This window comes from Triturus cristatus, chromosome 4_1 (genome assembly GCF_964204655.1).
Source record: "Triturus cristatus chromosome 4_1, aTriCri1.1, whole genome shotgun sequence".
Classification (NCBI taxonomy): Eukaryota; Metazoa; Chordata; class Amphibia; order Caudata; family Salamandridae; genus Triturus; species Triturus cristatus.
In genome coordinates this window covers 813,495,346-813,639,524 of record NC_140585.1, presented here as the reverse complement: position 1 = coordinate 813,639,524, position 144,179 = coordinate 813,495,346, and the positions used below count along the sequence as shown (strand labels likewise).

General features: G+C 47.0%; 1 protein-coding gene across 1 annotated transcript; it reads right to left on the bottom strand.

Moving 5' to 3' along the window:
- Positions 1-55,158: 55,158 nt before the first annotated feature.
- On the bottom strand, positions 55,159-134,562 carry LOC146855618 (uncharacterized). The gene is made up of 6 exons (XM_085650628.1): positions 134,428-134,562; positions 107,104-107,324; positions 75,565-75,700; positions 72,986-73,185; positions 60,139-60,279; positions 55,159-55,613 (listed from the first exon to the last, which is right to left on the bottom strand). The coding sequence occupies exons 2-6, from the start codon at positions 107,292-107,294 to the stop codon at positions 55,556-55,558; spliced, it is 726 nt and encodes a 241-aa protein (XP_085506754.1). The 5' UTR covers positions 107,295-107,324; positions 134,428-134,562; the 3' UTR covers positions 55,159-55,555.
- Between the last annotated feature and the right edge of the window lie 9,617 nt (positions 134,563-144,179).

Below are 144,179 nucleotides of genomic sequence, written 5' to 3'. Positions count from 1 at the left end.
GCATTTCATACTATTTACTTAATATGGGAACAGTGAGACATGCTTGGAATGTGCAAACAATATTCAAAGCAACAATTTTCCCACACCAGATCTTGCATGATCTCTGTTTCTTTGTATAAAATCTTCAATTGTAATGGATTTTAATATTTGCCATAAGAAAGAAAATGTATGCAATAATAAAAGAGTACCAGCCATGACACTAGCATACTGATTAGGTACTGCAGGGGCGTCCAAGATTGGTTCTGCAGGTCTGGATTCATACCACATTTTCTGAATATCTACATAAGATAAATTTACACTTTTTTTGGTTCTAATCGGAACTAATTTACATAGTGACTGACTATTGGGAAAATGTGACAAAGATCAGTTGATTATGGACCTACACTGGGCAGATCTGAAGAACTGTAATCGTGCTCATAGCCCCCTTCATTAGAATTCAAAATTACGTTTTGCTAATTGGCGCTAAACGGGAAACAGAACTTTTGGGTACATCTCGAATTCAAACACATAGGGGCAGATTTACAAGCCCCTTGCACCTCTTTTACGCCACTGTTGTGTCACTTGGCGCAAAACCAGCACCATGCTGCGGGGTATTTACAACGTGACGCATCTGGGAGATGCATCACGTTGTAAAGCCCTGCGCCAGAAGTAGGCGTTCTGTCACAGGGGGGGCATTCCGGCGCAATGTACAATATTTCACTCAGTCACTTATAAGCCCATGCTGCGTCAAAACCCTGTGCCTGCTTGAAGCAGGCGTAAGGATTGACGCAGCATTTCAAAGATAGGGCACCCCGGAGCCTTGCTGGAGCTGCGTCGCGCTTGCGACGCAACTCCAGCAATGCGCCGCCTTTACGGCACAGATGCGTCACGCATCTGTCTGTTTTGGCCCCATGGTGCGCCTCATTGTGAATGCGGCGCACCCATGGTGGCGGAGCCGTGACGCACAATAACTGGTGCATCCTTGCTGATATGCAGGGATGGGCCAGTTATTGTAAATCTGCCCCTTAGTATTCAGTCAATTGATCTTTATTCAGTTAATAAAAACCATAAAATAATACACAGCATAAAAACATTAATGAAAACATCATCTAATCATTCTTAAGACCATGAAGTGACATGTGCCTAAATCAAACAAGCCCATTAGTACATGTAGTATTCTTAAAAGTATTTATTTGAATCCCAAGAGGGATGATGGTCTTATACAATCATCCATGCTAGGGCCTTCCATGTTCGACATCATTTTCAATTGGGCACCTGAAAGGATGATGGAGCACAAATCTCTGCTCAAAATTGGTCTCACGCTGGCACAGGGCACTGAGCAAAATCTAGGTACAAATGGCAAAATTCAATATCTTTTTCACACATTTATAGAAATTGAGATTACGTTAATGAACAAATGACAACAAAAGGACAAAAATTTAAAAAGGGGACACAGAGGTATGAATTGATAAAATGTTAAATAAGAATAGTGCCAAAAAGGGTTAAATGCCAACCGTGGCCATCGGTTGTGGCTGACTGGCACCTATGCGTGATTTAAGGCTGACCGCAATGGAGGGCAGGTCAGATACAGAGAACAGGTTCATACTGATCAGAAGTTTTAACTTCTGACTTAGTCACTGTAATGGAAGTCAAAAATCCCCCGCTGAGCAAGGGAGCAGGCTGTGACAAAGAAGGGCTCTAACAAGGCCAGATAGCCATTGGACAAGTTTCTGGTGAAATCGTTGACTTTTGTCAGGACAGCTCGTAGTGCAAGACATTCAAATTTTGCTCTCAAGGAAGGTCCTTTGCGGGGCAGATACTTTTGTCAACTTTGCCCAGTGCAGATTTATTTTTTCGGATTTGGAGAACAAATTATTCCAGCGAGCAAGGCAGAAAGCTGTAGCCGAACAGGGCCCCACAAAGCCAAATACCCTCTCTGCAACATCCGCTGAAACAGATTTGCTGCTGTTGAAAAGGTCAGAATGAGAGGAATCTAAATCTTTAGCAAAGCAGCAATGCACCTTCATCTGTATGACTTGGGGCATATTTATCCCGGTCTTCCAGCAGTCTTTGCAGCCAAAACGTTTCTAAGTCACAAGTTTTTAAGGATGCCATGTGTGTTGCATGAGTGAGTCTAAGAACGGTTCTTCTATTTTGGCCAAATACAAGCAAAACATCCTGCTGAAGTTGCCAGAAGGATTGGCCTACAACCCATATAACATAAAGATTTTACTGGCTCACTACTGTCCCAGTAGCTGCAACAACATGTTTCCTCAAATGGTATTATCCATTCCTTGCCCACATTCTCACCATTTGCAAACTTCTTCACACGTACCATACTTATCGCTCAGCTACAGGTGCAGAAACCACATATTCAGAAGAAATAGACATATTTGAATGAATGCGTAATTAGATGGATGGAGCTGGATGAATGTGTGTGTGGGGATGAGTGGATGGATGGTGTATAGCGAGGTAGTTGTTAAACAATGTAGTCCAACTCCCAAAGTTGTCGCTGTCTCATTCCCATAAATGTTATTTATCATGGATCTTCATCAGGACTAGTATTTATCCAGCTGTAATAGCGACCCCACAAAATCAAGTAAAACAGACAAAATAAATAAAGAAAAACAGCAGCAATTTCAGTGGAGGTAAAGAAGAAAATGCCTTGCCTCCTAACAATGGTAGGAAAATCCAGAGCCTAAATAAAAACAAGCATTTCAATGCAATAAGTCTCGAATTTGTGAAAGTTAGAGCTATTTGCATTGTAAATGACAATGTATTTTACTAATGTGTATAGATTGTATGTATGTGTTTTGCATTGGAAATAGGTGGGTTGGAATGAAATTGTTAGGGGCATATGTATCAAATACTGTTATTGCGATTCTCAAATAGCGATTTTTAGGGAATCGCTATTTGAGAATCGCAAAACAGGATGTAATAAAAAATTCGCAAATGTTTTGCGACTCCTTGGCATTCCGTAATTGCGATTAGCAAATTGCTAATCGCAATTAAGAAATACCTTCCCATTCATTCCTATGGGCTAGGAGGCCCATATGAATAAATGGAAGACATTCTCAATTTGCGATTTGCAATTTGAGAATCGCAAAATGAGAATGCAATTTCAAGGGTGTCAAAAGGACACCCTGTTGCACCCCTGAAATATGTATGTGTGCACATGTGGCGCACATGCATCCCCTAAGGACATGTATGTGCGTCACATGGCACTTTGAAAAATGCAAAAAAGTGCATTTTTCAAAGAAATCGCAAATTACCACCAACTTCAAGTTGGTGGTAATTTGCGATTCCTTACGGCCAAATCACACTTTTTCTGTGCTTCATACATTGCAAATTGCAAGTCCTTAAATGCAATCGCAAAATAGAGAATCAAAAATGTTGCAATTCTCTAATTTGCGATGCCCTTTTGGGATGATACATCCCAAAAAGCCTATTCCCGTTCACAAACGGGCCGATTCTGAGAATCGGCCCGTTTGTGAACGAGAAAAGGGCTTGATACATATGCCCCTATGTTCTGTAATTGTGTGGTGTGGATTAGTGTGGCGTGGAGTGGATTTGTGTAGTGGAATTATGTGGCAAAGTGTCTTGTGGAATTATATGGATAATAATTATATGGTATCGATTGTACTGAAATTATGTAAAGTAGGAATGTGTGCCACGGAGTGTAATTATGTGGATTGTTAATTTGTGTTGTGGAGAGGTAGGTAGTGGAGTGGTGTGCTGTTGAATTTTGTGGGACGATGTGGAACTTTGTGTTGTGAATTGGATGCATGTGGTGTGTTGTGTAAAGAAGGAATCAGACTGTACCTAGAGGATACATTTTATTTTATAAATGTTCATTAAAAGCACGCGCTGCAGAACTGAGCTGATAACACCATTACATTACCTCTCAAATATAATAAATCTTCGTCGATGTGAAGGTTCAAGCTATTCCATCAAAGAAAACCAACACTTGCTATTAAGCATTTTTAAAATTTGCAGATTAAACAATTACATTTCTTTGAGGTAACTGTTTCTCCCTTGATCCACAGCACAGGGGAACCCCAAGGGCCTACAAGTTCCAGACTGCTACGTGCCGTTGGCAGTGTAGCCAGACCTGGCTGAAAGGCACTATTATGACACCGGTCATATTAACAGCAGACTCTTTACACCCAGCTATTATTTATGCATAAGTGTAGACTATCCAAGTGCCCTGAAGCAGCCAAAATGCAGAAAAAAGTATAATGCCCCAAGTAAAATGTATGTGCTCCCCCATGAACTTGCATGTGACAAAGAATAAACAAAATAATCTCAATTTAAAGCAGGCTATGCACTTCAATGTAAGTGCACAGAAGCAGCAATACATCAAATTAAAATAAAACAGCAACCTGCAATGTTTTGCCTACCTTGAAGGGGCACTTAGCATCAGCAATAAATAGAACTTTGTGTAATTCCTGCTTCTTTTAGTGGTTCTGCCAAAGAGTCTTTTAGGCATTCAGGGGTTCCAGGTGATCTCCATATAGGTGTGAGTCGACTATAGTATGGAATCTTCCATACTCTTCTTATTTCGTACCATAACTTGTACACTGAACCCAATACCTTTAGTTTATTTTTTTTTAAATATTTTGGATGCCAGAATTTATAGAGACAGTTGTCCTCATCAGTAGCAGCTTCCCAATAGGAAGAATAGTGGTCCTGTGGTCTAAATAGAATCCTTATATTTTTAAATTGGAAAGCTCTGTAGTAATTCAAAAGGTCTGGGCTTGATATACCACCTCGATGTTTCCTCTGGCATAACTTTTCCACGCTATCCTTACTGCTTTGGAGGCCCATATAAAACAATTGATTTCACTTTGTATCTTTTTTATCCATTTAGACTTAAACTCTAATGGAATTGCGTTAAAAAGGCCATTTTAATAACGTTTGATCTCACAGGAAGAAAAGAGACAGGCAACTACAAGATCTTAGCAGCTTCCGCATTTCTTTTACTTTTAGATTCAAGGAATTGCACAATGGGGAGAACTGCTTGATTCTGGTAATTTACAAAGTTGGGACTTACTGCTTGAAAGAACAAAGGGGGAATTATCCAGGTTCAAATATTACTAGCCGTCGAGTTGATCAAAGGATCAAGAGAAAAACTTAGAAACCACCGGAAAATTAGAGAAAGAACTACAAAATGACCCGACAAGAAAGAGGATATCGAAGTGGTATTGGTATTTGACTCAAAAAGATCTTGACGAATTCACAACCCCAGACTATGAATGGAAAATGTCCTTTCCAGCCCAAGATTTGCAACTGCAATGGCTAGTATCCTGCTCTTACCTATGGCACACTATTATTTCTGCACCCTTTAGGAAAAATCATTTGTTTACTTTACACAGGTCATATTGATCACCGGAAAAATTATTCAAAATGAATAACCAGGTGACGAAAAAGTGTCCAAAATGCGGGGAACCAAAAGCGAACGATATTCACATGTTCCACCTGTGTCCTCACCTCGATGTTTTTTGGGAAGAAGTGGGTAAGGTCATTGATAAAGCTTTAGAAACAGAGGTTAAGGTAAGCACTTTTACCGTTATTTTTGGCATTTTGGACAGTAATGTTTCCATTATGATATTAACTAAAAAACAAAGATATTTATTGTTTGTATTCATTTTGTTAGCCAGACGTGAGGTATGTGTAAATTGGATTTCATTACAAGACCGGAGGCTACATTATGCATATTCTTTTAATGCAACTTCAAGTACAGCCACTTAAAAGTTACATCACAAAGCAAAGCTCTAGATCTAGAATAAACAAGTGCAACTAGGCAACAGCAGGACAGAGATCAGCCTCTTTTAAATGCGGCTTCAAGACAGATAAGTTGTTTTCTCCTTATGCTCTTTACCTTGTACTGCTTATTTTTGCTATTTCATCTTCTTTAACTCACTTTATTACTATTTACCAATTATTCCTCTGGAATATTGCCTCTTCACTCTTGCCTGCTCATTTTATCTCGGTATAGTGTCATTACATCGAACCCCCGTGCCCTTAACGGACCTCTCCACGTCCTTCCTCACTTTTACACTGACTTTTCCTTAATCGGAGCACACCTCCGTGCCTACTAATCTTTATTATTCAAGAAACTCTTCTATTCATCTCTGCCCTTAACGGCCTTTCCACCATGATCGCGTAACCAAACATTACCTTCACAGAAGCGTCCCACTTCTGAAACGCTCCGTCTTTTGAAGTGCTCTATCCTTTCCGACCCAACTCGAATCCCGTCCTTTTTCCACATATGGTAACTGCCCGACTCCCTTCCGCTTTCCGCCGATCGTAACGCTAATGCGTACACAGGGCGCGCCGCGACCTCACCTCGCAACTCCAATTTACAATTTAAGTGCTGGTCGCATCGCGCTACCCCCCCTCTCAGTACCATTTTTCACGAGCGTGCTCTCTACGCTCACATACCTGATTGATTTGAAATAAAAAATAAATAAAACAGAGGAAAACAAAAAACAGGAAGTGATCGAAGGGCTCCTATCAGACGAAAGACCCTTGGCCAACACCCAAAGCACGTCTTCATTCAACAGGCTTCCTTGGGTTGCCCAACAACGCTCCTTTTCACATCAGCTGATCGCTATGGCGGTTAACAGCTTTTTCTAACCTTTGCCTACGACTCTCTGCACACTTATTTGATCAAAAAATATATTATTACCCTTGATACCTGGGCTAATCCTTTCTCCCATCAACTAATTATTTTTTACAATTACCACCATGTTTGATTTCGAGTCAGACGACTCTCAGACCCAGGTTCCAGCTCCTAAATCCAATGAGGAGCTCATCAAGAATATAATTCACAAGGGATTACACTCCTGCATGAGGGAAACCATTAGTAAGATTGTTGCCGGGAAAAGAACTCTTCCCGACCCCACTAACCCATCTGCGCCCCTCAGTTGGCATTCTTCTGACATTATCAGAAGTGGAGGTAAAAAAATGAGAAAGAGCAACAATTTACAGAACAAAAGCACTATGGGAGGTCCAAGCACCTCGTTTGTATTGTGAGGTCCACGCGCCTCAACAACTAAAGGAGGACTAAGCTCCTCAATTAATACGGGAGGCTACGCACCCCAACAAGACTGCGTGCCAATAACGGCACATCCCATTTGGATGCCCTAAGCGGCTCACAATACCAGAGTGCTAATACAGGTCCCATCTTATTTAATGATGATTCAAACAAGATGAATACATCTTGGACCTGGACCAAACGGATGATGACATTGACCTCGACCTCTCAGAGAAGGAACTCCCCTCCTCTTCCAAGGAGATTATTTTTGACCCCCTCGGCGAGGAAATGTTCTCCCCTGATAATATACATCATCCTAGAAGCTCACACTGGTGGCCACAACAACACCTAGCAAGGTTTATCAAAAGATGGGTCAAACACCCTCTTGAAAGAGAGGCAAGAAACATCATGAAGGCCAAATGCCCATGCCCTATCATGGAGGATAAATACTGCCTCACACCCAACCTGGACCCCGAACAAATTGGGCAGAGACCCTAGGAAAGGCATGGAACGCTCCCTAAAATGCTGTCAAGACCGCTTACTTGATATGCTCGGCCCGTTGTTCCGCATGATTGACCTCATAGTGGAAAGCTATATTAACGGGCCGCAACCCAACATCGACCTCTTATGAGGTTGGAGCCAAAGAACATTAATCCTCCTCGGCAACACCAACGACTCTCTTAACAATGAGAGAAGGAAAGTTGTGTTGTCCAAAATCGACCCCAAACTCTGCGATATGGCAGAGAAGGAATCTTCTAACAATCCGAATGGCCTCCTTTTTGGCAAGGATATGATTAAAGGACTGGAAAAGTATGTGGCAACTTTTACAGCCCTTGATAAAGAGCAATCCAACATGCGCAGAGTCTTCAATTCAAGTGTTTTTGCCAGGGCCGGCAGAAGGGGTCATTCTGCTGGCCGCTCCTTCCAATGACCCTTCCCAAGACAAAGAGGTTTTGGACGCCCATTCCAGGCTATCACCTCTTTTTTCCCCCAACGAGGTCGATCTTCCCAGTCAAGAGGCTTTAGAAGCAGAGGCTCCAACCCCTCCAACACCTCAAGTAAGTACACTTCCTCCTCCTTCTTCCTTTTTAACTCAGTGTTTGGGGGGTCACCTAAAACATTTTCTACATGTTTGGAAACAAACCGTTCAAGGCTTCAAAATAGATTTCAGCAAAAAACCCATTCAGATTTAAACCCCCAGGGCGTTAAAGCTGACATTAGAACAACAATCTATTGTGGCAGAAGAGGTCAATTCTATATTAATGAAAGGCGCAATCGTAGCAGTTCCCTGGGAACGCAAATGTTTCTTGAGCAATATTTTCCTAGTAGAGAAAAAGGACAAAGGTTGGAGACCTGTAATAAACCTATGAGATTTGAATCCATATCTAACCTACAATCATTTCAAGATGGAAGGTATCCATCTTCTCAGAGACATGCTGTTAGAGAAAGACTGGTTAGTGAAGCTGGACCTAAAAAATGCCTTATTCACGATTCCTATGGCGGAGGACTCGTAGCCCTTTCTTCAATTTACCTGGGACAACCATCTTTACCAGTTTCAAGCTCTCCCCTTTGGTCTTTCCTCGGCCCCTTGGTGCTTTACCAAGGTAATGAAGGCCATTACCTCAGTCCTGAGAGAAAGAGCCATCCGTCTCATAATCTATTTAGACGACATACTTATTATGTCCCAAGACCACTCTCAAATTCTGAAGGATTTGAACACCACCGTGAACCTAATAGAGAGTACAGGTTTTGTCATAAACAGGGAGAAATCTATCATGATTCCCTCGAGATTCTTAGAATTCCTGGGCTTCACGCTAGACACCGTGAAGTCCATGCTTTTGCCTCCCGCGAAAAAGATATCCAAGATTCGCAAAGAAATATACGTCATGTTCTCAAATCAGATCTGTTAACCCTAAGGGAACTAGCCAGACTTTTGGGCCTCCTCTCATCTTCTATTCAAGCGATTTTTCCGGGTCCTCTACATTATCGAGCCCTCCAAAGACTGAAGGGCAGGGCCCTCCGTTCTGGGCTCTGGTACGGAGACCAAATTCACCTAGATTCAGAAGCCAAGACAGAACTAACTTGGTGGTTAGAGAACTTGGATGCATGGAACGGGAAAGCCATTTTTGGTTCTGCCCCGGATTACGTTCTGGAATTGGATGCCAGCCTTAATGGCTTGGGTGCTTGTTTTCAGGATCAGAACATAGGAGGTTTATGGTCCTATTCGGAGAGTTTGCATCACAAACTTTCTGGAATTAACCGCTGGGCTTTATGCCCTAATGAGTTTCAAACAATCTCTTCAGGGGAGGTCAGTCATCCTAAAGATGGACAACATGTCAGCCGTCGCTTATATAAATCGACTAGGGGGGACAAGGTCACCAGACCTCTCCAACCTAGCCAAGAATACCTTCCGGGCCTAAGGAATATCTCTGCAGACTGGAACTCGAGATTCCTCGTAGATCACACCGATTGGAAATTAAACGAAAACGTATTCAAGAGTCTAGACTATTTCTGGGGTCCCCTAGAAGTAGACCTCTTCGCGAGCAGGCTCACGTCCCAACTTCCCAGTTACTTCAGTTGGATGCCAGACCCCGGGGAACGCCTTTCTCCAACATTGGAAAGACATTTGGGGATACGCCTTTCCCCCCTTCGCAATGATCCAACGTGTCCTTCAGAAGTTGAGAACAGAGCATTCTTCAATAGTCCTAGTGACTCCTTTTTGGCCGTCCCAAGCCTGGTTCCCAACGACTTTGGAATTAACTTATGAAATACCCTTTCTACTTCCTGCCTCACCAGGCCTCCTAAGAGACATAGACGGTTTGGATCATCCTCTTCTTCTGAACGGGACTTTGAACCTTCTTGCCTGGAAAGTGTCAGGCGAGCTAACGAAATCTCTGGTCTTTCGGTGCAGGATTCTTCTCTCCTCCAAGAATCTTGGGCCCCAGGAACACACTATAGATATAATGGCATCTGGAAAAGATGGGTTTGTTGGTGCCTGGAAAGGAACTTGAATTCCGTGGTGTCTGTGTTGGCACTAGGCATCTATTTTTAGCGCTAGGGAAAACATAGGGGTGAGCCATATTCTTGTAAACATGGCGCATCCCAGTGTTTTGGAAATGGCACAGCACAGTGCTGCAAAATATGCAGCAGCTCCGCACTGTGCCATTTCTTTCTTCCTTAGTTCTTAGGCTCCCCAGGTCGAACAGCCAAGTACATATTTTACTAGAGTTTAGTTTATTATGACAAAACCTAGCAAATATGGCTTCTCTTCGAAAACCTGTGTTACCAAATAAGGAAAGAATCAGATGGATAAAGAGATACCCTAAAAGGACTTATTTGGAGCTATATTAGCAAAACACTGGTCAAAATACACGATCAAGTTTCAAAGCGCTAATTGCAAACTAGTTAACTGTCTGATTCCAGGTTAACTGATTAGTTCGAATTTTACTACAAAAATAATGCACTGTACACAAACTCATATGAAACTAGGATGAGTCAGGCATATTAAAAAAAAAGAAGTCTGTTGAATCGGTCATGAGATTTGAAATTGTCTGCATTTCTTCCTGTTGCTAATTGGAGAATTAAGAGGCCAGGATCCCCAGACACACGGGGCATATATTCCTGTGTGCACAAGAGCCGGAGACTTTAGCACACATTTTATGTTTTCTGGATCATAAGGGGAGATAATGGCTACGACCTTTTTTATCAAATATGTCACTCATTCTTGCAAGGAGGCAGTTAATCTGTGGCTGATATTCCATGTTTGTTGCGAGAAAAAAAATAATTCTTGATTCTGCAATGAAACCTTTGTATGGTGTCATGTGGTCACATTGGGCCTGAATAGGTACAACACCATTTTACATGCTCACGTTTTAAAGTTGCCATCTTTTCTTAAACGCTGACATTTGACACACATTTGCTTGCGTGCCTGTTCAGGATAATATTCTCTAAACTGGCTTTGCTTACATTACACTTCTTCATAGGCATATTACCTAGTGCCTTGAACATTCTGTACAAGGGCTAAATTCACTACACAAAATGTTGTTTGTTATAGTCCACTCGGCGACAGAGCTATCACAAAATAATCAACAATTATAGCCTGACTGGGGCTTCAGCATGATTACATGGGTGATGTTTATTATATAAACAACATCAATCCTTTGTAAGACAGAGTAGCATTTTGCTGACACTGCTGAGGTCGCTCCATGCCAGAATTCAAGCCCAGCTGATTTCTGTTTACCTCCTGCGAGGGATGATGCTCATTTCTCCACCAAGACTGACTGACTCCCTGATGGCCCTTATACACAGGTAATGGGGGAGTTGGATCACCTTACAGCGAAGCTGGCAGATCCACCCACTCCAGACACAGTACGATATGTATCGCTAGGTAAGAGCACAAAATATAACAGTACTCATATGCAAGAATGTATCCTATGTAACAGCACAATGATTTTATTGTTCATTTTCCTTACCATTCTCGTAATGCTGATTACACTGTTCCGTTTCCTTCTATTATTAAGTGCAGCACACATATTTTACACAAGAATCATATTGCTTCATTAAATAATAAAACAGTATACTGTCTATTCCTTGTGGACCTCTATGGGTATGCATGAGTTGCCAAACAAACGTTTTCTAGATCTGTTTCCACGATTTCCTTGGGGAGTCAGGTTGTCATGTTTTGAGGTTGCAAATTCCACCTGTTACCTTGTCAGATTAGGGGTTCAGATGGTGGGCTGTGAGCTAGCAGGACTCAGGCCAGCATATCCTATGGGTGTGCGTGGACTGAGTCTTGCACAGTTTTGATTTTTATGTTATCTAACAAACCCACAGTCTTACTGTGAAAGTATGAACCATATGGCATGGCACCACCAACGTTCTAGCTTGGGTTGTTATCGAATGGATCCCCCAGTAGTTTTTTTTGCGTATTCAAAGCCCCTAACCACCAACCTACTGGAGATGTCCATGGTCTTACCGAAAATTCCTCCAAGGCTGAGTAGGGAACCCCTATGTATTGTCTGTAGGTTGTTCAAGCTTGAACCTTTAAAAGGATCACCCCACAGAGGTACCCTCTCTGAATTCCACAAATTCTATTGGCTAATGCAGCACCAGTTAACATACCGGTGAACTGCAGACATATAGTCACACAGATGTTACAACATGGGCTCCCCCTGACAGGAGGAGACATGACCTTCGTGGTAGAGGCCCATGAGGCAGGGAAACAGTCTTTACATCGCAGTGCCTTTACCATGCATTTGTTACCCCGCATTTATTTAGGCACGTGTAGGCCGTTACCACGCATACCTTTATCACGCATTTAAGGTAAGTATGGAGGGTTGGGGGAGCCTTCCCCCAAAAAGATATAGATAGATAGATAGATAGATAGATAGATAGATAGATAGATAGATAGATAGATAGATAGATAGATAGATAGATAGATATAGATATATTTTAACTTACCTTAGCAATGCGTGGTAATGGCATGCGTGGTAATGGCCTATACAAGCTAAACAAATGCGAGGCAACAAATGCGTTTCAAAGGCATGCCATGTTTTTACCAGCATTGTACCGTCAAACAACCTATGAAGCATACAGGACAAAGGTATTCTATTCATGGGTCACTTTCCCAGCAGTAAATGCAAAATCAAGACATTAGCATGCTTACACCATAGCTGCAGTTCCTAATAACTATACAGTTTATGAAGCACTATAAATACAACTAGCATTTCAAGAATGCCAAAAATGTATTTGAAGGCAGCCTGCCACATACAAGAAACATTGTTAGAGTAGGTCCCCTCAGCAATGAGAGAGCGACAAAGACAGTTTTACCTGGTTACACACCCTACCCAGATATAGCAAATCTGACAGCAGCAGAGCTATGTATATTGTATTCATTTATGGTCTAAATATACAGATGTTTGACAAAATATATGATGCGAACAATGACAATAAATCCCGCAAGGGCTGTTCAAGCTATACAACCACAATTGGCTCTGCCTGGAATTAGTCCCATGACCATCAATGCAGTCGTGGCTAAGGTTCCCAACAAACAGGAAGAGGTTCGGTTCTCGATTGCACGAAAAACAATTCAGCTTAAAGCAGTGTTTCCCAATACGGGACCTCAAGAAAAACATGGAATTCTCAGAATATGCCTGTGAATGGGGATGTCTCCCCCAGTCCAAGACTGCACCACTTGGGGCACAGTCTTTGCTGCAATATATAGCAGAACATACGGTACACCCTCTTTAGCTGTTTTGCCTGAGCTGTTAAACAGATCCAAAATTAGTATGGAGCAGCCCATGCCCTGAATTTGGTGAGGAAACTGATGTGCACAATTTTTCCGCAGTATCTGCAATAATGCTAAGTAATATAAAAGAGGAAGCAGCAACTTTGAGTATGCACCAGCGACTCACGCAGGTTGCTCCAGTAGACCAGGTGTGCAAACTATCTCAAATTATTAAGGAAACCTATGCATCAATAGGTAGAGATAATTTGGGTGACAGACCTAATAAACCACAGATTAGGGGTAATCCTGAAATAGATAACTCGAAGCAGGCACAGAGTCTTCTAAAAATAAGTGGGATGATAAGAAAATTATAGAAAGGCTAAAACACGGAGTAGAAATCCTCCTCTATAGGAGTCCTTAGGCAAGCGCTACAATTCAGAGTAACAGTGATACGATTAAAATGCCTGATAGGTATCAGAATACTGATACATGTCCTTCTCGCTCATTTCAGGAGTCATCCAAAAAACACTCGGAGAGAGAAGGATGATCAGAGCGCAGATCAGAGGAGTATGTGAAACCAAAGAAGGTCTCACAATGCTCTTCTGACTTCATAATAAAAAAAGAAGACACCTGCACAGTCCAAGCTTCAATTCAAAAAGAAGAAGGTAGCTAACATCAAAGTTAAGCATGCCACGGATATTGAGGGTACTGCTTCTGAGCGGGGAGTGGGCTTTGACCATGCTGGACAGCGCAGCAGAAGTCACAATAGTTTGCCGGAATCGTATGGAGTGTCTGGCAGGAGTAGCAACGAGGGACTACATCCAGGTTGATACACCAGACCGGAGACTGAATGTCCCTAGTCAATTATATGAATTGCAATTCCAGATGGAAGGGGATTTACCAGATACCATAAATGTTCTCTTTTGGGACTTGTCATTTGGCTATGACATTCTCTTGGCTGAAAAGGATTGGCCACCGGAGTTACTTATAGTTTGCCCCAAATTGGAAAAGGTAATTTTACCTGCCTTTTCCAACCTCGTTCCGGATTCAGTTAAGCATTCATATGCCAAGGAGGGGGCCTTAGCGCAAGCTTCTGTGTTTTACCTCAACCATGTTGAGTTGGGATTGCGGATCCTCTTACACATGATTCCTGTGAGGTCAAGCCCACAACCACAATATCCCATTAAACCAAAGCTAAAAACAAAATTAGAGAAATACGCACACAGCTTGAACACCAGGGTGTAATAGAAAGTTGCACCTCACCAATGAATAATCCTTTGTTTCTAGTAATGAAACCAGACCATTAATATAATTTGGTCGTAGATTACACACACTTGAATACTGCTACACGCACATTTGTTGTACATAAAGCGCATAACGCGTAATATAGTGCTTAAAAAATACAAGACCGAATTAGATATGTAAAATTAATTTTTCTGCTAAAATATAGTGCCTGAAAGCAGGTATTTGACTTCAGTCAGCTCTCAAGGTTCTCAAAAACAGTTCTGTCGAATGCCACAAGATGTAAGAATAGCCCAGGGCTGTTTTCAGCCCTTATAATGGAACTATTACAAGATTTCGATAATCAGGCAATGTCCTATGTTGATGACATATACTTGACCGTTGATGAACTGTCAACTCCCTTGGCTAGAGTAGATAGCATAGTTTTGGAATTTGCTCACATGGACTACAAATTTAATATAAAAAATTGCTTATCTCTGTGTCCTGTTCTCAAGAAACAAGTTGTCAAGTGAAGGCAAAAACCTGTCAACACATTTCTTTTAGAAGTGTGTGCTGTTACAACCACCAAACACATTGAAGAAACGCCAATCAATATTGGGTTTCCTGAATTTTGGCAGAACTTATATACCCGATTGTGCACAATGTGTAAAACTGTTCTACGACTTGATTCATCCAGACTTTTCAAGTTCACATTGGTCAGCTGAACACACACAAATTGTAAGTTCGGTGTAAGCAGACATGTTAGCTTCAAAACACTTACACACATCACAAACCTGGTGAATCGGGTGCATCAAGGTACACCTATGTCACATTCAATGAAGGAGACACTGAACCTAGTGCATATAAATGGAGTTTATATACAAATGCATAAATGCATTTTGCACTGATAGAAAAAATCCTGACAGCAGTACAGACTTCTGTAGTGAAACCACTTTGTCTTAAATGTGACATCTGCCAGCAGATGAAAGTTTCCACCATAGCACGCCCACCACAGACACCTTTATTTATCTCGGACAAGCCACTGACATATATATTTGGACCACTGCGGGCCCCTACACTCAGTTGGGTTTTACAAGTACATCAGGGTAGCAGTGGATTACTGATCTCGATTCCTATGGGTATGGCTGCAGCGATCGGCTGATGCTCAAACTGTTATAAAGGGCTTGCAAGTCTTAATTGGAACATATGCAGTAGCCAAATTCCATTCAGACCAGGGTCTGGAGGTCACCTACAGGGCTTACAGCGATACCATAAATTAGGTGTGACTGTGCAGTCGTAGTTGGCTTCACCACCTGTATGGGATCCTAAATAATCTGCCTAGAAAATACCTGGTCAGATTCCCTATGAGATCCTGTTTAGGGTTAAGATGTGGGTTCCAGACCTTGACAGGTGAATTAAAGGAAGCACCAGCAACTCCTGGTTGGATTCCAAAGATCAGTGATTTGGTCCGGTATACAATTGTGGACAAGAAGGAAGTTAGGCCATCCTACAGAGCGCCTGTACCTGTCCTGGCTGTTGAAAGTGCCAGGACTGTACGTTTACTACTCTTTTCTGGTAGCAAACACAAGAGATCTGTGTCCATAGATTTTATCAAACAACATCATGTGGTCGGTTCTACTTAGTAGGCCAAAAGGGCTCCTGGATAGTTACCTGTCTCCTCTCACTACCCTACAGGAAGTCCCCTTACAAGCTTTGACTGGCTATGAAGCTTCTTCTTCCCGGTCGGGGACTGCTAACACTGAAGTATCACTTCTTCCTGTTACATCAACACATGCCATACAATGATCATGTACAGAAACACAGGTTTCAATTCTGCAAGCATACAATTAAGGAGTCTACCGCAATGATCCACCATTAGAGTCATCTACCACTTCGACACAGCTACACAAGCCTCCAAACATTGTCAAACAGCCTCAAACAGCCTCTGGCTACTTTGTCAACTTTGATTACTTTTCTATGGATTTGTCAAACCAAGATCCACCTCCACAAAGGGGACCATGTGAATTTTACATTTGGCTCAAAAAGGCATACTTTATCTCTCCATGGATACACATTTGGATTAAAATGTTGTTACTTTTCCTCTTCCTTTTTCTTGCTTCTGAATGGATATTATCTCCTAAAATGCTCTGCTATTGAACTGGTAAACAATGTTTTAAAACCCCATTCTTCATCGCACAAAGTGCAAAGAGACCTTTCCCTGGTGAACATTTCAGATGTTCCAGTTCCCAATGGAATTGTTTGGGATAAGGTATCATATGATATATTTGGCCTGACTGAAACTTCACAAATAGAGTATGTATTTTGTATATCCTTGAATGATGTTATTTTTCCTGGAACTACCTATGATGATTGTAACTGTTAGAAGGTGGTTCTGACACAATGGGCCGCCCGGATGTTTCGCTTTTTGAGCACCTAATTGTTGAGCTTTTACTGTGGGGGAGCCTCAATAGTTGGGACTCACCCACAGTGAACTCAGGATGTAAGAGACTACACCTGAAAGAAACATGCCAGGGAAAGTCAGTGTGTCTTACTGTTTTTTTACTTCATTATTCCCCTATGGGAATATGGAGCCATGGGCTAGATTAACTTCCATTAGGCCTACAGATTCCAGACACACGCTTAAGTCCACGGTAGAGGATGTGAAAATAAGTATTCTGCAGAGTCCAAAGTCATATTTGTACTGCTTTTGGGTCTTCCAGAACTGTCATATTTCTCTGAGACAGCCATGACCAGACCCAGGCTGAGGGCTGACCTCAGCTGGATGGATTGATAACCTTTCTTCCACAAGCGAGGGCCTCCTCTCCATGGAGAGAAGATGGGTGGGGCTACAGGCTCATCCATTAGTAGCTGTCACTGGGTGCCAGGCACCAGGCTGCACCAAGGAAGAAGGCAGCGTGGGGGAAGAGGCTTCAGAGACATGTGGCCAGAGACACTGGACGACGCCATTTTGAACAAACCCAGAGGCTTGACAAGAAGGAGGGAGCAGGTGCAGGGATGTGATGTGTCGCTGTTTGATAGAACCAACAGAGACTTCCTGCCAGCCCCCTACTCAACTTTTAAAAAGTGCTTGCACAGGAAGAGAAGCTCTCTCTGGGGTGTGGTCTGCTGAGGCTGAAGGTGCTGGAGCCTGGCACAATGGGCAGTTGGAAGGAGAGACCCCCTGACTGCCCCCAGGACCCTAACAGCACCAGAGGAAGAGCCCAGGACCGGTGCACAGGAGCAGTGGCCTCTGCGCAGGGAGAAGAGAGGCCAAGGAGGAGAGCCAGGTGATAGGCTGGCGCAGGGAGCCAGTGAAGACAGCTCCCTGCTGAATCCACCCTCTCAGAGACCCTGAGGGTGGAGGAGAAGAAGAGCCCAGGACCGGTGCGCAGGAGCCGTGGCCTTTGCGCAGGGAGAAGAGAGGCCAAGGAGGAGAGCCAGGCAAAAGGCTGGCGCAGGGAGCCAGTGAAGATAGCTCCCTGCTGAACCCACCCTCTCAGAGACCCCGAGGGCGGAGGAGAGTTTCCCAGTGGCTGGGGCTGGTAAAGAGAAGCATGAAGCGCTCCATAATGCCTTGCAAGGCATTTGGAAATCTGCCGTTTTGGTGCTTTGTGGCCCCCAGAAGAGGGGGGTCACCCTCACTTGTGAAAAGGTGCTGGGGGGAGCTGCTGGAGAAGCGCAGTCTCCCCCCCCCCCCCCACCCCCCCAGCATGAAGAAAAGTCCCCCCTCAGTGTCATGGGGACCTAAAGGAAACTACCCCTCAAGAGCTCAGCTAGCATTTAAACACCTTCTAGGCTGGAACTTTTGTTCTACAGCTGAGGGTGTGTGGAGAAGTGCATTATGAAGTGAAGGGCTGAGTTGGGGATGTGTGGAGAAGTGCATCCCCTGGAGATGAAGTGGTGTAATTGCACCGCAATGCATTTACTAGTGGTTATTTCTTTTTAGGTGGACTGAAAGTCACATGTGTAAAGTGAAGTACCTGTGTAAGGTGATGTTAAGCTAAATGGAGTTATGTTGCTGGACCTTCCTGCTAGGGGTCTGGCTGTATTTACGTAATCCCATGCTTTTACCTGTGATTCCTTTTAAAGTGAAGAGGCGCACTGCAGGAGAAGTGTAGTTGCCAGGAGTACTTCTTTTGAAGGGACTGTAAGTCACATGTGTAAGGAGATGTCATAAGCCAAGTGGGGTTATGTTGCCAGACAGTCCTGCTAGGCTGTCTGGCTGTATATGCGTACTCCTGTGATTTCATCTGTGATGCCTTTAGGGGCTGTAATTGCAATCCATTCAAATGATCAACCAAGGGGATGAGTACTGTCATTCTAAAGTGTGCGTAAACATGGATTCTTGCTGCTGCGCTTAGGTGAAGACCCAAGACTGCTAGCCCTTAAGATATAGAGGTGCATACTTTATGGTCAGTAGGAGATGCTCAGTCAGGGTCATGTGTCACCAAGGCAGGTTTACCCCTTTTTAATGCTTGTTGAGGTAATGGGGTGGGTCGCCACTGGGATGGTGCCAGTGCGCAGGGCCCTCGCTCCAGGTTATGTTCAACTATCTGCATTGGGGACAAGTAGAAGTTTATACATGGGAGTGGTGGTACTAGACCCCACCCCCCCCCCTGCGGGAGGGGTGAAGATGTTATGCAATGTCACAAAGTAATTCCAACAGCTTATGTATATTTGTAAATTGGTGCATAGTATTGAGTAGTGTGTGTGTTTAATAAATGTACTCTTACTTTTATAAAGCAAAGTACAGACTGGACAATCAATTATTGAGTGTTATTTTTGTGCACCTGAAATGGCGATTACTAGCCCACACCACCTCCCTTGAGTAAGCCTCAGACTGCTCTGCAAGGCTACCCTCTGAGAGTCAGGCGCTACCATTGGGTTTTTGGTTCCCAGTGAAGGACAAATGTGGTCATGTTATTTGTGCAGGCCTCACAGATGCTGCCTCGTTTCCAACAGTAACGTTCACACAGTCCATGAGATGCTTGCTGATTTAGAGCATTATACTGTTTTCAATAGAGAATAAATGTATGATGGCATATCTAATGATGAAATGCCCTGTTTCCACCATTAGGGTCACCATTATTTACATAAAGCAAATAATCCTCGTGCAGTATTTAATTACACACAATCTGAACATTGCCCTATACCACCGCAGGGTAGCTCGAAAACATTTGCACAGAAATTTGCATATTTTTCTGGTCATTATTCTGAAGATCCACTGTTGTATTATTATAAATTAACACCTTATCCAGGGAAGAAAATTATGCTCACTGATACAAGGTTGATTTACTTTGCATCTTTTCTTTTCCAGGTGTCGACACAAGGGTATGACTTTGTAAGAACACTATTGCTTTAAAATCTACATGGGGGAAATAGATTGCCGGCTCAGTGAAACGATGCTTTATATAGAGCATACCTTATAGCACACCGACATATTTTCTTGAATAAAACTGTGCAGCAGAAGTCCTGTTTTGGCCTAGCCAAAGTAAAGGATTTAAATACACTAAATATTCGCACAGTTGCAAGTTTTGGGAATTGGCAACAGTTCACAAATTGCTCGAAGGAAAAATTAGACAGCATGCTTAGTAATGGGACATACACTTTTTCACGTTCCAATTAAGAGGGATGGTTAGTGTAGCTGTTAGACACTAACCGGTGTCAGGCACGTTTTCTTGACAACACGACAGGGTTTCGAATAAGTAGGCCAGACCCACGTTACATGCATTCAAAACATGCAGGAGTGGTAACAACATACAGTGTTGGAAAATTGTGTGTGAAGTGGCTAAAATATTCAACATTGTCCGAGATGAAACAGCACTTGTCACTTCTTTCTGATGACATGGGTCTACACAATTTTTTACTAGGTCCTCAACAACCACATCAAAAGCCCTTTTTATATGCAATATACAATGAAGTGTGGAAAGTTTCAGGGCAGGAAGCTGCTGAGAGACTGTGTGAGATTGACCTAGCATATTTGGAAACGGCTTTAGCAGTAGCAGACAATGGTATGACCACCTTATCCACTAGGATATATTCTCTTGGTAACATTGTGTCATCTACTATCGACATCATACAGAGTGACATGTCCTCTTCACAACATGGGCAAACACAGCTTAGGTCTATTATGCTACTAAATTGGACTCCACAGACATTACATTCTGGTAACATCCCATGGAAAAGCCTAAATGCCAGTAGTTTGTTTTTATCATACAATCTAACTAAAGGGCAGATCACTATGGCTAGGAAAGACATGACATACACTATGTTACACATAGAAAAGTTGGAAAAATTACCATTCACTGTTGCAGAAATTCCATCAACTGATTGCTTAATTCACAGGTTTAGTTCTCTGCCAATCTCAACGTTTCACTTTAAAAACTGCTTATAACACAATCAAGTGGGCAGATATGAAGGGCTAGAAGAGGGGTTTGTACATGAGTATAGGATCTTATCTTTCACATACAGATGTAGGGATGGTGACATTGAGATTTATTTTAGTGGTACAAACTGCAAAAATACTTTCAGGGAGGTTACACACCATGGTGCGTGTAATGCACCAAAGGCGAAATTGTCCTGTTATCTGAAAGCTTCTCCAGCTGCTCTGATTCTTCTGGCATTCAGATTGCTTTCCAATAGTAGCTATTTGATGTTGAACGACCAAGGCTGCTGTGAGATGAGCATGGGAATTGCCTATCTGGTGACAGTTTCTGCTGTCATGACCTGTTGTGCACCAGTCCTGTTTTGACATGCTCATACACTTAGAGATGCGACAATTTGGCCTTCGATTAAGGTTTCTAATGTGAACTTTGATGATTTAAGAAGATTGAAAGCCTCTTTGTTTCAGAAGGACATGGCCTTAACATCTGCATGGGAGGTGTTTGATCTTAAAGTTGCAAGGTCTTGCTCTGAGATATAGTTGTTAGTCCGCACCAATTTCCCACATAATTTTGTGAAGCTAGTGCACCTCATTTTTAGGTCTCGCCTGAGACAGCGCTTTAGCGCTGCTCTGGCGAGACTTATAGTAAGCACTTTTGGAAGTGCAAACGAGTGCTTTCAGGCCGCCAACTACAGTGCATGTGCTCCGGGCGCGCGCCCCATTTGGCAGCCTGAAAGTACTCGTTGTCTTTCACTTTCGCGGCCGCTCGGCCGCTTTGATGTTTGATCACTTTCACTTTCGCGGCCGCACTTTAACAAGCTCTAAAAGCGTATTTTTTCGGCTACGTTTTAGAGAAGAAAATGTTCTTAAGATTAATTTGTAAAGCCTCAAAATAGTTACATCCCACAAAGAAGTAACTTCTTACACGCAGAATTGTAAATTGTGTTTCTGTTGCTGGTTTGTTGTTCATGAACATGCCTCCGGAAACAAATATCAAACAATCAAGGGAGTATGTTTGGGAAATATCATTTGTAAGTAATACATGCTTTATAAACATATGAACATGTTTTGTTGGCTGCCATAGCATAGCAGATCTGGCCTGGTCAGAAGTGAGTTTTGATGCATTTAAGGAAGTCCCATTACTTCAAGAGTATTCTTACTGTGTTTCACTTCGGATACCAGGCGCCGCCTGTAGTGTGGAAACGCCTCTATCGCGCCGGTAAAACTTATCCAGAAAGAGCGGTCGTGCTTTTTCACACGAAGAGTGAATATTGACGGACGTGTGTAGAGCTAGGTGGCCCCGCCGTGGGAGCGGGTGCACGTCACGGCGCCTGGAATCCCAGCGCTGCACCTTTCATTGCGTGAAGCCGGACAGAAGAGCTCTGTTCCTTGGCGCACATATTTTGTCTAGCTGCAGGGGAAGCTTTGTCCCGGCTGCTCTGACAATAGACTTGAAAGTAAAGCGCGGTGCCCGGGGGTGGGGGCCCGCGCCCATTGTGGCGCACAATGAGCTCGGCTGCCGCATTCCTGGCCCGCTCAGGGCCGGTGGCTTCCACTGACTGACGGCCTCCGTGGCACAGGCGCTGAGCGCGGCCACGGCTTGTGTAGCCGCAGACGAGCGCCGTTTAGAAATGTTTGTTGCATCCGGTGTTTGTCACCGGGAGGCAACAAAACATGGAAACGCACCAGTTTGGAATATGTCAGCAGCGTGCGCATAAGGCAGGCTCGGTAAAAGCGCGCGGACTGGCACAGCACAGGCGCCTTGCGTAACTTGGCTTCTGTGCTGGAAAGGCTTGCGCGAGGTGTTCACACTGGCAGGCAGTCATGCCCCACGGAGTGCTGTCGTGCTTCCCTGAGGTGACTTGTGGAGAATCCACCACTACTTCCAGGGCCCGCAGGGCCTCCCTCGGACCAGAGGGTTCCCTTCAGGTCAGGGACACCTCCGCTGGCGCGACGGCCTATGTGCGTGTCTGACACCAGTTGAGTGTGTTACTGTGGGTCCATGCACTTCAAGGCTCTCCTCGCAGCAGGGCCACTTTGGTCGCTAACCTCTCAAGCATCCTTTGCATTTTCCCTTTTTAAACACACTTGGGAGCAATTCCAAATGATGTAAACTATCAGTGCTAGAGGGATATACAAATATCTGTGACTTTCTATTTTTCTAAGGCGAGGCGTCTCCTTAGTGTTATTCTGGCTTCATGCTGCTCCAGAGTCGAGCAAACTTTAGTGTGCGACGCTCCCTGCTGCAACAGAGGGCTGCACTGTTGTCTTTTATGGCCAGATTCACCTTGGAGCAGCAGCATACTGCAGATGCGTTCCCGTTCAACTTGTCATTTTGTTTTGAAGACCCTTGAGGGTGCCTCCATCCCTGCGCGGTGTTCTGCCCGGGATACATTGCACGAGGGGCAGATCCCCGCCCCCTTGCACGTCGCGCCGCGCGCACTGCGCCACCGCAGATTGCTGACAGGCGTCACGTCTGAGCCGCAGAAAGTCTGCAGAGTGAAGAGGGAGACAATGAGGCCTGCCCGCTTTTTTTCTTCTGTGCTGAAAATTAACCAGGTTCTAATAATTGTGGGTCCTCCGGGCCAGACAGTTCCTTTGAGGAGTTAACAGGCAGCGCATTTATCCCCCCGGCAGGGGGTAAACACATGTCCAAACACATCCAAATAGGCATAAACACCAGAGTCCCCGGATAGCGGGGCCTTTTTTAGGTCTCGCCTGAGACAGCGCTTTAGCGCTGCTCTGGCGAGACTTATAGTAAGCACTTTTGGAAGTGCAAACGAGTGCTTTCAGGCCGCCAACTACAGTGCATGTGCTCCGGGCGCGCGCACCATTTGGCAGCCTGAAAGCACTCGTTGTCTTTCACTTTCGCGGCCGCTCGGCCGCTTTGATGTTTGATCACTTTCACTTTCGCGGCCGCACTTTAACAAGCTCCCGTTATGCAATTTGGCAAGATTCTGTCACTTCGCGGTTAACTTCCTTGTATATTTATGAAGTGCACTGCTTTGACTTCAAGCCCACATGCGCTGTTTTAATCAATTGCTTTCTGTTCCATTATCAGCCGCCCTCCACCCTCCGAACACAAACACAGCAGAAGCAGTCCTCCGGTGGTCCGCCCATTCTGCGAGCAGGCCTCCACCATCTCCCTGCTCAGGTAGGGAGAAGCCCGCCGAGGCGTACTGCACATTGGCAGACACAAATGTCGGACATCGGCAATCTGAAACTTGACCTTGCCAATGCTTGTTATCTTCGCTCCGGAACCACTCACGTATACTTAGATGCCCCTACTCGAGCTGTAGACCTAAATGTTTCCTAGTAAAACAGGACATAGCACAGCGCTGTCACTGGCAGTGGACATCAAAGACGGACGAGTGTACATTCCTGTCTGCGGGAAATAAATGTAAACAAATTTGCCTATAATCAGAGTCCAGACCCCTTTGCAGAGCAAGCTACCCCGGGCCGGGGCCTAGCCTTCCCAAATGGAGCATATGTTTGCCCACACCCCAGGCCCCGTGCAGCTGGCTCACCCCCGCAGAGTAGGCCTGGCATGTGAGGGGGCTGGCAGGCACAGCATCAAAGCCCAGAGTGCGCTGTACCAACCCTGCGTGGCATCCCCCAGCCCGAGGGACATCTACGGCCTTTGTGCACGGTGGTCGCACCCACCGAGCAGGGCACACGGCTTCTGGAAGGGATTATGCATGTGCAGTGATGTGTGTGCCAGCCTCTTACTTGCTTTTAAATATGAATTTCACATTGACGCGGCGCCTTAAAGCCATGGATACCACATATGGCACTACTGCTTACACAGTGGGCAGTGCCAGTATTAAACATCGGCACACCGGCTCCGAGACGAATGCAATATTGACCCTACTGTGACACTGATGAAGCCATAAACAGAAATTAACACTTGTTTAGATAACCAGCCTGATTTCACAATAGTTTAAGGCGCCCCTCACGTTCAATAATTATATCACACCTGAATCCATTCATATCTAAGAATTAGACCATTTCACTAAAACAGTAAAATAATAATTAGAAAGATAAAATAGCTTTACTTACAGTGGTATCAACATTAAATCCTTCTTATAGTTATTATCATTATTAATATCAATAATAACTATTGCAGTCCTATAATTATTGTATTGGCGTTATTATTTTACTTGTTATTATTACTGTTGTCTTTTTTTGTTAGTACTTTTTTTTGTCTCATGTCTTTGGCATGCTAGTCTATATTTTCAGCTAATAGGCAAATCTTTTTTTCCCGCCATTCTCTCTCTCCACTTTTATTACCTTTCATTCTCTTTGCCTATCTCAGCCTCTTCTTCCATGATAACTTTTCCCCTTCTTTCTTGCAGTCCCACTGCGCTCTCTCTCTCTCTCTGTCTCTCTCTCTCTCTCCCTTTGTCTCTGTCTCTCTCTCTCGCTCCCTCTCTCTTTCTTTCCCGCTCCCTCTCTCTTTCTTTCCCTCTCTCTTTCTCTCTCCCCCTCTCTCTCTCTCACTCTCTTTCTCTCTCTCTCCCTTCATTTCTCTCTCTTTCTTTCCCTCTAGCTCTCCTCTCTCTCTCGCTCTCTCTCTACCCCTCTCTCTCTCCCTCTTCTTTCCCTGTCAGTTTCTCGCCCTCTCTCTCTTACTCTCTCTCTCTCTCTCTCTCTCTCTCTCTCTCCCCCCTCTCTCTCTCTTTCCTTCCCTCTCTCTCGCTCTTTCTCTCTCCCACTCTCTTTCTTTCTCTCTCCCACTCTCTTTCTCTCTCTCCCCCCTCGCTTCTTCCATGATGACTTTTCTCCATCTTTCTTGCTGTCCCACTGTGCTTTGTCTCTCTCCTCCCCTCTCCCTCCCTCTCTCTTTCTTTCACTCTCTCTCTTTCTCTTTCTCTCCCTCTCTCCCTTTCTCCCTCTCCCTCTCTTTTTCTCTTTCTCTGTCCCCCTCTCTCTCTCTCTCCCTCTCTCTCCCTCTCTTTCTCTCCCTCTCTCTCCCCTCTCTTTCATTCCCTCTCTCATTATGTTTCTCTTTCTCTCTCTCTATTTCTCTCTCCCACTCTAGCTTTCTTTCCCCCCTCTCTCTTTCCCTCTCTCTTTCCCTCTCTCTCTCCCTTTCTCTCTCCCCCTCTATCTCTCTCCCTTTCTCTTTCTCTCTCTTTCGTTCCCTCTCGCTCTACTCTCTCTCTCTCTCCCCCTCTCTCTCTTTCTTTCTTTCTCTATCTCTCTCCCCTCTCTCTCTCTCTTTCTCTCCATCTCTTTCTATCCCTCTCACTTTTTCTGTCCCTCTCTCTCTCCCTCTCTCTCTCCCTCCCCCTCTCTCTTTCTTTCGCTCTTTCTCTCTCTCTCGCACACACACACACACTCTTTTTCCCGAGATCCATATATTTATAACCACATCTTAAACTTATGGTGGTGCGATAGGTGGCACTGCCTCCTTGTGATTGCTCCCTGATGGAAAAAATGCAAAATGTAAAAAATATTCAGTCTCTAATTTGTATTCATGGCTACAAAACCAATGCTTGATTTCCAAAATGTGGTAAACCATACATTGCTAACAACCTTCCTCAAATATGCTTTTTACACAGCATAAAGTGAATATAAACTGCTTTCTTAGCACCACAAAACATATTTTTTTAGGTCTCGCCTAGGCAGCATTAGGGTTAGTAATGCTCATTAAGAAAACATTTATGGTTGTGGTTGAAGCAAAATCAGCTAATAATTTTAAGGATGTTGGATCACCAGCATGTGTCAGATAGCTAAGTTAACAGAAAATACAGAACATGAGTAGATAAACTGGTGGAATAATTTTTGGTTATAAATGGAACGTCGACAGATGAGGCAAGGATGAAAAAGCATGTACCAATGACTGGTAACAACAAGCATTTGCAATGCAATATGTCTCACATTTACGCGAGTTTAAGCTATTAGCATTGTAAATGACAATGCGTTTTATTTATATTTCAAAAACCAAAACATAAATAAAAGGCCTTTTTATTTACAATGCCAATAGCTCATGCTCAGGTAAATGCGAGACCTGTTGCATTGCAAATGCTTGTTAACGTTTCCAATACTGGGGGGGTTACAAACCTTTTAAGACAATTGGCTCTGGGTTGATTCGCTCACACCGCAAATGCTGTTGTTTGTTATTGCCTCCCAGCGCCAGAACTATCACAAACGAATCAACAATATCAGCCTGGCTAGGGCTTCGGCATGATTACATGAGTGAAGTTTATTATGTAAACAACATCAGTCCTTTGTTAGACAGAGGAGCATTTCGCTGTCACTGCTGAGGTCACCCCTTGCCAGAATTTCAGCCCAGCTGATTCCTGTTTACCTTTTGCGAGGGATGATGCCCAGCTCTCCACCAAGATGGGCTCTCTGATGACCCTTACCCATAGGTAACAGAGGAATTAGAACACCCTACAGGGATTGTGGCAGATTCAGCCACCTTAGACACTAGGATAGGTCGCACTAGGTAGGAGCATCAAATATAACAGTACGCATATGCGAGCATATATCATATGTAACAGCACAATGGTAGGATTGTTCATTTTCTTTACCATTCTCGTAATGCTGATTACACTGTTCTGTTTGCTTCTAATAATAATTGCAGTGCACGTATTTTACACAAGAATCATATTGCTTCAATAGATATTGAAACACCGTGTTGTTTATTTTGTTGTGGACCTCTTTGGATATGTATGAGTTTCCAAACGAAAGGGTTCTAGATCTGTTTCCACAGTTTCCTTGGGGAGTCAGTGTTCTCATGTTCTGAGGTTGTTATCACAGAATGGAGAGCAAGAGACTGTGAGACCAGTTGCACTCTCCCAAAATGAATAGTCACACACAAAAGCAACTGGAATATTCAAAGAGGGAGAAGGAAGAAAATGGATCCTATCATTGGATAGAAGGTCCTTCCTTTTACCTCTTGGGTATCCAAATATTTGTATTTGTATGGAGATTTATATAGTGCATGTACACCGACAGGTCTCTTAGCGCTGAGAGAAGGAGATTTGCAGAAAGCCCGGCAAAGACAGTCCTGGTGACAGGGATCTTAGGAAGAGTCTCTAAAAAGCAGCGTTTTCAATAGCTTTCGAAAGGGGAGTAAGCCTGGTTCTTTCCGTATAGCATCCGGCAATTGGTTCCAAAGATGTGGCAGGATAACGGAAAAGGCTCGCCCGCCCTTAGAAACCAAATTGCTACGGGGGCAGACTAGCTGGAAAGCATCTGAAGATCGAAGTGAATGTTCTGGAACATACTTAACCAGGCGATCCCTAATGTAGCTAGGGGCTTGACCATAGAGGGATTTATGGGCGATACACAGGACCTTGAATTTCGCGCGTTGTCTAACAGGCAACCAGTGTAGTTTTAAGAGCAGAGGTGATGCATGGGTCCTCCTAGGAAGGCTAAAAACCAACCTAGCAGCATCATTCTGCACCACCTGGAGCCGTTTAGTGAGTTTCTGAGGAAGACCCAGATACAGCGCGTTCCCATAGTCAAGGCGTGACAAAATTGTAGCCGAGACTATGGATTTCATGGAGGAGGTAGATAGAATGGGGACCAACTTCCTCAGTTGCCTCAAGATACCAGAACAGATGCCCACCACAGAGGAGACTTGATGACATAGCGAGAGTTCTGCGTCGATCTTAATTCCCAAGCTTTTCACAACTGGGGCTGGACAGGGAGGAGTCCCAAGTTCTTTGGGCCAGAACAGGCCTCCCCAGGAGTTATTAATGGTTGGGACGACTAGAACCTCCGTTTTATCGGGGTTGATTTTTAAAGAGTTAGCTGTCATCCAGTAAGTTGTAAATCTTAGAATATTTTGGGCCGTCTCTTGGGCATGGGCAGAATTGTCAATTCTCAGGATAAGCTGGGTGTCGTCAGCATAATTAAAAACACGGCAATCCAGATTGGATAGGGCAGCCACTAAGGGTTGCAAATAGATATTAAAGAGCAAAGGGGACAGCGCAGAGCCCTGTGGTACACCACATGGGATAACACCTCTCTTGGAGGAGCAATCACCAAGCTGCACCCTTTGCGAGCGCCCAGAGAGAAAGGACTTTAGCCAGTCAAGGGCCGTGCCCCTGATTCCCAGGTCCTTCAGACGGGTCAGCAAGATGGAGTGGCTGACCGTATCGAAAGCTGCGGAGAGATCCAAGAGCACAAGTGCGCTCGGCTCTCTCCTATCAGCATTCAATCTAAGGTCGTCAAGGACAGACAACATGACTAGCTCTGTGCTATGATAGGCTCTAAAACCTGCTTGACGTGGATGAAGCAGCTTAAATGTGTCCAAAAAATCAGAGAGGTTTTTTAGGACACGTTGCTCCATAACTTTGGCCAAAAAGGGGAGTTGTGAAATTGGCCTGTAGTTTTTCAGATCAGCCTTGTCGGCTCCTGGTTTTTTCAGTAAGGGGATAACTCTGGCCTCCTTCAGGTTACTTGGCACCTGACCAATGGCCAGGGAGTTGTTGAGGAGCGAGAGAATCTGACGTTCCAAGATTGGGCGAGCCAGCTGAAAAATCCTAGGAAATATATTGGATTAGATACCTCACTCACTTTATCGTAACATGCTTCATCATTGGCACCTGTCCACACCCTGGTAAGATGGTACCAACAGGGCGGACTCAACCAAAGATAGAATGGGAGTTCTTAGATTAAATCAAATTAGATAAACAGGGATCCAGAAGAAAGGTCAAGAGTTAAAAATACGTACAGGTACGCCCAAAGGATTCCTTTATTTATAGGGTACCTGGGATATCTATAAAAACTAATTGTTGGGATTTTATATTGAATGTAATTGTTCAATTAAACATCCCATATTGATGCCAACACGTTTCAACCTGCGCTACAAGCCTGTTCAGGTCTGGCACCTTCGTCAGGGCTTATTGAATATTCCCGGTCTTCCTACACATGAATACCATGCACATACGTGAGGCCTAAGGCTCTCACCTGTCTCGATCTTCTGTCCCTGAGGATTGCCCTAATTTTTCTCAAGGGTCATGCGATTCTGGAGAGTGGTGTCGTTCTTTAGTCACACTTTCGTCAAGGATCGAGCATCGTGGGCATACCTAGTATCATCGTCTCCTAGACCGCCAGCAACCCATGTTCTGAGGTTGTACATTCCACCTGTTACCTTGCCAGGTTAGCGGTACAGATGGTGCCCCTTGAGCTAGCCGGACTCAGGCCAACATATCCTGATGGTGTGCGTGGACTCGGTCTCAAGCAGTTTTGATGTTTATCTAGTCCAACAAACAACATAGTTTTACTTAGAAAGTGTGTACCATACAACAATGGAAGGACAGCCAAAAAATACTCTGGTTTCTCTTCAAACCGAATAAATCTTTCGATTTTTTTTGGAAGGACTGCCAAAGAATGTATTGAAAGTTCACCTTAAAACCTTCAGATTTTTAATCATTAACTTTCTAAACAAAATATTAAATCTTAATATTTTTTTCTTTTCTTCCTTAATGTTGCATTTAGGTTGGTTTGGGAAGGGCAAGAACTGTTAATTCTTCTTAAGAATTGAATTGATGGCAACTATGAAGAATTATACATTCATTCATATGTGGCATAATGCGCTGCTGGTTCCCTGTTCCAACGATGGCTGCTGCTTCGAAATGACATGACAGAGTACAGAACTGCTACAGTCATGCTCACTGTAGTGCCCATGCGCCCTGTGCATGAGGGGGACTTTGCTGCACATGTGTATTACATGGACATGCATGCTTAGGAGTTGGAGCAGCTTTGGGGGTTGATGCATCAGGAGCAGAAATTGTGCACATGGACCGGAGGCAAAGTCCCAGAGTAGAGGGTGAATGTCTGAGTGCACCTACTGGTCCAGGAGTAGGGGGCTGGGTCAGATTATTGGTGTAACTAGCGCCTGGTGACGCCAGTAAGCACATCTTGTTATGCACATCATGTGGCGATCAGTGACCTGTAAAGGGGAGTTGAGGGGTGTTGGAGTCCTGCCAACGGTCACTAGACCAGGGCTCTCTAATGAAAATATATGGGCAGCATAGATCATTCGTGCTTCCTGCCGCCAGTCTGGGTAGACGCATTAGGGAGAGCGGGTCTTCGAGGCGCAGATGCGGAGGAAGAGGACTCCACTTAGGAGCGAGTGTCCCTCGCGCTTATTGATAAGTACACAGTGTGTCTTCCGCCAACGAAAACAGGAGGGGACATACAAGCAGCCTCACACTACCAGCAGCACACCCACCAGAGTAGCACTTGCAGACTATCAAAAGCACTCTCGCAGACTCCTAGTCACATACAACCAATAGCACACACACCCATCACAGAGCAGCAGTTACACGCTACCGAGAGCTCTCTCACACCCATCACAGAGCAGCAGTCACACGCTACCGAGACCTCTCACACCCATCACAGAGCAGCAGTTACACGCTACCGAGAGCTCTCTCACACCCATCACAGAGCAGCAGTCACACGCTACCGAGACCTCTCACACCCATCACAGAGCAGCAGTCACACGCTACCGAGAGCACTCTCACACCCATCACAGAGCAGCAGTCACGCTACCGAGACCTCTCACACCCATCACAGAGCAGCAGTCACACCTACCGAGACCTTTTTCACACCCATCACAGAGCAGCAGTCACACGCTACCGAGACCTCTCACACCCATCACAGAGCAGCAGTCACACGCTACCGAGACCTCTCACACCCATCACAGAGCAGCAGTCACACGCTACCGAGAGCACTCACACCCATCACAGAGCAGCAGTCACACGCTACCGAGACCTTTCTCACACCCATCACAGAGCAGCAGTCACACGCTACCGAGACCTCTCACACCCATCACAGAGCAGCAGTCACACGCTACCGAGAGCACTCACACACCCATCACAGAGCAGCAGTCACACGCTACCGAGACCTCTCACACCCATCACAGAGCAGCAGTCACACCTACCGATACCTTTCTCACACCCATCACAGAGCAGCAGTCACACGCTACCGAGACCTCTCACACCCATCACAGAGCAGCAGTCACACGCTACCGAGAGCACTCACACCCATCACAGAGCAGCAGTCACACGCTACCGAGAGCACTCTCACACCCATCACAGAGCAGCAGTCACACGCTACCGAGACCTCTCACACCCATCAAAGAGCAGCAGTCACACGCTACTGAGAGCCCTCTCACACCCATCACAGAGCAGCAGTCACACGCTACCGAGACCTCTCACACCCATCACAGAGCAGCAGTCATACGCTACCGAGACCTCTCTCACACCCATCACAGAGCAGCAGTCACATTCTACCGAGAACACTCTCACATCCCTCGCAGACAAGTAGTCAGACACTACTTACGGGGAGTATTCTCACACCGTTCACATACTAGCTATCTAGCAGTCACACACTGTCAACAGTACTCTCACACTCGTCACAACTTAGCATTAAAGCCAATAGGTCTAGCTGAAAACGGAAGGTGAGTTTGTGTGTGAGGTATTGTGGATAGGTGAATGGATGAATGCAAGCATGAGATAATCGGTGGATAAATAAATGCATGACCTCAAGGACCATTGGCTGAGCATGTGGCTGATGTGTGGCAACATGTATGGAAGCATCCAGGCAGATGTAAGCTATACCTGTTGGCATGGACAGTGCTTGTATTAAACTTGATCAGAGTCTTTACAGGAATTATTTGCATTTAGTTAAGATTCCTTACAGATCCGTTGCTGTCGCCCACTGAGCTACCATACCAAGTTGACACCATTAGCAGACAGTTCCACTTATTAAAATTAACCTTTTTCACACAGTTTCTCTCCATCCCCTCCCCTGGTTATTCTCACTTCATTGAGTGTAGATCTCCTTGCAGGGGAGTGGATGGAGTGAGAGCACATCTCTGTGGTGTGGCATAAACGTGCATCACAAATGAGCTCGCACAAGCCAGGGAGCATGAAGGGATGAGAGCTCCCTGCCCGACCTCTTACCTTCTGAAAGCGGCGCACGCTGTGTTACGGGAATGTGCTTTCACGGTATGTGCGGCCTGTAATCTAGTAAAACCATGTTATGAGGACGGCGGAGATTTACTGGGCCCCTCAGTGTTCTTTTCATGCCCTGATGTACGCGAGAATAATTAAAGGGCCAGATAAAGACATCCCAGGGTGAGAATCATCTCTATTAAACCGAGCGGGAACCCCATCTCCAGGGATCAGCCGCTGTTTCGCTTCATGAAATACATAAATGCCTATTTTTAACTGTGAATCTTTTAAAAAGAAGATTTAACTGAATTCCAGGCCGTTTATTTTATTAACTAACGACATCTTAGACTTTGGGATGAGGAATCAACACTAGGATTTGGAGAACCCATCATCTGCATTATAAATTATGTTTTTTAATCCATGCTTATTTCATTGTATTGGATTATTAGCGCCGACACAGCGATTCTCATTCATTGACTAATCAATACCGTATAGATGAAAGCAGTGGCAATTTAAAATAACACTAGTTTTCATACTTTGAGTTAGATGTATGTTTTATTCCATTGCGCCGATATCCCATAGCCCACCGCACACATGCGGCCCTTGTTGAAATGCACATACCCATGGAGTAAAGAACATGAGAAACAAGACAAGGCCACAGCAGTCAGTGTTGGAGAGAACTTTGCTGCAGGTTTATCATTTCATATGTTGACAAGACATGGAATGAGTTAACTGGAGGCGACCGAGGGCGGCCAGCGAAGATGCAACCGATACTGACTGCACACCTTATTAGCCAATTAGCGCCTGGACTGCACATCATCAAGCACTATACCTTTTGGGGTTTCCCCAGACTCTTTGAACCCATAGTCTAGGAATCAGGGCTCAGTCGCAGTGGTGGCGCGTTAACAGGCAGGCCCCCAGTTGCTCAGGTTTACAACTGCCTGTGGGACTAACAGGTGCTGTCGCTTTCATCCCGGGGTCCTGCCGTAAAGACTCCCGGGTGGTTGGCATGGCATGGCTTTGTGCTCCCTCCGTGGTTGCTTTCTGCACCAGGATACTTTGGATCGTCTTGGAGCTCTGCCAAGCCGCCGAGGCAGCCACCGTCGGCTCTGGGAACCCCATCAAGTTGTATTACCCATTTCCTCTGCCCCCATTTATCTACAACCTGCTGCTTCTAGTGGCTCCTGCAACTGCAAAACTAATATATCAGTTCCCGCCTTCTGATGAGTGGACTCCATCATCTGCAAAATAGTCATTAGTATGCACATTGATCCGGCTATGCCCTATAAAGCCTCAGCCTCTTTGCTCTGTGAACTTCCCCATTGCACTGTTAACTCATCTGCGAGACAGCTCAATTGCAGTTTCTGACCTGGCCCCCTACCTTATATGGCAAGGAATGGTCTACGACCACGTTATCTTACAAGACCACATGAATCTACTGATATCAAGTATTGTCTCCTTCATGGCCTGAACTAATGGATGTCGACCTATGGGAGTTCAGTCTTTTCCCCCAAGTTGGACCACTTAACCTCTGGTCCAGCTTGTTAAAGAGGTTCGGTCATCACTTGCCCGGGATCATCATCCATGTTATTAAGGTGTTAGAGAAGCCATGGCTTCAGTTCCTTATCTTGGCCAACCTTGCCACTAAGGAATGGCCGATGACCCAAACTCTGACCACCTAGCAAGAGATAAAGTAGAGGGCAACCGTATCATAACTGTTTAATAAAGCAAGGTAATCTTCACTTCTTGCTTAACACACACTAAATCTTCTACAAAACCCAGGGCTTAAATCGACCGCGGTCAAATAACAGCATGCGACACAATGTGCGTGGTGCTTTGGATTTGTAGCTTCTGTGGGATTCACTTGGATGCACGTACAATTAGGAGTAGATTTAATATTCTTTATTTCTGGCACTTCGGTCACGATCAGTTTCAGTATATTACGGTCCGTCCTCTTCCGGTGTTACTTAGTATACGTATAGTAACGTTCTAGTGTTTGGGCATTGTCCTGATATTTAAGCACTTCCGGGTTACGGGTCTCGGATTCACTCGCACACCGAATGGATGCCGCCAGGACGTTTTGATACACCTCTCAACATGTAAGTCCAGATTAAATTTTGATTGTTTCCCCGGTACCGATACTGATACTGACAAGGTATCTTTGTCTTTCTTTGTATAAGCATTGTGGGATGCATTATCGTTACCTGACTTTGGCTCCTGCACTTGTTTTTATTTCAGATATATTTCGCATAGACTTTTTCTAGTTGAAACTTTTGCCCGACACTCACGGGCTAGAGCCATTATTTAAGAATACGTTGTCTTTGCTACTGGTTTATACGTGACTGGCGGCTGGAAGCTTGATGACTACTTTGGCTGAATTTTTGGAGGTACAAACTATTCATGGACTATTAGTCTTGCCTACGTATTACATATGGATTTTTTGGCCACTCACACCGGGGGTGCTATTTCCATCTTTACAGAGATTAAACCGATTTGCCCAGCTTTACTGACCTACCGTTTACACCTTTTGCGTTACCCAGCCGGGTTGGAATTATCACCGGTTGAGGGGTAAGATTTTCTCGTTTACCGTGTTTTGAGACTTTTGGTTGGGATTACTGTTTTTGCTTCTTTGAACACACAGTCGTTTAATTATTTTTTCGCAATATATTTCGTTTCAGCATCCACTGTCCTTTTGGCTTTAGCTACAGGTATGGATGCAATTTGTTGGTTCTGCACTCATAGAGATTCCAGTCTTTGTACCTTTCATTCGATTTTTGTGCATCGGGGATAACTTTGTTCTTTTTTCCTTTCTTCCCTTTCTTTGTGTCTTTTCACCGATTGTTGGTGCAGGTTTACTCTATACCTTTGTTTTATCAGCACTTCAGTACCTTCTTGAAGTAGTGGTGTTCTTCTCTTGTTTTGGCTCCACATAGGCGTGGTATTCTACGTTTTGGTCTATGTCACATTTTGCAAACGTTTGCCTTGTGGCATATGTCTTAGCATGCAATGTTTTTGTATTCTTTCCAGCCCTGAAGAGTCGTGGTCTACTCTTCCCATGACGAAACACGTGTCGGCTGGCTACGCCTATTAAACAGAATCACTAGCACATATGCAGATGTTTCTTTTGTCAAGTTGTACTTACTCATGTCAATTTTGATTTAATCAATTGTATGTGTGCACAGGATTGTTCTTATTGCTTGGTTGTAGGTTTTTTTTCCTATACAATTTGAGGGGTTTCTGGGGTCTCCCCTCCCTGTTTTGCACCATAACAGACATTGAAGCTCATATTACCCACGTCTACCTGCAGAGCGCCACTTCTTCTTAACTTTTGAATACCCCGTTCAAATTTTCTACAATGTTTTCTTAGGAGGGCAGAGAGCAAGCCTGAGCGGGGAATTCCAAATCTAATGACACTCTGAGGAGTCCTAGAGCTGACGGCTTGTCAGAGCTGGGGGTACGGCTACACTAGTTATCTTTATTTAGACCACGCCCCTATTTAGATAGGCCACACCGCTTTGATGTTTGTCCCGCCCCTTTTAGAGCACCCCCTTTTTTTCCCACTTACAGCCCTGACAAAACCTATGATAGCTATGAAACAGAAAAACAAGCTTGCGATACAAAACCTTACATTACACACATACGATACCCAAAGCCTATTTACAAAGTGGTTGATTGCCAAAAACAGTCTAAAACTTATAAAGGTTTGCTGATCTTTCTTTCAAGGGAACGGTTAAACCTCTCCCTGAGCACCCCCTCTGCCCCCACCTCTGGCGTCTAATATACAGCTTGTAGCAATCAGACTTCCACCGGCCTAGTTTATTGATCCGTCAGAGGTAAGGCCTGCTTTAAATGCTCAAGTCATTGTCTCAATCCTAAAGGAATGTGCAGAACAATGCTTTTCTGTGTTTTAAGCTAGTGCCAGGCAAGACCCCATTATGTGATTAAACCAGTACCGAAAGAGTGGAGTGTTATTCACATGGTGCTGCATGTAGCCCTTTCCAGGGGGCCACATTTCCAAGTATACCCTGACCAAGGCCACCGGACAATAAGCAGGGTCCCCAAGGGTGCCCAAAGAAATGGTTCCACTGTGCCCGCTCTGATCAGTTTTAGATCTGGGGACCCTTAGCTTATGGACACCATCTATCACACAAGGACTTCATAGCACAGGGCTTTTGTTGGAATCTGTATAGACATAATTTTGTTCCTAAATTCCTAAATGTAAAGCAATGCAGAATTTGGGTAGACTAACACTGTTCTTCATCTTCTGCAGCTAACCCTCTGACTTGCTTATGTTTGAAAGCACATTCTAAATAAAGACCTACCATAGTCTCCCTATTTCCTGTTCAATAAAGAAACAAGCATTGCAAAAGAGGTCTGGCCTTGGTAGGCTGGAGTGATGGTTATGTTTACATTTTTTTACTACAATCATGCACTGTAAAACTGCAAACATATGCTGCAAAAAAGGGGGAAAGACAACTGCTTAAACTTGGCGACCGTATGCTTGCAATACAAAATAATCATAACATATTTTAGTAGACAGAACTGGTGCTTCCTAGCAGGCAAATGAACTTTTTAGGTCTGGGTTTGACAGGTAAGCTATGAAACCAGCCTATTGCTTCTTTATTAAGGCTCCCCAACTTTTCTGTATTCACTGACTTCTACAGACAAATATCATATGTTCTCCTGTCGGTATTTTTTTCATAACATATTTTCCATGCCGCAGCAAGACCCCATGGGACCACATATGTATACGGATACATTGGCATAGATCAGTATATTGTCACAGTTCAACAATATAAAAACAGAATGGTAGAACACACTGTGATACAAATTGTCTGAGTCTCTTCGTTTCAATCCCCGTGGGCACCCCACACACTCGAATACCAAACTATGCTACATGTCATGCATCACAACAATATGACCGAACCTCCATATCTAGAATTTGAACCAGTGATGGCTGAGGCTCAAGGGTAAATCCCCGATAATCCACCCATAGCTTCCAAATTTTTTGAGGTTTCAGAGGACATCCCCTGGCTCGGAAAACTGGCACCTCCAACCCATTGCAAAAGTACATGCCTCTCTTTCAGACACCCACAAGGGGCTTTGTCGCCACCCTCCATAATCTAGCTATGTCTTGCTTGGCAAGTGCAATGCCAGGGAATAGGAGATGGTGTCGGTATCTGTTTCCTCTGATCCTCTCCATGTTATGTAGCATGGGCAATCTAGGGGCTCTGGGGAGCACCCACCCCAGGACTCCGTAAGGCAGGCAATCAACCCCTCCAGAACCTATCTAGGGCGGTGCAGGACCATACAGTGTGCAGGGAAGTGCCTTCAGCATTGCCACAGTGCAAGCATATTGGGGGTGCCACCGACCCCACCCTCCTAAGCCTATGGCATGTGTAGTAAGCCCTATGGAAATATTTGAATTGAATTAATCACAGGCGTGTTGAGATTGCCGCTTCCCTGGTGGACTCCAAGTCCTCCTCCCAATCATCATTGTCAATGGGGCCCAGGTCTGACTGCCATGCTGCCTTCAAGTGTGGGGGCACTATCCGTTACAAGCGATTGATATATTTTCGACATTTTATGATCACCCCAATCCCCCATCAGGAGTTTGCCTTCTAGTGAATTGAAGTCAGGGACAGTCATTAGGTAACAGATTTATGGCATTAATGTATGGCAGAACTGCAGGTATTTGTCTACGGGGCATAGAGTATTCCTCCTGCAAATCTTAGAATGACTTAAGAGAGCAGCCATGCAAGCCATCACCCAGAGAGGAAATCTTAATCTGATCCCAGCCCCGAAAGCCTAGAAGATTGGTCAGATGAGGGAGAAGTCTATTGCGCTATAGCGGGGTTTCAACATGAGGCGACCCTACTATCCCATTAGGTGAAGAGCTTGGCACCACGCTAAAATCGCAACCTTTGCACAGGGGGAAGAAACCAAATATCCAATCTGTTCTATAAGTATGCGTGTAGAGTGGGGTCCGATAACAACCAATGCTCAACAGCATAAACTGGGTCATTCCTGGAACTGTACCACCAATCATTTAGCATCTGGAGGTGTGAAGCCACTTGATAGGATTGAATGTCGACTGCCACGATGCCCCCACAGTATGTAGAGTGAAAGCACATTCGTAATGCCACCTGAAAGGCTTCACCTCCCCACAGGAATTAGCCCAGCATTGCATTAACCTGTCAGAACCATGATGGGGAATTGGGTATGGGGAGTTTCACAGATGATACAGTTAACAAGGGTGAGACACCATTTTAAATATGGTGGAACGCCCGTACAGGGACAGCGGCAATCCCAACCAGGATCTAATCTCAGCTTTGACCTTCTCTATCGCTGAGCCCAGATTACGCTCCCAGGACGCCTCTTGTGTATCTGACAAAAAGACTCCCAGATACCGCAGACCCTGTGTAGACTGTAACATGTTTTTCGCCTATCGGCTATCGTCAAGTGTCCACCTCAACTGCCATATGATAGATTTGCCTACATTCATATATAAGCCCGATGTTTTACCAAAGATCGGCATAATCTGTAGTATCCTGGGGCCCGATCTATGGGGATCCGTACAAAAGAATAGTACATCTTCTGCATATAAGGCGATCGGAGATCTCTGTCGTCCATTCAGAACCCTGGATCAAGGCATCCATGTGAACCCAAGCGGCAAGCAGCTCGAGAGCAAGCGCAAACAAAAAAGGAGACAGGGGACAACCCTGTTGAGTGCCACGTCTAATGGGGAATGGGAGAGAAACACTACCGGCTACTCACACAGCAACCGTCAAATCAATGTAGAGTAGTCAAATGTATGTTAGGAAGTGTGGACAAAAGTTCAGGTGTTTTAATATTTATGAATAGATATGTCCAGCTGACCAAATCAAATGTCTTATCTTGGTCTGCTAACAACAGAGCGGCCAGCTGGTTTAGTCAATAGACAGCAGCAATAGCATTGTGGGCCTGTCTGATGTTGTGGTGTGTTGTCCGGCAGGGCATGAAGCCCGCTTGATCTGAGTGTACCAGGTCCGATAAATGGGGTTGCAGTCGGTTAGCTAGGGCTTTAGCCGGCAGCTTTGCTTCTACGTTCAAAAGGGATATAGGGCTGTATGAGGCGTGATGTTCTGGGGGGCATCTCGGTTTCAAGAAGACAATGATTTCAGCATGCCTCCAGTATGGGAGCAGGTGAGTAGCCTGGACCACTGTATGAACAACTGTGAGGTAGTGTGGTCCTAGCTGGGACATGTACGCCTTGATAAATTCACTGGTGAATCCGTTCGACTTGGTTTATTCCCGGGCCGTAGCTCTAACAGTGCTGTCGCCAAATTCTTCACTGTTAGAGGGGGTTTAAGGACTCTTGGGCCTCTGCTGACAAGGCATTAGAGGGCATATCCTCAAAGAATTGCTCAGTCTGGGAGGCGCTCAACAGCTGCTTCCGAGTATAGAGGACCTGATAGAAATTACCAAACTGCTCGCCAGCGCAGCCGGGTCAGTAAGCACCATGCCGTTTGCATCACAGACCCCAGTGAGTTGGGCCGGCATCGTAGCCTGCCGGCATAGTCTGTGTAGGAGTCTCCCTGACTTGTCAACCCATTGGTAAATTCTACTTTGCGCTGCCAGCTATGTGCGCCATGCCTCCTCCATCAGTTTCCCTTGGTATTGCTGTTGGGTAAGACACTGATGCGCCAGAGCCTCCCTGCCCTTTCATCCCTGTCTCTCCAGCTCAATAATGTGGGTTTTCAATTGAATTAAGGTGTGTCTGCATCGCCTATACTCCGCAGCGCAGAAACTGATATCGACACCCCGAATAGTGGGCTTCATCGCCTCCCAGTGCGGGTCTACGGACGGGGCCGTTGTCACATTCAGAGAAAATAATTCATTTAAGGCCTGATGGACATGGGTTAGATAAGACTGATTTTGCAAATGCCATGGGGTGAGCCTCCTTAGGAATGGGATTCGAGACGGACCAACCAGGAGCCAAATGGACAACGGGGAGTGATCCGAGTCTCCTCGGGGCAGAATCATGGCCTCCGATACTCTGTGCACAGAGCTCTGTGGAACGAAAATTTAATCAAGCCTGGAGAATGATTCATGTACTGGGGAGTAGAAGGTAAAACGGGCATCCCTGGGCTGGTGAGCCCTCCTTGTATCCTCCCATCCTACCAAATCCACCAGAGACCTCAGCCGGGACTCCTGAGCCCTCTTCATGACCTCAGATGCCCACCATCTGTCTCTGTCAGGGCACATCACATCATTCCAGTCCCCACCCATGACCGCCAAATCCTCCGGTATGGATCCCCATATATTCACCAGACGATCTATATAACTGGCTAAGGGGCAGAGGGGCGTGAATGCTACCTAGCATGATGTGTTCCCTAAATATGGTCCTGTGAACCAATAAGTACCTGTCCTGTGTATTTGTTCACACCTGCACTATCGTGAAAGGGATTCTACAGTGTATCATGATGGCCACACCTCCAGAGCCCCTTGTAAAACTGGCGTGTAATGTGTGTGTGCATCCATACAGGGCCAAACAGGGAATCTTAGTGCCGTGTTTTATTTTATCAAACATGCCTTTGACATTGCAGGTCACCACACACAACCGTCCGGAGGCAATCTCTGCGTCACGGTCTACCACACAGATATGGGGTCGGCACACCGCATCTAGTCGGGAGGAAGGCTCCTCACCAAGGGAGATCACAGACAATGCAGCCAGATTGAAAACGAACAATATCTATTCAATAACCCTCAGAACCCTTTCCCCCACCCCCACCCCAATACCTCAAAACAGTTGAAGTATCTATTGCGGAGGATACCCATGATGACTCCAATGGGAGTCAGACATAGGGTTCGTCTAATGGATCCCCAAACTCCCCATCATCATGTTGGCAACCTCAGAGGGTTGAGTGTACCTCTCCAGATATACAGCCCATTAAGAAACCAAGATATTGCATCAGTCAGAACAGAGGGGGAACCCCCTACTCCCCGCAAGGACACTTTGGACCGCTTATTTTCTAGAGTAAGATGTCTCATCTTCAGGACCTTCCTCCTGATCCCCATTCTAGGCCTAGGAGCGCCATGTTAACCTGAAACGATGTCTGCATTTCTCTTTCAGTTTGTTCTGTAGTTGACAGGGCTCTCCCGAGGAGACATCCGAGTCTCAACACGGTGGTGTATGTCATTTTAAATTTCTCTATTCATCTGTCCATGTGAAAACTTCTTCAGGGGTATAGAAGAACAGGGTGTGAGAAGTATACATCACCTGTAGACGGGCAGGGAACAGGAGCATGTATGGGATTTTGAGGTCCCAGAGGTGGGCTTTGGCCACTAGAAAAGACTGACACTGCTGTTGCACCATTTTGGTACAGTTGAGGAATATCATTATGCGATGGGATTCATATGAGTTCGGCTTGAGACCTTGCTCGTCTAAGGATGGCATCCCAATCGTGAACGTTCAAGATTCTGGCGATTACAGGCAGTAGTCTGGCACCCGGAGGTGGCCACTGAAGCAGGGCCCTATGCGCTTGTTCAATTATGAAGCAGGGGGATAGTGTGTCTGATAGAATCCATGGTGTAAGCCAGCGGGTCAGGAATTTCCCATGTCTTCTCCTTCACAATTTTCAGGGTAGACCACAAAGCGGAGGTTGTGCCTGCGGGCTCGTCCTTCCCAGTCTTTCAAACGTGTGGCCAGGTCCTTAGTAAGCTTGTAGAAACTGTTTCTTCTATGCCAGAGACTCTAGTCTCAGCTTCAGTTATGCGTTCCACCACATTGCGGAGGTCCTGATGCAGTAATGTCACCTCAGAACTCACGGCACCAACTTTGGCCTTAAGGTTGTCTCTAGACTGCGTGATCATGGCAAGCAGAGCGGGGTTATCGGGTAGCATGCTGGCACCACCCCCTGTTGTCTACCTGTTGAGCTCCCGCCTGGGAGAAGCGGCCATCGTGCTCAGTTTCAACAGATTTCCCGAGGGCTTATTCTGAGTCATGGCGAGGGGGCAAAGGGCAATGAGGGATGGCCCAATCCACACCACACAGGTGACTCCTCCGGCCAGATATCCCCGGACAGCGCACAGACTGTCACCGGAGTCCGGGCTGCCAGGCACACTCACAGCTTCCGGTTCTTGGTATCCCCAGGCCAGTGATGCAGGCTGGGGAGGGTTTCTGTAGCACTCTAGTTTATCATGAAGCATCCCTGTCCCGGAAGCACCACCACACAATGTATCAATCTCTGGCCAGGCATGGCCAGAGAGCATAAATAAAGGAGCCGGGGTCGTGACCTTCCGGCTCATACCACCGATCATGCGTGTTGTGTCTCGTTATTATCCATAATATTGTATGAGTTATCACAGCGTGACATCAGGCTGCACTTACCTGCCCCTCAACAGGCTCCCTTCAACCACCAGCCGAACCAGGGCCCGGCCGCCTCCACGAACAGGGGTGTGCTCCCTCTAGCTGGCGTCTGACCTCTGATCTGCTCCTGGTCTCAGCGTCTTTGGCGGGCATGCAGATGCAGCAGGGCCTGGTCTCTCCAAGCCCGCAATCTGGTCAGGGGCTCAGGATCTCCACTGTTCGTCAGGCAGGCTTGGTATTGTTGTGTCAAGACCGGGAACGGCTAAGCCAGGGCCAAGCAACCTGTCCTCACGCCCTCACCTGGGCCCGCGGCAGCCACAGGCCCCAGCCGACGTGGGATCTTTGCTACCAACGGCTCACGTCATCACAGCCGCAGCCACTCCCATGCCTCTCTGGTTCAGCGTGAACCACGACACTCCCAGTCCCCAGAGTAGTCAGGCACAATCTGAGAGGGACCAATGGGGATCAGGACACAATCACTGGCTGGTGGATTCCGGCCCACTGCTCCCGGGCTCACATCTGCCATCAGCACGTCTTCCCCCGATGTCCACTGAGGCAGACGAGGCCTGCAGCACTCTTCAGCTTGGCTACGGTCTCGGCCCGGGTGCCACCATGCAGCAGGTCTGACACCTCGGATCGGCCCACCCCAGACAACGCCCCTGCTGTTCGGGAGGCAATGAGGTGCTGGGGGCTAATCTTGACTGCTGATATCTGATAGGATGTGGAAGGATGATGAAATGGGCTGTTGGAGCTTGCCTAAAGCATGTACACCATTTTGGACCGCTAGGCCACGCCCCGTCTGTATTTATTTTTAAACATTAAAATGGAAATATTGCTGTTTTTGAGTGATTTTGAATGCTGTTGGTCATGGCCGCCAGCTCAATAGTTGGGCAGAGCAACAATTAAGGGAGTTAAAAGAAAGATAATGCTCCTTAAACAGTTGTAGCTGTGCACTAAGTTCATATTAAAACATGTGTGTTTTCATATGGGTATTCATATTATTGAAACCTGACAGGCAATCAAGCATGATGTACAATTATTTGTCATGTAAATGTGAAGATATCTAGTTCTGGCTTTTTTTATTCACAAGACCCAAAATAAACATGGATAAAATTAACAAAAAATAAATATGGATCAATACAAATGGAAATGTCGAAAAAAATAAATAGTATAAAACCAGGAGCCCTACTTAGAATATAAAGGATCCACTCTTTTCAGCCAATGGCTTTGCTCAACAAGCCTTCTTCAGCCATTTGTTACAGACTTTGTCCATCCTGGATTGACCCAGTGGGGTATTCATCTCACACCTAATGCTATTGGGTGTTTGGGATTGTCCTTCTGCCTCTACTTAGATCTGTGCAGTGAAGTGCATAAGGCACTACTTTACCATTTATAGCTCTCCCAGACCACATCTGCTGGCTATCTCCAGTTTGTCCATGCAGTGCTAAATTTGAGCAGGTGGTTTCCAGTGCTCGGTACTAGCACTAAATTGTCAGCACCAGTTCTAGTGATAGTCCACCACATGGTCGCGCTGTCTGTTCAATTTTGAGATAAGCACAAGATTAAGTCATATCACATTGAAAATTAATAATACCAGCCTCTCATGCCATTATTTATAGATTTGTGTGGCTTGGAGTGGTCTGAATTGTCACACTTGTAGGAGTGCGATGGTTAGGCGTTATGTTGGTACTGTCATTGGCATCACTAGCAGGGGCAATGCTTGGTGCAGGCTGCCGTTGCCACATGAGAAGGGCCCTGGAACTTACTTTTTTACAGATTAAGCACTGGTCTCACTAACCAACACTGCATACCTTAGGATATTAAGCCCAGCTTCTTGACTCTGCAAATTGTTGGTAATGTTAGTGCACATCAAAAGAAAATACATTCTTATTGGTGCAAAGAGAAGTTACTTTTGATTTTGTATTGCTTTAACTTGAGGGCTCATATATAACTAAAACAGGCTCTGAAGTGCACTTCGTTTTGGGCAAATATGCACCTCTGATCAGGGAAAATGCCATCACTCATAGAAGTGCAGGAGAGGTAATGCAGTGGGTGATCCTGGATGACCCATTGTCCATGCTGTATGCAGTTCTGGGCGGAACCAAAATGTGAATAAAAGCTAAACTGACCAATAGATGAAGAGGGCTAACCCAAAGCCCCTCCATGAATGTATATATGTAGGCACTTTTTAACGATGAATTGTTTTTATTATGTGAGGCTGGTGAGACACCTAAAGCGGTCTTTAATCCAGGTCTAATAAGAAGGCACATTCAATCCAAGATGTTTGGAATGGTATGCTCCCTTCATATAACTGCAGTGCTCTTGTGAGAGACAGGACACCTTCATTGGTTGCGACGAAGGACACATAGGCAGACTTGAATAAATTAATGCAGCAGAAGCATGGTGAAAGACAAACTCCTTCCTCAAGAAATAGAAGGCATGTGAGTTGAGGCTACCAGTAAAGGCCACGTTATATGTGTAGACAAAATATGTATTTCTTGCAGGTATCCTGTGAGTCGGAGACTACAATAATGTTGGCCCGGAAAACATGCTTTTTTCAAACTACCTTTCCAATGAGGTACTCCATATCAAAGAAACAACATAAACAGTTTTAAGGTAGCTGTGCTTGTTTCTATTCACATTTTGTTTAAAGTGGAGGCTTTCTGGGAGTATCTTCCTCGTTTTTCTGTGTCTCAGAGTTGATCTGGTGACTACTGCCCTATAGATGAGATGATGAGCCACCATAGCAAGATGGCGCATGCTTTCCAACGATCTCAATGGTTTTTAAACGAACTGTAGCAAATCTGAGGTATTGCTTATGATAATTTCCCTACTGCCAGATCACTATGGAACAACTTTTAGTTCCTACCTCTCTTCAGTTGTTGGGAGTCTTGGATTGTCATCAACTCATGCCTACGTCTTGATACCTGCAGAGCTCAGGTTACAGTTCTCGCATTTATCAGCTAAGGGAACTTCAAGGAAGTTTGTCAGGACTTTTTCACACCAACTAGAAGTGGCTAAAATGTATGTTTCCGTCTACTTTGCATACTAGAATAGCAAAAACGCGACAACTTGAATGTTGGAATTAATCTCAGCCACTGGTAATTACATTTCACTGGCCCGCACTCGTGTCTGTCTTTTTTCTTACCAAGCAAATTACAAATCAGCCCGAAAGGTTGGGTCCAACCTGCCAGGAAACGTCCCCTCTGAGCAGAAAAAACATACTTGAGTTCCCAAACATAGTGATGGGGCCTCTGCATTTTCAAGTGGTAGCTCACCAGTGATCAGGCACCTACCATGTGATTATTCATTAGAGAATGCTATAGAAATCAATAGCCCACTTACTTATTTACTGGAACATTGCATCCTTCCAAAGAGACAGTTGCCATGCAAAAAAGTTTCGACAAGTTATTGATGTTTACCAAAAGCTTTTTTTATTGCTGAACACTCTCACTTAATTATATTTTACTAAGTGAGGAATTTCTTTACAATTAATATAAAATTCAATGAACATTAGTCTTTGAGACATATGCCAAGAATATCAAAATTTGCACACAAATAAGCAGGCCACAAAACAAAGAAACAGTTTCTGTACAGTAAGGGAAAACAAGATGAATTATTTTTTCCTATTGGTTGATGGGCATTGCAGAGCAAACCCTCCTAGGGAAGAGTTTGTGAGAGGGTAGATAAAATCCCTGTCCAAATGGCTAGGTAGTGTAATATGTGTTTAGTCAAATAGATCTGTGTTTAGCAAGCTGGTACAATGGTTATTCTTTTTCTATTTTATTGCAAACATACACCACTAACATGAAAATAAGAAAAAGAAAGCATACCACCGTCTAAACATGCTGGCCATATGATCTGTGTAAAAATATGCATTAAAGAGATAGTAATTGAATATAATTTTAAACAGTGAAAGTACTTCCAAGTAGGGTGATGTACTTTGAACAGGTACACAGAACTTTATTAATTTTAATGCACATCGCATGGAAATGTGGTTCAGATTGATACAACGATACTATTGACTTTGAATTACTTTAAACCTGAAGACATAATTTCAACAGACAAGGATGACAAAGGAATAAGAAAAACAGGATACAAAAATGGAAATAAAAAGCATTGGCAAAGTAAAGTATTGGAACACCGTCCCTGGTACAGATGTGCACTAGTTTTTAGGAGGATGTGCACATTTGATCAGTCCAAAAGCTCTCACTTATGGAGTCAAGAGAGCCAATGGCTGAAATGGAGAGACCCATTGCCCCATGCTGTATTCTGTGGAAGGTGGAGGCAACATGTGAACGAGTGCTGAACAGACCTATGGCTGAAGAGGGCTGACCCTCTATGTATGTGCATTTATTTAAAATTATGAAGTTTCTTTTAGCGAAGGCATAAAAACCAGCTGAAGCGGTCTCCAGGCCTAGTCTAAAAATACTGAAAGCATCACACAACAAAAACTGGAGCTCAGTCTCCAGTGTTGTCGTCATTTTCTCTTAGCAGTGGCCTGAGTTATTTAATGTACTAAGGTGGGAAATTAATCTTACTATAAGATTCACTGGATGTTAAAGTGGAACCAATCAAGTTTCTCTGAGTGTCACTGAGACCTGTTCTGCAGGTATTCGATCTGTTTTACTACAACATGCTTCAGTGCACAGCACACTTTAAGCTCTAGCAATGACCAGAGGAGTAACTTAAGGAAAGAGGGGAAGGAAGGCAGACGGGCTTGTAAGGGTGACGAGGCTGGTAATATTACTGACCTTGTGATGACCCTTTGTTTCTTACACTCCTCGTGCGTCCTCTGCTGCAGCTCAAACCTATGCGCTGGGCGAGGGCCAATAAGCAGCATTATCAGAAGTGGTACCGAAGTGAAAGTAAAAGTAACATCTTGAAAAAGGGTGAAGGTGACACTTCCACTCAAAAACAAGAACTCTCCAGATATACTCTCTGAAGACCTTATTGAAGACCTTAAAAAAGGGAAATGTCGAATTGCCTACCCCCCCCCCTGCAGTTATTATAGGAAAGTAAACATCCATATTAGAAATATCCATGGACATCTGGGCCCACTGAAAAAGAGTCAGTATGTAGCTCATGTCTTTTAATGAGCTGCACAATACCCATGAAGTAGATGTTAATCAGGGAGTTGAGAGGGGGACCATAGTCCACTCTGCTGTTACCCTGGTTCAATGCCAATGTCTACTGAGACTAGAATAATCTGAAGCGAGCTAAAGTTGCCGGCAGTAAGTAAACTCTTTTTTTCACTCTTGAAGACCATCGATAAGTCCAAAAGCACCAGAGCAGAAGAATATCAACCCATTTGTGTAACCCAAACCTCATGGGGAGACATGTATCCGTTGTTCCTTGCTGAGGTCATAACCACAAATTAATGCTTTCCAGCTTCCATAAAAGTCAGCAAAGTTTTGTAATTGCACAACTGGAATTTCCTCAAAAATCTTGGAGATAACACAGAAATTGGCTAAATGTCCATAGGACTTTGCCAGAACTCAAAGGGGCATTTTAAGGAATTGCAAATCATTGCTAATTAGGTACATTTGGAAAAACTCCTTCATGAACAATTAGAAACACTTCCAAGTAGCTGAAGGTCAAAAGTAAAGAGAAAAGTGCTCAGAACGTGCGAAACAATAGACTTTGCAAATGTAAGCCATCTGCATAGAGGTGCAACAGAATAGTTATTCTGTGGGAGGAAACATGACATGTTTATACCTAGCTTTAGTGGCATTTCTATTGACAAATGAAGCTATGGTGGAGCATAGCAACTGGGGGTGGTGAATGGTGTTTGCAATAAGTAAAGAAGTAAATCAGTGACTACCTGGAAAAACTCCCTGTGAAAGTTAATGCCTAACCCACATTTGTGACTGAAAGAGTTTCTTAAATATTAATACAGAGATGTATGTTGTTGTATGTATGTCTTTATTCTGCTTACATTCTTTTTCCTCAGACGCTGATTACATCCACATTGATCCCTTAAAACAACAATTCTGCATGCAGGGAAATGAAGCAGACAATAGTGGGATAGACTGACAATGTCTTAATAGGGGTACTGGAATCAACGGTATACACAGCACCATTATTAATAGGTAAAGCATTGCCAGTTTTTAAGTTTAGTCTGGGAAAACCGGTGCAATCAGGGAGCCACATTGACTGGTGGCATTTCAGCAGGTGTCGCTTTCGCTATCCTTGATGCAGGACCCCAACATCCTTGATGCAGGACCCTAACAAGGAACAGTGAAAAGGCTGAAGCAGTAGTTAAAATTATATTTTGTTTCCCATGTAGCATATGCAGTAACAAGTGGTCAGCAAAATGCTAGCATAGTGCGTTCCATTTTAGAATCTGAACCGGAGATGGCTTGGATTTGCTTTCATGGTTGTATTCGAGGTATACTGGGGACTCGGGCCAGAAATGTCACGAATAGGTCTCCTTGTTTCAGTCGTTTACAGTCCATTAGTGAATAAGGTACAGTTTGGCTGATCACAGGATTCTCAGGGATATAGCAAGGGATCAAGGAGCATATGTACAAGCCCCTATTGCCACCGGAGCATCACGTTTTTTTGAAGCTCCGGTGGCATAGTGCCAATTCCCATATTTACAAGGTGGCGCTAAGCCACTTAGCATGGTTTAATGCTATCAGTATTTATCCCTGCACCTTCTGCATGTGATTGCTGTCTGGTTCATGTTGTGGTCACAGGCCTCAGCAGAGAAAAAAAACAGGCACTGTTCTTACCGACAGCGGAATAGGCAGGTGGACAAACGCCACAGACTAGTACCTGGCAATTCCTGATTTTCTTCCAAAATTTCCTACTTTAGAAAGTCTGGTGGTCCAGTTTTCCACCTGCAAAATGAACCTCAATTAATTCTCTATGGCTCTCTGAGACAGGGAGTCAAAAAGAATTGAGGCGCTCAAAAAAGTTCTATCCAGTTAGCCTAACCTTGAGGTCAATCAATGCTGTTTGTTTATTGGGCCGATATACGCACACCCTCTGGAACATGGCCAGCGAGATCTTGCCAGAGGTTCTGTAAGAACTTAGGGCCTCTTTGGGTCACACTATTCAAGATGGTCAAGATAGGGCCCAATGTGTGATCCATGTGGACCATGGTATTATTGATTGTCCGGGCTGGGTGGTTGGCACCAGTGTGGTGCTCCGTCACGATGGAGGATGCAATTCACAGGGTTCTCAGGAGACATTCAGGCCTCCCTTATGGCTATGCCTTTTGATGGCTCACACCTATTCTTCAAGAAAGCTGAATCTGCTTTGAAACTTTTCAAGAAGAATGAGGCCTGGGAAAGTGGAGAGCTGCCTATTAGCGCTCTGACACTCTTGCTGAGTAGCCGTGCGCTTTACAAATGCCAGTTCATTCATTCATTCATTTTGGCACCTAACAAACAGCTTCCTCACTAGCTTAGTAAATACTGAGTTTACTCCAGGAAATTTACATTTTGGCAATACCCGTCTCCACAGCCCCTTTGTAGTCACTCCAGTCCTTTTGAGACCAGATTAGTTCATCTGGCAGGCAATGTGTAATTCACCAGAGACAGCAGTCCTTCAAATCCCCTTACCCTGTTGCACTAGATTCCAAGGCAATTTAGTTGCCATTAGTGGTACACACCCACCCTGTGGGAGGCAGGATTCATCACTTTCTCTCAGAGTAGAGATACATAACATCCTACAGATGGGTCCTCAACTTTTCCAGCATGGCTATGCCCTACCCTATCTTTGTGCCCCACCGCATCTCCCTCCCAGACCAGAGTGGCTTTCAGAGGTGCACTTGTTCATTCTAATGCAAGAGGTGCGAGCTTTATTCTCCAAAGGAGCAATCAAGAGGGTTCTGGACTCATAAACAGGGACGGGTTGCTACTCTTGCCATATCCTTGCGACGAAAACAGGATGGAGGCCTTCGGCCTATCCTAGATTGTCACCGTCGGAGCACCTTCCTACATAAGGATAAACTCAAAATGCTCACCCTGGGCCAGATTCTATCTCCATTGGACCCGAGCAACTTGATGGTATCCTTGGACCTGCAAGACGTGTATTTTATTATAACCTCCTCCTGTCTCACTTGCTGTTCAGGGTAGGCCAAGAACATTTTCAGTTTGCAGTTTGTCACCTTAACAGTGCCACTTGGATGGTCACAGAAGTTATGGCAGTGGTCACTGCCCATCTTCGAAGGTTGGGATTTCCTGTATTCCCATATGGGAAGTACTGGCCCTGAAGGTAGGTTCACCCCAATAATCCTAGACCACCTCCAAACATCATTGGGGGGTTTCAATCAATGAGCCAAAGGCCCACCTGACCTCCTCACGAGGCCATTCATAGGAGCTGTCTTGGATACAGTACAGTTCAGGGCCTTCTCCCTGTCGTAATGAGTCCAGGACACTCGGGATATAAACCTGATGTTTCAGCCTTGGTCCTGGATCTCGTGAAAGCAGCTCTGAGGCTTCTTGGCCATTTAGCCTCCGCATCCTTCTAGTTGACTATGCCAAGTAAGATATGTGGGATCTGCAATGGAATCTCAAATTTCAGTGGGCCCAGGACAAAAGAACCTTCCAGATACCATTGAGATTTTGGAGGAGGCTGCAAACTATTTACAATGGTGGTTGATCAGCTGCAATCAAACCAGCAGCAGGCCCCTCTTCCTTCCCCACCCAGACCTGACGGTAGTAACAAATTCATCACTGCAGGGTTGGAAAGCCATCTGGGGGTGGTGGAGATCAGAGGACTCTGGTCTTTGGTGGAAACTTGGCTCCCTATCAATCTGTTGGAGTTAATGGCCACTCAGCTACAATTGAAGGCCTTCCTGCTTTCTATCAAAGGGAGGCTGGTGCAGGTTGTCATGGATAATACCACTGCCAAGCAGTACGCAACAAGCAGGGAGTAATGTGGACTTGGGCCTTGTACCAAGAGGCCTTGCTGCTTTGGAGTTGGCTGGAGCATCAGAGGACTTCCCTGGTCATGGACTATCTGGCTGAATCTTTGAATGCCACAGTGGATGAGCTCAGCCGTTAGCGTCTGGTGGATCATGAATGGCATCTGCACTCCAAGGTGGTGCCGAGCATTTTCCAGCAGTTGGAAGAACCCTGACTAGATCTTTTCACCACCCTCAAGAACACTCATTGTCAATGGTTTTGTACATTGGAGTTTCCGTAAAGAGAAAACTAGGAAACGCATTGTAGCTGTAGTTGAACACAGGACTCCTGTGCATCTTCCCACCCAGCCTATGCTAGATGAGTCCTGGAAAAGGTCAAAAACAACCTGACCCAAGTCACCTTAGTGCTCTAGCTTGGGCTAGGGGAGTGTGGAACCCAGAGCTTCTGGCCATGTGCATTTGCCCTCTGATTAGGCTACCGCTTCAGTTCTAGCCCAGCATATGGTCAGGATCCTTCACCTGAACCCGTCCAAACCACAACTGAATGCATGGAGATTGAGCGGTGGAGGTTGACTGCATTTGATCTGCCACCTGAAGTTGTGGATGTCATGCTGGCTGCCAGGCACTCTTCCACCAATTTATGTCGGCTCCTGGGACAAATTTGTGACCTGGTGTGGAATCCGCATAACAGACCTTGTTTACACCAAGCTGTCAGATGTTTTATTGTTTGTTTTGTCTTTGGCCCAGCAAAGACTTGCTGAGGGCACATTTAAATGTTATTTGTTGGCCCTCTCTGACTTTTTTTGTTTATTAGACCGATCATCCTTGTTTAAATCACATGTTGTAATGAGGTTTATTAAAGCTTTGACTTACATGTCCCCTCCCAACTTTGTGATGCCACAGTGGGACTTTAACTTGGTCCTGACTTCTCTTTTATGTTCGCCCTTCAAGCCGATGTACAGCTGCTCATTGTATCTTCTGATTCTAATGATGGCCTTCCTTATTCTGATCACTTTATCCTGTGTGGGTAAACTTCAGGTGCTGCCTGTGAAACTGCCCTACATCACCTTTTTTTCCAGACAAGCTGGTGCTGAGGACTCTTGCTTTAAGCTTTTACATCTATCGTACAAATGACCAACAGATGGACAATCAGCTCTTTGTGGCAATTCTCTGGGGTGAAAAATGAAAAGCAGTGCAGGACAGGACTCTGTGGAAGGAGATAATCCTGTTCATTAACATTTGCTACACACTGGCTATGGAGCAGCCTCCAGCGGGACTGAGGATCCATTCCTCCAAGGCTTAAAGCTACTACCACTGCGATGGCACCCAGAGTGCCTGTCCTTAAATTCTGCTGGGCTGCATCATGGGATCAGTGCATACATTCACAAAGCACTACCAGTTCCTACAGGAAAGGCATTTTGCCTGTTCGGCCCTGCAAGACTTTTTGGTCTGCGTCCACTCCATAGACCCTCCAGCTTTGGGAGGTACTGCTTTCATAACTATTCTAAAGGTGAGCAATCTTTGGTTAGAAATATCCATCAGAAGAACACGTAGCTTACCTTTGGTAACGCTTTTTCTGGTGGACGCTTTATCAAACTGCAGAGTCCTCACTGCCCTCCCCATTAAGTAGAGTGGCTTCCTCTTGTTTACCATTTAAAAAGGTCCTAAGTTAGAGATATGCACACTGGGAATGAAAATTGTTAATGGTCTGCATCTGAAGACGCGAAAAGAGTAAAGCATGGAACTGACATCAGCATGCAGGGGTTGCACTTAAATGCAGCTCTGCTTCATCACTTCTGGGGGCAGTATGGAGCTAAACAGTGCCACCTAGCTGCACGTGGGAATACTACTACTACAACTCCGGACTCAAGTTTGGTGCCCTGGGATATTTTAAAAGGTGAGCAATCTGCAGTTAGACAGAGCTACCAGAGAGAGTCTTAACGAAGGTTAGTAACTTAGGGGCAGATTTACAATGAAAGTGACTCAGTGCATGCCGCAAGCCATTTGGCTGCGCCGCACTGAGTCACTTTCAAAGCACAGGGATACGACATATTTACATGTGCTTCCCCCCTGCGCTGGTGCACAAACTGCTGCCATGCGCCGGCGCAGGCCCCCTTGCACCATGTTGCAAGGATGCCTGCATCATGGGGAGATTGTTTATGTGCAGGAAGGGACGCCTTCCTGTACATAAACAATCACCAGAGGTGATTTCCTCTTTCTATGTGTGCTGCAGAATGCAGCACGCATAGAAAGAGGAAAACAACAAGGTTAAATGAATACATTTCTCCTCATTGCGTCTCCCTACGCCTCCCCTGGGGAGACCAAAGCATTCAGACGCATTTTCTGATTTACGATTTCTTGTAAATCTGGAAATGTGCCTGGTTCCATGGGTGTTGCGTGGGAACACCCAAAGCAACACCCATGGAACGCCCCTTTCACGCAAAGTGCTACGTGCAAAGGGGACATATTTACACGCAGGGTGGCTTTTCCTGTCCTTGTAAATATGTGGCAGTAAAATGCACCGCCGGTGCTTCACAAAAAGTGAGGCACCGGTGGCGTAAGGGGCTTTTAAATCTGCCCCTTAATCTTCACAGATACAAATTTCCATACTAGGAAGGGATTGCTTTATTTGGGGAGTGAAATTACTTTTGCATTCACTGCTTTTTACACTACCATACAGGAAGCTGGAATATTGAGAAACATGGGCACGAGTAATGCAGCATGCTTTGTAACGAAAACCCCATTAACTCTGCTTAAATATATCTTTGATCTCTGTGACTTGAGGGAAGACACTAAAATCTCTAACATCACAGCTATTTTTCCCTTATAGAGGTGCTGCCCTGGTATCTATTGCAGGGTATAGTCATCTTAAAATCGGTGAAATGTATGTTGATATCTCAAGCCATGGTAATCTTTGGCGCCCTACCCATTAACGATGAAGAATGCTCTTAAGACATCGACAACATGACTCGATAAAGTCCATTCAATCTAGTATTGGCATTTGAGCAATAACAGCCTCTTTACAGCAATATGAAGACATTAATGTTTTATATGCACAAATCATCTCTACTGAAATTGTATTTAAGGAGTGATTCACCCTGCAGACAAAACACTGATTCCTCCTATTGACCTAAAATTCCCTACTTGAGAGGCTTGCAAACGATACTAATTTTAAGAGGCCTAAGTAATTTTAAGATGCTTACGCTATTGGTGTCTGCCATTTGGTACACTGACCACCCCACATCTGGGAGATGCAGAATTATATAAATACTAATTGTAAATGTAGGCTCTTTTGAATAGTGTATGAATTTGCAAGCGGTCTAGTCCCTGACAAAATATGCACCAAGACTGGTAAGCACAGAGGAATTTAGTGGTAAATAATTGTGACATTGCAGGTGGTGTACTCGGATGTGTATGTGCCTGGTAGAGGAAGGAGATGTCAGCAAATCCGAATAGATTTTCACTTCAATTCTCCCACCTTGGCCTTGCTCAGGTGAGTATGGAATGATGCTCAGCAGTAAAAATGCCTGCAAATGTCTTCTCCATTCTGTGCATCTGTTACTTGAATGGCTGTCCACAGTAGGAGACAAACTTGCCAACTTGCTCCATTTCGTTCCTTGTAGGGAGGAGATCAAAAATGTATTTTTAGTGTCATAGTATGATTTTCACTAAAAGTATGACAAGTTTTCTTTATAGGAATGATAGAACAAAACAATTAATTATAATATATAAATGATGAGCTTGGGTAGGCTACTCAAAACACATTAAAAGCAGATTTTTAAGCAATTTCATGCAAGAGGTGGGCTCATCGAGGTAGTGCTTACCTGGACATAAGCCACAGATCCCAACAAGAAGACAATCGTCCTAGTACTGCTCAGCCTTCTGAATAAATCACTAATGCAAATTAAGCCCATACTATATTAGATGTAATTCAACATATGTTTCCTATAGAATATATTTGAGGTAGACATGGAAGGATAAAATAGCTGCATTATTTTTTGTGAATAGGCAGCCACCACTTTTAGGTTAAGTTTAAGAGGCAGTGCACGTTGTCTGGTTGACCTATTGATACCTGGCAAGAACTTACAGAGGCTCACACATTGCTGACCGTTGGTTGACTTTAATGTCACTTTCATTTGCTTGCCTCTCCTTTGATGGCTTGCCTTGTCCATCTAGTGTTTGTACATCCCCTGGAGCATTGCCTTTTTAGTTGTATCGTTCCACTGCTGAAGTTTTAGGGATCTAGTTTTTCCTTTTTACTTAAGCACTTCATTGCAGGGTATGTGTTTTCCATCTGTCTCCTTCATGTGCTTCTCTGCGCCACCACAACCATGCTGCTCTCTCTCATCCATGTGCTTCTCTCTCCCCTTGCTCCGTATTGGTTTCTCGCACCTGTGTGCTTCTCTCCACCCCATGCTCCATGTTGCTCTCACCTGTGCGCTTCTCCAATTGCCCCTGTTTTGTTCTCTCCCTCGTGTGCGTCTCCTCTTGCCACCCTTGTTGCTCCATCTTCTTGTGCTTCTTTCCACTTTTTGCTGCCCACCTGCTATCCTGACCTACTCCTGTATTGCCCCCCTCAGCCTCCAACCCATGCTCCTTTATATTTTTTTTTTATTGTAGCTTTTTTTGGGAGGGTCAGCCAGCAAATTGATGCTGGCTCTTCTGTTTTTTATAAATAAAAGCACTTTTGCACTAATTAAGTTTCTGCTTTTTTCAAATTTGCTGGTCCATCTCGGATCAGCAAATAATAAAAAATGGCGCCCACTTCACGGAGATGCATCATGACACATGCAAACACCCACAAAAAGAGTCGGCTGACAGCGACTGTTTCGATGCACATTTTTTCCTTTTGTTCATGCTGTACCGCACCAGCATTTTTTGCTAGTGCTTGTACACTGTATAATAGGAACAAAAGGCACTGGCAGAACCAGCGTGGCTTTCTGCTGCTTTCTGCTGCACCCATGACAACAATGTGTTAGCATAACATGAACTTTTTACTGTATTGCTTGTGTTGGCCATATTCTTTCTTTACGTACTAATGTAACCCTGGACAAAAAGCAGCTCTCCGAGATGAGATCCGGTGCATCACGAGTGCTCATGCTCACAATCCCCCCACCCAACAAGCAGTCATTCCATCCCAGACATGTGTATGTGATTTCCTGTTTTCCTTGGCTAGAGACAATCTGATTGCACTTCAAAACATGACTAATGCAGATAGAATGCAGTGTGTCTCACATTCTACAACTATCATAAGAAGTATATCTTTTGGAGTGAATGAAACAATGTCTTTTTGCTCGAGTTAGAGAACTATTAGTAGGTTGAATGTATTATCATGTTTATCTAAGTTGATGTTTAATCTGTCTATACACAAGCTTGGTTTGTCATGCTGCAAAGATTATTTTTCTATATCCATGTACATACAAGCTCACAGGAAAACGAAATGCATGTCATAAGTGCTTCAATACATGGAAGAAGAATGTTCTATTTTTTACTATAACTGTAGTCTACTCTAACGTACATCAATGACGATTATTATTTACATATCCTCACACTGGGCAAAGTGTGTTCATCATCGCAGATGACTGACTGTTATGTAAACTGAGGTATCCGCATATGTGAATTGTGTCTATGATGAGTCAGGGGCCCTCAGCAGTGCAGCAGGTGCAGTGGCACCAGGGCACAGGGCTGTGAGCACAACCAACGATGGATGTTTTTACTACCAACACAAGATATGAGGGGACAGCTTTCATAACTTGGACCAGGGCCAAGGCAACCTTGCTCCACCACTGCTCTCAGTTTCCCTGGTAGATAAAGATCGAATAGAATCCAATCAAAATGCGGCATTCTGGTTCTGTGCACGTTTGTGATATAAAGCAAAAATTGTTTACCTGAATTAAAATTATTGCTAGATGCACTGATGTTTGGCTATGACCAACAATTGCAGGGAAGGGAATTAGCAGCTGTGGGTGCCATCTGCATAGGGCAGTAATGCTAAAAGAACACGCATTCTTCAGAGTGAGAATACAAGAGAGCGCAAAAACTCGATCATTTTCTCTCTCACTTCACGACGTCTCGTATTAGCACTGGGCGCTAGAGTTTAACCAATACAATGGACACTGGGATCTATCAAGGGATGCAGAGAGGTGGACTCCACATTGTTTATTTTGGTGCACAAATGCATTGCGCTGACTCATGACCTGTAACTTTACTTTCAGCTTGCAAAGAAAAATCCCGACCATTCTTTCTTCCTTATGGGGCGGGGATTGTGGTCTGATGAAAGCCGTAGGTGGGTGGGAGGAGCAGCTGGGGCTTTTAACGGAGCTGCGCATGTCCGATTGGCAGGTATTTTTGTTGTGGCCAGTCTGATATGCGCAGTTCAGGCTTCCTCATTAAAGGCTAGCATGGAGTTGCGTAGGCAAACACACAGCCCCGTCAGCCTTCAATGGAGCATCGTGTCTGCAATCGTGGCTGGCATGACTCACGGAGGGGGTGGCACGCAGGGTCATTTTACATAAAAACTTACCTTCGGCGGTCGGGTCCACAGTCGTGTCACACATGTAGCCTTTAAGGAGAAACCGGGAGAGTGTGCATGACTGGTTTGGTCGGCCCTGGAGCCAACCAAACAGTCAGCGCCGCAACATTGGGCTAGCCACTCCTACCCAACCCGCCCACCCGCCCGCCCCCAACCAAACCCTTCTTCTGCTTTCTCGCAGTGCGAGAAGCAGAAACATAAAATGGTATAAATACCATTTTATGTTTCTGCTTCTCGCACTGCGAGAAAGCAGTGGGGTGAATCCCTCCACCCATATGGAGGAGCCACCCCTGTGTGTCTGCATACCTCAGCCAATCCAAGCACTGCTGTTAGCCTGTTTAGTATTATAAGCAGCATAAGAGCAGTGCTTGGATTGGCTGTTGATCTCGGGTTTGTTTTTCCCCTGCCAGCACACACAGGAACGTTCCAGCAGCGCGACTCCACGAGGCAGGAGGATTTAACCTCAGGACTCAGAGTCTAGCAGTGTGCTGAATCTCACATTTTATCACAGTAACTAGCCATGAGACTTCCAGTATTCACCTTATTGCCCACCACTTTCAAAGTCAGAAGCTGCCACTGGTTACAGCTGGTTGGGGAGGGGTAGACCAGTTTACATATACAGCTGGACAATAATGCTCTGTTTATTGATATCATGTGAGTCTGACGCCTCCTACGGACACAGGGGCAGGAGAACAGCACAACTAATTTAAAAATAAAATCACATTTTCTTTGAACAAATAACTTTATAGTTTAGCTCTGAACGACGTTAGAGTGGAGCCAGGTTAATTTAAATGGCTCAAAATAAAATAAATAAGGGTTTCAGGTCCAAAGCTATTTTGGGATCGCAAAACTTGCAAATCACAAAATCGTAGTGTTTGCCACCGCAAAATGGCTTTTTTCTATTTCGTAAATCCATTTTCCAAGTTGGAAAAGCCTTACAGAGTCACAAAATTGGCTTTGAGTCAAACTCTGAGTTGCAGTGAAGGAGAGGTTTAAGAGGGGCATCTCCTCCTAATTGCAGGTTGCAAACCAGTGATCAGTTACTGGCTCTTCAAAGGAACGGGTTCCCTTTTGTGAATCCTGTCGGGAGACCTCGGCAGGAGCCGGCAGTGGTCCACAGTACACCGATGAAAACAAATTTAAAACCATGCAAATCTGTTTTCCACAATATGTTCATTTTCTCATCATGGCTTCATCAACAATTATAACAATAGACAGTCTGTGCTATGCTCCCTAGCAAACACGTATGAGAAGACACCACACAAGTAATAAATATGCTTATTAACATGTTTCATTACACATATATGAATTAACCCCCGTTTACTCTCTTGATAGAATGTGCTTTCACCTGCGTGATAGCTATGATATTACATAAGGCACATGTCTGCGATGAAGATACCAACTGTAGGTTACTCCTGAGGTGACTGAACTTTGGCTAAACTGCAGTGCAGGCATCTTTTGATGGTTCAGTCCCCTCACCTTCTACTTTTTGTAGCAATCGATGGCACCATAGGAAGCACCACACTTTACAACATTCAAGCTATGGTTAAAAGAAATCACAGTTTATATATTTCTGAAAACTCTCCATCAAAACAATGACAAAACATACCTGCTGGGGGTCGGCTGCAGCAGCCGCTTGCAGGGTTTCTCCTGTTCCTTCTTAGAAAGTCTAATATGGCTGAGTGAAAAGGGGTCTGTAGAAGCTTTGCAAATGTTGAAGCCTGTAATCATCAGCTTTTCTGTTCCTTCTCTGCAAGAAAACAAGAGAGAGTAAACCATGATAATACCTATGTGGTCTAAATGTGCAAAGACAACCCCTTCACCAATCCCCTTCTTATTCGCCAGATCCATATTTTCTTGCAGGTCATGAACTGGCTTACTTCTATTCAACTGCAGGTGGCCCTGACCTGGATAATGTTGAGCTAAAGCAAACATTGAAGTAATGTGTTTCACCTCCATTCACTGCTCCTCACATGCCCCAAACTCCAAACCCCTTTTGCTCCATAGTGCCACGACCTCCAACAGGAACCTCTCGGTGCATAATAACAGCCACATGGTGCTGCTCTCCTTTATCACCTGCACTTACTACCATGTTCTGAACAGCTGCAAACTCTATGCCACTTGACTGTCCTTTTGGGACACCTCCACAATAGCGCATGGAAAACCTTGTGCTACAATAATATGCAACAAACAAGGTGATGGAAGAAACACTTGAATTAATCTCAACCTCTGGCAATCACTGGGTCGCATTCCAATCCATTGTTTTATGCCCACTCTGCCACGCTAGACAGAGGCCAGCCATATGTAAATCAGCTTCGGTCCTGCTCCAATAGGAACTACTAGGCCAGGTCCACTCTTGTTGGGAGTACAAGCAACCCCAGACGTCTTTCGGCTTGCATACGCTTCCTCAGTGAAGTATAGACGGAGTCTTGTGGCACATAGACCATCACATCAACATTCCAACACAAGAGCAAAAGCACTGGCCAGTAATAATATTATTTAAACTTATTTTGTCTCCTAAGTATTAAAGGAAGTATTAGTCGGATTAGGGTCAGTTAGGGCTAGATGTGCATTTATATTTTAGTATGTGCTTCATATTTACCATTAGTTTGTCTATACCTATATTGCAATTATATACCCAAAAATATATAATGTAATTCAACATAAATGCAGATGATGTAATGGTAACAGGAATATACATAGCGCTTGCACAAAAATATTACAGTAGTTGATACGGTGACATTCAACCATCCAACACTAATGTTTCTTCATCCTTGAAAGCATCCTTTGTCTTGTCTCATAGATACTGACCATCCTTGCTGGTTACAGGTTCTTCACCCTGATATAAAGCTACCCACAGAACATTTCATGCACCTAGTTGAGACCATCTATCAATGCACCACCACCCACATCCTCCGCTGTAGTCTTAATCTTTCCTAGGAACCCATAGTGGTCAGATGACTGCCAGGTTCCCCTCCTCTTGTCTATGTGCTGGAACATGCCAGAAGTGGACCTAAGACTATCCCCATCTCTATTGGTGCTTATAACTGCACCTAAGCAACACCAATTTAATTGTGAGTCATTCCGACTCTGAACACCTTCCTCTCTACTATGTAATATGCCTCACCAGCTATGGACTACCAAGAACTTTCAGTTTTCAGGTAAGATGTTTGTCAACATCCCAGCTACCCCATTCACCCACATTTGTTCCATGGGTTGCGTTTCCATGATTTGTATGGCAGATATGAATGTACTGCATTAAGGATCTAAATACGGCATTTCTGTAAGAGATGTGATTCTTCAAAAATTACAAACACAAGCTTGTTTTTGTATCTGGTATAGCGTACCAGAGATGCGAACGAGTAATACCAAGTCAGTAGATAATCTGCTTTTCTCTGTCCCAAGCACCATGGAAAAGGAAAACGCTAAACAGGGGTTTAGCTTCAGGCAGGTTTTAAGGGTGTGACACTCCACAAATAAATACATTCCTGACTCGGCAGTTGGATCTGGGGGCCCTGAGTCGGGCCTGCTATGTCTGTGTTGGGTTTTAGAGACAGTATTAACTTGTTCATTTTTTTAATCAGGAACTTAATGATATATTGACTGATTTACAAAGAAACTAGTTAATCTGCAAACCCAGAAGCACTCTTATGAACAGGTGCAGATTTACTACTTTTTGGAATTCACAAACATTGACTGTAATAGGCTTGGACAGATGCTTCAGTCTCAGGTTTTCAGGAACACTGGACATGCCACGTGAAATTATGGTTGTGTGTAGTGGTGTGCGGTAAACTCCGCTCCACTGGTGGAGTGGGCGGAGTTTTGATACTCCGCGCTCTGGTCAGATTGCGGAGTTCAGCAAAAACTCCACCCTCCGCCACTTGGCGGAGTTTACCGTACACACCGTAGATGCAGACCAAAAATGAAATGGCTGTGTTACTGCTGCAGGACTAACCACTACAGTAAGGCATCCGACCTGTACACAGTTGTCTAGCACGTTATCTGCATTACCCTTTCTCTATGTACGCACCTCTGCTCCCGCCCCATCCCTGGAATATAGATTGTGTGAGGCACAGTAGTTGAAGTCAGAGGTCATAGCCCAGCCCAGTACTTGCAACCCTTGAATGGTGGCTTTCCTGGCATACACACAAGCAGCACTGCTAGGGATGCCGTGGCCCGTGACCTGTGCGTATAATCTCAGAGGGGCTCTGTGGCAACTGGCTAAGCGAGTACGGAAGTTCCAATTTTCACATCAGACAGGGGACGAGTCCGAGGAAACCATTGGACCCTGTTTAATTGGGGTACTGTACCTGACTCGCAAAACCCAAAACGGCATTCTCTGGCATTCGTTTTCCTCCTGAACACCCACCAGACAAGATCCGGGGCAAAATCAAGTGAATGAAATTACTGGTTGCGGTTGGTGGCAGCCGTGTGTTCTACCTGGACTTTCAGTTTCAGGCCAAGCCCATGCCACAGAAGAAGAGCTGTGCGGGCTCGTGCAGATGAAGGAAAGACTTAAGAAAGGAAAAGCAGCAGAGTCCAGGTCCCTCCCGCTCGAAGGCCTGTAAGTAATGTTAAAACATATAACTTGTGTTGTTCTGGTGTTACACCTATTTGTTGTGTAGGGCTCAGTCATTGTTGGTGGCCTCACAAAATCAATTAGACACGCAGTACAGCTTCTAACAATTACAGTGACTTTTTTTTTGTCTGATGTGTTGCATACCGCGCTGCGGGACGCCTAAGTCCTAAATACACAGAAGCATGCACTAAGTAAACATCAGACCACTCAATGTCTTAGTTGGGTGACGAGTGAACTCTTGCGGCCAAGCCACGTTTATTAAGTATGCTCGGACCACGCCTGGTCCGAGCGCGTGGGTGTGACATATCCACCCCACGCCGGGCCCAATACTGCACCTCTAACTCATTACATCCCATCTTAACTCAGTCTCTTTTTCTTTTCTACGTGGGCTGGCTCATGACTCACCACTTGGCATGCAAAGTCTTTAAGATAAGAACTCGGAGCGAGATTTCCACTCAGTCCGTACCTGAGATGATGATCCCGATTCTGGGGCCGAGTTTCCGATGTCACGGGTGCTTCAGGTTGGTCCACTGGGTTCAGGGGGGCCACGCTGGTTTCCTGATTGGCTTCCCTCAGCCCTCCTGAGTGACTACATGGCGGAGTGCCCAAGCTGTCCATTTCAACACATTTGTCTCTTGCTCCTCCCACGGCGGAGCCGCCTTCTCCACACCTGTGGGTTCCTTCTACTCTCTTGAACCATGAGATATTTCTGGTTACTTCCTCTCCTCCCTTTTCCACAGTGATCATGGTCCCTTTTACGCTGGTTACGGTCCAGTATCCCAGCTTGTACGGGTTCCATAACTTTCTTCCTGGCCTTCGATCTCAAATTATTTCTCGATCTTCGGGTAGCAGATCACGGGCTTGGCTCTCCTCTTTTGACTGGCTGTTAGATTCTGCTTTTCTCTCCTTCCTAGAGCGCCGTCCTCATTATAGGGCGGCAGGGTCAACCCTGGGCAGGTAGGGATGGTGTCACGGCATGGGCCATTAAACATCAGCGCCCATGGCGCTTGACATGTGGTGCTGTGTGGTATGCTTCTGTACTCCCAAAGGAATAATTGCAGGTGGAGCTCCGGGTCGGCATTTTCAGCCACGGCAATGTGTAGTACCTTGTTAAGGGTCCTCATGAACCTTTCGATTTCTCTGTTGGCTTGTGGCCATTGGGTGTGACACAGCGATGTTGTACTCCTTGGTGTTGCATGAATTCGCAGAATTTTCCTCATTGGAACGGGGGCCTATTGTCGCATTTGATCTCGTACAGACATCCGAACATTGCGAGGGTCTTTTCAAGTACCGGGCCAATCCAGGAGAATGCGGTAGAGCGGACGACCTCCACCACTGTGTATTTTGAGAATGCTGTCCACCATGACCAGGGTAATTCGGCCATTGGGGAAACTCCTGAAGTCAATGCTCACTTTCTCCCACGGGGCCTTCCCATGTTCCTCTGTCAGAATAGGCGTGGGTTGTTCTGGTGCACTGGTCAGCTGGCACGCCGGGCATCTCCTCACGATCTCCTCCGCCCAGCTTTCTAGCCCTGGACACCAGATTTTTCCCCGCATCCTGGCCTTCATCTTTTCAATCTCTTGGTGTCCCCCGTGGGCCAATTGGGTTGCGTGATGTTGTAGAATTGCCGGGATGACTATGCAAGACCCCTGCAGTAGGATTCCGTCCTGGGTCACGCTCAGCCCGTTTCGGATCCTACACATTTTCATGAGGTACTCCCTTTTGGGCCCTGACCAGTCATTGACCGTCTGCAGGAAACGATTCTAGTTGCCCCCATGGACAGTACTGCGCACCCTGATGATGACCGGGTCCCGCTCAATTGCTGCTGTGATATCAGCTAGGGTTAGCTAGCGTATGGGCTCCAGCGCTTCTGCGTCTCTTCTGGGCACTCTGGTGGGGCTGGGGTCGAGAGAGACACCACTCTCTTGGAGCCGCTTCAGCGTGGCCCGTAGCTATCGATAGTGCTCATTCGCGGTGGCGGAGTGGATGAGGATGTCGTCACCCCCGGTAGACCCGTCAGGAACTCTCCTACTGTCTCTGGAACACTTCAGCTGCTGAGGGTATTCCAAAATTGAGGTGCTTGTATCTTCACAGCCCCAAGTGGGTGCTGAACATAGTGATATATCTGCTCTCTTTGGCTAGGACCAGCTGGTGGTATACAGCGGTTAGGTCCAATTTTGAAAACCACGGGACCCGTTCACGTCGGCTACAATGTCATCCATTGTTGGCGTGATGTGGCATTCTCCCTGGATTGCCTTGTTAGGGAGGCGCATGTCGATCCACAACCTGATTTTCCCCGGCTGCCTTGGCTTCTCTGCTATAACCATGGGTGACACCCAGGGGGATGGTCCAGACACTTTCTCGATGACCCCTTGGTATTCTAGTTTTTGCAGCTCTTGTTCTGCAAGCGGATGAAGTTGGAAGGGGATCCATCTGTGGCGTAGGGCCGTCGGGGCAACTGCTTGATCGATGTGGAGTTTTACTGGGGCCTTCTTCATACATCCTAGGCCTTTACACAGGTCTGCGAAGTGGTTCAGTAGCTCTTCTGTCTGGTTCGCACGCACGCTTCTCCCGAACGTCACCAAACCTAGATCCTCGATGGCGTGGCTGCTGAGCAGCGTGTGGGCCTCTTGGTCAATGACATGGACCATTGTGACAATTTCGTTGTCTTCCGACCGGATTGGCACGGTCATTTTTCCTCACAGCAGTAGGAGTGAGTTGCTCTCATACTCAAAGATCTTCGTTGTGGATGGTGTCAGTTCAGGCCTGGGTCGCAATCATTTATATTGCTGGATCCCCATGATGATCACGGAGGCACCGGTGTCAATGATCGCTTTTACCTCTGATCCAGCTATCCACATGGCGCACGTGGGCTGTGGTCATCTTCGTTTTTTTAGTTTTTGTGTGAAGGAGACCAGGTATGTCTTGACTTCCTCGTCATCTGTTGATGCGTCTTCTACTTGGTAGGTGGCTTGTTCAGTCCGCTTTGCACTGCTCGACGGTACCAGGGAGGCGCTCGACAGTTGGCGCAGCATCCTCTGCATTGGTCTTCCCCCTCTGCTGTCTTTACGTTGGTTTCTTTTCCGGCATACCGAAGCAAAATGGTTTGGGACCCCACAGTGGGAGCATGTCTGACCCTGGGCGGGGCATGCGTGGACAGGGTGCTCTTTGCTTCCGCAGTACCCGCACTGGCCCTTTAGGGTTCGAAGTGGATGGCCCCACTGCTTGCTCCCTCTGTCTCGCGTCCTCACAGCGTCAAATTTCTCCGTCTTGACGGTCATGTTCTTCTCTGTTGGTTGCGTCAGGGCCAGGTCCATTTCATCAGCTCAGGCTGCCGAGAGGTCATGTGTCCTGGTCAGGACCAGTATGTCATTCAGTGGTATGTTCAGCTGCCTCAAGATCAACCCATGTAGTATCTTGCTGCGGACACCCTGTATTATCTGAGCACGAATCTCTTCTGTAGCCCGGTCATCTGTGATGTAGGTGCTCGCCAGTTCTCGCAGTCATGTGTAAAACGCATCAATTGATTCTCCTTTCCTTTGCGGGTCTGGAGTAGTTTGAACCTCTTAACTGCAGGTCGAAATGTGCTTGAGCGCCGTCGCGGCGGCTTCATAGTCAGTGGGTGCGCCTGTATTCGGGAGATGTTTGAACAGGAGGTATACCTCTTCTCCTGCGAGCCTCATCCGTCTCTCTCATTGCTACAAAGTACTTTTCTAACCGCCCCAACCATGTCTTCCATTGCGGGGACGCGGTAGTAGGGTCTCCTGATTCAATTAATGGAGGTAACACCCCTGTGGGGGCATGTTGCGTGATCACGCGGGCAGGTGGCTGATAATTGTCAGGGTCCGGGTCTCCCATTTTGTCTTTCTGGGATGCAGTTTCTGCATGGCAGTGGATGGTTTATGCGCACTGTCTTTTACGTGCTCCCTTCCTTGCAACTGAGGAACAGGGCTGTGTTGTGGGCACGCTATTCCTTCCCAGCCTTACTGGGGTGAGTGACCCAGGCTCTGTGTGGAGCAAAGTCCCTCCAGTGTGGCTGCGCCCCTGGTTATGCTTTGCTGTGGGGGATCTTCTGCATTTCTTCTGGGAGGGTCCAAGACACTGATGACCTGCCTCGGGCCTTTTCCTGGGGAGCACAATGTCCTTTGCTGGTGCCCCACGGGGGCGTGTGTGCTGGCCTCTGGATGTCACACGTGGCGGGGTAACGTGCTCCGTGCAGACTAATGCAGGTCTTTGTCCTCTGCAGGGGGGCTGTGCTCTTACCGCCTTCAGACGCCTTGGTTATTGCGCCGTTGCTCGTGCGGCACCTCCCCCACGAGCGTCAGGATCGGCGTAGGCTGGGGGATGCGGACGGCGCTCCTGCCCTCCCCCAATGTGTAGATGTTGTGCGCAATGTCAGGGTGTACCTCCGGCCCTGCGGTGGTCGAGCGGGAGCGTGGATCCGGCTCCGCACTCGTCGCAAGTGTTGCTTTGCGTACCACGCTGCGGGACACCTAAGGCCTAAATACACAGAGGCATGCACTAAGAAAACATCAGACCACTCAGTGTCTTAGTTGGGTGATGAGTGACCTCGTGCGGCCACGCCTCCTTTTATTAAGCACGCCCGGACCACGCCTGGTCCGAGCGCGTGGGTGCGACATATCCGGGCCATGCCGGGCCCAACACTGCACCACTAACTCATTACATGAGGGAGGCCGGGATGGCAAATAAATAATTAATAACTTAATCGGTTAATAATTAATAATGTACTATGGGAACAAAGTCAATCTTGTATAATTTGTGCAGTTTTACTGCCACCTGGTGGCTATTTTGCTAAACTGCATTATTTTCTGTTTTTGTCAAATTGCACACCTCGTGTGATTATATAATGAAGAATCTCATTCCGCTTGCTAGCGGAACTCTGTGGAATTCCATGGAGTTTTTCAGCAACTACGCGGAAATACACAGAGTGAAACCCCGTGAGCTCTGCCCACCCCTGTGTGACATTTTGGATTGCACTAGTTCCAAAATGGAGATTGCACAAACAGTAAATTTTCTGCATATGAATTTTTTTTTCCTGCAAAGAAAAACCAATTCCCTTGCAAACTACAACATTTTGGGGTGTTCCGTTTCTCTTGCCACTCTGAAAAGGGATTTACTTCCTGACTTGCTGGAGCAAATCTCTGACTATTTCCATTGTGTAAAAGGGTCAGATAGGAGTTTGAGAATACCCCAAACATGCACAGTTGGTGGGTATTCACAAACTCTCAAGCCAGACCTTGGTTGTGCCTTCCACATCCAACTTCTTTCATTATGCTACTGCATAGTTATACAAAGTGACACACAATCGTTTGATGGATCCTTGACAGGCCTGCGTTTTCGGTCATAAAACTGGCTTTGTGAATTGGGCCCACAATGTGAATATGTTGTGGGATGGAGGAAGGCAATGTAAATAGCAATGGCTTTCATTCCTGTTTTTTTGGGGGAGGTGGTGTGTGAAATGAGACCGCAGGTAAAAAGAACACAACACCCCATATTTTTAAACTTAGTATTGTAGCGCTAGACTGTGAGCTGAGAACAGCCCTGGAAAATGTTATTAATTTCAGTCCTTATTCCATTGACCAGGAGCAACACAGCAAGGCAGTCTGACCCTTTTCAGAAAGTTTGGGGCTAGCTCACCAGCAAAATCTGAAACAAATTTGGGACTTAACAATTCATTTGGCAGCAAATTTTCTAAAGACCTTATTGGTTAAAACGTGTGAGATTAAATAAAATAATTTGCCCAACAAATTTGGGGTCTCACATATGAGCTGTAACCTTTGGTCATCTCACTACTCGATCCTGTCGCCAACCCCTTCTTTCGTTGGGAAATTTGAGGTTCACACCCTCTGAACCTCACCAACTAAGCTACACCCCGGCGCTAAATTTACAACAACAGTTGAGTCTGAACGCATGCATCACTGCAAATTCCTAGGCAAGTGATAAATAAAAGATAAACAAAATTGCTTTAAATCACTTATCTATATAAACAGGGAAGTAATATTTGTAGAAACATCGCCCACAAGGTGCTTTTTGAAATGAAAATATGTGCCTGATTCCAAGTGAAATACGACTGTGCTAGCACAGCCAAAGCCTTTTATTAAAATATGCTGGCATAGAGAAATTCAGCAGCTGTTGTGGAACTCTGACTTTTACTCTGAAGATCCAAGGAACATTCCTGTCAGAGTAATAATGCAGCTTTAAGTCCTCTTTTTCTAAGAATACACCTCCTGAATTGGTTATTTTATAGGATGCAAGTATGTATACTGAAGTGTCATGTTCCTGTGCAATGAACAATTAAGTTGCTGTTGAGAAAAATATTATTGTTGGTTGTTCGTTTGCAATAATCAGTAAGATTAGTGAAGGTTAAACATTGCCTAAAACCCCACTTGAACCTTTCAGCTGGACATTCTATTTTGTGTCTAGTGCAAAAACAAAGACTAGCCTAAGGGTTAAACAAGATGGACAACTGAACCAAGAGACATAATTAGACACCAACCCAACACTGAAAAATAAGCCTAGTTCCAAGTAGCATTTTCTCCATAGCATTTTCGGAGAGGTGTAAATAACCATGTGCCCTTTTTGAATGTATGTTAATTGGAAATATTTTGTAACTGGTCATCTGGAACTTCAAGAATGATGGTTAGCTGATTTCAGTATTGAAAGAGAATGTGTTATTAGGTGGGGAGGATGTGAGTCATACCTAAACAATAAGTCCTAAAATCCTGTAAGGCAAACAAACAGATACAATAATTTAAACCTGGGCTCAATACGTGGTAGCTATGGCACAGAGCAAATAGGTTTAGCTTAGGGAAATGTGTGAAGTATTTAACCACACTAAAACGGTTAAAAAGTCAAAAAACACCTCAACCAAACTATCATAAGCACATTTCTAAAAATTAAGAAAAATATAATAAGATTTACTCCAAAACAAGTAACATCCAGCAAGGGGTGGGAGGTGGCAGAGATATGAATTTTGTAAGTTTTAAGGGAAAAAGCACCAAGAAAAACTAAAGCACCAAACAGAAATTACTGTTTGCAGTAGATGACTGGGACCAAGGCGCAATTGCAGGCCGACCACGATGGAGCAGTGGTTGGATGCACAACTTTTTTTATCTTCTGACTTAGTCTTTTTTTATGGAAATCTAAATTCTTCAGCAGGACAAGGTTGAAAGATGCATCTGACAAACCCCTATAGAAGCCGGATAGCCAATGGATGAGGTTCCACTGGAGCTATTGGTGTTGGCAGGAAAAGCTCGGAGCAGGAAAAATTTGATTTTGCAACTGCCAAGGTCCCGAAAAGGTGGATAGGGTATGAAACTTCACCCGGTCAAGAGATTTCCACATGGGACTTTTCTTTTTTAGAGCCCAAAATCTTCTAACAGAGCAAGCCTGAAGCTGTATCTGTCAAAGTTCCTCTGAAATCAGACACCTTTGCTATGAGGCAAAGCACTTGAAAGTCCAGGAAAAAGACTCCTGCAGCTTTTTAGGTCCCTGTAGCTACACGGGAGATCAGCAAACTGCCCCATGGAGCCCACATGTTAGTTCTGGGTGCAAGTAGGAGCAGGCCGTGCCCTTCAGGTCTCCACACAGGTGACAGACAGCGGGTCCAGTTCTCTTCTGTTCCGCTACAGATCCAGAAATTGCCCTGATGAACTGTGTGTGAGATGCTTATTTTCTTTCACTTACTAACCAGTGGATATGGGACACTCCTTGACCAATGGGAAAAAAGTTCTCAAGGGTAATCCTTCTGACTTTTACTGCACATTTTGGTTGCCTTACTGCAAACAATCCCGCCCCATTCTCAGTCAAATCCATCAGGGCAAAATCGTTGTGCCCCTGTAGGGACCATGTGGCGCACCTGGGGGTGTGTTTACGGTAATTTACAGTCCCCTCCCACTCAACCACTCCAAATTGGCTCTGGAGCCAGCTCCTTCCTCCACTGAGGCTAAATTCAGGAGTTAAAGTGTATTTTGGGATCAAAGGCCACTTGTCTGCAGGCTTCCCTTATCACTAAACTAAAAATATTTGTGACGATCCTGTACACTCCTAAATTGTCCTGCTTGCATTAAGCTGGCTTACATTCCTTCCCCACCCTCCCATAACCTCTCTGAACCATCCAGCCAGACGCAAGCCATTGTCTCCACTCTGAGAGAAGTAGTTCACACCTCATCAAAGCAGCACTGGCAGGCGAGCTGCGGGGAGGCCAACGTAGGCTTCAGGAAGGAAAAGTAGAACTTTTTAAAAGTTACGTTATATATGTATATATGTATCTATCAAAATATCAACTTCACCATTGAATCAGATTTTTTTATCAATATTAAAAAGCAGTGGTCAAACCATCTATTTAGCGTATTCCAAACCAAAAACACAAGGGGGCCGATTCACAGAACTAATCTGAGATAAAATCCTAAATTTACGACTTTCGGTATTCACAAAAGGCATTTAGTAGTAGTAAAGTTAGGATTCCTAACTTTACTACAACTGAATGCCTTCTGTGAATACCAAAAGTAGTAAGTTTAGGATTTTATCTCAGTTTAGTAGTAGTAAAGTTAGGAGTCCTAACTTTACTAAAAATAAATGCCTTCTGTGAATACCAAAAGTAGTAAATTTAGGATTTTATCTCAGATTAGCTCTGTGAATCGGCCCCAAGATTAACACATTAACAATACTTTAGCTTGTTCTTCATAGAACTAGCTAGCGCCTTAAAAATGAAAATAGCTTTTTGAGACAGGTAACTGTAAGAACAAGCAAACATTAAAGTCTTACATGTTCCACTTTTAAGTTCCAGGCACCTGGCTTTGGGAGCTGCAAGTCTACATACTTAGGGGCAGATTTACAAGCCCCCTACGCCACTGGTGCGTCACTTTTTGTGATGTACTGGTGGCCCATTTTACTGCTCTATATTTACAAGTACAGGAAAAGCCACCCTGCGTGACATTTCCTGTCCTTCTAAATATGGCCCCTTCACACGCAGCACTTTGCGTGGAAGGGGCGATCCATGGCTGTTGCTGTGGGTGTTCACACGCAACACCCATGGAAGCAGACACATTGCCAGATTTACGAGGAATAGTAAATTTGGAAATGCGTCTGAATGCTATGGCTTCCCAGGGGAGGCATAGGGAGGCGCAACAAGGAGAAATGTTTTCATTTCTCCTCGTTTGTTCCTCTTTCAATGCGTGCTGCATTTTACAGCACACATTGAAAGAGGAAATTTGCCTGTAGTGATTGTTTTTGTGCAGGAAGGTGCCCCTTCCTGCACAAAAACACTCTCCCCACGACGCATGCATCCTTGCACCATCGTGCAAGGGTGCCTGCATCGGCGCATGGCTGCAGTTTGTGCTCCAGCGCAGGGGGAAGCACAGAGAAGCGACATGTTGTTGTAAATATGTTGTATCCCTGTGCTTTGAAAGTGACTCAGTGCGGCGCAGGCAAATGGCTTGTGGAATGCACTGAGTCACTTTCATTGTAAATCTGCCCCTTAATAATAAAGTAGGGTTTCCCTCTTGCAAAAGGGTTTATTTTGGCAAGTATACCTATAGTTTAAAAGCTGCAGGAGTCAGTCTACACATGTATGCTTGAAGCCATGTTTTCCTTCTCAGCTTAGTGAATGAAACAATATGGGCTGCATTCCACAGGTGACATTTAACTTTTCATGTCATTGGTGTATTTCCTGTACCCTCTAATATGGCTTTAGTAGAAGGCTTAATATATATATTGAGGATTAGCCAATTTAGGCAGTCAAAGCATATACGCTGGAGACAAGACTGCAGTGCCTCAGTGTGCAGAGTTGAAAAATCCACGCGAAATAGGAGTGACCACGCAAAAAAGAGGTACTTTCTCTATTCAATGCCGTTACCTTGTTGGTGCAGGCCCCAGTGGCTGATCGTAGTAGGGCGGATGCATTCTTCCCTCATCTCTAGTCCATTTTGCCCTGGCAATGGATTCGGTGTTATTTCTTGCACTCTTGGCACTTTGAAAGCATTTCACACTTTGTTCTTCATCGTCTCCATGAACATCTCTGACATGGTTTAGTTTTACTCTTCCCTTTGTCCTACTCTAAAGAAAAGAAAATGAGAAAAGAATCCATGTTTTACATGTCTACGAATAGGAAGACCCCTATGAGATGGTGAAAGAGCATGTTGGGTTGGGTAAAGGCACTCTATGTCTCTAGTATGAATAAACCTCATTTGTAAGTTATGCAACAAGAAAGGAAGACTCTGGTACTGAAGAATACTGCTGTAGAATTCAGGCACAACAGCGAGAAATAGCAGATGGGTTGGGATTACATTTCCTTAACACAGTGATAGAAATAATTCTTTTAATAGCATTATTGTAATGTTACTCTTTTAATCTTCCAATGTTTTCATTATAATCAAGCCCTGGCCCGTTTAAAAAGAGTTACTGCTCTTTTATGAAATTTCTTTGTGGCATGCTTTTGGGTATGTTACTTGTGAAAAACATGTTTAGACCTGTTTCTGGTGATCTATAATTTATTCATCCTCAATTTACAATTTGTATTTACTGTTGGAAAGAGCCACATACCTATGTTGTAATTATGTCTTCTGTAAAGAGGGAACACTCTGACAACAACTAACATTGACTCCTGCCATTTATGAGGGAGGGTAGGGGTGTATCACCCATGAGATATAACTCAAATGGAATTATCTGAAAGTGAGACCAACATAGTACAACAAGGTCTCTGTGAATGAAGAAAACAGTAGCGTTAAAGGGTACTAAGGGGTTATTAAGGGTCAGGAATAGTTAGTGTTGAAGGGTAGCAGGGAGTTCGTAGGATTCAAGGAATGGTAGCGTTAAGGGGAAGTAATGGTGTTTTAGCATTAAGGGATGGACAATTTAACATTAAGGTTTACTAAATAAGTAAATTAATTTAACGTAATACATAAAATATTAAACTTATAGCAATTGAAACATATTAGTAAAGTAATTTATAAAAATTACATAAATTAACAAATTAACTTTTAGGAGCCACGAGCTTAAAAAGTCTCTCCAACTATGATTAGAAAGAAAAAAACATTCTCTCAATGAGTGCCACGTTAAGGGGTCTCTGAGGTTGGTGATGGAAAGGGAAGGAGAAGTGGTTTAAACTGCAATACAGCAACACATTCCTCCTGACTGCCCTCCTCTCATCTGTAGTGCTGCCAGAGAAGAACAAACACCATAGTTATCTAGGAGACATATATCATTGAGGCGGCATGTGTTTGATCAAAAAGGTCAAGCTCTGTTGTGACAAAATAGCTCGACATGATAAAGAGCTCTGATTCACGCAGCTTGACAAACAAATGATTACACAGCTCTTGAAGAGTAAGTGCATTTTATGTGGACACACATAACTTCGGCCCAATCAAAACATGCACTCCTGTTCACTAACATCTGGGCGGATCCAAAGCTCCTCTCTGTAGTACTCCTGAAAGCTTGTGCTTTAGGTTGAAAAGGTCTGACAACAGCGCCACTACCAAACCAGACCTAAACATATATGGAATAGGTGCTTGGCTACTGCTGTGCGTTAGCATCTGCCATTTACAGAATACTCAGCACAAGTGTATTTTTGCCTAAAAGTCTCATTGCACAGCTCCTTGAGTGGGTGAGGCTTCAATTGCACACAGGCACTGGCATCCCTCATATAATGTGGCCAGATATCTGGCTCAGACAATTCTGAATAACAAGTAGGCATTATGAAGTCACCAAATCAGTAGAGGAAACCGATTAAAATTGGCCATGCTTTTTGCGGAACTCATTTCTGAAGGTTGACTAAGAGGCATCAATAGACACTCAGGGCCAGATTAATCATGTTTTTGCATCACACTCGCGCCACACAAGGGGGTGCAAGGGTGGAGCAAACCTTTTCAAGCCATGTAAGGCCACCTTGCATGGCTTGTTAAATCTGGAGTAACGTAAGGCAGCATAAATTGCTGCCTTGCATTACTCTGCCACAGAGTATTTTTGCATATTCCCAGATTTACCATTAGTGGTAGAACTGGTAATGCATCAAAATGCTATGTCTTCCCAGGTGAGGCGTAACGAGAAGAAAAATCTTTATTTCTCCTTGTTTCTTCCTCTTTCTTCATGTGCTACATTCTGCAGCGCACATAGGAAGAAGAAAATGCCTCTGAAGATTTTTCTTGTTCAGGAAGGAAATGGACCACTGCATCCATTTTACTACTTGTCTGGTCCAAAAGGGATTTTTCATAATCCCTGTCTGACTCATTGAGCCTTCTACTTGCATATATACATATGTGTACCCTGGTGTAAAGTAAAGTGTATGGTATGATGGCGGAATCTTAAGAAATAAAATGTTCCACACAACACAATGTACAAAAACTGCAAACCATGACAGACAAGAGAATATTGACTGGTTAGTTTCTTCTTCAAGGCCCTCAGGAGTGCTCTGTCTGTGGTGGAGCAGCACATGAGTACCTGATACCTCACTGAGGATGCCACTGAATACTGAGATGGCACAGGGGATCCACGGCCTTCTGGAAAAGTGGCTCTCTCCAAGTCCTCTCTGTTTTCGGAGCTGGCGACCTTATCTTCAAAATTCATCACAATATTCCTGCAAGGAAAACTAACAGAAATGTAATTTGTTAATCTATACAAACTTCAGTTATACAATAGCCAATTATTAATGTTTTCAAAACGTCCACTCACCACCAAGCATCATTTCATGTCCAACAATTGTGAAGCTAAATTGCATTTGGTATTAGCGAAAAAGTGACAAATGAGTGAAATTCATTAGTCTCAGGGTCCTTTTTGTATTATAGATACTTGACTTTCAAAATCTCCCATCTCAAACTGAAAGATTGGACATCCCTCTTCATATGGCCTTTGCAAGACCTCTGATCCTTTGAGTTATATCCTGGTCTTTCCCTGGTGCTGTGATGCTAGTCCATAGCAATTGCGGCTTCCACTTCTAAAATACAGATTGTGGATTCTTGAGAAGCTGTAGCTTGTAGGCAGTTGCTGAGGAAGTGGCAGACAGACCAGGGGTCGTTGTATCCTTCTTGATAAAACCTCCTTTTATTATCACAGTGTCCCTACTTCTTAAAAGTGGCGACGAGGATGGGATCTGAGGGTTTAGGACACTTGGGGGCATATTTACAAGAGTTAACGCCACTAGAACATCACATTTTCTGACGCTCTGGTGGCATTAACTCCTTCACCTTATTTACAAGGCTGCGTTAAGCCACTTAATGTGGCTTAACACCACCTTGTAAATAATGCCCTTACCCACGCAGCACTTATCGTGAAAGGGGCGTGCAATGGGTGTTGCAGTGGGCATTCCACCGCAACACCCATGGCTTTTTTACGCTGCCCCATATTTACAAGGTATGGGGCAGCGCCAAAAATACAGCCTGGGAATACCTGGGCAGCGCCAAAAATACAGCCTGGGAATGCCTGGTCTTAAGCAGGCGATACGAGATAAAATGTTTTCTTTGGGTTCGAGTGGCAGTGCATTCTGCAGCACACATAGAAAGAGCAAATCACCTGTAAAGATTGTATATGCTCAGGAAGGTGTCCCTTTCTGCAAATAAACAATTACCCCTGCAGCGCAGGCACCCTAGGAAAATGGCACTAGTGTGCCTGCGCTGGCGTTAGGCAGCTTTTTTAGCGTCAGCACTAGGGGTAATGCAGGGGTGCACCGCATTCTTGTGAATACAGCGCATCGCTGTGTTTTGAAACTGTAGGAGCGCAGTGTTATCAATTTTAGCGTAACACCGCACTCTGCCAGTTTCTGGTAAATATGCCCCTTGGTGTGAGGAGGTCCCCGACCACATACCTGGAGGCATTTTGTGGATTTTTTGGGGGGACTCTGTTGCAGGGATTCTGCTTATGCGCAGAACTATGCGCAGGAACCCAGGCCCTCAGTGAATTGCGGTGTACCAAAAACTCACCTCAGAACCCAGAACCCATTATCCGGCCAGCATCAGTGTCCCATTCGTTATCCGAGGTTTAGCTTGGCGGTCCCAATGTATAGACAACCCAGAACAAGCGACTTAGTATATTTCTCAGGAATGGTGGGAATCAGAAATACCTTTTCGTAATTATTCTCATATCAGTCCACAACGGAATAGACAGAGACACGGTAAAAGTTTAAAGAGTTTATTTCATAAACCTCGTGTCCTAAGATGCAGCAGTTTGGCTAACATAAGCAAACAAACGATTAAAATCAAAACCATCAGCATAGTTACAATACCATAGAAAATGAAAGGAGCAATCATACTAAAATGACAGTGGATCTAAGCCACCTTCCTTTCTCTAACACACTAATAGTATTATTAGACTAATAAAAGGTCTCTAGGCTTGAATGGGGAACCCCATACCGTAAAGATCAGCTCAGAGAGTTCACATCGCAGGATCTGCTATGCTCTGCTCCTAGGAACGCTCTTCTTCCGAATGTCATGAAAACATGTAACACTGCAATATTAAAAGCACTCGACTTTCAGGTATTTGCAGCTGCGTGCGTGTTATGGCTAAACTAGTGGGCCGATCAACCTGAACTCAACAACATGCACCGTCTAGCGACCCAGACTGTTTCTTTACACTGTGTACAGACCAAGGTCGCTGCTCACTGTTTGGGATGTTAACAACAGACAGTTCTCATGTGAAGCAAAGTCGAGTAAGCATTTCTCAATTTAATAACATGTGACTACAGTGTCGTGTGCAAAAGCAGCAAGATGGCTTTCTAACATCCAACGCGGTTATGCTAACTTAGCATTGTACATATGTAGATAACGATCTTCACTACACCCCCCCTTGATCGGACCACTAACCAGTAGGGGCGCACTTGTAAGAACACAGAGTTCAAGTTTGATAGAACGGAACCAAGGGCATGAACCATAAGTCCATATAAGGGAAGTGAAAAAGTTCAAAGAGAAAAAAAAAAACTAAGAAAAAATTCAAACCGGAGTAAAAAAAAAACATGTAGAGGATAAAAAACATAATTGAAGGACGTAGGACGAAATGAAAGTACAAAAGTCAACCCATCAATGTACAGGCACAATAAGTTGCAACAGCTTCCAAGAGGAAATCATTGGAACGTTCCGCAAAATTATCTGCCATCCAGTTCAGGACGGGGAAGGAACATACATGCTCCTCAACCACCGGAGCTTCCAGCACCAGACGAGGACAACTGGCATGTTCTTCAAGATAACTTCTTGCTAAGAAGTCAAACGCAGCCGTTCCGATGACCCAATTCCCAAGGACTCCATGTGCTGCTCCACAGGCCATCATCCCGACGCCAGAACAGTCCAACTCATGAGCCACTAAGGGGCTCATTAGCTCATCATAATACGGGACAGGAGACACCGAGTTCGACAGACACAAATCCAGAGCCCATTGGAACGGACAATCTAGGCAATGAAAGACTGGCTGCACACAAGTAAAGTAGGGAAACCGGAAGGACAATCCATAGGCTATGCATAGAGTTGCCAGTGGTAAAGTGCCATAGTATTCAAGCATCCGGTTACGAAGATGGAGCAGCCGGGACATGTTGTCGTGTGACGCAAGTTGTGCATCCATAGCGCAGGGCGCAGATCAACAACAGTATTCCAGCTATGAGGGCGAGAAGTAAAGGGAGACCTCCGAAGACGCTGGAAAAAATAGAATGAAAAAAGGCCGGGATCACACCAACAATTGTTTGAAAAGAGGTCACGAGGCCGGAGCCCACAAGTTTAAAAAAATGAGCCATGCCACTTGTTGACGAGGCATTAAAGATAGTCTGAATCAGGGTCCCAAAATGAAGTGGGAGATCAGTATTCAAAAGCGCTTGTACCTCAGTGCGGGTGTTTGCTACGTGAAGGACAAATGTTTCCCGGGATGAAGTCAACGCAACTTCTTTTTGAGACAATAGAGCCCTTATTCTGCTCATCTTGTTGAACTCTGCTTTCAAGGTTGGAATGGAAGGCCAGATGGATACATCGAGCCGGCCATGCAGGGGCGGGAAAAGGACGTTATTACAGCAAACTACACGCCGTGATACGGTCACTATGTAGGGAATTCCCACTAACATCCCACAGCAAGCTTCATTATTTAACAATAAATAACTACCGTTAGCAAGCAGCGTAAAAGACGGTGTTATAACTGGCACAGGGATCCCTTTCAGGACGCAAGCTAAATTAGGGGCGTGCACATTACATGCACCATGCAATTGAATGTGCCTACACACAACAGAGTGATCTGGAGTGGAAGTGCACTCTTCACCTTTCAAGTATACCCCCTTGCCGTCCCTCACACATCTGTATGTGAAAGGGAGTGACCAAAATTCATGCAGGAAGGCAGTACCGAGTTGTTCATATCTGCCTAGAGCATAATGTTTCATTCACGAACTAAACTTAAACAGGGGAAACGGTAACGTGATCAACCCATGTACAAGCCACACAGCAGAATTCAATTCAGCAACAGAGAAAGGCAAAGGTGCTAACTTTTCAATGTGCAGTAATGAATATGTAGCATCTTTCATGGACATGAATTGCTGTTCTGCAGTTAAATTAAAAGGAAGGAACAAAGATGAAGTATTCATGTAATCCCAAGGGACTTTGGACTTTCCCTGCCTTTAAAGTTTGCAACGTCCATGCAAACTGCATAATAGAACGCAATTTATTTTGACCGTGATACAATACAGACAAATCATCCTGCACAATGTCTACCACAGATGATACAATATTATCTAAGGTCTAAATTCTAGAAGAGAGGGTGTTAATACTATTATCTATCACAGCCAACACCTTTACCATATTGGCTTGATCAATAGCACGTAATCTGGATGCAGCCTCAATTTGTGACAACTTCCAAACTTCGTTATAAACAGCATACACCCATCGTTTGGGCCTGCCAACAGCAGGACCCTTAACAAAATCATTCAAATATATTTTGTCATTTAAACGTGCTAAATGAAGTTTAACAGACGCTAAAGTGGAATGTTGCAGCCAAGACTGGCATAACTTCCCTACTGAGTAGGTAGTTACAGTGTGAGAAGATTCAAAACGGGGGTCTACACGAACCTGTGTATACCCCTGCTTGAGATCCAAAAACAGATGTTGACAGGAGTCTGAACTCGTTTGCCACACCAACCACCCTTCCGGATTCAATTCAGAAATATTGAAGGACATGTTGGAAACCTGTGTCTGCAACATAGCAAGGGATAGATCCGTATGATTACCCCAATTGGGATAAGCACCCAGATCCGGAACGGAGGGTTAATTTAAGTTTTTTAGAAGTAGCCAATCCAAAACAGGTTGTCTGATAAATGGATGAATTTAAAAATAACATTTGATTCGGGATAAGACAGGCACGATGCAATGCTTCTGTTCCCTGTACTTGCCATCGTTTGGAGCCCCAAACCGATTTAAGATCGACTGTAGCTTTCCACAGATCATACCCGCCAATTGCCAACTCGTCTATAAAGGACTTGGAATACAACAATTTGGTGTGTGTCAGTCTAACTTTAGAAGCAGACTCAGGCGCAACCTTAAAATAAAAGGAGGCCGGATTTGACACACTAAAATCAGAAAAATAAGTGAACTTTTCCAATAACGTGGCAGAGCTGCCCATCCTAGGGGCGGGGCAGTGTTCCAATTGTGTATAATTCACAACATTTCTAAACGTATTTGCTTTGTGTAGGAAATGAGTGCCATAATGTTGATAACAAAATTGCTCATCATAATTAGCAGTATCTAAATACAAATCCTCAGCATCAAATGCAGCATAATATTTCAAATCAGAAAACTGTGCTTCTATGGCTTGAACATCCCAATCATCTGAGTGAATGTTCTGCTTAACGACATCACCCATAGAAACACGAAATACATTTGGCACATTAATTACTTCAGTGGGGCCATGAATTTGAAATTTTACGGCATCCCAAGCGATCCCATCACGTACAGGCCAGGCAGTAATGTTCACAAAAGTCTGGTCCCTCTTCATAATGTGTGATGAGGAGTGGGGGGCCAAAGTTCCATTAATTAGTCGAATCGTAGACCGTTCATTCAGGTAGTGTCCATTGATAAGTCTAAAAAACACTACCACAGTCGAGCGCTAGGTGGCGCCTGACCGGCATGGCCGCCTTTCACTAAGGCTCCCGGCATCGGTCCCCGCAAATCCGGCTTCCTCCTTTCCTGGACTGCCCTGGCCGGCTCCCTCGGAGTGCGGGGGTCCGTGAAGCTGCCCTGCCGCCCCGTACCGAATCTGGGGGCGCTGCGGGCTCTGGGAGCCTCCCTAGCCGTCGCGGAGCCAGACCGACGGCGTGCAGTGGCGGCTGTGGAACCGCGGCGCGGCCACGCTGAAGAAATTTAGCCCGCGGCGCCCACGAGGGGAGCAGGCCTAAAACTGCTGGCTGAGGGACGCGGTGGCCGCGGGGCTCCCGCGGGTGCTGCTGACACTGGCCCGGTGCTGCCCTGCTTTGCTGACGCCCTCCGGAGCCCCGGGGGTGCTGGATCGGACCCCCCCGCGTGACGCAGAGCGGCGAATCAGGCGGTGAGTGGGGCTGGCCGCGACCGCTGCATCGGGGCAACTGCGGGGTTGGCTGTCCGGGGGAGCCCCCCCCCATCGGGCCGTGTGTCGGCGGCCGGGGGGGCCTGGGCCCCTGGCTCCCCCCCCTTCTCCCTCCCCTCTCCTCCTGGTGGCGGCGCGGAACCGGCTCCGTCGATCCCAGACCGGCTGCGGACTCCGGGTGCGGGGGGGCCCTCGCGGATTCGGGCCGCATACCGGCGGTCGGAGGGGGTGTATGTGCTGTCCCCCCCTCCTCTCCCCCCCCCCCCCTCCATCGCTTGGAATCCCGGCTGCGGACCCTGACGAGTGACACTTTGCCCCTCCTGGGCACTGAGGGGAGACCCGGCTAATTGTTCCCTTGGAGACCTGGGCTGCGCCGGAGGTTGCGGCCCTGCGGCGGCCGGCTGGGGGGCCCGGGCGACGGCCGGGGGCCTGGCACTGAGACCTACATTGCTGGATCCCGCTTTGCTGAGCTGCCCGGCGGGGCTTGACCGCTGAGGCTGGTGCTTCCAGGCTGTTCCCGGCCGGTGGCCCTCCCGGACGAGCCTCCTGTTTGTCCCGCGGCGGCCCAGCTGCCCGCTGCCGTCCCACGGGCCTGTCACCGGCTAGTTGCCCTCCTTCGCTGACGGACGGCCCAGAAATGGGTAAGGACAGAGCCGCCAAGCCGGTGTCCGGGGCCACCCAAACCAGGATGGACAAATTCACAACCTCCGACAAGGGGCCCGGCCCCACGGGCGAACAGGCCCCGGCCCCTGCTGCAGACCTGGCTGCCATCCTGCAGGCCATCAACTCGTCCCGCGCCTCGCTCGAGGGCATGGTGGGTGAGGTCAAAGTGGACGTTGCTCTTCTCCGGCAAGATCTGAGGAACGCCACCGCCCGCATTTCAGAAGCTGAGTCCCGGATATCCACGGCCGAGGACGACATCCGCCAGCTGCAAGACCAGGTTCGGGAGTTGACCACCCACTCCAAGGAGTTGCACCGCCGGGTCGAGGATGCGGAAAATCGCGCCCGACGCAGCAACCTGCGCTTGGTGGGTTTCCCGGAAGGAGTTGAATCGGGCCGGGCGGACGATTTCATGGAGCGCTGGTTCCGATCCTGGATGCCGGAGGACAGCCTGTCGGCTTCGTTCGTGGTGGAGAGAGCCCACCGCTCCCTGGCCCCCAGGCCCCTAGGGGCTCCACCCCGGCCGTTCATCCTAAAGCTCTTGAACTTCCGTGACCGCGATGCCATTCTCCGTGAAGCCCGGCGCAGGGATGCCCTCCACTATCAGAACCACAAAATCATGGTCTTCCCGGACTACACTCGCGAAGTCCAGGAGCTGCGCCGCTCCTACATTGAAGTGAAACAAAAACTGCGCTCCCTGGGACTCCAATACCAGCTCCAATTCCCAGCCCGCCTCCGGGTCATCTTCCAGCAAAAGACTCTCTTCTTCGATACCCCGCGGGCGGCCTGGACCTGGTTGGCGGAGGAGCACCCCTTGCAGCATTCTGGGCGCGGATCGCCTCTGGGTCCTCGGGGGAGACGGGGGAGACCCCGGACATCGAAGACCCGTCGGCGGCATCGGACATTGCCCCGGGAGCGCACAACGGGGGAGGCGATCACCACGCGCTCTGGGGGCCGGCCAAGCCAGAGATCGAGAACCTCATCGGCCTCCTCAGCCGCGCACGCCAGTCCCGTGGCGGATGGGCAGCGGGCCGCGTCACCTCGGCTTACAGGCCCTGCAACCCACCCGGTTGAATTGGCGGACACTTCGGACCTCTCTCGCAGCCCTACCATCTGACTTTCTTCGCTTACCTTTGGGGTGGGAGGGGTGGGAAATGTTTGGGCGGGGGTGGAACGTCCCGCTGTCAGTGTTGCTCTAGGCCAGGGCAGGTAAATCAGGCTTCACTTTTGATGTATCAGGGGTCCACTAGCGCTCAAGCCCAAGCGTTTTAGTTTGGTGGTTCTTCCATTTGGTTCGGGCGACAGATGCTTCCGTTTTCGAAGTATAGGGCGGGGGGTGGGGGGTTGGGGTTGGTTTGGGGTTGCTTCTTCCTCGTTGGGGAGAATTTGTTGGTGGGGGGTGACTCCCCCTTATCTGTTGTGCTAAGGTATCATGTACTGTCTATCCCGCTCTCTCACCCGGCGCTCCGCTGTCCCTCCTCTCTGGGCACCTACTCGGACGCGCCTCCACTGGCTCATTCTTCTGTCCTTGATTATGGCTGACCCACCTGTCCCTAGGGCCGCCATGCGCATACTTTCCTGGAACGTCAATGGCCTCCTGGACCGTTTCAAACGCATGGCGGTCCTCAAATATGCACAACGGGCAGAGATCGATGTACTCCTCCTCCAGGAGACTCACTTGTTGGGTAACAACTGCCCCTTCCTTGGCCGTTACGGCTATGACAGGGTATGGCACTCAGGTTTTGCTCGGGGATCCCGGGGGGTGGCCATATTGCTTCGCAAGTCTTTTCCCTTTGTCCTGACTCGGGTGCTTTTAGACCCACAGGGTATGCTACTGGTAGTGTGTGGCACTCTGGAGGGCCGACCCCTTACCCTGATGTCCCTCTACGCAGCACCGTCCCTCCTGCCGTCAGCCCTTTCCCACGCAGCGGATATCCTCCCGACACTTCCTGCAGGGGCCCTGATACTCGACGGGGACTTTAACGCTGTCTACTCGCCCCATATGGACTCGACGGGTCCGGTCTCTTCGACCCGCGTCGCCCGCGCAAAACAACTCTCCTCTTGGGCGGAATCCCAGGGCCTCTGCGATGTCTGGAGGATCTGGCACCCGCAGGAGCGCCAATACACCCACACGTCGGCGGCCCATCACTCCCACGCCCGGATCGACCTCATCTTTGTGCCCTCTACCGACTGCGTGGGGGTGCGGGACGCACGCATTCTTCCGAGGGGCCTTTCGGACCACTCGCCGGTGCTCCTCGCTCTCGGTCCCCCCCCCCTCTCTGCCCGTCCGATATGGCGTCTGAACGCTTGGTTCCTTCACGACAAGGCTTTTCGGAGGGCGGTCGGGGGCGAGATAGTCGACTACTACTCTCATAATGAGGGCTCTGTCGTCTCCCCCGCTGTCCTCTGGGAGGCTGGCAAGGCGACTGTTCGGGGCGCCGCTAAAGGGCACCTGCAACGTCAACGACGGGCTCAATCCCAGAAGCTCGCGGACTGTGAGGCCCAGGCCTTAGAACTGGAGCGTAGTCTGGGTAACTTAGCCGATGCCGCACGGTCTCGTCGCTTGGCCTTCCTGCGGGAAGAGATTCGCCTGCACTCCCTGGAAGCGGCGAAGATCCTATGGCGCTCCTCGGTGGCCCGGGTGTACGGTTGGGGAGACAAAAACGGCACTCTTCTCCACCGCCTGGCGACCTATCCCCGGGCGGGCAGGATCATTCCAGCCATCGCGGACCCCGCGGGTGGAGTCCACACGGTCTCAGTGGCGATAGCCCAGGCATTCGCTGACTACTACTCCCGGCTGTACCGTCTCCGACCGTCCACGCTCTCCCTGAATGAGCTACTGGGAACAAACGGGGCGACACTTGCGCGGCTGCAGCCTGAGATTTCTGAGACCCTGGATTCGCCGATCGAGCTACAGGAGATTGAAGAAGCGATCGGCCGCCTGGCACCCGGGAAGACCCCGGGACCTGACGGATTCCCCCAGGAATATTACGCTCACTACCGTGAGACACTGGCCCCGAGGCTTCGAGACCTCTTTGCGGCCGTGGTGGAGACGGGCTCGTTCCGGCCCGAAACGGATACAGCAACCATAGTTGTACTCCCCAAGACACAGCCTCCCTCGCGGTCCTGCTCCGACTACCGGCCGATATCCCTTATTAACACAGAACTCAAAATCTATGCCACGGTCCTGGCGCAACGGTTACGCCCATCGCTCGCCTCCCTGGTCCATCCGGACCAATGTGGCTTTATGCCGGAGCGGGGGACCAGACACTGTCTACGGCGCCTCCACCTCGCGATGGCGCACCGCGGCCGCCTTTCCCCCTATCTGGCCCTCCTCTTGGTCGACTTTGAAAAAGCCTTTGATTCCGTGGGATGGGCGTACTTGGGTGAGGTCCTGGAGCGTATGGGCTTCGGCCCCCGGTTCCGAGCCATGGTAATGGTCCTCTATGCGCGCCCGCGGGCCCGTGTGTTGGTCAATGGGGCACTTTCTCACCCATTTCCCATAGGCCGGGGGACGCGCCAGGGTTGTCCGCTCTCGCCCCTCCTTTTCGCTCTGGCGATGGAACCCCTGGCGGTGCTGATTCGCGCGGATCCTGTTCTTCGAGGATGGGAATGGCCGGATGTGGCCCCCGACAAAATCGCCCTATACGCGGACGACGTCCTCCTCTATCTCTCGGACCCGGCGACCTCGGGTCCCCGGGTCCGTCGGATCCTCCATCGATTTGGCCAAGCGTCGGGTCTTCACCTGAACCCCAAAAAATCCGTCCTAGTCCCGCTACACCCGTCGCGGGAATGCTTCGACTGGCAGTCGGACATCCCCCTCCGGAGACTCTCCTTTAAATACCTGGGGATTTGGGTCACCCTCCTTCCGGAACTATGCTGGGCCCTTAATGTGGCTCCGGTAGTCAACAAAACCAGGTCAGACATGCTCCGGTGGCAGTCCCTCCCATTGAATCCGCTAGGGAGAGTCGCTCTATACAAGATGATGATCCTCCCCAAATTTCTTTACATACTACAAAATACTCCATGCCCTTTTCCGCGCCCGTGGTTCCGAGACCTGGATAAAATGGTGACCAAATTCCTTTGGGGCGGCGGTAGGCCTCGGCTGGCCTTGGATCGATGCAGGGTCCCCTCCTATGATGGCGGTCTGAGCATGACCAATCTATATCTTTATTACCTGGCCACCCAGTTACTGGTGATCCATGACTGGTTCTCGGGAGGCTGGGGCGACCCGGCTTACCGTCTCGAGGTGCAAGGCCTTGGGTTCTCCTCCATCCAAAACATGCTCTATGGCACAACGGTCCCCCTATCACTCCCCGACGTCGTGCGGGCTCCTTTCCTCGCGTGGCGCGCGGCACTGCGGCACACTAGATGGTCGGGGACGTCCACACAACTCACTCCGCTTTGGCACGGGACCTGGCTGCGGGAGGTGGTGGGATTGGCGGGCTTTCGGCAGTGGGATCTTCTTGGTATCTCCTGTCTGGGCGACTTATGGCGTGGGAGCCGCATGTGTTCCTTCCAAGAGCTTCAGACCCGCTTCTCGCTGCGGCCCTCCCAATTCTACCGCTACCTTCAACTGCGCCACGCGGTCCGGGCTCACGTCCCTCTAGACTCCAGACTGCCTCCCCATAGCCCACCTGAAGCTCAGGTGATGCTGGGGTATCTGGGAAAGGGGGGTATATCCCGCATTTACAAATCCCTGATTAACAATTCCCCGGTGGACTGGAGCGGGCTCAAACAGCGATGGGAGGCCTGGGTGGGACCCCTGGACGAGGCGGACTGGAGGGACGCCCTTATGGGCCCTCGGTCGCTTACCACCTCCGCTAGGCTGCGGCTCATCCAAATCTACTACCTACACACCGCCTATCTGACCCCAGACCGCCTGTACCGGGCGGGTCTCCGCGTGGACGCCTCCTGCACCCGGTGTGGGGTGGCTCCGGCAGATTTTTTCCACATGGTGTGGTCTTGTTCCCGTCTACATGATTACTGGGCAGCGATTGAAACTGAGCTAGCGGAGGTCTTGGGTTGGGAGGTTCCCCATGAGCCTAGAATGGCCCTGCTGGGCATCATGGATGGGATCGACGGATCCCGTAACGAAAAGTACTTCCTCACCACTGCCCTTATGGTGGCTAAGAGAGACATAGCGGCAGTATGGTCACAACCGGACCCACCCAGAGTGGCTACCTGGAGTAGAGGGGTGGACTGGTGTGCGGCCCAGGAGCGGTCGTTGTGTGCTGCGCGAGGCTGCCCCAAAAAATTCCGCAAGATATGGGGGAAGTGGCTGGGGGGCATGATTTGAAGGGTGGGGGCGCAGGGGGTGGGGACGGAGGATGGGAGAGGGTGGGAGGGTCTTTGCAATGGTTTATTGATGCTTATCCAAATGCAGTTACTGATGCCTTGTTCAATGCACTGCTGTATCTTACTCTTGATACTGTCTTTTATGCCGCAAAACATAATAAAAAATTTGTTTATCAAAAAAAAAAAACACTACCACAAAGCCAATGGACATAAACAAAAAAACACATATGAGCACCAGCCAAATGTAAGTCCAAGGGGGTATTAAAAAATGTCTTTTGAACCAAGCCACAAAAATTGAAACCTTGGACGGGGCCATGGAAGTCATTGAACGAGAATCAAAAGAGTCTTGTGAGAGGGCAACTGTGGTGGTTTGTAAAACAGGCAAGGTAACATCCGCAGGATAAGCATACTCAACTTCTTCAAGCACACCACTAGGTGTTTGTGGCAACAAGGGACCAGTAACGGCATGCATCTCGATGGCAACATCAGGTACTGTGTCAGAAGCTCGGGCCACAACAGAATTTCTCAGCATCGAAGGGCAGGAAACCGCCGGAATCATACTAAGAAGAATCGGCCACTCGCTGTAGTTTGACATTGTCAATTGAGATGTACCTGTTATCCTTTCGACCAGGAAGTGGAGGTAAAATGACTGTTCTAGTACCCTGTACTCCAAGCACTGGAACCGGTGCACGATAAGAGGGGCCGAACTCCTTCTTGTTCTCCACCTTCTCACGGACCAGATCACCAACTCGAGGTAGCCAGCCGACTACCGGAATCTGAAGTTCAGCATTAGATGAGGAGGGTACGTGTTCTTTCGCTAGACTGTTTCTGGCTTCTTGAAGATTCTGCAATACAGCACAGTGTTCATCTACGTCAAAGGGTGCGGCTGACGCCGCCATGTCTAGACCATCAAGGTCTGGAACAAACATTCGAACACCAAAGAGCATCATGTATGGGGTCCGCCCACCCAGAGACCTTCTAGGGAGATTATTAAGTGCACGTTGCACGTCATACAAGTGGGCTAGCCAGTTCCGGCCAGTACCCAAAACTCTGGCTGTCAAAGATTGCTTTAAGTCACGGTTCATTCACTCCACTACACTATTACCCTCAGGCCGGTATGGAGACGAAAATTTGACTTGGACCCCCAAATTTCTCATGTCCTCTTTGTACGCCTTAGAGGCGAACGCCGGGCCCTGATCAGAATGAAAGGTACCACATGCAAAACTCCCAACAAAGACACGCAAATCTTTTATGACAGTGCGAGAATCAGCACTCCTTTGTGGCCACACCCACAGAAAACGTGTGCACGAATCAACTGCAACCAAGATGTATTTGTACGCAGTATCAGACGTAAAAGGACCGCAGTTATCTAAATAAACACAACCCAATGGTTTATTAGATATGTACAACTGAGTTTGTGGTGGGCGCGCCGCAGTTGAAGGTTTAATCTGCTGGCAAATGTCACAATTAAGAACATAAGCTCTGGCTTGTTTATACAAACCGCACCACCAGTAACGTTGTTGTAGCAGAGATACAGTAGCTGCAACGCCGGCATGCGCGGACGCCATGCCCTCGTGAGCCGCTAATATCAAAGAAGGTCTGCAGTCCGCGTTGGGAATCAATCTGTCACCAACGTCATTAATCCTCACTAATGGGACTTTATCAGGACTTAAGCGATAATGGTAACGAGCAGGGAAACCTCTCGGTGGCTTCGTTCCCTGCTCTGTAGCAGCAATAGCTGCCAAGATGTCATCATCGATCTTACTTTTGGATCTTGTAACTGCTGCTACTAAATATGTCACCACTGCTGTTTTTGCTGCCTCGTCAGCTAGGCTGTTGCCGACAGCATGGACACCAACTCGTTGGTGACCAAGAGTGTGAATTACATTCACGAGAGGCAGACGTTCTTTAAGATATGCCACTCGAACCCAAAGCAATTTATGCTTAATAGTGCTACCTTTGGAATCATGGTAGTCATTCTGAGACCAAAAATGTAGATTGTCGTTGTAAGATTGAACACAATAAAAGGAGTCACTCACTATAAGGGTAGTGACTCGGGGATCAGCAAACTCTAGCGCTAGCACCAGAGCACGAAGCTCCGCCAACTGAGTGGTACAATCACCCAATGACTGCGTATGCACGACATCGGACTGGAATTCACCATTCACGAAAGTACCGACTACAATTGCGCAAGCCGCTGAATAGGCGTACTTTGATCCAGCTGCGGGTTGCGCAGAACCGTCAGTGTATATGACACAATGGTAATCCTCGAGCGGGCGCAAGGACAGAGGAGCCGGATGAACAAATTCATACTGCAAAAACTCCTGAGTCTGAAGTGCCGCGTCAAAGATAAAAGTGACGTCCGGCGAGGTCAAGGAAGTGGCCCATTGTATCCACCTTGGATGCAAAGCTTTAGAATTCGGTACACTTGCTTTTGTCACCACCTCAAGGGCAGGATAGGGTGTTACCACCAACATGCGTTTCCCTTGTGACAGCGCTCGTTCTTTCAGAATCGCCATCTGCACCGCCGTCAGAACCTTCTCGACAGCGGAAAAACGCAGTTCAGCTGAAGTGTACAAGTGAGATTTGTAAGCAATGGGGACGGTGTCGCCCTCATTGAACGTTAAGTATGTGAAACCAACTGCGCCGGGCACTATTCTTATGACCAGGTTAGTGTGGTTATCACGTGTCAGTAAGTATTTAGAAGCAAGAAGATCAGCTTGCAATAACTGCAATATAGCTGAATGCTCTGGCAGCCAACAAGATTTGGAAAAAGTAGGTTGTACCAAGGCATAAAGCGGCTTGATACGCTGGGCATAATCCGGGATGTAAGTTCGACCGAAATTCAGAAAACCCAGCAGAGATTGTAATTTCTTCAGTTAAGTAGGAGCACGGAGGCATGCACACTTCTCTAGAAAGTGCGGAGCCAATCCTCGACCTTCATTGTTGAGTTCGTACCCCAAGAACAACACTGTATATTCTGCAATGTGCGACATCGCAAAGTTGAATTTGTAACCGAAGTCTGCAAACAAAACAATAACGCGATCAACGCGACAAAGATGCGGGTCCAACTCGTCATCTGTGAGATAAATGTCATCCACATACGAGTACGCATCAGGGTCTATGCCCTCCAAGAGGGAAACCACGCGAGCGGCAAAGACTCCCGGGCTGTTCTTATAGCCCATTGGTAATCTTTTGAATTGTTTTTGTTTGCCACCAGAGGTGAACGCCGTCCACTCACTACTAAGAGAGGACAGGTTATGGCTGTAAAAGCCATTGGAAATGTCAAGTGTGGTTTTAAACCTTTTTCTCACGAGACTATCGACGAGAGCCGAACTGTGGGTGTTCTGTACTGCACAGGTCCGGCAATGAGAGTTTAGGTGCCGGTAATCCAAAACTACGACCCATCAGGCTTCGTCACAGTGAACAAGGGATTATTCATAGGTGACACACATGTTTCGATTACTCCTTGATATTCCAATTGTTCAAGGATCGACGCGACGTGAGGTCTAGCTTCACAACGCATGGGGTATTGGGGTTGAGGTTGGGGCGTAGTCCGCAACGGAATCTCATGGCCAGGAGACAATTTATCCCAGCCAACCTGATTTCGATATAATGCAGGTGCTTGCACCTGAGCCCATTCCCCGGTGTACTTTTTAGCTAGGACCTTAGGCACTGTGTGCGCAAAGGACGGGAGGATTACCTCCTCCCCTCTAGGAGCATCTAAAACGAAAGCCGGGGGCCAATCTGCCTCCGCCAACAGAATATCATAGGTAGTGGTCAGATTATCCCAAAAAAAAACTTGAATTGTACGTTGTATGTATGTCACCTTCAATGTGAATGACTATATTATATAGTCTATCAGAGGGAGACACTTGAGTGTCAGCAGTTTCAATATACACGAATATATCAGTTGCTGTCGCCACCAGATATGGACGCAGTGCTTGTCGCACTACTGTAACTTCCGCCTTGCTGTCTAGCAGCGTTAGCGCCCATGTCAGGTTCTGAAGCTGCGTCCGTACCATCTGAGGCATACCTCGCTGTCAGTGCAGCAACTTTCTTCTTCTGAAACGGGGGTCGTTGACGTGCAGAGTCCTCTTGCTTGCCTTTGCCGTCAGTCTGTCGGGATTGCTCACGTGCTTGCGGTGCACCCCGACTTTTGCCACCACCTCCGCCACCGGACTGTGAAGCCGATGTTTCCTGTGAAGAATGAGGAGAACGTTGTTCAGAAACCTGAAATCGATCAGGTGACTTTATAGTAGCACGATCGCGCAGATCATAAGTGCGTTCACTACCTGACTGTACTGGAGAGGCAGGACGAGACCCCTGTTTCTGTTGCTGCTTCTCCTGTTTTTTCGCCCGCCAACTTTGTTTTGGAAAATTAGGGCGTTCGTCCTTACCCGACGAGTTTGCCTTTGTCAGCTGTATTAAATCAGGATTCTTCACAGTTGGTTTAACACCTAAGGCGCTACGACCAACTTGTTTATAGGCGTTCGTGATAATTTTCGCGAATTCCCTCGGCTTGTCGTCTTCATTCACTGCGTCTAATTTATTAAGCACTTGGAATTGCATAGCATCTCCTTTGAGGTTGCCCAGTATCATGGTAGCAACCACATCGAACACACCGACAAGCCGCATTCCCAACTCAACAGCAGCCTCCGCGCCATGATTCTCCTGAACACGTTTTATAACGGAGGGCAGTACCGACAGAGACGGAGTGCCAAAGCACTTCGAGTATGTCGCTGCAAAGACCTTACCCCAGTTTTCACAATCGGCCATATGGGACTAAGTCTTTCGGCAAAGTGATGGTAAGGATCCTGTGTTTTTCCACAGGAGTCGTATGCAGATAAACCGCTTCTAACTGGTCAAATTTCTCAGCAAGCCAATAAGGGAAATCATCCCTATTTTGGGGTCGCTTGCCCACAACCGAATTAACCATAACAGGACTAATAACCACCGCGTGGTGGTCCGTCGGTTGTCCCGCAACAGCAGTAGCGACCACTTGCACGTTGCGTGACACGTACTGCACTAAAGCCCTATGTACTGTAATACGGGCAGTGTGAAGTACACGCAACTCAGCCACCGTCACCTGTAGATTGCGGGGATGAGGCGTATATCCGGCCAGTACCGGCCATGTGGCCCCTGCAATCGACAAAGGGCCCATTCTCGCCGGTATAACCACATGGGGAAGGGCGCCATTAAACCAAATGCTATGCTGCCATGCAGAAATAGGAATTTCCTGAGTCCTATAAGGCGTATAGTTGGCTGGTAGCTGCGTGGCAGTATAGGTGTGGAACGTATCATCGTCTTCACTCACCGCCGGCAAAGTAACCCAAGAGTAGAACAACTCAAACGGAAACAATGCATCAGCACTTACCACAAAAATCACAGCCATACCATCGTCCGGCTCCCCATACTGCGCCAGATGACGTTTCAGGGGTGCCCGGCTATGAGCCGGAATATCGACCGCCATTAGGACAAAAAACAGTAAATCTACAGTATATTAGTAGCACTAGGGTTCAGATTAAATAACCTTTTTAATGATCAAGCTTGAAGGAACCTATTTAGTCGAAACACAGATAGGTTAAACCGTCACTCCCGTTATCCGGAAACCAGAGTGAGGGTGTTGTGGACTAATACAAGCACTACTAAGGCGTCTCAAATCAATATACCAAACGTTAGGTCTGCCATGTTGCAGGGATTCTGCTTATGTGCAGAACTATGCGCAGGAACCCAGGCCCTCAGTGAATTGCGGTGTACCAAAAACTCACCTCAGAACCCAGAACCCCTTATCCGGCCAGCATCAGTGTCCCATTCGTTATCCGAGGTTTAGCTCGGCGGTCCCAATGTATAGACAACCCAGAACAAGCGACTTAGTATATTTCTCAGGAATTGTGGGAATCAGAAATACCTATTCTCATATCAGTCCACAACGGAACAAACAGAGACACGGTAAAAGTTTAAAGAGTTTATTTTATAAACCTCGTGTCCTAAGATGCAGCAGTTTGGCTAACATAAGCAGACAAACGATTAAAATCAAAACCATCAGCATAGTTACAATACCATAGAAAATGAAAGGAGCAATCATACTAAAATGACAGTGGATCTAAGCCACCTTCCTTTCTCTAACACACTAATAGTATTATTAGACTAATAAAAGGTCTCTAGGCTTGAATGGGGAACCCCATACCATAAAGATCAGCTCAGAGAGTTCACATCGCAGGATCAGCTAAGCTCTGCTCCTAGGAACGCTCTTCTTCCGAATCTCATGAAAACATGTAACACTGCAATATTAAAAGCACTCGACTTTCAGGTATTTGCAGCTGCGTAAATGTAAATGTAAATGTCAAGGTACTTAGAGAGCGCACTGTCACCAGACAGCCACCTTGCGGTGTCGCCTTTTGCGGTTTCCTGGCGCTGATACTCATACCGCTGTGGAACCCCTCCTGGCTTTCCCTGTGAAGTGTCCACTCCTGGGCACCCCCAGGGTGAAGCCAGGCATCCTTAGCGCTGTTGTGGCCGGTGTGGAGGCTAAGCAAGCTATTGCCCAGAGTTGCAGCGTGGGGCCCGTGATAAGAATAGGCACCGAGGCGAGAATAGACAGGTCCGAGGAAATTGAGCCCGAGCCCCGCCGAGGCAGGAATCGAACCCTGGTCCCTGGCCAGAACTCTGCTTCAGGGTCTGCCACTCTAACCATTGAGCCACACTCCTCCACGTGCATGTTATGGCTAAACTCGTGGGCCGATCAACCTGAACTCAACAACATGCACCTCCTACCGACCCAGACTGTTTCCTTACACTGTGTACAGACCAAGGTCGCTCCTCACTGTTTGGGATGTTAACAACAGACAGTTCTCATGTGAAGCAAAGTCGAGTAAGCATTTCTCAATTTAATAACATATGACTACAGTGTCATGTGCAAAAGCAGCAAAAGCGGCAAGATGGCTTTCTAACATCTAACACGGTTATGCTAACTTAGCATTGTACATATGTAGATAACGATCTTCACTACAACTCTTGAGACCCCTGGTCAACTAGGTCTAGGCAGATGCGTCACCTTGTAAAGCCCTGCGCCACATAATACCTGCAACAGTTTTCATAAAGTAGGCCCTCAGTGTGTTCACAGTGTTGTCTTTCTTGGGAGTGAGAAGACTGGAGGAGTTCGAGGCACTTGTTGGGTTTCGGTGTGTATTTGGGCCGTAAGGCACCCCGGTGTGAGGCACATGATGACTTAACGAGTTGTTGCCATTTCAAATGTCATAGTGCGTGCTCGTGAAAATTTCATAGTGCATGCTTGTAGCAGTTGCTGAGGAGGTGGCAGACTGACAAGGGGTTGTTGTATCCTTCTTAATAAACCCCCCTTTTAGTATCACAGTGTCCATACTTCTTAAAACTTTGCTTTATTTTGACACATGCTTCTTTCATGTGGCAATTAATAACAATCATAGCCAATAGGTCTCGCCTTTTGGACCCAAAGCTGTGTGGGTGACAGGCAACAGTGTGGGGGAGGTTGCCTAGGGGGAAGTACTCGAGAGAGAGAGAGAGAGTAACACTGAGCTTGGGGGAGGGATGTTCACAGCAGAGGCTCTGCTGCTGTGGCAGAGGAGTGTAACCCCCCCCCCCCCCACCTGCCAGTAGCCAAAAAAATGAAAAATAAAATCATAATAAACCTGGGTTTATTAGCATTTGTTTTTTCTCTGTAGCATCATTTCTAGAGAATGGGGCCATGTGGATGACAGGCAGCGGGGGAGTGGTAGGTGCATTGTCAGTATGCATGACGGTTTGGCCGGCCGTATCAGGACAGCAAAACAGTCATGCACACTGAGGCTGTTTCCATCTCGATTTGCGTTGCCGGGTTTTAGTCAGCAGGGAGCACACATTCAGGGTGCTCTGGCCAATCCTGATGCTGCTCTTAGCATGAGAACAGTGTCAGGATTGGCCACAGGGGATTCTGGAAGCCTGTGCCTGCAGTGCACAGAGCCAAAGAGAAACATCGGAGGGGCAGGTAATTTTTTTTTTTGGGGGTCGTCAGTCTTCCCCGGCCCCCCTTTCCACCCACCTTGAAACTTTGCAAGGAAACCGGCCGCTACTGGGTGTTTACTGGGGGAGGGGAAGAAGCACATGAGGGAGAGAGCAACACAGAATGTAGGAGCAAGGGTGTTACCCAGGGGGAGAAGCACACGAGGGAAAGAGTGACAAGGAGCAGTTATTTTTATTTTTCAGAAGGAGCAGATGCACATGAGGAAGAAAGCAATGTGTAGTGCGGGGCTGTACAGGGGTGGGGGAAACAAAGCATCAATAGATGGGGGGGTCATGAAGGCTGAGGAATGAGCAGCGACGGGTGCTGGTGATTAGGCCCATTAGGGAGCTTAGTTATGAGCCACAGGTCCTAGATCTCCAGCCTTGATGGGCCTTCTTGACTTTCCAATATTCCCTGGTTAATGACTTGAGTAGCATTGGCCAATAGCAACATCTGCTATTCACAGTAATAGGAAACCACAAGACTGTGGAAACAAATGCAGGTTTTATATCCTCTCAGTAATTAGATGGCAGAGGAGGGGAAGCTCGCAAGTTTCATAACAGACTTCAAAGCAGTCCAATAAAACGAGCCTGGCACGTGATATAGTATTTGCATTTTGCAAAGAAAAATTCGCTTTTATTAGAATATTGTCTTTCCCTGGAACCTCATTATCGTTGCACAACCAACAAGCTTCAAGAGAGCATGGAGGGGGGAGGGGGGGAGCGTTCAAGAGAAATTGATTCACATTTGAACCCCTTTACTTCCAAGCCAGTAGATCCAGAGGCGTGGCTGGTGCAGGAATTCATTCATGGTATGTTTTTTAAAGCGCCACATTATGCTCAAGACACTTCTGAGCACTGTACATTGCTCAAAGTGCCCGATGATCCCTATTCCATACAGTGCTATATGCACACTATCGCAATGGCTAAGCATGAACATGTCTTATCATAACCTAGTATGTTGTTGCCGTGCGTGTGGCGCACAATAGGAAGTCAATCTGGTCCCGCAGTACTGGCACTTGACCGGTGCCCCCTTATTGATATTCCTGCACCTCCATTACCGTCCAGACAGATTCTGAAAGTTCCTGTGAGTGCATATTTAGTGTGTGCTGCTTATGTAAATGACTGTTAATGTGATGATCTGTTTGGAGTGCTCTGGCCCATGTACAGGCAGCACAGAGACTGCAATGACATGTTTAGGATGTGCTAGCCCCTGAGCAAGACAGGGAGGAGGGCATAACCCCCGCACTTTGCCCACTCCCACAAACATGCAATCTTTCCTCATTTTGTTCCTTATTGTAAATAAGACAACGTGCACACTCATCTTGTGGTGGTCATTTGTTGGCCGCAGTTTTATTAGGAATACATGCGTATATTTGTGTACTTTGTATAACATGCCATAAATCATCCTTGGTGAACTGTCATATTTGCGTCCTCCTCATATGCATATCATTATAAATCACATTTGCCATAAATAATTTGTCCCAGCAAATTATACTGACAGTTCATTGGATAGCTTATTTGTAGGCTTGTATTGTCTCTTGACCCTTCTGGGTCGTTCCTTAGTTCGGTTAGGTTTGCCCTCTCTTTGCACGGGGGGTGTACCTTCTGTCCCAGAGTTAGGCCACAACTCGCTACCTTGTCCGACTCTTGTTGTGCCCTGCCAACCGGCAGGGGCTGAGCTGCGAGCGCCATCTCCGTTTGCTACCCCCTTTTTGTAGGCCAACTCACACAGCCGTGAGGCATTCCAAAGTGAGGGGTCCTACACAGTGCCCTTAGGCCCACTCACCCAGGCGGGAGGCATCCCAAGGTGAGTGGTCCTATTCCGGCACACCGCCCTCCGGTGTGCCTCCGTACCAACCATTATCCCAGTCGTTCTACGTCACGCCGCCAGGGAGGCTTACGTCTTCCTGCAGCTCCCCCTTCCTCCTAACGCCATTTCATCTGCAACCTGCTAAAGCCATGGCGCCCCACAGGTTGTTCCAGAAAACTCTCATGCCTTCCTCCGATAGGTGCACCCCATCTTTTGCATAGAACTCGGGGTGGCCTGTGTGTATGATCCCATGCCTGACCGTTTCCAAGCCATAGGTTCTACAGAATGTGCTCGCGGTGAGGTTCAGTTTCTTCCAGGAGTTCTCAACCGCTTTGAGATTTGGCCCCGCGCCACATTTCTGCTGAACAGCTCTGACCAAATGATGGTGGTGCCCCCGAAGGCCCTGGCTGCCTCCGTGAGATCTCTCTGTATGTTGTGGAGGAGTGCTTTCCTCCTCCGCCTGGCCAAATCGTTCCCCCCAAGTGGATAATCAAAATGTCCAGGTTCCAAGCCGCATCTGCCAGTAGGTCTGCGAGGGTCGCCGGCAGCTGGTCCCACCTCATTCCTGCTCGGCCAAACCACCATATGCAGGTGTCCACTGGCCGTCCTTCCCGCTTGTGATCTCCTTGCTGCCACCAGGATTTCATCTGTGTAATGAACGAGTGGCCCACCACCCACACCAAGCGTGGTCTCCTTTCTGTCAAGGCAATGATAAAATTGTCTCTTCGCTGCTTGACCGCGGGGGAACGCCCCCCTTTCTCCCCGGCAGCCACAGTGGGTCATAGGTGCTGGGGCCTCATATAGGTCCGGTACACCTGTGACTGCCATCTACCTACTGTCTGTATTCCGGCTTCGTTCATCCCATGTTGCACGGCAGTTGTGGCAGCCCCTATCCTAAAAGAGTGGGACCCAAAACCTGCTGTTGGAAGCCCTGCTTTGCTGAGCGTGAGGCGCATGATAGCAGTGAACTGGAACTTGCTTAGGTGGGTGCCGTCTCTATGTTTGAACAGGGGCCCTTCGCCGGCCGGTCGCACCGCCATGAAGGCAAGTAGGCCAGTAGGCAAGTAGGATGCACCGCAGACTTACTATCACCCCTATGCCAGCCTGATCCATCTTTGACTGCCTCAGTAGGATCTCTACTCCCCCAGGTTTGGGTGCTACATCCCTTGCTTGTACGCAGAGTTTTGCTGTTCCTGTCCTCGCTGACGCCACTAACTCGCTAAGGCGGAAAGCCACGAAAAAGGCGGTGGAAAATGTGGCTTTAAATAAGAGGTGCTCAAAGCTGTCCTTCGTGGTGCACCACAGGGCTCCCAGCAGTGCGCCTAGCTTTATGTAGTCAATCGGGCACCTGCTGTCCCTCCTTTGTGCCCTCTGCGCCTTTTCACCCCTTCATTGCCGCTTTGATGTAGTGGGAGGCCGCGGGGTCCTGCCCGGTCTCCAGCTTAGTGTACTGTGCCATGGCGGACAGGTGGGCTAGTGCCCATGACCTGGATTTTTGGGCGTTAAAGGCCCACTGTATGAATTGTTCAGTTGCCCTACGCGTGGCCCCCACATCGCCCAGGGCCTGGATGCCCCCTACGCGCATTACAGTGTTCACATATGTCCTTTATCTCCTAGCCGCTTCCGGGGCTAGTGCTTGGCTGACCAGCTCTGATAAGCCTACCCCGCCAGGTCCCACAGCTGGCCCAGGAAAGGGGTTATGTTCTGCTCTGCGCCCGGGCACCAGCTCCCTGAATTTCTCCATCCCTCCTCTGGACAGGGTGTCTGCAACCACGTTTTCCTCCCCTGGTATGTGGCGTGCTCTCAGGTCTATGTTGCCTTCCAACTGCAATTTAACCAGTCGGCGCATTAGTCTTAGTGTATCTGGGCACCTGGCTGTTCCTCTATTGATCGCCTGCACTACCCCCTTGTTGTCAGATCACAGTGTCAGCTTCATGCTTTGTAGTTCCTGCTTCCACTCTGTGAGTGCGACTATGATAGGGAATAACTCCAAAAAGGTAATATTGTTGGTTATGCCCACCCTGTGCCAGCTGCTGGGCCACTGACCTGCGCACCACTTTTTGCCCAGGATTGCCCCGAAACCTGTGCTGCCTGAAGCGTCTGAACAGTGCGATCTGTTTGCTAGTTACCCAGCATTCCCTCCATAGCAGCAATCCGTTAAAGTCTGTCAGGAAAGTATCCCACATTAGCAGGTCACTTTTGACTTCCGCCCCGATCCTTACGTGGTGATGCTGATGGGTAAGCCCGCACGTTAACTGGGTTAATCATCTGGCAAATGCCCTGCCTGCTGGGATTACCCTGGCTGCAAAATTCAGCTTGCCTATGAGCCTCTGGAGCTCCCTCAGTGTCGCCTTCTCGCGCCCACAGAGGCTTTTAATTTCCATCCTGAAATCTTCTACTTTTTCTGAGGGGAGCCTGGACGTCCCGGCAACCGAGTCTAGTTCTATCCCCAGAAATGTGATTGTTATTGCCGGGCCAACTGTTTTCTCTGCCGAAAGGGGGATCCCTAGCTCTTCCGCCAAGTTCATGAATGCTGCCAAAGTGTCACCGCACTCTATTGACCCTGCCGGGCCTGTGAGGAGGAAGTCATCTAGGTAATGGAGTTCCCACCCAATGGATGCCTGGCATGCAGTGCCCATTCGACAAAGGTGCTAAACATTTCAAAGTATGCACAGGATATCGCGCACCCCATCGGCATGGCCTTATCCACAAACAGTTGGTCATCCCACTGAAAACCCAACAGGTGGAAACTCGAGGGGTGGACTGGGAGTAGGCGGAAGGCGGACTTGATGTCTGCCTTTGCCATGAGAGCCCCTCGGCCTGTTGCTTTAACTAGGTCGATGGCATCATCTATTGTGGCGTAACTCACTGAACACACCTCCATGCTGATCCCGTTGTTCACCGAGGCGCCGTCGGGGAATGACGGGTGGTGTATTAGCCGGTATTGTCCCTGCTCTTTCTTAGGGACCACCCCCAGTGCGGAGATCACAACTTCCTTGCTCATGTGGGAGTGGAGGGGTCCCTCAATTCTACCCAATGACCTCTCCTTCTCCATTTTCTTTGCCACCACCCCCGGCTGCTGTAAGGCTGATTTTAGGTTTCTGGTACAGCCCGGAGGGAGGGGGCCTGAAAACAAGATGGGGAAACCCTTCTCAAAACCGTGAACTAGAATCTCAGTGTCCGTCTTGTTATGATATCTGTTGGCTAACTTGCGCAACTGGTGAGTGTTAATCGGGGACCATGCTAGCCTAAACTTCCCACACCCTGATGGCCCCCCGTGGCTTCTGGGTGCCCTTCATTGCTTCTTTTTCTCTTTCCTATCTCCCTTGCGTTCCGTCCTGTGCTTGCACCCTGCTGCCGGGTGCCCACCCACAGGAGGAGCAGATATGTTGGAACTTGCATAATGCCTCGTAGGTGCATTCGTTTGCTTCGAACTTCCAGCAGATTGCTGGTGTCCCATTAGTGCATGGTGCTTTCTATGCGCTGAACTGCTTAGTCTTTTGCCAAGGCCTCCCTTTCCCCTTGTGGGAGGACCCCCGAAAGGGCTGTTCGCTCCTCCCCACCCAAGACCTGACATCCTTAGCTACCATCATCTTATGGATAAAACCAGAGACATCTTCCTCGTTCCACTCCATCTCTGGGTGCGTTTGCATTTTTAGCCGGAAACCTTTGTCATCGCCTGGGAATTGCCTCTGTGCATTATGAATGTTGGCTTCATAAAGCAAAAGGTCGGCTGCGCAGCGCGGGAATTTCTCCACTATGATGCAGGCCATGATTCTGAATGCATCTAGCCAGTTGTCGAAGTTCCTTTCCTTGCGCTCCCTTCGCCTCTCCCTTTTATCCTCATCCTTACTTATCGCATGTTGTCAGATCCAGCCCTTCCAATTGTATTTCTAGCAGTGAGAAAATATCAATAAACTCCTTTCTCCAAATTCTCTCCTTGACCGCTAGAAGTATAAGGCTGGCTAGACCTGTGGCCCTGGTGGTCAGAGATGCTGGACCTGGTGATGGGCGTGTGTAGGGTTCCGCTGCCTGGGCTGTGGCGGGCGTGTTGCCTGGTGTGACTGAGCCCCCCCAAGCTGCCAACGGTGACCCTGTTTCACCTCTGGCCGCTCACGTGCCCTGGCCCCCTAATGAGTTCTGATGTGCCTGCCCTGGGTCTATCAGGTGCCAAGGCAACCTGGAAACCTCTTCCTCTGGCAACGCTCCTGTCGCTGACACTTCCTGCGTACCCCCCTAGCTCCCTTCTGCTTGGGCTCCCACAGCCCCCATGCCTTGCATGCCCCAACCTTTCAGCAATAGTGGTGCCATGTTTTTAAAACATTCTTGCACTATTGCACTGATGTGCTCACCACTCGCTGCTGTGTCCCTGGTCTCCCTGCTTGGTCCCGCCGCCGCCGTGTTGGCTACAGGTGGCTGGGCCTTCTTCTGGGGTGCTTTCTCAGGTGCTGCTGCTTCCGCAAGTTTGGCTGGAGCCCTCCTTTTCTTCTTGGCCGTAGGCGCCCCGCTGCCGTTCCGCTGTTGGCTGCTTGTCCCTTCGTCGGCGGCATACAACAGATGGGGCTGGAGCCAATCGTTGCCGTGGACCTCCGATGCTGCCCGGATCTTTCTCAGCAGGTCACCGAGATCCTCCTGCTGCCGTGTATTCCCTCTCTTTGCCATTCTTTTGTGCTGCTGGTGAAATCCCCAAGGCAGGGTGCTGCCGCCTGATGTATGCACCAAGTGGGGGTGATTGAGGTCACTGAAGCGGAGTGCTGCCGCCAACCAATGCACCAATACCCGATCTGATAGCCGGGGTGGGGTGCTGCCACCATCTTTCTGCACCAAAGCACGTTTGATTATCCCCTGGACTATCTTGTTGCCAGGAGACGCTGGTTTACTGTTCAAATATCCCGCCAGCCATCTGCACCTTCGCTATGGGCGCGTGCCTGTTACCCCGAGCGTGCAGTAAAGTGGAGGATCAGCTCATGCGACTTAATGCATTTTCCTTTCAGCGCGCTGAGCGCATTAACGTCATCGCAGGGGACCGCCCTGGGCCCGCCGTGGCAGCAAGTCCGCGTATTTAACAGGCAGTCGATTAGTTGGTGGTCCGTTAATTACGTTTTTGGAGCTTAAGGACCCGGTCTATTCCGGCAGGTGCACTACTCTGCCCAACAGCTTATTGTATGTGCCTGTCCCTTTAATAGATTATGACACAAAGTTTCCTCCTGCCTCCGTGCCCACCCGCTATCGGGCGCCCGCTCGCCGCCGCTGGATCAGCTGCTTCGGTGGGAGGTCTGATGTGGGAGGTCTGATGTGGCTGGGAAGGAGTTCCCCTTTTGTGTCCGTCTCCCGCTCTGGCGTACTGCCGCCCGGTCCCGCTCGAAGCCTGGCAACCGCGCGGGAGGCCCTCCGGTGAGCGGTGCATAGAAACGCTTGCACTTGCCCACCTACAGGCGCCGGGTTGGCACACGGTTGTCTTTGTCCTTGATTCAGCCCCCTTGACGGCCTAGGTTCAGTCCGCTTCAGTGGCCTCCGTTTGGCATAGGGGAGCTGGGCCCGGTCGTCCTCTTCTTCCACTGCAGGACAGCATGGACGGGAGCTTCTGTTGCATCGCAAACCAAGTGGAGCCGGGGTGGGCACCCGGTCGTCCTCTATCCCTGATGCAGCGGCGGCCCACAAGCAGGAGTTCCGCTTCGATGGTTCCATCCCAGGCGCCGTAAGGGGTCCGCTGCTTGTCCCGATAGCTTCCGTGATGCAGCCACGGCGGTTGGTCCCTGACGAGCCCAAGGACAGCAGTTCGCCCAGCACTCAGACAGGGCTTCGCCTTAAAACAGGTAAACAAAACTTCCTCGCAGACGCTGCTCCCCAGCTCCAGGCGATAGGAGCTTACCTGGGGGAGCAGCGCTTATATCCCCCCCACCACTTTCCCGCCCAACTCGCGGTTTCCCCTCATTGGGGGGTTTGTAGGGCGCCCGGGCCCCCATTGGCCGGGTGACCGGCGCCTCTCTGGCAGCCGCAGCAGGGGGGGTGCGGGTGCTTTTGTGCTCTGTTGGCGCTTCCAGGCGCCGAGAACTTGTTCTGTTTGGGGGCTCTGCGTCGGTTATGGCGGCGGCCCTCGATGCCCCCGTTGGGGGCGGCCTCTGCGAGTAATGCTGGAGTAGGCGGGGCTGTAGAGTGAGAGCCAATGCGCGGTGGAGGCAGGGGCGTGGATAACAGAGGAGCAGAGTTAGGGGCATTGTAAAAATAAAAACAATGAAAAAATAATAATAAACGGCCAAGGGTGGGGGGCAAAAAAGGCACAGCCGGGGGAGAAAAGGAAAAGCGGCACACGAGGGCAGGGAGAGAAACACACAATGGAGAAAATAACACGGTATGCAGGGGCTGAGGCAGTATGGAGGGCAGAAGCACATGAGAAAGAGAGCAAGACGCACGTGAGGGAGAGAGCAACACAATGATATGGATATTTGAGAGGGAGAGAGCTGGAAAACACGTATATACTCTCATGGAGTGCTTAACTAAGAAGAATAATGAAGTTACCAAAAGTGAGCAGTGGAAAATTCAAGTAAAGCATCAGGTAAAGAGGCCATGCTCCAGGGACAAGCACAAGAAGCAAGAAGATAGACAAGAAAAGCCATGGAATAAGAAGCAAGGAAATAGGAGTGACAATAAAGTCAACCAATGGTAATCAACAGGTGAATTTTAAGCCCACTTAAGGTCTTGGTAAGCCCACAGTCGGTCTTTCCCAACCAGACAACCTGCGCTTTCTGGCAAGCAAGAAGAGTGAAGTGAAAAAGAAAATGTGCCAAATGGTATGGCCCACAGTCCCTAATTTGAAATACTTAGAGAACATAAATCCATTAATTATAACTCTTTCCTTCGAATAAGTGCTTGTAGCATGGAATGAAATGATGTATCCCATTTGGTCCGCACAAAGGACCCACCGCTCACTCCAGTCTACACATGTCAGCAGTGATGATTTCCTGCTGCAAGATGGCCGACGCAATAACCAGAGGTGGGGAAATCCCACTGCCTGCTACCCTGCCAAACTACTGGCACTACTGGGCTTCAATGTGCTTGGGTGCAGGAGATGTTGAGGTGGGGGATAGTGGGTGCGATGGGTGTTATCAAAGAGGTATAGGGGTCCAAAAGGGAATGGTTTGATTGGCAGAATGAAGGAAGGGCCTTGAGAGTTCCAGGTATAGGGCTCTATTCTTTGCCTGGGGGGCCTTAAAGTGAGGGTCAGCGTCCAGTCGGGGCAGTCTACCTCTGGACCTGTTTTTTTCAACTTTACTGGTTTTGCCCTTGATGAAGCTCGGGGATTTTCTAAAAATGAAATAAAGTTATGTATCATGATACTTCCCAATCCTAGACAACCCTAAATACAACAGGATGCGTTTGATAGGAAAGTGGAACTTCCTATAGAAAAAAAAAGACTGAAGCCGCTTCTTGGGAAAATTGTATTTAAAAAATAAACTAGCCAGTTCTGCTACTTCACAAAAATATATGTCCTCCCAAACAGCTTTTGATAAAAGGGTGTCATCAAAAATCATCAAATGTATGTCAGTAGGTGGTCAAAATGTACCACTTAGATGTTCTTATGGACAGAGCAAGCACATGGAACAAAAACCAGAAATGAAAGAAGGATTCAACATTTATTTTAAAAAGGTCAATTTTTTCAAAATCTTCTAATGCGCTGGGTTAGCTGATTGCTAATTACGAAGGAGTTCTATTTTTTAAATTAGGACTGCAAAATATTTTACAAGAATACATCTGAAAATACACTAAGGTAACCTATTTCTTTATTATCTGAGAAAAAACATCTAATGGCTGATTATATTTCATAACAGACATGCCAAATGTATTATATATTACATTAAGGCAGATTTTTACATTTGTTCAAAGAAAAAACAATTGTTTCATTGTGTTCATTGTGCTGCACAATATTGCTTTTTGTACCCAGATAAGATACCATATAGTCCAAAGCCTGTGTAATTTTAGTAAATTCCAGCATGTCAATCAATTAATCACTGGCTTCCATTTTATATTTACCTAACTTCACACTACCAAATCTCCCACTCCCATGTTTATATCATTGAAGGTGCTACAGGCCAAGCTTGTCACACGTTTGTTGACGGGTTGGTATGAGACTTTTTGACGATGGTCTTCAGTTTTCTCCAACTGCACCGAAACTGCATTCCAGGGTCACCTTCATCTCCTATGGCTGCGTTTAAAATTGCCATGAAAGGGACAGCTGTGGCATGTGGTTTGTCCTATCTGTGCAGAGAATGGCAGGACAGACAGAAAGACAATGACGGGAGTGATTTCAAGCCATCACTGGAGGGGAAACAGCCTTTACACTGCGGCTCGAACCACGCTGTGCCTTAACAGAGCAGACCCTACCACGGATGCATCTCTACAATGCATTCCTTTATCACGCAACTCGTTACAATGACTTGCCTTAAGGAAAGCGTTGTTGGTTTCATATTGGATTTTAAGTCCAACACTTTTTTTTGCTGTTGCACAGACTGGAGTTGGAAAAATAAATTATACTATTCCAACTCCAGTGCTTTCCCAAAGGTAGTCATTATAACGACCTGCGTGGTAACGGAATGCGTTGTAAAGACACATTTGTTGTTTGGCAGTCGCGGCTGGGCTGACTCGTGGGTGGGGGGGGGGGGGGTCATGCTGGTTCACGGGGGGAGGCGGGGGTGTTTAGTTTAAATTAAAAAATGTAAAAAAAACTTACCTTACCGGGTCCCGCGCCACCTCAGCTCCTGGCGGGGTACCGCGTTTTCCTGCTGAACAGGAAGCAGTCACAGGCAGGCTCCCTCCCCAAAGCCAATCACAACGCTGCAAATGCAGAGTGTGCATGACTGGTTTGGTCAGCCCCAGAGGGCTGACCAAACAGTCAGGGCCCACAGCCTTGGGCAAGCCACTCCTCCCTGACCCGCCCGCCCACAACCAGGCATACCCTTCTGCTTTCTCACAGTGCGAGAAGCAGAAACATAAAATGGTATTTCAAATACCATTTTATGTTTCTGTTTCTCGCACTGCGAGAAAGCAGTGGGGCCACGCTCCTCCGCCCTAATGGAGGAGCCGTCCCTGTTGTACGGACCACGTTATTAAGGCAGACATGTTTAACGCCTGCGTGGATCGACATGCAACCTCACTAGAGAGGTGTGGGGGTCATTGTGAAGGATGAGCTAGGCTTGGAGCATTGCAGATTCAAGAGGAGATGCTTGGATTTCTCAAGGACTGGAAAATGGCCAAAAAGAGTGAGAAACGCCATGGGGAACTGAGGCCACGGTGGTGCAGAAGGGCAGAAAGAGGGAGACACCTTTCCAAGACAGGAAACGGATGGCTGCAGGAGACAGACTGACAGCTGGTAAAGATGGTGGTGAAGCTGCACTGGGTGTGATACAGAGACCGGGAATGAGGGCGCGACCCAGAGAACGAAAGGGCATCTGGTGTGGTGTCAGGCAGGGAAGACAGAAGGAGCCCAGTCACCCTCAGGAAGAGTGGATGACCAACACAGCAGGAATCCAGTCTGATGCATCCATTAATTTCATATATGGCCCAACTGCTCACAGGTATCTATAATCAAGAAATTAGTAAACCAACGGAGAACAAAAGCTTGATAGACCAATGGATATTAATGAAGACTTTATGTATCTGTCCAGGTCTAGAACACCCACCTGAGTGATGGCGGGGCGTGTCGGGGTGCGCAAAGCTGCGACCGTGGTAGCTGGGCTCTGTTCATGCTCAGGGTACTGTTCCTCTTCAGGAAGTAGTCGATAATGGTTGCCAGCGAGACATCAGCTTCCTTGATGGGTTCCCTGCTGGTACTGCTGCCGATTACCGGAAGCTGTGGCTCTGTGGTTGGCATGTTAGTATTTTTTGAGTGCTGTTCAACGTTCTGAAATGGCAAATGAGGATGTAATTAGAGCATTAAGGGCATCTTGCTCTGGTAAAAGCATAAGCAACTGACCTAAGGTATGCTCAAGTGCACATCACCTAATACTTTATTGAGAAGGATAGTGCTCTCTGGATTGATTGAGATCACAATTAATAACCACCAAAATGACAAAGCAAACAAATGCAACAAATTTACTTTTTAGCTGACTCTCGGTCTAGTTTTTTTGAAAATGTGTGTTTTACCCTGGAAGCAAATTGATCAGCTGTTAAAAAACTGTTTTTCTCCCTGTATGTTCTTTCTTTCTGCCTTGCGTAGCACATACACAAACCACCCATGTCTTTTAGGTTTGTTTTGACTCTCTTCTGCCTATTGTTGCTCCCAGTGCAGGAAAACAGTCAAATATTACAACCTGCCAGCCTACTGCATCGTATCCTTGAAATTAGAGTGAGACAGACATCAATATTAAACTAAAATACAGGACGCCAACATGCTTTTAAAGTTTACATGCAACGGTAGCCATTTTTGATGTCAAGTTCTGGTTCTTTTTGGCTAGTAACTGGTTGGATTTTGTCATGTTTTCAAAGTGCAATATTTTAATTAATGTTTGTACCAGGGGACTTTCCCAGTTGTTTTCTTGTACTGGATGCACAGGTTTATCAGCTTCTGATGGTTTGTCATTCATTAGCCGATGATACCTTTGAGACACATGATGTGCAATATATGTTATCTTGTTCTGAATGTTTAATATGCAAATTGGTGAGAGGATATGAGGTGGCAATTGTTAGGAAACTGTCTAGATTTAGTATGACCTCAAGACTAAGAAGCTTCCAAAAGATGTATGGCATATCTTTCCATATTTTAGGATGCACCTTCAATTTGCTGTTCTGCTCTTATCCTATGCTTGCCATGGAAACTAAAAGCAGGCAATCTGAGTCCGCAATCACAATTCTTGGGAAGACTGATGCTGCTGGATCTCAAGTGAGCATGCCATGACTGCATACAGAGTTGTCTCTTTTTAATCTTGATTAACTTTAACTAAACATAATGAGAAAGGCCTTAATTTTTAAGGTTAGACAACCGACAGCTTTTATCTGTCTTGCTGTCTTCATCTAATCAAAATAAGTCATAAAAATAGATATCTAAAGGAGTATTGGGCCAGCCCTCTTCATAAATTTGTCCCCAAGTGCCACTCCCAGTTTGCTTCAACCAATGTCTGTAAACAGCTTGGGGCAATGGGTCAGCCCAGGTCAGCCATTGCCTGCATTACACAGTCTGGGACAGTATTTGTCTGATCACATGTGCACGTTCGACTAAAATCACTGTACTTCAGAGCCAGGGCTTCACTTTTCAGTTGGCTCCTTTCATTTATTTTTTAAAGATTGTGTTTATTTGTCTATTGTTTAAATTTTTATTTCCATGGCATATGCTAGGAAACATATAAGGAATGTTTGCTTAGACCTGACCTATTATCTTTGCCCATGAGTGCTACAATCTGTTGTAAAGGAAACAAGAGTAGCAACTTCTTTTATATCCATGGTTTCAAAAAGCAGCGGTTTTGCTGTTGTGCCATTTAATGTACCTTTATTCATTGAGCACAAATGAATGAATGTGATAATGCGATGCTTCCTCTGTCAGGATGGGACTTCTGGACAGATGTACTAAGCTGTTGCTTCACCATTGCATGTGCAAGAGTTTTAGTGAGATTTACTAAGCCGCGCACAGTCACCTTTCTAAGCAAACACAGAGAAAACCCAAGGGAGCACAAGTCGCTGCCTTGTGTTACTCTGCTTTTGGGAAGGCGTTCCATGGGTGGAGCATGGTATACCCATGTATCCACCCATGGATTTTAACGCAATGCCAGATGTACTAGGGGTAGTAAACCTGGGATTGCTTCAGAATGGTACGCCTCCCAAACAGAGGTGCAACTGGAGAAAATATCTTCATTTCTCCTTGTTATTTCCTCTTTCTTTGTGTGCTGCAAAATGCCTCTAAGGTTTGTTTTTGTGCAGGAAGTATCTTTTACTGCACAAAAACAACTCTGCCTGTGGCGCACGGGTGCCTGCGTTGGAATTAGGCAGAGCTCAGTGTGCCAGCGCAGAGAGAGAGCAGGAATAGTCATCTCTGTGTAGATATGGCGCATTCCTGCTTCTCCCTGTCACGAAGCGCAGCATTGCAGGTTGTCTTCCTGTGTTGCATTTTGTGACATTTTGTTAAATCCGGTCCTGTGTCTACACCTCGTTAGATACCGTTGTCTCTGTTGGTGCTTTCACACATTGAACTTTCTTACTGGTATATAAACACTTAAGTCCATAGTGTAAACATATCTCACCCTATTTAGTTCAGGCTATGGTGTATTGATACTATGCGATGGGCAGCTTTTTGTTTGAAAACTAGAAGGAAGAACTCCTCTATCTGTGATGTTATGCAGTTCAGCACAACAGCGCCGAGGCTTCCACTCTCTTGTGCCGTCGCCATCTTGGCATAGATACTTTTGTGCTTTTCGAGCTGCTCATCTATTCGATCGGGGGCTTGGGCAATGTTTTGCTGTGTCTGCAAACATCCTTCAGCCAGTTAATCGCTGAGAAAACGTGTTCCCCCGCATGAATACCCACAGGCTGTGATGTCAGTTGCTGGCCTGCATGTACCAGCATGCCCCTAATGGTTAGTCATTGAAGGAATTCCAAGCTGCACTGGAAAATCTCCCATCCTACACTCTCCACTTGTGCATTTCCCTTTTCACATGCACGTTAAAGAGTATTATACAAGATACAGATTTCATACATTACCCTCCTCCATCCCCACCTTCTAATAACCTTACCTTCAGCAGGCAAAGCCATGCTCACTCCTTCATTTCCTGTCCTCTTCTCGTGTCCCCTAAATGCAATGTTTGGGGTTCTCTGTTTATGCAGTAACCCCAGCCTGTCTGCCTTATGGCCTAGCCCAAGCTCTGTTGTTCCCCAGGGAGGACAGGGAGCATTTATTGAATTCTAATTACTCCTCAGTGTCGACTCTAAGAACTACAAGCGGTGTTTACCATAACAAACTGAAAAACATATTGCTGATCCCTTTCATTTCATTCCATAACAATCTAATATCTGATTCCCTCACATTTCCAAACCTGGGTAAGTGTAACCATGAGCCAATGAAAGGCATTTTAAAGTTACTATGCTACCCATGCCCCCGCCTGTAGAGCAATCAGAACACATTCCAAAAGCATCAGAAAGATGAAGGGATAAACCAACAATCATGAGGAAAAGACATGAATGAAGAGGCATGGCATGCATCAAGCCCTGAACCCTAGCAGACTCTGGCAGCGGGGATATGGGAGCAGTTGCATTCCAAAATATAAACCACGAAGATAATCAACCTGCAATAATAGGCTCCACGTACTCGTCGAAGAGCGCCCACGTAGTGGGGTATAGAAAAGCCACATCTATTTACCTTGATAATATTGTGCAAATAAGTATATTGGGGCAATCTGACACTTGAAAGTCAAACTTTTGCCTCCACACCCTGGGAGTGAGAGGAGGAACAAAATCAACACCACTGAGCACCGCAGTGAAGAATTTGCAAAGCTCCAGCTCCCGGCGCAGGACTCGCGGCCAGGCAAGTCGCACACCTTTCAAGGGAACGCAGACTGCAAACCCATGACCTCTGGTTCACCAGCCAAGATGGCAATTAATGCAGCACAACAGCATGCAAAGCGGTTAAAGTCCCTATGGCCAGCTTGAACTTCACCTAAGAGATCACGGCTAACCAGTGCTAATCCTGCATTACGCAAGTTAGGGACTAGGAAGGAGAGGATCATCTCAACACCCCTGTGGCTGTGTACAGCAGAAATTAGAGATCCCTAGTCCGACACAAAAAGAGGTCACACATCCAGGCCCTTCAGCAGTTACTACTTGTTGTCACAAAGATTTAGACTAACCTCTCCAGGTCCTTGTTTTGCAAACGGGCCCAAACTTTTAATTTCATCCAGATAGGAAACCAGTTCTTAAGCGATGCAAGCACATACGACTGTGATCAAGGAGGGACCATCTCACTGCTTCTGTCTCGTTACTAAACCATTTACAATTTGGATTCAGCCATTATCGCTCTCCAGAAAGCGCGCTTCTTGGGGTCACTGGCTACCTCCCAAGGATTTTCCATTATACATTCTCCTGTCCATGACCTTGTGGACCAGTGTGAAGTTGCTTGCTACTCCAGGGAAAAGAAGATAAAAAGCAATGATGGCCCGGACGCACAGCGGTTAACACTGAGGTGCGTGCAGGGGAAAAATTGCCAATTTGCACAGCTACTAGCACGTGTTCTGCACAACCCGATTTTAAGCATTTTAAAATTGTTTTACTGTTGCTGCTTTCATACTTTCGTCGTATTCCCTACCTGCCCTTCGCTCCCTGGTCCGCCGCGGTTGCTCCTGTTTGTGTGGAGGGAGACTTGGGCTAGAACTCACAATTTGGCGCGGACGCCATCTTGGGGGGGAAAGGTTGGCGGTCCAGTCACTCGCTACTCCAGGGAAAAGAAGATAAAAAGCAATGATGGCCCGGATGCGCAGCGGGCGCGCCGGTGGCGCGCCTAAGGCAAGCCCGTCTGCGCCCGTCCACGCCCATCCGGGGCCAGGGGCTAGGGCCCCTGTAAAAACAACGAGGATTAGTTATTCTAGGGAAGATCTGTACAGACACAATATATTTAATGAAAATAACTGTGAAACTGGATGGGATTTCTCAACAGGCATGCCCATAGCCAGAGATTGCAAATACTGCAAACAAAGATGGTTTACTCCTCACAGTACAGAAAAGACAAATAAGGCACCAAGGAGGTCAGAAATAAGTCAGAACTAGGACTGTGGATTAATCAATAACAGATGTCTACCTTAACACACAATTGAACAAGGCATATTACTAGAAGACACAACATTAGATGCCCTATTTGTTACGGAAAGCTGGCTCAAGGAGCATTCCTCCACTAATATAGTAATGGCAGTACCGCCAGGCTACGAGTTACACAGGCTGGATAGGATGGGCCAGATAGGAGGAGGATCAGCCATCATTGTGAAAAAGGAGCACAAATGTACAACGGAACAACTGGCTCTGAAAGGCTTTGAATGCCTCCTATTCTCAATACATTGGTCTCCAACTTTCACGCTATCAGGCCTATTAATCTATCGGCCTCCGGTTCCTTATGGGGAGCTCCTAGAAGAGCTACTTGACGCGTTGGCCAGCCTACTACTAAAAAAAACTCACATTACGATACTTGGATACCTGAATCTTCACATGGAGGATAAAAGCCACCCAACCATAAAGAGACAACTATCAGACTTAGAAAGTCTACAACTGACTCAGCTGGTAGAAACAGCTACACACAGTAAAGGCCACACCCTGGATGTGATAATTTCCAATGACCCCGATCTCACAGTAGCCATTCCTGTTCCAGTGCCTTGGTCGGACCATTATTTAATTCCCTTCAAGGTACGAAAGTCAGGAAATGAGCACAGAGACATCACACTTAAGAATCAGGTAATGAAAAGACGCTGGGATAAGATCAACCCGGGCGTTTGTGGGGACATCTTAACAAGCACTACAAATTCATATTCAGAGACACCAGGGTCAACTGAAGAAGCCTGCTCACAATGGGAATCCCGGATCACGCACTCTCTAAACATAGTAGCACCTATGACCACCCACAAGCACAGAACTAGAACCAGAGCAGAAGGATGGTTTAATTCCCAGTTATTGGAGCAAAATAAAAGAGTGTAAAAATTTCGAAAGAGAGTGGAGAAAAAGCTATGATCACCAACTCAAAACAAAGTATAAATCAGCTATCAGAAAGTATCATAATAACATCAAAATGAGTAAGCCAAATTTTTCGAGGAGAAAATCAGGGGGGCACAGAACTCAGCAAGGGAACTTTTCTCAATAATCAAAACCTTGACCAATTCATCCATCGATAGTGGCCCATCCGAACCTTCAGAGGAGAGGTGCAATAACCTAGCCTCATATTTCCTTTCGAAGGTGACAGATATTTATAGTGGCTTCAAAACGGATGGAGACCTCATAATAGAGGGGGAGCAAGCACATGTAGTAGCCTCCTCACAACAGGTTATTACTAATTTCCCGAAGATGGAAAAGAAGGATCTAGAAATCTTACTAGACACGGTGAAGTCTGGTTCACCCCTGGACCCAGCACCTCCACATATTCTCAAAATAGTAGCACCCATTACTGCACCCATTTTAATGAAGATCATGAACTAATCACTAGAAACAAGCACAGTCCCATCGGCCTGGAAACCTGCTGTGATAAAGCTGCTGTTAAAAAAAGCAAACACAGATCAATCACAACCAGTAATCTATCGCCCTATCTCCCTGCTACCATATGTTGGTAAGCTATTGGAAAAACATGTCAATAAGAATGTGTCAGAATTCCTAGAGGCCAATCACTGCCTCCACCACACACAGATGGGCTTCAGGGCACAACACAGTACAGAAACTTCCTTGCTGGTAGTAGTGAAGGAGTTAAAACAGTCACTGGACATAGGAAAACCTGCCGCATTGCTCTTACTAGATTTGAGCGCTGCCTTTGATACGGTGGATCATTGTTTATTGTGCAGAAGGCGGCTCACAGATAATGGAGTAAAGGGCTCGGCACTCAAATGGTTGACTGCATTCCTGAGTGATCGTTCATTTCAAGTAAAAGAAAACAACATCCTTTCCAAAACCATGTCTCTGAAGGGTGGAGTCCCACAGGGCTTCTCACTGATTCCAACACTTTTTAATGTTTATGTGGAACCACTTTCCAAAGTTGGATTGGAATTTGATATTTCCATGATTTCTTATGCCAACGATACCCAGCTTTTCATCTCCCTTGACCCAAAATAAAGCAGGGATGGTGAGAGATTATCCTCCTGCCTGGTCAAGGTAAAAGAATAGATGACTGCAAGCTGCTTAAAGTTAAATGGAGATAAAACTGAGCTATTGCTCATTGGAAACAAGGCAATACCGAGATCTATAATAAATTGGCCGGCATGCTTAGGTAATCCACCTACCCCGGCTGAAACAGTAAAAAACTTGGGGTTCTGGCTAGAAACAGATCTTTCTATGAGCTCACAGGCCAATAAGGTCACAGCAACCTGCTTCGGACTTCTTAGAAGTCTACGAACATTTTTAGACAATATACCCACCAAACTAAGGAAAACAGTGATCCACTCGCTGGTAACCTCGCAACTGGACTACGGAAATTCACTGTTCCTGGGGGCACCTAAATATGTCACCCAGAAATTGCAGATAGCCCAGAATGCTGCCACGAGAATACTGTGTAACATCTCGGCACGGGAATCAGTAAAAAAAAGCACCTACAAAAACTACACTGGCTCCCAGTGGAGGCCAGAATAAAATTGAAAGTACTAGTCATAACTCACAGAGCACGACACAAAGTGCCAAAAAAAGTAAGAAACCTAATCTCCCCCTATATTCCAAAGAGGCAGCTGCGATCCAGCAGAAGAACGGCTAAAACAGACCAGGGTCAGGAGGGAAAAATGAGGAAGAAGATCTTTCTCCCACTTGGCTCCCAAATTATGGAATTTCCTACCACTGGAGTTCAGGCAGATAGAGGGGGAGTTACAATTCCGCAATAAGATCAAAACATGGCTGTTTACGCAATATCTTTAAGGCACAACCTGCCCAAACTCAGTACCTGACTGCTTAGCGCTGGGAAGCCCAAGGGTAGCCATGCGCTTTATAAGTTCATAATAATAATAAAAGTCTTAAGACTACCAGCAAGGCTTTACTTAAATGGACACCTAAATCAAAGCGTTGGTGAATCTCAACTATAAGTCTATATCGCCATCTTTTACTATAAGCGTGGCCCCTATTCAGTCTGGCTAGATTGAGCGTTAGCACCTTCAGATATCATCATGCAAATGGTATTAAGAGAGTACCTCAAACAAAGAATACTGTGGCACATGACAGTACCAACGGAAAGCAACAGTTCAGTCCTTGGACGTTGCACACCTACTGGTTAATTCCTTGGCTTTCGCGTGGCATAAATGCAGAACTATTTGCACACTGCCCAGGCGTGCTTGTGTGTACGTAGGTATTTGAGATGATATAATTCGTCCTCTTAGAAACCACCCGTCTTCTGCTCATTCTACAAGTATTCTACGGTCAGCTGAGGGTCCAGGCTTCAAATGTTCACTACTACTTCCGGAACAGTGTGCTAGCAGGCAAACAATAGTGGCCTGCCCTGACAGTCTCCTGCCACTTGGCCCTCCTGGTGCAAACGGTGGCACGAGCAGTAGCGGCTCCTGGAGGGAGTGCTGCAGGGCTGGACGGGGGAGGGGCAGGGTGGGGGTAGTCAACTCCGGCATACGGCCGAACGGAGGTAAGTAAATAAATAAATAAATAAAACAAATGGCGATACAGCGTGTGCAATGTAATTAGCTTTATTTATTTATTTATGTACTTACCTCCGTTATGACGTATGTCAGAGTTTACGACACCCCACCCCGCCCCACAGCACTCCTGCTTAAGATCAAGAATCGGCTGACCCCAAATATCACCTCATGAATCAAAAAAGATATTAATTCATAAGGTAAAGTGAACACGTGTGCCTAAAAGCGTTTACAATAATTGCTTTAGTTCCAGACAGGTTGAACAAGTACATTATTAATTTATTCTTGGAACATATCAAACTCCTGAAAATCGTTCGCTTTAATTATAAACCAGCAAAATGCAAAGTAGTTCCAGTAACACAGGATAGCCCATAGCTCTTACACATGCTTACATGATACAGACATACAAGATGGCCGCGAATAAATGGCCTTTATATGTCGTTTATGTTTTTCATAATTACGCCTGGATGCCAAACAAAGAATAATTGTTTTGAAGTTTTCGAAAGATTCTCCAAAAAGTGAGTTGAATCTATTTTATTTAAGGGTAAGGTTTCTGATGTCAGTCCCACCGGGCATTGATGATGTTAGCTTCGGGAAATACGTGGAGCTGTTTTTTCTGCTCAGGAAGCTTTCCAGCCAAACCTTGGCCAATTTAAATGACAAATACCTTTCTTGCAATGGAGATAGTGCCTGGATACCCCTCGGGGTGACAAGCGCGCTCTACAAATAAGTGATTGATTGATTGAATTACTAAGTTAATCAGGTCTGCCCAATGGTGAGTGGTCAACAAGTAGTCCCTTGTTGGACAAGGGCATGTTTAACCGCAGGGGGCCCACCTGCTTACAATATTGTTGGGTCTTGTCATAGTCGACAGTGAGACTTCCATTGTTACAACCTTTCTATCTCGAGCATAGAGTGAAGTCACAGAACTGAAAAAAAGATCGATCATCGCTAATGGTCACCTTAGAACCTGAGCGTGACAGAAATCCAGTTGTCTGTTTTCTCTATAAATGAGCCCTGTTGTGCCGCTTCAGACATGTACCACCTTGGAACTTTGACTACCTGTTATAAACAAGCATTGGCAAAGCCAACTGATCTTGCCCATGGCTGTTGTGCAGTGTGCCTAGAACTAATAAAACATTTGTTTACATTTTTATTTAAGCCAGCTGGTTTCATCATAGCACTTTTTTATTGCAACATGGAGCGAGGAAGGGATGGAGGAAGATAGGGAGGAAGGAAGAGAAGGGCATGGTTGAGGGGAGAACACTGGCAAAAGGGGACGGGCAACCACCTCAGACAACAGAGGATTCGTTGTGGTGGGGGGCTACTACACAGACTTAAATATATTTGTACAGCAACGACTGTCTGTGACACACAGCCTGCTCTTCGCGCTACAGCGATTACCTCCCACGACGCTCTCCCTGCTCCTCATAGGCTTCTTCACCAAGAACTGAATTCATCATTCCGGACGTTGTGAAGGTAACTTTTTCAGCAAGACTAAACTGATGCCTGTAATCAGTCAGCCTGAATTTGAGACGTTCCCCCGGTCTAGCATGACCAGATAACCATAAGTGGAGCTGTGTGCTTTTAGGAGCTACACCTACCTTAAATCAAATTGCATAGCTCCAGTTCTACTGATTGGATTTTGGTTGTTTTGGTGTTCAATAATTTAATATGTTTTACTCTGTTTTCCTAAATTGGTACGGGGTTTTTCTTGTGTCGTGATTTTTCTTAATTACTGTTTGTGTGTTATATGCTTATTTTGCACATTGCCACTAAGTTAAGCCTGTCTCCTTTTGTACAAAGCTACCGGAGGGTTAAGCACAGGTTATTTTGGTGACTTTTTGTGGTTTACCCTGATAGTAATTGTGATTGTTGCTTGAGTACGGTTTCACCCCCTCAACCAATAACTCAATTTCTCACAGATTTCCATAAAAATCATTGATAAACTGTTGCATTAAGGCAGCACTATGATGGTTCTGCTCTCTAAAATTAACGAGTCTGCTTAATTTTGAAAACTAGACATGCAAAACAAATATGCATGTTTGCAGCTTTGTGGTTTAGTGCATTAAGGGTCAATGAGGTTTTAGGTATTACCCGTGCTCGAGGTGTGAAATGTGTCTTTTTGTCAAACACAGTAAGTTTCTTGTCGACGTCACGTTTTTGCCGTGGTGGAGAGCTGTACAAAGCAGAGACAGCTGCACAAGAAGTAAAGTTCTATTTAAAAAACACAAAGAGCTGCAGTTATGCAGAAATTATAACTTTTTTCGGCTAACTCATATTAATTGTTTGTGACTTTCTAAGCGACACAGGTCCCATGCTCAGGCATTTCCAGTACAGTGAGACACATCCTTCCGTAGCAGAAAGGAGAAATAAAATTACAATTTACAGTGTGAAAAGGAGCGTTCGGTAACTGGAGGAAAATACTTTGTGCACTAATGGGTTGTGCAAAGTTTAAACTTTGCCCTTTGGGATGGCAGTGAAAGACTCCAGACCTAAAATCTAACTTTTCTGACATCCACTCCCTGCAGCCAGATGACCACCCCCCACCCCCATGAGAAGTGCAGAATGTTATGTTACAGGTAATTCGCTCTCAGGTTTTGCTCATTACCACTCCGGGTGGCCCTTAGTCTCAGAAGGTCCCGCTGACATTGAGGAAATGCTTCAGTGCCGGCAACCACCCTTTGCCCCGCCACAGGAGTCCCACCCTAAGAAGGGGACTTCTGGCAGGCAAGGAGTGCAAGTGCGAACCACCCTTTGCCCCGCCACAGGAGTCCCCACCCTAAGAAGCGGGACTTCTGGCAGGCAAAGAATGCAAGTGCGCAACCACCCTTTGCCCCGCCACAGGAGTCCCACCGTAAGAAGCGGGACTTCTGTCAGGCAAGGAGTGCAAGTGCGCAACCACCCTTTACCCCGCCACAGGAGTCCCACCCTAAGAAGCGGGACTTCTGGCAGGCAAGGAATGCAAGTGCGCAACCACCCTTTGCCCCGCCACAGGAGTCCCACCCTAAGAAGCGGGACTTCTGGCAGGCAAGGAATGCAAGTACGCAACCACCCTTTGCCCCGCCACAGGAGTCCCCACCCTAAGAAGCGGGACTTCTGGCAGGCAAGGAATGCAAGTGCGCAACCACCCTTTGCCCCGCCACAGGAGTCCCACCCTAAGAAGCGGGACTTCTGTCAGGCAAGGAGTGCAAGTGCGCAACCACCCTTTACCCCGCCACAGGAGTCCCACCCTAAGAAGCGGGACTTCTGGCATGCAAGGAGTGCAAGTGCGCAACCACCCTTTGCCCCGCCACGGGAGTCCCACCCTAAGAAGCGGGACTTCTGGCAGGCAAGGAGTGCAAGTGCGCAGCCACCCTTTGCCCCGCCACAGGAGTCCCACCCTAAGAAGCGGGACTTCTGGCAGGCAAGGAATGCAAGTGCGCAACCACCCTTTGCCCCGCCACAGGAGTCCCACCCTGAGAAGCGGGACTTCTGGCAGGCAAGGAATGCAAGTGCGCAACCACCCTTTGCCCCGCCACAGGAGTCCCACCCTAAGAAGCGGGACTTCTGGCAGGCAAGGAGTGCAAGTGCGCAGCCACCCTTTGCCCCGCCACAGGAGTCCCACCCTAAGAAGCGGGACTTCTGGCAGGCAAGGAATGCAAGTGCGCAACCACCCTTTGCCCCGCCACAGGAGTCCCACCCTAAGAAGGGGACTTCTGGCAGGCAAGGAGTGCAAGTGCGAACCACCCTTTGCCCCGCCACAGGAGTCCCCACCCTAAGAAGCGGGACTTCTGGCAGGCAAAGAATGCAAGTGCGCAACCACCCTTTGCCCCGCCACAGGAGTCCCACCGTAAGAAGCGGGACTTCTGTCAGGCAAGGAGTGCAAGTGCGCAACCACCCTTTACCCCGCCACAGGAGTCCCACCCTAAGAAGCGGGACTTCTGGCAGGCAAGGAATGCAAGTGCGCAACCACCCTTTGCCCCGCCACAGGAGTCCCACCCTAAGAAGCGGGACTTCTGGCAGGCAAGGAATGCAAGTACGCAACCACCCTTTGCCCCGCCACAGGAGTCCCCACCCTAAGAAGCGGGACTTCTGGCAGGCAAGGAATGCAAGTGCGCAACCACCCTTTGCCCCGCCACAGGAGTCCCACCCTAAGAAGCGGGACTTCTGTCAGGCAAGGAGTGCAAGTGCGCAACCACCCTTTACCCCGCCACAGGAGTCCCACCCTAAGAAGCGGGACTTCTGGCATGCAAGGAGTGCAAGTGCGCAACCACCCTTTGCCCCGCCACGGGAGTCCCACCCTAAGAAGCGGGACTTCTGGCAGGCAAGGAGTGCAAGTGCGCAGCCACCCTTTGCCCCGCCACAGGAGTCCCACCCTAAGAAGCGGGACTTCTGGCAGGCAAGGAATGCAAGTGCGCAACCACCCTTTGCCCCGCCACAGGAGTCCCACCCTGAGAAGCGGGACTTCTGGCAGGCAAGGAGTGCAAGTGCGCAACCAACCTTTGCCCCGCCACAGGAGTCCCACCCTAAGAAGCGGGACTTCTGGCAGGCAAGGAATGCAAGTGCGCAACCACCCTTTGCCCCGCCACGGGAGTCCCACCCTAAGAATCGGGACTTCTGGCAGGCAAGGAATGCAAGTGCGCAACCACCCTTTGCCCCGCCACAGGAGTCCCACCCTAAGAAGCAGGACTTCTGGCAGGCAAGGAATGCAAGTGCGCACCCCTGGGAAAGTAGTAGGTGAGAAGTGGTGAGGCTGTGCTGGGGGGGGGGGGTCTAATCAAGGCTTGCAGTCCCGAGTGCAAATGTTTTCTTTCAGTTGTATAAGGTTCTATTTTACTCCATTTTTAAAAGTACATTTGATCAATTTCACACTTCCCAAGGTGGTGGAATGTTAAAAAAAAATGTACATGATTGTCTAATGCCTTCTGAGTTTGCAACCTAGCACGCATCTTATCTACTGTGCGCAATCCACTTGCATTTTATAGTGTGGGAAAGGGAAATGCTGACTTGATGCATGAAAAAACAGTAAAGAAAGAAGATATTAATTAATGTATCTTTGTTCAGCTCTCTTTCAGGGCAGTGACTTGTAAGAGAAGGTCTCTTAGTGAGAACACGAGTGTCAGAAACTGAAGGGCTCCTTCAAGCACATTAGGCCCCTTTGTACATCCCCAATCTTCAACCACGCTAGCCTGTCCTTCAGGTTACATAAAAGTATTAATTCTATTGCAGCTGAGCGACTTGAATTTTCAGGGGTGAATTAATTTTAAATGGGGTCAAAGTAATTCGAATTATTGATCTATTAATGCGTAGAAAATATTTTCCAGAATGTATATGCGATATATATAACTTCAACTGAGTGTAAATATTCGAAAACCAATCCACCTGCAGTCTTGAACTTAACAAGTTACTAGAACAGCCTTATGAAATGAAGCAGGCTCTGACAGTAGTAATAATAAACTGAAACCTTACTTGCCCTCTAGCGGTGCCTTTTGACTCCAAAGTTTTGGATTAGGGCTCTGGGATCCGGACGTGGCCTTCAGCCAAGCCTTGCAACCACTTCCTCTCACCCCATTACCAACTGCACGTGGCCTAGAAAGCATTGGGCAAACAAGGGGCTTGTGGCTAGAACCCGTGCCCCCAGTTCCCATGGAGCAGGGTCTAATGCCATGCGCCCTTTACATATGACCCACAGGTGCGAGGTGGTTGAGCCCAGTGGGTATATGGCTTGGTTGTATTCTGGCCGGAGCAGCTACTAAAGTTTCTTTAAAAATCTCAACTCTGACCACTGGTTTCAAGAAATGTGAATAAGTGAAGAGAGTTTCTTCAAGCACACGCTGTCCCCATGCAGCTCTGTCCGCTACCCTTGCCCCGTTTACCCATTTTCAGTGCCCCTTGCCCCGTTTACCCATTTTCAGTGCCCCGAGCCCCTTTTTTACAAGATTTCTTCCCAATGGCCCTATTCCCATGCTTACCTGACATGGTGTGTGGCAGTAAGAACTTTTTTAAGTTCTTACTTTCCGAGAATTCCCTATACTAATTTAAATGGCAAATGCACATTTTATCAATCCACAGTTAATTTACTTATGTAAACAAGAAACACGAAACTCTCCTCGTTACTAAGGTTAACATAACTAAACTCTCAGCATAAAACATTAACAGCTGTGAGACTGCTACCTAGTAATGTGTTATCACAACAACTTGCACTTACTAACAAGAACAAACAACAAACACTTCTTTTCACCAACACTGGTTCTTGACCCTACCTGTTAGGTCACTCCCCCGCCGCACAGCGCCGCTTGTGTGTGTCTGCTGCTGCTACTGCTGAGTAAGTTGTTCACTGCATTAGCTGTACTGCTTGATCTTTGTTGTGCCCGTAACTGCTTTTTCTCTGTCCTCCCCCGCCGCCTGTACTTGCTCTGTGCCTGTTTTTTGCCTCTGTTCCCCTCGCTGCCCCGCATCTCTGTGCCCGTTTTCGCCTCTGTTCCCCTCGCTGCCCCGCGTCTCTGTGCCCGTTTTCGCCTCTGTTCCCCCCGCTGCCCCACGTTTCTGTGCCCATTCTCGCCTCTGTTCACCTCGCTGCCCCGTACCTCCATATCTGCCTTGCCTTGCCTTCTGTAGCTTCGTTGACCCCCTCACCTGTGCCTCTTGTCTTCTGTACCCTTCGTCGTCCTGCTCCACTCCCGCCGCTGCCTCCCCTGCGGCCCGCACCCCTGACTGCCCATTCGCTGCCCCACCTCCAACCTCCCAGCTGCTCCTCCCTCCCACCTCCCCATATATGCCGGCCACTGCGGGTGAGGAGAGCGACCCTTGACCCTACCTGGTAGGTCGCTCCCCCGCCGCGCAGCACCGCCTGTGTGTCTGCCGCTGCTGAGTAAGTTGTTCACTGCATTGTCTGTACTGCTTGATCTTTGTTGTGCCCGTAACTGCTTTTTCTCCGTCCTCCCCCGCCGCCTGTACCTGCTTTGTGCCCGTTTTCGCCTCTGTTCCCCCGCTGCCCCACGTCCCTGTGCCCGCTCTCGACTCTGTTCCCCCCGCTGCCCCGCGTTTCTGTGCCCGCTCTCGCCTCTGTTTCTCCCGCTGCCCATCGTTTCTGTGCCCGCTCTTGCTTCTCTTCCCCTCGCTGCCCCGCATTTCTGTGCCCGTTCTCGCCTCTGTTCCCCTTGCTGCCCCATACCTCCATATCTGCCTTGCCTTCTGTAGCTTCGTTGACCCCCTCACCTGTGCCTCTTGCCTTCTGTACCCTTCGTCGTCCCGCTCCGGCCACTGCCTCCCCTGACTGCCCATTCGCTGCCCCACCTCCCAGCTGCTCCTCCCTCCCACCTCCCCATATATGCCGGCCGCTGCGCGGTGAGGAGAGCGACCCTTGACCCTACCTGGTAGGTTGCTCCCCCGCCGCACAGCGCCGCCTGTGTGTCTGAGTAAGTTGTTCACTGCATTGTCTGTACTGCTTGATCTTTGTTGTGCCCATAACTGCTTTTTCTCCGTCCTCCCCCGCCACCTGTACCTGCTCTGTGCCTGTTTTTTGCCTCTGTTCCCCTCGCTGCCCCGCATCTCTGTGCCCGTTTTCGCCTCTGTTCTCCCCGCTGCCCCGCGCCCCTGTGCCCGCTCTCGCCTCTGTTCCCCCCGCTGCTCCGCGTTCCTGTGCCCGTTCTCGCCTCTGTTCCCCCCGCTGCCTGGCGTTTCTGTGCCTGCTCTCACCTCTGTTCCCCTCGCTGCCCCGTGTTTCTGTGCCCGTTCTCGCCTCTGTTCCCTTCACTGCCCCGTACCTCCATATCTGCCTTGCCTTCTGTAGCTTCGTTGACCCCCTCACCTGTGCCTCTTGCCTTCTGTACCCTTCGTCGTCTCGCTCCGCTCCCGCCGCTGCCTCCCCTGCAGCCCGACCCACTGACTGCCCATTCGCTGTCCCACCTCCCACCTGCTCCTCCCTCCCACCTCCCCATATATGCCGGCCGCTGCGCATCCGCGCCGCTGGCGCACCAAAGGCAAGCCCGTCTGCGCCCATCCACGTCTGGCCTCACCCACCACACGGAACGCCGCCACTACGATGCCAGCACTCTGCATGCACTCAACCCTGGACGCACGCACTCCTGCTTCAAGGAAGCCCCGAAACGCACACACGGCCCCTTCACCTGCCGGAACTGCAGCTACACCAGCCTCAGAACCGACGAACCACCAGCCAAACAAGACCCCAACCACCACCGATGCATCCTACTGAACACTCGCTCCGCACGCAAACACGCCGTCGAGCTCTGGGACCTACTCGACACAACATCCCTGGACGTCGCCTTCCTGACAGAGACGTGGATTAACGACTCCTCCGCACCCGACATCGCCATAGCCATCCAAGATGGCTAAAAATCACCCGCTGAGACCGCACCAACGGAGTCGGAGGAGGAATCGCCATTGTCCACAACAACAGCATCAGGGTCTCGACTAGCACCGACGACACTCTCAGCACCGCCGAACACATGCATTTCCAGATCCACACAGACCCCAAGCTCAGAGGCACCCTCGTCTACCGACCGCCCGGACCACGCCCCCAGTTCAGCGACTCCATCACCGACTTCATCAGCACGCACGCCCTGGCCTCCACCGACTACATCCTCCTCGTAGACCTGAACTTTCACCTTGAGAACAACAACGACAGCAACACCACAACCCTGATCGATAACCTCGCCAACCTCGGACTGAGGCAACTCGTCACCACGCCCACCCACTCCGCCGGCCACACGCTCGACCCCATCTTCTCCTCAAGCCTGCACATCTCCTTCAACCACACCACCGAACTCCCCTGGACCGACCACCGCTGCATCCACTTCACCTTCCAGAAACACACCACCGCACCCAACAGATCCCCCGCCGCTGCTGGAGCAAAATCACCGAAGATCAACTTCATGCAAACCTCACTCTCAGCCCACCCACCGAACCCTCCAATGCCGACGACGCTGCCCTCAGCCTCAGACGCTGGATCAAGGACTGCGCCAACACCCTCACCCCGCTGAAGAAACCCCCCCACAGAGACACCAGCAAGAGGGCCAGCTGGTTCACCCCAGAACTCCTAGCCTCCAAGCAAGCCTGCCGGAAGCTAGAGAAGAAACTGCATGGCGAACAGACCCCGGACAGCCTCGCAGCACTCAAGGACGCCATCCGCAACCACCACCACCACCTCATCAAGGCTGCCAAGAGGACCTCCTTCAAAGAACGCCTCGACAACAACGCACACGACAGCAAGGAGCTTTTCAACATCGTGAAGGAACTCTCCAACCCCAGCTCCAACACCAACGACATCCCGCAGTCGCAAGCCCTGTGCGACTCCCTCGCCACTTTCTTCCACTGAAAGATAGCAGACATCCACGACAGCTTCAACACCCAGACCGCCCCAACCTACAGCAATACAACAGACTCTACTCACATCATCGACTATGACCCCCAGCTAGCCTGGACCAGCGTGAGCATCGATGACACCATCAAGACCATGAGCACAATCCATTCCGGCTCTCCGTCAAACCCATTCCTGCACCACGTCTTCAACAAAGCAAGCAGCTCCATCGCACCCCACCTGCGCAACGTCATCAATCTCTCCCTCGAGACTGCGACCTTCCCAGAAAGCTGAAAACACGCCAAGATCAACGCTCTTCTCAGAAAACTCAAGGCAGACCCAAGAGACATCAAGAACTTCCGGCCCATTTCTCTGCTCCCGTTCCCGGCCAAGGTCATCGAGAAGATCATCAACAAACAGCTAACCCAATACCTCGAAGAAAACAGAATCCTGGAACCTTCTCAGTCAGAGTTCCACAGCAACCACAGCACCGAGACCGCCCTCATCACCGCCACCGACGACATCAGGACCCTGCTGGACAACGGTGAGACCGCAGCACTCATCCTCCTAGACCTCTCCGCTGCCTTCGACACCGTCTGCCACCGCACACTACGCGCACGACTCCACGCCGCAGGGATCTGAGACAAGGCTCTGGAATGGACCACATACTTCCTCTCAGGCAGAACCCAGAGTGTCCGCCTCCCCCCATTCCGATCCGAAACCTCCGAGATCATTGCGGCGTACCCCAAGGCTCCTCCCTCAGCCCGACACTGTTCAACATCTACATGGCCCCGCTTGCAGACGTCGCCCGACAGCACAACCTCAACATAATCTCCTACGCTGACGACACCCAGCTGATCCTCTCCCTCACCAAGGACCCCAGCACTGCCAAAGCCAACCACCACGAAGGAATGAGGGCCATCGCCGACTGGATGAGGGCCAGCCACCTGAAGCTGAACTCGGACAAGACAGAGGTCCTCATCCTCTGCTCTAACCCTTCAGCCTGGGACGACTCCTGGTGGCCGACAGCACTAGGGACAGCCCCGACACCCACAGACCACACATGCAACCTGGGAATCATCCTCGACTCAACGCTCACAATGACCAAGCAAGTCAACGCCGTCTCCTCCTCCTGCTTCAACACCCTCCGCATGCGCCGCAAAATCTACAAATGGATCCCAATAGACACAAGAAAGACAGTCACCCAAGCCCTCGTCAGCAATAGACTCGACTATGGAAACGCCCTCTACGCGGAAGCCCCGACCAAACTCATCAAACAACTACAACGCATCCAAAACGCCTCGGCACGACTGATCCTCGACATACCACGCCACAGCCACATCACCCCCCACCTGAGAAACCTACACTGGCTCCCTGTCAACAAGAGGATATCCTTCAAGCTCCTCATCCACGCACACAAGGCACTCCACAAGACCGGCCCTGCCTACCTCAACAGTCGACTCTCCTTCTACATCCCCAACCGCCAGCTACGATCCGCCGACCTCGCATTTGCCACCGTTCCGCGCATCCGAAGAACTACCATCGGCGGGAGATCCTTCTCCCACCTCGCCGCCAAAACATTGAACACCCTACCGCTGAGCCTACGACAGACCCAAGACCTGCTGACCTTCAGGAGAACACTCAAGACCTGGCTCTTCGATCAGTAGCAGCCTCCCCCCCTCCCCCAGCGCCTTGAGACCCTCGCGGGTATGTAGTGCGCTTTACAAATGTTTGATTGATTGATTAAATAGAGTAGCACGCTATCTGTCCTCAAAGCGCTTCAGCCCTTAACATGGTCATTACGAGCTATGTAACTAACCATACCATTAGTCTGAATGCCAACTCACAAGAAACGATCTGTTTTTTCATTTGGTCTTATACTTGGGATTGCCAAATTCATATTACATATGGGGCTCACGAGCCCATCTGTAGCCAATAGATTTGTTCTCCTTTATGTTAAAGGAATATTTAAAAAATAAAAAAAACGTTGAGCTCATTTACATCAAATCAAAAATCACACAAAGGCAGTGGTCCCTGACTTCATATTCAGTATTGTTCGACCTGCAGACCTGGGGATACCTTTCTGCAAATCTCTCTCTCCCATGTTAATGTGAATGGGAAATATTCTCTGTAACCCCAGCCTTTCTTACCAGCCCTGCGGACAATCGGCTTGAAACTCTCCAGCAGTCTGTCACTTGCGTGCACTCATTTGTTTTCGAAAGTTTCATGCAGAGTTGTCAAGAAGGACCAATAGTATTAGTGATAATAACGCTCTTAATGAACACCAATCCTTGAAATCATATCAACAGAGTTGCCATTAACACTGGGTAAAATTGGAGTTTAATGCATGAGCAAAGGTTTGGAGGGTGGTGCAAAGCCATGATTTCCTTTCTCTCCATTGCTGACAAACAGATTTGCAAAGATGGTCGCAGTCACACTCATCCTGCCATGCAGACACACGTCCCATCATGACTCGTGTGTGTAGACATCAGGCGGGGATAGCAAAATTCAATCTTTCAAAAGAGAGATGGCTTTTGTTGGCTTGGAAGAGGTTGCAAGGCGAGATCGCTTATTCAGTGATTGATTGTAGGGACTGACTCGCCATCTTTGACACCCATCAGTACACTGTGCATTAACGAGCTTTAAAATGCATATTAATGTTTGCAGATTGGCACAGTCATGACTTAGTTCTCTGTAGTACTGATGAAAGGCTTGCAAAGAATGTCACATTCCCACCCATCCCTGCACTTTGGCACACATTTCCTAGTTGTATGGAAAAGAGAGGTGCTCACCGTGCATACTGGTGGCAGGGCAGAAAATGAAACTGTAGCGTTTTCAACAGAAGCACACATGAAATGAGGTGCGGTATTTTGCTGAGAATGATAGCTCCAATTCGCAATTGTCAGTCTGGGCTCCGAAGTTTTAGGTCTAAAAACGCTGGACCCGATAATTTTAGGCCTGCCCTGCTAGATTCGCCTGGGGAGAAGGGACTGCGGGTAACAACATTGCCAAGCGTCCTATATAGCAATATGGGGGTGTGGGGGGGGGGCAGAAAATGCTTCCCTCGCATAAGCACGAGCGTGCCCCAGAACTCTACAAACACCGAGGTCCGAGCAGTTATTCCCCATTTGGAATGTTATTCCCCAATATTGCAATGCCTGGATTTGGAGGCAAAGATACCGACCGGTGACAGATTCACACCAAAGCAAAAACCAAAGGAAATGATGGACGGAGTGTTGAACATTGCAAGCACTCACCCCCAGTCAACTGATCTGGGTTTAATCCATCACCGTTCTTTAGCCCACTCTGCCACCCCAGTTCAGACATGGCCATATGCAAATCAGTCTGACCCTGTGCCTCATGGGAACAGTCGAGCCCGAACTGCCAAGCCATGTCTTCCCTGGACCGGAAACAAGCTTCCTAGGACCGGTTTCTGGCATTTCAGCCGTCTTCAGCCAGGCTTGCTTGAATCCAGTGGCAAAGTGAGCAAGGGACTCACGTCTGAGCATACCCTGCCAACTTATGGCGAACAAAGCAAAAACCAAAGGAAATGATGGACGGAGTGTTGAACATTGCAAGCACTCACCCCCAGTCAACTGATCTGGGTTTAATCCATCACCGTTCTTTAGCCCACTCTGCCACCCCAGTTCAGACATGGCCATATGCAAATCAGTCTGACCCTGTGCCTCATGGGAACAGTCGAGCCCGAACTGCCAAGCCATGTCTTCCCTGGACCGGAAACAAGCTTCCTAGGACCGGTTTCTGGCATTTCAGCCGTCTTCAGCCAGGCTTGCTTGAATCCAGTGGCAAAGTGAGCAAGGGACTCACGTCTGAGCATACCCTGCCAACTTATGGCGAACAAAGCAAAAACCAAAGGAAATGATGGACGGAGTGTTGAACATTGCAAGCACTCACCCCCAGTCAACTGATCTGGGTTTAATCCATCACCGTTCTTTAGCCCACTCTGCCACCCCAGTTCAGACATGGCCATATGCAAATCAGTCTGACCCTGTGCCTCATGGGAACAGTCGAGCCCGAACTGCCAAGCCATGTCTTCCCTGGACCGGAAACAAGCTTCCTAGGACCGGTTTCTGGCATTTCAGCCGTCTTCAGCCAGGCTTGCTTGAATCCAGTGGCAAAGTGAGCAAGGGACTCACGTCTGAGCATACCCTGCCAACTTATGGCGAACAAAGCAAAAACCAAAGGAAATGATGGACGGAGTGTTGAACATTGCAAGCACTCACCCCCAGTCAACTGATCTGGGTTTAATCCATCACCGTTCTTTAGCCCACTCTGCCACCCCAGTTCAGACATGGCCATATGCAAATCAGTCTGACCCTGTGCCTCATGGGAACAGTCGAGCCCGAACTGCCAAGCCATGTCTTCCCTGGACCGGAAACAAGCTTCCTAGGACCGGTTTCTGGCATTTCAGCCGTCTTCAGCCAGGCTTGCTTGAATCCAGTGGCAAAGTGAGCAAGGGACTCACGTCTGAGCATACCCTGCCAACTTATGGCGAACAAAGCAAAAACCAAAGGAAAGGAAGCTTGTTTCCGGTCCAGGGAAGACATGGCTTGGCAGTTCGGGCTGGACTGTTCCCATGAGGCACAGGGTCAGACTGATTTGCATATGGCCATGTCTGAACTGGGGTGGCAGAGTGGGCTAAAGAACGGTGATGGATTAAACCCAGATCAGTTGACTGGGGGTGAGTGCTTGCAATGTTCAACACTCCGTCCATCATTTCCTTTGGTTTTTGCTTTGTTCGCCATAAGTTGGCAGGGTATGCTCAGACGTGAGTCCCTTGCTCACTTTGCCACTGGATTCAAGCAAGCCTGGCTGAAGACGGCTGAAATGCCAGAAACCGGTCCTAGGAAGCTTGTTTCCGGTCCAGGGAAGACATGGCTTGGCAGTTCGGGCTGGACTGTTCCCATGAGGCACAGGGTCAGACTGATTTGCATATGGCCATGTCTGAACTGGGGTGGTAGAGTGGGCTAAAGAACGGTGATGGATTAAACCCAGATCAGTTGACTGGGGGTGAGTGCTTGCAATGTTCAACACTCCGTCCATCATTTCCTTTGGTTTTTGCTTTGTTCGCCATAAGTTGGCAGGGTATGCTCAGACGTGAGTCCCTTGCTCACTTTGCCACTGGATTCAAGCAAGCCTGGCTGAAGACGGCTGAAATGCCAGAAACCGGTCCTAGGAAGCTTGTTTCCGGTCCAGGGAAGACATGGCTTGGCAGTTCGGGCTGGACTGTTCCCATGAGGCACAGGGTCAGACTGATTTGCATATGGCCATGTCTGAACTGGGGTGGCAGAGTGGGCTAAAGAACGGTGATGGATTAAACCCAGATCAGTTGACTGGGGGTGAGTGCTTGCAATGTTCAACACTCCGTCCATCATTTCCTTTGGTTTTTGCTTTGTTCGCCATAAGTTGGCAGGGTATGCTCAGACGTGAGTCCTTTGCTCACTTTGCCACTGGATTCAAGCAAGCCTGGCTGAAGACGGCTGAAATGCCAGAAACCGGTCCTAGGAAGCTTGTTTCCGGTCCAGGGAAGACATGGCTTGGCAGTTCGGGCTGGACTGTTCCCATGAGGCACAGGGTCAGACTGATTTGCATATGGCCATGTCTGAACTGGGGTGGCAGAGTGGGCTAAAGAACGGTGATGGATTAAACCCAGATCAGTTGACTGGGGGTGAGTGCTTGCAATGTTCAACACTCCGTCCATCATTTCCTTTGGTTTTTGCTTTGTTCGCCATAAGTTGGCAGGGTATGCTCAGACGTGAGTCCCTTGCTCACTTTGCCACTGGATTCAAGCAAGCCTGGCTGAAGACGGCTGAAATGCCAGAAACCGGTCCTAGGAAGCTTGTTTCCGGTCCAGGGAAGACATGGCTTGGCAGTTCGGGCTGGACTGTTCCCATGAGGCACAGGGTCAGACTGATTTGCATATGGCCATGTCTGAACTGGGGTGGCAGAGTGGGCTAAAGAACGGTGATGGATTAAACCCAGATCAGTTGACTGGGGGTGAGTGCTTGCAATGTTCAACACTCCGTCCATCATTTCCTTTGGTTTTTGCTAGATTCACACCAAAGTCAGGCCAACTCAAAATGATTGCCAAGAAAGGGAGTGCGAGCTACTTGCTGGCAATGGAAAACAAGGAGTGCGGGGAATGTGCAAGCGAAGAGTTGTGGGCGCAGTAGAAATGAAGCATATAATCAAAATCCCATGGTGGGGGTACTAGGTCATTGTTCCCTACAGGGGGTTATCAAAGGCACACATCGTCTCGCAAGCTCATTACTAATGTCCGGCAGTAGTCATAAATTGAAGCGCGCATTGGTGCAGGTACACCTCTAAATCAAACTGTCCTATTTTGGTAGAGACTGCTGAGTGGTTAGATGAGGGTCCGTAGATTTAAAGACGTAGCTACAGACAAGGGACTAGCCATAAAATTAAAATACCCCCGACTTGAAACATACCTCTGATCAGAGCGAGCGCGCATAGCTAGCAAATGCAAGCTTCCTAAGCAGAGTTCCTTTCACTCTCCATCCATTTATCCTTCCATCTATTCATTCACCCATCTGTCCATACTTTCACCTTTACAGATACTCACCCATTGCCCCATCAGTCCATCTTTTTATCCACCCATCAATATGTTCATGTATCCTTAATCTTTTAACCATCCATTAATTCTCTCTCTTCTTCATCTAAGCATCCTTCAATACTCCCATCCATTCACACTTTTATCAGTCAATCCTCTCCCTCTTCCATCGAGTCATTCATTCATCCTTTCATCCGAATTTTCTTCTGTCTTTCAGTTCAGGTTTCCTTCCTTCCTGTCACCCCTTCTTTCTCTTTCTGATTTTTTTCCTGTTGTATCTACCCATCTTTTTTTCTCATCGTTTCTTTTTCTTTCATATCTTACTCTGTCATACTCAGTCATTGTTTTCTAATGTATTCCTCTCTCTGTGTTTTCTACTATTTAATTTTTTTCTATACATCTTTCCATCCCTGTGCAAGCCATCTGAAAGCTCCAAACACTCTATCATGGTATTTGGTTATTTATTGTCATTTTGTCTGCAAGCCTGCAGACATAAGAGGCCCATATACAATTGATGTTTAAGTGGACCCATTCACCAGCTTATGAGTCCCAGTGGGAGCCCCCACTTAAGCTGCTAAATTAGGGGGTTTCCTGCACCCCTGGCTACAGACAAGAGGAGACACTAAGGGCCAGATTCATCAATTGTTCAATGCAGCAAGACAACTTGCTGTGCTGTGCTGTGCTGTGCTGCGTGAAAGGTAGATGGCAGGAATGTGCCACATTTACCAATATATGGCACATTACTGCTCTCTGCCTGCCCTGGCGCTCACACTGCTGCCTAGAGCATGGTGCAAGGGTGCCCGCGTTGCCGACAGGGTTATTTTTATGCAGGAAGGGACCTCTCCCTGCATAAAAAGAATCCTCTGAGGTTTATTTTTTCCTTTTTTTAAGTGTGCTGCAAAATGCAACATACTTAGAAAGAGGAAACAACAAGGAGAAATAAAGATATTTCTCTTTGTGAAGGCATGGATTTGCAATGCATTCCCAGGTTTACCAGTGTTGGTAAATCTGGGAGTGTGCCAAAATCCATGGGTGGATGCGTGGGAACACCCAAGCTCCACTCATGGAACGTCTTCCCAGGACACAGTAGCTCAAGGCATCGCTACTCTGCCCATAGCAGAAGGTCGAGTGACACATTTATCAAGGAATTGTGTTGCCCTTGCGTCACACAGGGTGTCACAAGGGCAACGCAATCCCTAAGTCAGATTTAGCTAGCAACACTAGGACACCTTGCATGGCTCTGCATTGACTGGTAAATCTGGAGTAACGCACGGCAGCGCAAGTTGTTGCCTTTCATTGCTTTGGTTCGGGAGTGTGTTCCTTGGGTGGAGAGTAGGTGTTCCCACACATCTACCCATGGATTTTGGCGCATTCTCGGATTTACCACCACTGGCAAACCTGGGAATGTGTCAAAATGCTACACCCTTCCACCAGAGGCGCAACGCGGAAAGATTTCTTTATTTCTCTTTGCTGTTTCCTCTTTAGCAGGAAATCCTCTGAGAATTCTTTTTGTGCAGGAAGATGTCCCTTCCTGACAAAAACAACGCTGCTTGCAACGCAGGCACCCTTACATCATGCTGCAAGTGTGCCTGCGTTGGCGCTAGGCTGCAGATTGTGCGCCAGCGCAGGCAGAGAGCAAGAATTGGCCATCAATTGGTAAATATGGCGCATTCCTGCCCCCTCCTTTTTACTCGACTCAGGAAGTTGTCTTGCTGTGTTACATTGCGTGAACTATTGATAAATATGTCCCAGTGTGTTCTGTTTGAATAATGCCTTAGAGGGTCCTGAAACAAAGGCATCACCTGTTCCTGACTTGTCCAGCACCAAACTCCTACACACTCCTAAAAAGAAGCGCAACCCAAAATTCTAATCCCATATACAACTTTATTCACTTTTGGTAGCTCAATAGCAACTCTGTTGCTAATGAAAGCCTATGGTGCCACTAGCTAGGTGTATCATAATACGATTATTGTATCAGAAATGTATACAAAAAAGTCCCCGGATGGAGTCACCGATAGCACATCCATGCCCTTGTTAATCGGTTTTTAAAGTGCAACATTTGGCAGTGCGTGGCTTCTCGGTGCAGAAAATGCTGAACATGCTTTGTTGATAAGCAATGTGCAGCTATTAGCCATGTCATGTCGTCTATTTCTTGTGAATTACATAGAGTGGAACATGTCACCTTTAACCCACTTCGGAGAGAGCTTTGTACACTTAGACTTACATTATGGGTGAGTTTGGACGCGGTGGACCTGTCCTGGGTGGAGTTGTGCCATCTCGCTCAGAGAGAAATTAGATATTCTGTAGGTGCATCTGGTGTGAAGTTATGCTATCTTCTGTGTGTTGTTATGGTGTGCTATACAATATAATGTTATGCTATATGATGTGTTTAAGAAAGTAAAACATGTTGCCCGTGCCCACTTCAGAGCACTTTGTTTATTTAAGTTTCTAAACGGTTGCTGGGCCTACAGTATTTGTGAGAGTAAACAGCTTCCTGTGTAGAGTGTGTACCACGTATAGCGTACTTTGGGGGAATATGCTAGAGTTATATTACGCTAAGCAAATATACACAACGTCACATTATGTTATGCTGCGCCGGACTTGACCTCGTTTATATGGCATCAGGATGTCGGATACATTGGGTAGTGATAATAAAGGGACTCCGTTGAATAACAGCTATGCCATGAAATAAACATGATTTTAATTGAATGCCTTTGCGCATCATTGTTCTAAGAGTGAGTCCATTTTCTAAGGCCGATAGAGCCGTTTTAGCTGTGAGAAGCTACTATGGGAAGTGAGGGGGCCTCTTACAAACAGCACTCACCTCAGACACAGCGGCGACCCGTTACTCACTTCAGACACAGCGGCGACCCGTTGGTCCACCTTTCGTTGTCCAAACAGCTACTCCGCCTTGAGAACACTGTGCTGCGGAGGGGTGTGCAGCCTGCTCCGAGATGCGGTTCTTCTACTTATGAGGTACAACATGCTGTGAACATTAACAGAGGCTGGGGGGGGAGAGAAAGGAGGGAGCAGGAGCACAAAACCGACGCGGCCCTTCACCCCCTGCCAAGCTGTGCATAAAGATGAAACCCTCATGCATGAAAGTGACGTTGTCCTGGTTACAGAGAGTTAGAGCAGAAGGCAACCCCACACCTCTAGGAAACAGTTACAGAACAATAGGCTGAACTTTCCTAAATGTTCAGTTCGATAGTTCTAGCATCTGATAATTCACGAATGTATGGTGTACAACTGCTTACAAAAAATGTAAGTGAAATTGCGACTTACACACGACGTAACAAATGAAGGAAAATGTTAGATGACTCGCATACTCGTATTTTGTAGACTCTTTCCTATAATCAATGTATGGCTACCTTGGCACCTACTGACAGGAGCAGAACCACCTTCACAAGCTTATTTCACAACTATATGGGGGGCTTTTATACATCATACCTGCACCATCCCAAGTCAGCATCTAGAACTTGGGGAAGGAGCTCGCTTCCAATATATAATCCAGTATGGAAGGCAGTAATACCTCAGTCCATTCCAGAGGGTGGGGCTGATTCTATGGTTCCTAAAAGTAGAAAACTCTCGAGAGGTTTCTGTGAGGCTGGCAGGGTCTGGATGGGAGCAGAAGGGGGCACTTACAGCATAGCTATTTTGAACCAAACCTGTGCGCCTTTCTCATTACTGTAGCAAGAGTGCGCACATTGGAAATTCACGGACCAATCGCCATGAAGGGCGAGAAAATCAACAAAGTAAAATGCTAACCCAAAAAATCTATCTGTAGACCATATCCTCATGAATGAAATAAGTAATTGGTAACTGAAATGACGGGAAAAGAAGAGCACTACGATCAAGGAAGAAACTGCACTTGCAGCGAGCAGAAAGGATTTCTAATGTGACACTCTTGTTACAGTAATGAGAAAAACTCAATAAAGAACTGATACCCGAACAGTAATCTGGGTCCACTGATGGTAGTGAGATAAAACCTTCTCCCGACTGAGTGTAGTGAGCCTCCTGAGATGGCTTCCAGGAGGGCTTCGGACCCTTGGAGAACTCATTGGGCCTTTTTTGCCATTCTTGATACCGGGAGAACCAGCTTATTCTTTTCCCTGAAGTCCTTCCTCTTGGACTGCTGAGGAGAACTTGAGGAGGATCGGGTGCGGCTGGAGGCTTTGGGAGAGAGGTTGCCCTTGAAAGACTGAAAAGCCATCAACAGTTGAAAGGAGAACTTTGTTCTATGGACAGCGGCTTATATGGAACTCAGCAAGCTGGTCATGACCGTGCCCACTTGCACTCTTGGAGGACTTCATCAGTGGAGGGACTGACTAGGTTATTCCATGGAACAGGAGGTGAACGACTTTCTCTTTCAGCTCTGGCTTGAGATTCAAAGAGTTGAGCCCGGCCTTCCAGCATATAGAGAGGAAAATGCCATGGTCCTTGCCGCAGTGTCCATGAGACCCCATAACAGCATCAGTTTCGTTTCAGCTGCTTCCTTGTCCGGGCTAAGCAATAACCAATACTCCCTTTGTGGGTATAATTTGGAAGTGAGATGTACCATTTGTCAGGATTTGGCCAAAGAGGATTAGCTCAAGATGAGATCCGATGATAGTCTACAAAACCCTTCCCCGGGAGGGTTGGCCTGTACTCTCAGACACATGCGCTCACTAGCAGGATCGCGACAAGGGGAAATGGCTTAGAGATTGCAGACAGAAAGAAGACAACCCAGGTTTCAGAGTGATAGATGCTTATAAACAAGATATCAATGGACAGCTCCCAGTATGGTAGTATTAGAGGATCTGAGAGGTAATGGAGAATACTTCAGAAGCTGAGTGTAGCAGGAACATTACAGCACAGGAAGGTTGCAAGGCCCACACTGATTCTCGCTGCGATTACTAAAAGTCACCTGGAAGAACCCACCATGCCTTGTTGCGTGAGTGTGTGTCCCTGATTGGATGGTTGAGTCAGATGGTAATGGCAACGCTTCCCTCTCAGCCCCCGCATCCATAGGCCACCATCCACCTCTTTCAAACTAGCCCTGGTCTTGTTTTATTTCTTCTGTTCTGTGATACCTTGCAATGTGAGATTTATGAGCGAATCCTTTCTTTATTGTGCGGGCCTGTCTCATCTTGAGCATGCTACCAATCACCTGAGACCACCATTTGAGCTCGTACTATAGGTGTAGCCCATAACTGACTCTATTGTTTTGGCCTGTATGCAAAAGAGACCCCAAGATTGCTATATTTTTTTCCCATACATTTCAAGATAACATTTGCTTTTTATCGAGCAATCAGTTCAATGGATCGAGCTAGAAGGTTCCCAGAGCCAAAACATTGGACTGTCTATGGAACAGTGATACACAATGTCCACGGACTTAAGATAGGTTGCTGACAGAGGGAAGTTTCACCAAAATTGTGCTAAAGGACCTTGGGCTCTATGGACTAAAAGTATTTGGGTACAGAAGCCAATGGAAGTTGAGACAATCACTGGGGCAGGCATGACACTCCCTCCTACCTACCAAGGATTGAAGACTTGTTGGCAAAGCCTAAATCCACAGAGAGTTTGTGGGACTTTAGCAAGTCCAAATCCAGTTTGTCCATGTCTTATTGAGCGACTGATGCCTTGAAATCCACCTTCCCTGGCTGCGGATTATGTAAGGAGGAATTTAAAGTGATTGAGATTTTCAGAGACATTGGGGGGAGGGGGGCTGAACCTTTGATTGAGCCTTGGAATCTGTAATGGTTCAAGATCTTCAAAGATCTAGAGCAACAGAATGCAGGGTCACATACATCTGGGTTTTGGTGGTCCTCAGGAGTCAGGTTGACCTTTGAGCAAGCCTGGGAAGAGTGAGTAACCTGAGGACCCAACCCAGTGGGGGCTAAGAACTGTGGCAATGAAGAGTAACAAGGGCTTCTGGTAAGTAAAATGGAGTTTATTATCAACAAGTAGAAGCGAGCTGTCTGGGCTGCGCAGCCGTTGGTAATGTCCTGAGCATGGAATCCATGCACTAGCGTTCTGATTTCATGCACAGCACGAGACAGCATACTGAGGTCACCACATGGCTCTTCCTTTTTTAAAGATTACAAACTATAACACACTAATAAAAATGCACAAAAATTCACATATACAGAATAATCAAACAGAGCAAAATATAAATAGAAAGAAAGATAAACACAGGTCAATAGGTCAAGAATTGGGCATATAGAACACCGACACTCTATAAGTAAAATTAACTAAATATTTGACCACATGGTCAAGTATAGCACTTCCCAAGAATAAAGCACCTACTCCAGGGATACAATATAAAAAGTGAAAAACTAGACAAAATCATGGTACTTGCTGTGAAATGTAATGCTCCTTGTGCTGTGCCTCAACTTCACACCCTTAGCTGAACCACCAGCAATGGAGGACAAGTCTTCTGAACCGTCTCCCTTGCCACACACAACCTTATCACCATACTTCCCCCCCCCCCCCCCTTTCCCTTCCTTCCACAGATTGCTTCGTACTGGTTCCACTTGGACCACTCTCTTACCATTCCACCATTGTCCACACTAAACTTGCACACTATTACCATTCACCTTAATGACTCTGACAGGGGGGACCAAACCTGGTTTTGCCCTTGTTCATATGAACAGGTTTACAAATGCGAACCAAATCACCAACCTTTAACTCATTTGCTTGACACTGTTTCTTTCAACAAAATTACGTTTTTGGTTTTCCTGAATAGCAGAGACTCTTTTCCTGACTACCTCATCCATCATCTGATCCTGCGTACAACATATCCATTTGTTCATCCATTTCGGACAGAAGCAGGTGGTTGCACTTTTCCCACGCAACAATTCGAATGGAAAGACACCTGTTGCTGGATGAAGAGTTACACGATGAAACCAAAGCTTACTCTTAACTGCATTACCAATTATACATTTATTAGCAATTGCCTATTGGATACATTCTCCTAAGACTTTGTTCATTCACTCTACTAGCCTGTTAGTTTGAGGATGATATAGAGAACTCCTGAGATGTTTTATGCCACTTGTCTCAAGACATAGTCTAAACTCATCCGAGATAAACTGTGCACCATTATTTGATACCGCAATAGCAGGAAATCCTTCCTTAAGAAAGACTTCCTTCCTGAATTTTGAATGCGAGCTCATTGACGAATTTAACTTTAGGTCACTTACTGTAATAGTCCATAATAACCACAGCAAACCTAGATGTACTATTTAAAGCATAAAATGGACTTACAATATCAATTCCCTGGGACCTGTGGGCAATTCAATGGTACTTAGGGGTGGAGTTCTTAACTTAAAGGTTTTGTCACAACTTGAGCATTTGACACAATGTTTTACCATCAAGTCATACTCCTGATCCATAGTTGGCCTTCAGAAAGATAACCATACTCTTTTTTTGTCATGGTAGCCCCAAGATGTCCATCATGTGCCCCTAAAATACATTTTTTTTCCTAAGGTCACAGGAGGAACACACTTGTCAGCTCTCAACAGCAGACCATCCTCAACAGACAACTCCTCTGCCACTTTGACAAAGGTCTTGAGCTCAAAGTCTACATTCCTCTTTTTTTGGCCAATCAGTCTCAATGTGCTTCATGACTGAGTTAAGATTAAAGTCATCCTTCAGAGCATCCCTCCAATCATTCTCAGAAAAAGCACCTATCAGAGGTAGCTCAATGGACGCTACAATGCAATTCTCTTTATCCTCATCATAATTCATTGTCTTGACAACATCACTCCAGTTTGATGCACATGACAAGAAATCTGCACACCCGTTTTTAGTACCAGGGATATACTCAGTAGCAAAGTCAGATTTAGCAGTTTGGTGGAGATACGTGCAATACGGGGAGTGAACCTTTTGAGTTTTTTCCACTTAAGATATAAATTGGCGGTTTGTGGTCTGTTTGAATGACAAAACGAGTTCCCCATATGTAGTTTCTAAATTTCATGACCCACCACCAGCAAGCCAACAATTGTTTTTCAATTACCGAATATTGTTTTCCTGTGTCAGACAACACCCGGGAAGCATAACCAATCGTGTGCATTTCAGAGTTCTTCACCTGGCTGAGCACACCACCCAAACCCACATTGCTTGCATCTACTGTTAGCACACATTGGAGTTCTAGGTCATAGTTTTTTTAACACCTTGGGTGATGACATCTGCTCTTTCACCCATTCAAACACATCTTAACACTCTCTGTTCCAGTCAAACATAACACAGCCCCTCAAAATGCTGGGCAGAGGCCTGAACTTCGTAGCATAATCCTTGATGAACCTAGAGTAGAACTCACATAGAAATGATTTAAGACTAGGCTTGTCTACAGGAGGCTTGGTATTTGTAATATTTTCACTAATCCTGGCGTGGGCTCAACACCACGTTCAGGGACCAGATGTCCTAGGTATTCCACTTTGTTCGTGAGGAAAGCACATTTGTTTCCGGCTGAGCACAACACCTCTACACTGAAATCTGCTCAGCACATCATGTAGAATAAGAGCATGAGCACGTCTGTCTGGGGCATAGATCAATATATCATCTTGAAATATTGATACACCTTTAATACCTTTGAGCATGTTTACCATAACCCTCTGGAATACAGAAGCGTCTGACGCTAAACCAAAAGGCATCCCACGGTATTGGTACGTACCAAAAGGGGAAACAAAAGCTGTCAGGTGTTTGGATTCATCATCCAGGTCTATTTGGTGATACGCAGAGGCCAGATCAAGTTTGGAAAAGACCTTGGTCTCCGTCAACCCTGCCAATAGCTCAAAGATGTAGGGCAATGGGTGTGAGTCCACCCATATTTTTTTTATTCGAACATCAGAGGTCAACACATACCCTCAAATCATTGTTGTGCTCCCGTGCCACCACTAAAGGAGATAACCAGAGTGAAGACTCCACAGGTTCGATTTCACCCCTCTTACACAACATGTCTAATTCTTTTTCCAGGTGTTTTGCATGCTGAATGGGAAATACCTGAGTTTATATTTAACTGGTCTAGCCCCTTACTGATTTTGTGTTTAAACCTAGAGATCTTTCCTAACTCACCTGAGAACACCTGTTCATAATGTTCTCTAAATCTGAGTCGCCCTTATGGCTAAAAGCTGCTCTGAACTTCCTGGTTTAAGACTCATACCAATGAGTCCTTGGTGAAACCACCCCAGGATGTTTAGACCCTTGTTTGCAACATATATTCTGACGCCAATCCTTCTCTCCTTGAACTCTTGTATATCATCATTATATCCACATAGATCAATGCTACACTCCTCATATAACACAGCTTTACGTTCTGGTGGGCACAAAACTCTGTTAGGCCAGACTCTGTTAAATTATTCACGTTTTATCATTGTTATACGAGCACCAGAGTCCACCTGTAACAACATAACTTTTTCCCCTACAACAGTGTCAACAAAAGAATCAATACAAGAATTGGGATCTCCAATTCTTATATCATCTGTTTTAACCACCAGGACAATGTCTCTTAAATATTTCTCAATGTTATCCGGTCTCCAGGGGTGCCATCAGGTCATTTTCCGAGAGGAGTGTTTTGACGAAGGTATGACTACAAGCCCCTCTAACCCTGCAGCTCATGAGGCTTATTTCTTCCTAAACAAAAATACAGCATGTCAGTGTACAACCGTATGCATTAAATATCAGGTGAACACACATTTGGTGTGCACCCCATTGTTTCCTATTCACAAGATTCATTAGGAGTGGTATGCACTGGTCTGGCCCTCGTGTGGTCCTGAAGAAGAGCTTTAGGGGAAAGCTAGAAACATGTCGACCCAGTACTAGGGACACCATACTCATTACAGTTAGGTCTTTCCCTAGTATTAACCCCTGATTTTAAAACATACCGACTAGGAGTAGGCATAAAATATTAGCTCGCTAGCTAGGTATCTTTAACGTATTTTTTCCCACTCCACATCACTGCACCACACATTTTCCCAAAACTAATAGCTCCTACATAGTTTGCAAGTCGCAGCACGCCTCAATCCGCAGCGGATTGAGAGCACCCCAATGATGAAGCATGCCACCTAGGGGTAACCCTGGTGAGTGAAGGGACTCTAGAAAAGAATTTTTCTTTCTGGAAGGAGGGTTTTTCACACATGTTCAGGGGAATCCCTGTTCTTCCTATGGTTAGTTTTCGAATTCCGTATGCTGTGGAACTGTATTCAGAAAGGAGGGTGAACCTAACCTTAAACCTCTACCTCCCCCCGTTTTTTGATTGTATCCTATTTGTGACTACTGGAAGAATACAGGCATATCTAGTCAAAAGGATGGTAAAGAAGCTATGCTCCAGGAGAGGGACAAACACAAGAAGATGGAGGAAAGTCACTGAATAAGAAGCAAGCAAATGGCTGACAAAAAGCAAACCAAATGTAACCAGTGGGTATGCATTAAGTCTACTGAAAGTTTTTGGGTCAAGGCTACGGATGGCTTTTGTTTGTCTCTTGTAGAAAGACCTCTTGTGGACCATACTAAAAAATTACATTGGGCTAAGAGCCAGCTGCCTCTGTGCATGCTTCTCATTGTTCCATCTTTCCCAGCTCATTCACTTCTTTCCCCACCCTGACTTTTTCATTCATTATTTATTTGTTTAACCCCTCTCTTCAAGCTCCTCTGTTGTTCTTCCACCCACTCCCTGTTGCCTCTCATATTGTCTTCTGCCACTACTCTTTCCTTCATAATTCCATACCCCTTACATCGAAACATATTTCACCATGCAATGCTGCCATAGCATCATGAAGTGGACATGCATACTCGCAATCGCTTTTTTTTAATTCTTTTATTTTTTTATTTTTAATGATGCTGCAAAGCATCTACAAAAAGAATTTCTTTTTTTCGTAAACTTTATTTTCATTTTAGTAAAAATAAACAGTTAGGTAATATATGACATTTCCGGCACAGACGAATTGAATAACAACAGGTACATTGGAAGCACAAGTAAAGCATAGATGAGGTATATAGAGTGGGGGACTGCATATGACAGCCGACACAGGTGTTAACACAACAGAAAAGCATGCACACTACCCAGGCACCCTTAGGAGCCACCAAATAGTGTCCTTACATCGATGAACATTTGACAAGGGGAGAGCCACGCCCGCGACCGTATAGACCTCCATACACAGCATACAAGTCAGCTTGCATCCTATAATCAGGCAAGTGATGGCACTGGATGGGATATATCATTCAGCATCTCTCAACTCTCCCTCCCCACTGGTGTCATTCCTCCCAAGCACCAAGTATACTTGATACGGGCCCCATATATCTTTTGGGCGACTATGGGGTGGCATAAGGTCGTGATAAGCCTCTGATTGGGTACTACAATATACCATATCTGTATGCCACTTATTTGCTGGGAAAGAGGACTTTTCATCCAATGCATTGCTATCCTGTGTCGTGGTAGTAGCAAGCCCAGCACCACATGTCACAGGTAAGTCTTGGGGGCATCTCTATCGTAGCCCAGAAGGGCCATCAGTGGTGTGAAAGTCAAAGCCTCACCAGTGATCTCTTTCAGAATCTTAAATACCGCAAGCCAAAAATGTTGCAATCCTGGTCAGTACCAAGCTATGTGCGCAAAGCCAGCACCATCTGTTCTACAGTGTGAGCACCTGGAATCCTCGCGCAAGCCATTGCAGAATAAGCGGACCAGAGTACGATGTACCCGATTGAGATACTTAAAGTGCACAAGTCGATGGCGACCACTCAAAAAAATGGTTTGAATTACAGTACAACAGTAAGCACACTGTGTTGTGCTAATACCTTCACCTAGGTCTTCTTGCCAGTCAAGGCAAGCCTTGGGAATGTCAGGCCGTTGGGCCTCCTGTGAAAAGGAGTATAGTGTTGTGGTTGATTGCAATGGCCACATCACCTGTAGTAGATTGGTGAGAGTTGGAAGCACCAATGGTGCCGCAAGGGGGTCATCCAATAATGTTCGCATCATGTGGTGCTTCCAAAAATAATGAAATTGCACAAATAAGGATGGTGCTTCATGCTGTGCACTGACCTGTGCCCAGTCACGGACGACCTCATTCTCAAATAAATCACCCATGTACCGTATTCCAAGGCCTTGCAGTCCCTCCGGTGTCGCCTTTTGCTCCCCCAACAAAAACCATGTGCACCATTCCAGAGGGAGCAACTAGGAGTAAAGCAAGGGTCTTTTTGACAAGTACACTGATTTCCTCCAGAGACTCTTCATGGTACCTATGAGGTCAATTATGTGAAACCGGCGTACCGGTCTATCAAATACAAATTGATGCAGTGATAGAGGGGATGCCGTGTCATGCTCTAAGCTGAGATGTGGTAAATCTGGCGGCCCATAAAGCCAGTAATAGGCAAACATGCATTGCGCCACCCTGTAGTATGCCTCCAGTTATAGGCTGTTAAGACCTCCCATTTCATATGGGAGTCTGAGCATATCCCAGCGCACTTGCAGCTGTTTACCGGCCCACACCAAATGCACCAATATGCCGTGGAGAACCTGCAAGAGCACACTAGGAAATAATATCAGAATATTTTCAAATAAGAACAGAAATCTGGGGAAGACTGCAATGTTCATTATGGCTA

Excerpts from the sequence above, each read along its gene's own strand:
- LOC146855618 (XM_085650628.1), bottom strand. The coding sequence starts at position 107,294 with ATGCCAACCACAGAGCCACAGCTTCCGGTAATCGGCAGCAGTACCAGC. Across the intron at positions 75,701-107,103 it reads CACGCCCCGCCATCACTCAG|GAATATTGTGATGAATTTTG; the intron begins GTGGGTGTTCTA and ends TTTTCCTTGCAG. Across the intron at positions 55,614-60,138 it reads CTGCAGCCGACCCCCAGCAG|GAACGAAATGGAGCAAGTTG; the intron begins GTATGTTTTGTC and ends CCTCCCTACAAG.